The sequence below is a fragment of the Ochlerotatus camptorhynchus genome, unplaced genomic scaffold (genome assembly GCF_037179485.1).
Source record: "Ochlerotatus camptorhynchus isolate MF236.1 unplaced genomic scaffold, CSIRO-AGI_Acam_v1.1 ptg000811l, whole genome shotgun sequence".
NCBI lineage: Eukaryota > Metazoa > Arthropoda > Insecta > Diptera > Culicidae > Ochlerotatus > Ochlerotatus camptorhynchus.
The window spans coordinates 54,136-198,314 of NW_027041275.1; the positions used below are offsets into that span (position 1 = coordinate 54,136).

Here is a 144,179-nt window from a genome sequence, read left to right on the forward strand (position 1 = left end):
CAGAGCGAAATATTTTTCCACGCTCGACCTAATGTCAGGATTTCATCAAATCCCATTACAGGAACATTGCAAAAAGTTCACAGCTTTTACAGCAGGAAATGGACATTTTGAATTCAATAGACTTCCGTTCGGGCTGAACATTAGCCCCAATAGCTTCCAGCGAATGATGACGCTGGCATTGAGCGGCCTACCGCCCGAATGCGTTTTCCTGTACGTAGACGACGTGATCGTTATCGGATGTTCACTCAAACATCATCTAACAAACCTATCAAAAGTTTTCGAGCGTATGAGAAATTGTAATTTGAAATTAAACCCGGCGAAATGTTGCTTTTTCAAAACCGAAGTAACATTTCTCGGTCATCACGTTTCCCAAGTAGGAGTACAACCTGATAAAGGAAAATACTCAATCATAAACAACTATCCAACTCCAAAAAATGCGGATGAAACTCGTAGATTTGTTGCATTCTGCAACTACTACAGACGCTTCATACCAAATTTTGCGGAAATATCACACCCATTAAATCAACTAACGAAAAAAGATGTAAAATTCAACTGGAACGAGAAATGTCAAGAATCATTTCTTAATCTAAAACGACAACTGTTGTCACCTAAAATTCTTAAATTTCCAAATTTCAAAAAGGATTTTATTATCACAACAGACGCCTCAAAAGTGGCTTGCGGGGCAGTATTAGCTCAAGAGTATGACGATATAGAGATGCCTGTGGCATTCGCCAGTAGGACGTTTACAAAAAGCGAATCTAATAAATCAACTATAGAGCGCGAACTGGCCGCAATCCACTGGGCAATTAAGTATTTTCGACCGTATGTATATGGAAGAAAATTTATTATAAAAACCGATCATCGACCACTTGTTTATTTATTCACTATGAAGGATCCATCATCCAAACTAACGCAGATGCGATTAGATCTGGAGGAATACGACTTCATAGTGCAATACATAAAAGGTAAAAGCAACGTTATTTCAGATAGAGTGAATCTTGATATACATGAACTTAAAAATATGTATGTTATAACTAGGTCAATGACCAAATGTAAAACAACTTCTTCAACCGTTCAACTGATTCCAACGGAACCTGATCAATTCCGAGTGTATGATGCCATTAACGGGTTAGAAACTTTTGATTTACCAAAATTAAGCTTCTTATATAATCAAAAAACTAAAAGAATAGATTTAATTTTATTTAATAGAAATTATACCAAAAGTCTAGCTCTAGCGCTAGATCTTGAATTAAATAATCCAACAAATATATCATTCATGCTACAAGAAGCATTTGAAAAAATTGACAAAGGGATCCCTAATATTAAAATGAATACGAAAAATACAATTACATTAAAATAAAAAAAGGCCAAACAATTTGCAATCGCAACAAGCGATATAATTTTTCAGTACGTTGATGTCAACTTATTTAAGGAATTAGGTAACAAAATTCTCAGGAATGTTACCGTATTGATATATGAAAGACCTAAAATAGTAGAAAACGTAAAAGATATTGAAAATATTCTATATCAATATCATAACACTCCGGTAGGAGGACACATCGGAATAAATCGTCTCTATAAAAAGTTAAGACCAATTTATTATTGGGTTAATATGAAAAAAATAATTACAGATTACGTAAAAAATTGTAACCTTTGTAAAACAAATAAACATTTTACAAAGTAATACCCTTCAGCTGTAATCACTACCACACCGATACGACCATTTGAAGTAGTAGGGGGATGGTGTGACGTGTGCATTCCACATGTCATCGAATCCCATCCAGCACATCGTGAGAAATCAATTATTCCCATGCCATCGAACTGCTTATGCAACGAATGCAATGTGTGCATAAAGTGGTTCGATGACTTCAAACAGTTTTTAATAATTCTAACATGACACCAAAAATGCCATGGTCAATTTCACTTATTCAACGGCGCACTGATCGCATCGTTGTCAAGCGCACTTGGCGCGAACTGCCTTCTCCACATTCTCTCCCTTTTTATCATTCTCTCTCCCGCGAACATCGATCGTTGATTGGCGATCGTTTACATAACGATTTTACATAATTGTCTCCAAGCGTCTCCAGTAGGAAAACTGTAAACTTGAAAAAGGATTAATAAAAACCAACTACCATTGTCTTTTGAACTCTAAAACAAAGCACATCAATTAATTTGATGAGATATCACGTTCGTGGAAACGAGGGACGTTTCATCTGGGAGTGACTTTAGTATTCTTACAGCGCACTTTCGGGGAGGCGCATTTTCGTTTTGAGGATCCGTTCGTTTTCAAAGATGCGTGTACCACCGTAGAGTCACCCTCATCGGATGAGTCAGAGTCCGATTCTTCAGCTGACAAAATCGAAAATTGATTTTCATCTTGGACGGCTGATGCAGCCTTCACCTGACTGTTTGGAGCATCCAGAGATTGAACGCTGCACTTTATCGGAGTGCTGCTTGTACATCGGGCACTCTTGCAAGGAGTGTGGATTCTCGCCACAGTAAGCGCATTTTATAAATTCTTTGTGGCAAGAATCCTCTTTGTTGTTTTCACCACATTTGCCACAACGAGTTTTGTTGCCGCAATGGCTGGCTGAGTATCCCAGCCTTCTGCAGTTGGTACAATTATATACCCTCTGTACAAACAACCGCACCGGAAAAAAAGCACCATCAACTTTGACAAAGTTTGGGAGAACTGAACCAGCGAAAGTCACCCGAAACGAGTCTGAAGGCTGATAAACTTTCTTGCCATCTTGCAAAGATACTGAATGCAGTTACCTGACATCCAGTATCTGTACCTGCGCTCCGATTTTCGAGTTTTTGAAGCAACCCGATGATCGTTTTAAGTTCTCGACACTCAGACTCGCATTGGTGTACCAGCTTGCTTCTGATGATGTTGCTGCGCGACAGCAAAAATCGAGGAGGAAATGAGGAGCGCACACTGAATTTCAAAGAGACTTTGAATTATTCCTGCAAAAGGTGCCATCAATCAAAGCAAATCAAATTCCTCTGCATACAACAAGTTGTAAGAGTTGCACTCGGTCAAACCGTTCAGGTGTGTCAGCTTCATAGCTTACAAAAACCGTTTGCATCAATTGTGAAGGAGAAAACTTACGACGAAGAACCGTCAAGTCAGATTACTTATGGTATTTCTGTACGGAAAACTCATAAAAATGTCGAGTAAAATGTAACACTTGCGTTGTTATATTGAATATAGATGTAAGGAATGCTGTGAATGATGACAATAAGAAATTTGTATTGTATTGAAGCAAAACCATAAAATAAGAGATAATTATTTTTTTTTTTTTTTATCTAGTTCGTTTATTTGGGAGGCTCAATCGCGTTAGCTTTACGGAGCCGATAATTCATTGTTCACTGTGTGTAACAAAATTCACTTAATTCTATGTCTAGTAGGAGTTGGGCCGATTACTCGCGGCTTACTCGAGGTTAGAAGGGTACATTTTCGAAGGATAGGATCAGGGGAGGAGCTTGGGGTAGGGTTTCGTTGTCTCATCAGAGCGTTGTCGCCAGTATGAACGGTAGTGCTGTTCTAGCTTCGTCCGGAGTTCGACCGGCTATGGTGGGTGACCAGTGGGCGACGATGAGACTCATCGAGACGGGGGGACAAGACAAACAAAAACTAATAAAGAGAGACAAAAGACAAAAGGAATTAAATTCTTATACTAGACATTTGAAGAAAAACATAAACGGACTGCATATAGCAGAGATCACGGGTTGCCAACACGTCTCTGATAGGAACATAGGGTTGCCTTCCTTGGGCCTCGAGGGTATTCAAAAGTCGCTCTCTGGCGGCGTCATTATCCGTACATTGCCAAACTGCGTGTTCGATGTCATCGTAACCGTTTCCACACCGACAGATGTTGCTGTCCACGAGGTTTATTCTATTGAGATGAGCATCTAGCGAGCAGTGGTTGGACATAAGTCTACTCATCACGCGAATGAAGTCACGACTTAAGCCCAAGCCTTTAAACCACGCTCTCGAAGAAACATTAGGAATAATTGAATGTAACCACCGTCCAAGATTTCCAGTGTCCCAATCGGTTTGCCAACTCGAAAAGGTACTCTGACGCACTAAATGGTAAAATTCATCGTGTGAAATTTGCCTGTCATACAATTCGCCTTCCTGCGCGCCCACCTTTGCGAGAGAGTCCGCCTTCTCATTGCCTGGGATTGAGCAATGTGAGGGGACCCATACAAAGGTAATCATATATGATCTTTCGACCAGCACACACATCTGCTCCCTTACCTTTGAAAGGAAATAAGATGAGTGCCTACCTTGTTTCATCGACCGAATAGCCTCAATCGAACTGAGACTATCCGAGAAGATGAAGTAATGGTCTGTGGGCATATTGGAAATCATCCCCAATGCGAAGTTGATTGCTGCCAGCTCAGCAACAAAAACGGAACAAGGTTCCTGAAGTTTGCGGAAGGCGCTAGAGTTTTCATTGAAGACACCGAAGCCAGTGGATCCATTGAGACGGGACCCGTCTGTAAAATATCTTTTCATGCAATTGACTTGTTGGTACTTTTCAGTAAAAATACGTGGGATAATAATAGGTCGAAGTTGATCGGGAATCCCATGAGTTGCTTGTTTCATGGTCAGATCATATTCAATTGAGGAACTGCGATTGGTGAAGTGAACACGGTCTGGAGTATAACAAGGAAGACACATATCTGATGATATGTAGTGGTGGTAGATTCTCATAAATCGAGATTGTGTGTTCAGCCCAAGAATTTCTTCAAAATTAGCAATTATAAGTGTGTTCGTCACTCCGCATTTGATTAGTATTCTGAGAGAGAGCTCCCAGAAACGGTTCTGGAGGGGTGTTACTCCTGCCAGAACCTCGAGACTCATGTTATGCGTTGAGTGCATACAGCCTAGAGCAATACGCAGACAACGATATTGAATTCGTTCCAATTTTATTAGGTGACTTTTTCTTGCCGAGAGAAAGCAGAAAGAGCCGTACTCTAGAACAGAGAGAATAGTTGTTTTATAAAGCGTTATGAGGTCTCCCGGATGAGCACCCCACCATGTGCCGCAAATTGAACGGAGAAAGTTGATCCTCTGCTGACATTTTTGCTTCAAATACGTAATATGGGCATTCCAAGTGCACTTTGAATCAAACCAGACCCCAAGGTACTTGAAAGACAATGATTGAGTAATGTTTCTGCCCAAAAGATTAAGATGCATTTGGGCTGGGTACCGCTTTCGAGTAAACACTACCAGTTCAGTTTTCTGCGGCGAGAATTCGATCCCTAGATTCATAGCCCAAGAAGACAAGTTATCTAAGGAATTTTGCAATGGTCCTTGCAAGTCCACGGCATGTGGACCTCTTACGGAAACCACACCGTCATCTGCAAGTTGTCTTAGCGTGCATTGTTCTGCCAAACAGTTGTCGATATCTTTGACGTAAAAGTTATAAAGAAGAGGGCTGAGACATGAGCCTTGGGGCAGGCCCATGTAGCTAATTCTGGAAGTTGTCAGTTGTCCAAGGGAAAAGTTCATTTGCTTTTCTGACAACAAATTGTACAAGAAATTATTTAAAATTCCAGAAAGTCCACATCTGTGCAGATTGTCTGACAGAATTTCAATGGAAACTGAATCAAAAGCCCCCTTAATGTCCAAGAATACTGAAGCCAATTGCTCCTTGTGTGCAAAGGCCAGTTGAATATCTGTGGAAAGCAGCGCTAGACAATCGTTTGTTCCTTTGCTCTTGCGGAACCCAAATTGTGTATTTGATAGCAAGTTATTTGATTCGACCCAGTGATCGAGTCTCCGAAGGATCATTTTCTCCAACAATTTCCTAATGCACGAAAGCATAGCAATCGGACGGTATGAGTTATGGTCAGACGCTGATTTGCCAGGTTTTTTAATGGCTATTACTTTGACCTGTCTCCATTCAGGCGGTACAATGTTGTTTTCTAGCAAGGAATTGAATAAATCTAGCAAGCGTCTTTTAGCGATATCTGGGAGATTTTTCAGAAGATTGAATTTAATCATATCGCTTCCCGGTGAGGAGTTGTTCGATGAAAGAAGAGCCATAGAGAAATCCAGCATTGAGAATGGTCTTTCCAGAGAGCCGCCGCTAGGAGACGCTTCTCGAAGAATATTTTGTGCTGGAACTGAGTCCGGACAGACCTTTTTAGCGAAATCGAATATCCATCGGTTGGAGTATTCTTCACTCTCATTGAAAGATGAGCGGTTACGCATGTTGCGAGCCACCCTCCACAAGGTGTTCATTGAGGTTTCTCGTGAGAGTCCCTCGACGAAATTGCGCCAATAACCGCGTTTTTTTGCTTTGATTAATTGTTTCAGCTTTGTCTCAAGCTTTGAATATTCCTCGAAGTAAGTGGAGGTTTTGTGTCTACGAAAAGCTTTGAAAGCATCAGATTTTTCTACATACAATTTTGTGCATTCTTCGTCCCAACCAGGTGTGGCTGGTCTCCTTTTAAAGGGTGCACTTGGAACTTTTCTTTTTTGTGCTTCCAGTGAGCTTTTGTAAATCAAATCGGCTAGGAATCGATATTCTTCCAATGGTGGAAGCGCATCTATTGATTCGACACCGATTGTCACCGCCGTTGCATATTTCTGCCAGTCGATGTTCCTTGTAAGATCAAATGGAACCCGAGATGGTTCTGCAGAGTGAGGGCCACACTTTATTGAAATGATGATTGGCAAATGATCGCTACCATGGGGATCATTGATAACCTTCCACTGACAATCCAATGATAGCGATCTTGAACACAAAGATAGGTCGAGTCGGCTTTCTCGAGCCGGAGGTTTTGCTATACGTGTCGCTTCACCAGTGTTCAAAATAGTCAAATTGAAATCGTCACATAAATCGTAAAAAATAGCCGCTCTATTGTCGTCATATAGATCGCCCCACCCAGTACCATGGGAGTTCATATCACCCAGAATTAATACTGGGGATGGAAGAATCGAAACTAGATTCCAGAGTTGACTACGGCTAATGGAGGTTCTTGGTGGAACGTATACTGAAGCTATGCAAAGATCTTTGTTCTTCACATTTATTTGGCAAGCAACGATTTCGACGCCGGATAGAGCAGGAAGGGAAATTTTGTAGAAAGGGTAGCACTTTTTGATCCCTAAAAGTACTCCTCCATAAGAATCGTCTCTATCCAGGCGTATAATGTTAAAATCGTGGAAGTTGAGTTCTTTATCGGAAGAAAGCCATGTTTCACAGAGAGCAAATATATCACAATCAGAATTGTGAAGTAAAAATTTGAACGAGTCTAGTTTAGGCACTAGACTACGGCAGTTCCACTGTAGCACAGTGATCATATCTTCAACCTCGTTCGACGAATTATCCATCGAAAGATATGATTGATGCAAGGAGGGGCCATGAAACAGTCAATTGCTTAAGATATGATTCTAACGTTGGAAGCAAGGCAGAAACTAAGCTTCTTAGAGGGTCTTGTATGTTGAACATGTTTAATATGAATTCCACAATGTCCGAAAAAGCTAGCAAACCTCGTTCGGACTTGGATTTCTTTTGAGAAGTTTGAGGAGCAGCTTTTTTATTTTTTTTATCTTTGTTGGGCAATGGCGGAAAATTCTTGCTGCATCCAGGGATTGGATCAACAGGAGCCTTCGGTTTTGTTTTTTCATCCCCATTACCCTGGGAATTTGGCAATCGTCTGGAGGTGACTTTAGTTTTCTTACGGCGCACTTTCGGGGAGGGGCATTTTCTTTTTGAGGAACCGTCTATTTTTGAAGGTGCGTGTACCACCGTAGAATCACCTTCATCGGATGAGTCAGAGTCCGATTCTTCAACTGACAAAACCGAAAATTGGTTTGCATCTTGGACGGCTGATGCAGCCTTCAACATTTGAGCATATGTCTGCTTGGAGCGTCCAGAGATTGAACGCTGCACTTTATCGGAGTGCTGTTTGTACATCGGGCACTCCTGCAAGGGGTGAGGATTCTCGCCACAGTAAGCGCATTTTACTGATTCTTTGTGGCAAGAATCCTCTTTGTGGTTTTCACCACATTTGCCACAACGAGTTTTGTTGCCGCAATGGCTGGCCGAGTGTCCCAGCCTTTTGCAGTTGGTACAATTATATACCCTCTGTACAAACAACCGCACCGGAAAAAAAGCACCATCAATTTTAACAAAGTTTGGGAGAACTGAACCTGCGAAAGTCACCCGGAACGAGTCTGAATGTTTATAAACTTTTTTACCGTCTAGCAAAGATGCTGAATGCAGTTGCCTTACATCCAGTATCTTCACTAGCGCGGTAGCGAATGTCGAGTTTTTAAAAGTTCCCGAGGCATGTTTCAAGTCCTCGACAGTCAGACTCGCGTCGGAGACCACGCCTTCTATCTCCACATCTCGAGAAGGGATGTAGATGTTGTACTCAACACTAAACAACTCGTGATCAGCAATTTTATTTGCCACATCATAAGTCGGTGCTTCTACACGCAGTTTGTTGAATCTTTCTTTGTGTACCAAGATTCCCGGATACTTACGCAGCAAATCTCTCGTTATGTCGAGAGTTTTCAAAGGTTTATTTTTGGGCCGAAAAAAGACAACCCATGGTCCTTTCGAAGACGGTTCATAGTATCTGGTTCGCGTAACGTAGGCATCGGAAGATGCCATAAGTGTTGCGCAAAAGCGGTGCGCAACCACTTAAGAAGGAAAAAAAATAAAACCTTCACTAATTAATTAATTTTAATTACTAGTAATTAAATTTTTTGCCCGACGTACGAACAAATCAAAAAGAAAAAAAAAATCGAAACAAAAAAAAAAACTTATATCTACTTGCAAAAAGTTGTCTCACTATGACCCATACTCCCCTACCAGGGGTGAGAGACAGAGTCACGCGCCACGAGGCAAAATTAAACTACAATAGGGAGGCAATGGACTTGCAAAATGTATTGTCTAATACTTATGCCGGTTGTAAACAACCTATCTGCCGTTGCAGCTAGATGGTCCGTTTGCTGCTGCTGGTGGTGATGATTGGTGTTGGTGGGTCGGCACGATGATGATAAAATGACTTGACGACCGGATGGATTACCGGGGTGGATTAAAGCTGGATGGCAACTCCAAGGGGCTCGGCCCATGGAATTCCACTTCCTCTGTTGCACACTGGTCACTTGGGGCACCCAATGGGGGGGTGAAAAAACCGCTCGGGCGGAAAAAACACCGAAAAAAATTAGATGCCGCGCGACTGAGACCGGGACGTTGTTAACCGACTGAGTGTTCAACTAGGAATGAGATAATTATTTTTACTGTTTATTTTCGTTCGTTTGTTGTTCAAATGTATTTATTAAGTATTATCCGAAGCAACACTAGAATCTCTTTGACAGATTGATGATATCTGAAGTGATATTTATGGCCCTTCGGTGAAAAATCGACCACTTTTCAGGTTAATCCAGGTTAATTCTGCTATTTTATGGTTACCGGGTAAGTGAATCTATTTGTTGGGAAGATATTTCAGCCTTATTCACGATACCATGCATTTTGGAGCTCTTATGTGTTACCCTATAACGAATATGTATTATTTTCGTGGAATAATTTAATACAGCGTAATGAATAAAAAAATAGCAACAGCTCATCAAAATCATAGCTCGAGGCAAACGTTCAAAAACTGACGACTTTTACGAAGAATCTGGATATTCGGGTGTTCTATGGCTACCAGGTGTTTTAAATAACATGGAAATGAGATTTCTCCATTTTATACAAGGCGCTGTGCGATTTGTAAAAAAAATAGAAAAAAAATCATGAATCTCTAGGACTACTTTTAGTAGCTGACCATTTTCCTGGTGAATCCGGATATCCAGAAGGGCGTTTAATGGCCATTGGGGGACCAAACTAATATGGCACTAAGACGAGCGGGCTACACATCTAAATCTCAATTCTAGATGCTCAAGAATTCTCACACTATCGAATCAATCTTCGAAAAATCTTCAATAATTTTTCGCATCTTCTTGCATCACGCATCATCTTTTTGCAGGAAATCTTCAGAATCGTAATCAATCTTCTTTCTATCTACGCAGCGTTTGCGCAGCTAACCACAGCAAAATACAATTTTTCCTGCATTGTAGATAGAGTCACCCCCCTCGCACTGAGATATATCTCCTCAACTAAGGGTTCTACATTTTCAAAAAAAAAAAAAATACGGGTCTCTTTTTAAGTCTATTTTCCCGGTGATTCCGGTTATTCAGAGGACCGTATTTTGGCCCCTCGGTAGCAGAATCGATATGTTGATGTCATATTTCCTCTTTGCTAATGATTATATGTAAGTTAGAAAAAATCGCGGATCTCTAGGTCTACTCTCAGGATTTGACTATTTTCCCGGAGATTCCGGGTATCCAGAGGACCGTATTCTTGCCACCTGGTAGCAGAATCGATATGCTGATGTCATATTTCCTGTATGCTAATGATTATATGCAAGTTTTGGATCGCGGATCTCTAGGTCTATTTCCACAGAGCCACCTTTCACTGGTTTTATAGTTCCGATTGGCCACCCACAACTTCAATCGGTTCCTTATCTGTTTCATTCGAAAGTAGATAGTCATACCTTACAAGAAGTGGCTCAATATTAAGATGTGGTCACAAAATTTGCTGAGAACCAGTCATATCACCATGAATCGACACGCATTTTGCTCGAGACTTTTCCGGGTATTCCGTTGCGGCTGGCCAACCACAGGTCCAATTGAATGTCTATCTGTTCCAAACGAATCATCACTGAATCATAACGATTGATCATTGCATTGATAAGAACTAGCCATGTCAACATGCATCGACACGCATTTTGCAGGGGTTATGTCAATTAAACAAAGCAAAATAAGTTTCTTCAATTTTTGACATTTTTATTAATGTTTGCCTATTTTTTTTCAGCTCTGCTAATGCCAAAAAATGGGAAATTGAGTTGGCAACCTTGAAGAGCAACAATCTTCGCCTAACAAGCGCACTACAGGTATGAATATATTATATTATTTTTTATAATTTTTCGTATATATATTCGCAGCTCCACTTAAACTCATTCCTTACTCTCTCCTCTGCCTGGATCCTCCCGGGACCACTGTGAAGCGACTATTTCGAGGGATGCTCATGCACTTGTCATACTCTCAGCGGTAGCTGACATTGCTAGATCGCTGCTCTTTTCTCCATTCATGCTGTAGTTTCGACATAATCTACGTGACTGCCCTACTGACGGCATTCCAAGTGACCTCCCCTCGACACATTTCAAAGATGACATTCTCAACGTTAAAGACTAGCATCTCCCTTCGCACTGCCTCAAACCTTGGACAGTCGAAGACCACATGCTCCGGCGTTTCATCGACGTTGCCACATTCTGGAAAGAGGGGTGACGCTGCGTGTCTGAACCGATGCAGGTATTGGACTGCAACTGCATTAGGTGGAAGTTGACTTTTCCGTGTTTTCTGTTCACCCAGGTCGAAAGATTCGGTATTAGTCTATGTGTCCATCTACCGTTCTCCGCCGTGATCCACACCTGTTACCACTTAGCCAACGGCTCCACTCTCAATACTTTCCGTACCCTTACGGCTTCTCTCCGCCTGTAGCACTCGGTGTCCTAACGGTGATGCCGTTAGGGATCATTCCGGCGAAAACACATACTGCTTCCGACGAGATGGTTCTGTACGTACTCATGACTCGCATGTTCATGAGCCGGAATTTTCTGTTCAGTTTCCTTTGGTTCTGCTTCGTTTCCAGCGCTGAAACCCAGGCTGGACCTCCGTACCTTAGTATCGACGACGACACACTGACCAGAAAACGCCTCTTGCTACTGCTGGGACCAGCGTTGTTTGACATGATTCTAGGTATCGCGTTGATGGCCTTCGAGGCCTTCTCACAGGCATATTCGGCGTGCCTGTTGAAGTTTAGCCGGTCATTGATCATCACTCCCAGATATTTTAACACACGCTTCAAAGCTATGGTGTGCTCCCCGACGGTGATTTCTGTCCACTGTACCGCTTTACAGTTACTGACCAATAGCACTTCCGTTTTGTGGTGGACTATCTGCAGCTTCGCTCCTTGCATCCAGCTACCAATCGTATGTATCGCCTCGGCGTGGAGGCGAACCAGCCCCAGGCTGAAAGCCTCCCTAATAAAGATAAATCAATCAATGTATCGCCTCGGTTGACAACACTTCCACCTCTTCGAGCGTCTCACCTGTTACCGCCAAGACGACGACATCCGCAAAGCCAACGTTCTTCACTCCAGAACAGCTTCAGCGTTAGCACGCCATTGTACATCCCGTTCCAGAACGTTGGTCTAAGGATGGAGCCCTGTGGAACTCCCGCTGTGATCTTAATCGATCTCTGTCCCATGTCTGTCTCGTAGACCAGAACCTGGTTCTAGAAATAACTCATTCTATGCAGCGCTTCGCTGTTGAACGCATTCTTGACGTCTATCGTTATCATGGCACAATATCGATCTTCTCTCCACTTCTGTTCGGACGCCTTCTCGGCTCTCTCGACCACTGTCGGAATTGCATCCACCGTCGATCTCCCTTTCCGGAATCCGAACTGCCTCTCCGTCAATCCATGCTCACTCTCCGTGCATTTCGTCAGCTTGTTTAGGATGATCCTCTCCAAGAGTTTTTGAAGTGTATCCAGCAGGCATATAGGCCTGTACGATGCTGGATCCCCCGGCGGTTTTCCTAGTTTCGGCAGCAATACTAGCTTCTGTATCCTCCACCTGTCAGAGAAGTGACCCTCGTCCTGGCATTTCTGTAGCGCCATCCTGAACATGTCCGAGGATGACTGGATCGCCGCTTTCAACGCTACGTTGGGGATTCCATCTTAATCGGGAGCTTTCTTCTTCTTCTTTCTTCTTCCTCGCATTTCAAGCTTATTGCGTATGGCATATTAGCTTATTGCGTGCTCTCAACTTAGTGTTCTAGATGCACTTCCACAGTTATTAATTGAGAGCTTTCGATGCCTGTACCATTTTTGCATTAGTATAATTGTGTGGCAAGTCCAATCATACTTCTATGCCCAGGGAAGTCGAGAAATTTTCCTACCCGAAAAATTCCTAGACTGGACCGGGAATCGAACCCAGCCACCTCCAGCATGGTCTTGCTTTGTAGCTGTGCCTTTACCGACTGAGCTAAGGGAGGTCCCTAACCGGGAGCTTTGTTCACCTTCAATTCTTCCCCCACTGCTACGAGTTCTTTATTGGTGACTTCGACGTTATCTCCCTCTCCTTCTTCGTACGGTGTAGATGGCCAGGTCATTGGGTCGTGCTTCGGGAAAAGTCCTTCCACGATTACTTTCAACTTCTCTGGGCACAATTCAGCGGGCATCGTTGGACCTCTGATCTTTGCCATCACGACTTGGTATGCGTCGCCCCAGAGGTTGGCATCAGCGTCTTGACACAGCTCATTAAAACAGTTTTACTTGCTCTGATTTATCTCTCGTTTAAGTGCGGCCAGGGCCTCGAAACACTCCTCTCCGTTCCTCTCTGTCTGCTTCCGCTCTTGCTCTCTGAACACGTCTTCTGGCTCTGAGATAACTAGCGTGGAGAGTGCTAAGTACCTCGTTCCACCAGTAAACTGGACGCCGTCTGTTATTTGGCTCCAGTTTCCTCGGCATGGTCGTGTCACATGCTCTCACTAAAGTTTCTGTCAGCTCGTCCGCGTTTAGATCTGCGGGCCTCCTGTCCACACGAAGCGCCTCAACGAAAATATCCTTGTCGAAAGCCTTCGTCTTCCACTTCCTGTTACAAGTTCTCGTCCTCCGTACTGCCACAGTATTCCGTTGATCGATGCCATATCGTATCGCCTGATGGTCACTATGGGTATATCCTTCGCACACTCTCCAATCCATGTTTGCCACCAGCGACGTCCTGCAGAAAGTTACGTCGATAATGGATTCCCAGCCATGTCTGCGAAAAGTACTGCTGGTGCCTTTATTGGCCTGCATATCTTCCAGTTTATGCCGGCCAATACCGGTCGTCGTCCGATCAGCTCTTTGGTAAGTCCATCCAGCATGTCATTGAACTTCTCCATCGTCCATCTGGGGGGTGCGTAACAAATACACATGAAGATTCCGTTGATTTTGGCGATCACGAAACCTTCGTATGAGCTCGCAACCACTTTGAATGGGGTATCTGCCCATCACTTGTATAGCAGCCATCCCAGTTCTATCCGCCACCCAGTTACCGTTATCGAGAGGGACTCGATACGGTTCCGCAATGATTGCAACGTCGCACTTTGTTTCTGTTGTCGGCTGCCACAACAATTTCAGCAATGTCGCAATGATTAAGGTTTATTTGGGTTACCTCCATTACATTGTGTGTGTGTGTGTGTGTGTGTTTTTTTTTTTTTTTTTTTTGAGAGGGGACGAAACTGGGCGCACAGTCACGGTGACACGGTGTGTGGGATTCTTATCGCACTAAAACCTTCTTGGACGCCTTGCCCTTTTCCCCCGGAGCCACTTGTCGTATTACTTCGGAGGGGGCCGTGCATTACGCACCTCACTTTACCTCAGCTAATTGGCGCTTCCAGTTCCTGATCGTCTCTCCAATTTGTGAGCCATTTAGCTCCGAGCGTCGCGTTCTACTTGGTTAACCCCGGTGGTGGATTCAGCCTACTCTGACGGAGAGTTCTCCTGGCTTCGGCTTTTAGTTCGCACTTGTGTGAGCACATTACTACTTTCTAGTTGGTCTTCTCGCCATTTTCGCTGCAGCGCTGACATGATCTGCGTTACTGCTCTGCTGACGGCGTTAAAGGTGCCCTCTTCACGACACATTTCTTCGACGACATTCTCCGTGCTAAGGGCGAGCATATCCTCTCGCACAGCATCAAATCTAGGACATTCGAAGACCACGTGCTCTGGTGATTCTTCCACATTCCCACACTCCGGACAGAAGGGTGACGTTGTGTGTCCGAACCGATGCAAGTACTTCTTGAAGCAGCCATAACCAGACAGGAACTGCGTCAAGTGGAAGTTGTTTATTGTTTATTGTTTAAGCTTATTGTTTATTGTTGTTTTACATCAACAGGCTGGATGAAGCCCCAATGATTTTAACCTTATCAACTATGGTAAAAAAACACATTCAAGCATGGTCATAACATAAAAAACATTAAAAAACATATATCTTATAGTCAGTTACTCCTGCCGGCGAAAAACAGAAGAAAACTCGACGAAGCGCATCACGGGAGAGATGAAAGTCGAAAACAGATACAACTCTGTTGAATGTTCTTTGCAGTTCGCAAATCGCACCGCACGCTCCATAATTTTTTGCGACGTAGAGGCAGTCTTAGCATAAGGTTATTACGAAGCGGTCGGGGTTTAACATTCAGGTCAATTTGCCTCAGGATAGCCTCACAATCTGTCCTTCCTTGCAGGATATCGGCCACGGTTAGGGCTCTGTTTGTGTCTTTTCTAGTCCGGAGAAGTTCTAGGTCGATAAGTTGACAACGGCTTTCGTAACTGGGTAATCGAAACGGATCATTCCTAGGCAATCTACGCAACGCAAAACGAAAAAAGTGACATTGAACAGATTCAATTCTTTCGGCACCGTTGTTGTAGTTTGGGTTCCTAACAGCTGAACAATACTCAAGCATTGATCGAACAAGCGAACAATAGAGAGATTTTAGACAGTAGATATCAGTGAAGTTTTTAGTTATCCTAAAAATGAACCCTAAAGTTCTTGACGCCTTATCAACAACATAAAGGGTGTCCGCGATGAAATTGCCACACTATGAAATTGCTCTAACTTTTTAACCGTTGGGTAGAATTTAATGAAAATTTGGGTGGATTTAGTTCATAGTGCATTATTTACATCCTGCAAGTTTTAAAGTCCTGTGACCAAAACTCGCGGAAATGGAGTCGAAAGAACAGCTCATGCGTGATAAAATCTTGCGCATTCATCACGAGAACAAGGATCTCTCGCATCGTTCCATCGCTAAAACGTTGGGAATCGCGAATTCCACGGTGTCGCGAGTGATTAAGCGGTTCGAGGAACGGTTGACCACCGATCGGAAGCCCAGAAGTGAAGGAAAAAGTATTCCATACAACACCAAAAATCACAACCGCGTAGTTGGGGCCTTCACCGAAATCCGAACGCCTCCGTTAGGGATGTGGCTAAGAAGCTGCACCTAAGCCGAAGTTTTGTCCAGAAGGCCAAAACTAAGGCTGGGCTTCGAACGTTCAAGGTACAAAAGGCCCCTAATCGCGACGAGAAGCAGAACAAGTCCGCCAAAACCCATGCCAGGAAGTTGTACCTCAACATGCTGACGAAAGTTGAATGCTGCATCATGGACGACGAAACATATGTGAAGGCCGACTTCAAACAGATCCCCGGCAACCTGTTTTTCACGGCCAAGGATAAGTTCAGCGTTCCGGAGCATGTCCGCACTCAGAAGATGTCCAAATTTGCGAAGAAATTCCTGGTTTGGCAAGCCATCTGCACGTGCGGGAAGCGGAGTGCACCTTTCGTGACCCAGGACACGATGAACGGACAGGTGTACATAAAAGAGTGCCTCCAGAAGCGGCTGCTTCCTCTCCTGAAGGCCCACAACGTCCCAACAATCTTCTGGCCGGATTTGGCCTCATGCCACTACTCCAAGGACGTGCTGAAGTGGTATGCGGACAATAAGGTCAATTTCGTGCCGAAAATGTTCAACCCTCCCAACACTCCGGACCTCCGCCCCATCGAGAAGTACTGGGCGATTATGAAGCAGCACCTTCTTAAACGACCTAAGGTAGTAAAGACAGTCGAGGAACTGAAGAAAGTATGGATTTACATGCAAAAAACGGTTGATTCACAGGTTGTGCAGAATCTTATGGCCGGGGTTAAGGCCAAGGTGCGGGCATTTGCGTATGGACTGTAAATAAAATACGAGTAAAATGATAAAATGAAGTTTAATAGTTATTTCTCAATCCCTGAAAATTTGATGGCAATCGGATGAAAACTCGAATTTTGCGAATCAATTTTGTGTGTGGCAATTTCATCGTGGACACCCTTTATGCAATGTGTTGCTTGAATGAAAGCTGCGAATCCAAGATCACACCCAAGTCTTTCACCTGATTCACGCGTTCGATTGTCGAGCCAAGCAGGTCATAGCTAAATATTATCGGTTGTTGTTTTCGTGAGAACGTAATAGCGGAGCATTTGGCTGGGTTCACTACCATTCTGTGTAACCTGCACCAACTAGCGAATACATTCAGCTTCGATGACCAGATGCACGTCGTTGAAATACAGTATAAAAATTAACGGTCCCATGTGGCTTCCCTGAGGTATACCTGATGTGGCGAAGAAGCTAGCTGATCTGCAATCTCCTATGGCAACTTTTAGTTGCCGACCGGTAAGATATGATCGAAACCAACTCAGAAGATTACCGCATACACCGAGCCTGCCGAGTTTAGCAATCGCAATAGCATGGTTCAACTTGTCGAATGCTGCGGATAGGTCTGAATAAATAACGTCCGTTTGAACCCGATCCGACATGCTTTCGGTTATATACGATGTGAGACACAGCAGATTGGTGGTTATAGAGCGGCCGACAGTAAACCCATGTTGATCAGCACTCAAATACTGCTTGCAATGGGACAGAAACGGTTCCATAATCACTAGCTCGAATAGCTTCGAAACGGCACTTAACGATGTAATTCCTCGATAATTATCCACAGCTCTTTTCCTTCCTTTTTTTGTGGACAGGGAACATGTGCGCAAATTTCCAGCAAGATGGAAATATGCCACCTGAGAGAGACATTCGGAACAGACGAAGAAGCGGAATTAACAAGCTAGCAATATGTCTCTTCAAAAATACAGATGGAACTCCATCAGGTCCAGGATTGAATGATGACTTGAGCAGAGTCGCGGCCTTAGAAATCATTTCTGCATTAACATCAATTGCACCCAGTGTTTGATCGTTTACTGGAACGTTCCTGGCAGCCAGGTTAATATGGTCGTCAGTTAGTATCTCATTAGTGAATACACTGGCAAACTTTTCGGAAAAAAAAGGTGGCATATATCCTGAACAGTGGCAGCAACTTCTCCGTTGAATTCCATAGACGATGGGAGGCCGCATTCCCTGCGTTGCTCGTTCACATATTTCCAAAAGGATTTCGGGTGTTGCTTAAGTTTGCGCTGGATGCCTCGTTGGAAACTTGAAAAGCATTCACGACTGACTCGCTGGTACATGTGCGATACTTCGTAAATCTTCTCAATGCTGCTCTCTTGATTGACTTCAACGTAGCTCTCTCGTCTGCCAGGGAGGGTGAGACACTTTGTGGTGAGTTTTTTTCGGGACGTGTCTGTCAATGACATATACCAAGACATGTGAAAAGGTTTGCGTTGCAGCCTCAACGTCATCTGGATCAAGGATGTTCTCCCATACCATGCTAGACAATACATCTATGATGCTACGGTGGTCAGCTTTACGGAAGTCATAAAAAACCGTAGCAGGATAGTCGTCGAAATCACGCACAAGTTTGTCCTTAACAGTGACAATTAGAGGAGGGTGATGTGGGGGGTGAACTAGCTTAGTTAGTGCACAAGGAGCCGAGGAAATTAATGGAGCCCTATCCTGTGTGCTCACGAAGCAGAGGTCTAAACTACGATCATTTTGGTTGACTACATGGTTAATTTGAGAAAGCGTCGCTGCGCTGTACTTGTCGAGAAGGCTTATAGCTCCTACGTGAAATGTAGAGCTATCAGGATCTGGGTACAGGAATCCGCTATGAGATGGACTCCACGAAACGCCTGGCAGATGCAGTCACCAAAAATGAATATCTCATCAACTGGAGTGGCACTTTCGACAACCGTGAAAACTGACCGACAGTGAGTATCGATGAGTTCATTGTCGCGGACTCGATCAGGTGGAATGTACAGAGCGCATAGAAATAATGTGCGATCACCCAGATTGATGGCTGTCCAAACCTGCTCCACATAGTTCCATGAATCGTTCTCGATGGCCTTTGCCTCCAACCCGCTACGGACAGCTACAAGGACACCTCCACCAGTAGATTTACGGCTGTTGTTAGGACTCCGATCGCAACGAAAGACCTCGTAGTCAGGACCGAAGACTTGACTGGAAAGCGTTCGATAATCGAGCCACGTTTCGCACAGGACAATTATATCGTAGCAACGATCCGATACAGCTAGGCGGTACTCTTCAACATCAGAATTCATTCCACCGGCGTTTTGGTAGAAGATCACGACGTCCTGCTTGCGGCAAGGAATGGAACGACTGCTCTCCCTGGACATCACAGATACATCAGGCAATAACTGACCATCATCAAGTCTCATTGGATACTCGCCATAGTGAGTGGGTTGGAAGACCCCCTCTCCATATCCGACAGCAGATCCGGAACGACTATGATGAACGAAGGCTGCTGATGGCAGGGCAGAGACGGAGGGATTGGGGGCTTCCATGGAGCTTTCTACGGCGCGTTCCGGGTTTCCAGTATTGGGAGTTACAGAGGCATCACCACAATGACTAACATAGTCAGAATTGCTGAAAATTTGATCGGCATCAGGCAGTGAATAGTCAATATATTGATTGTACTTGCTTGTAGAGGCAAGGTGGAAGACTCGGTCTATTGGAAGAGCGGTCTATTGTGTGTCACGGAGATGAATTAGGATTGTTCGAACAGTAAAGCGGATGTTGTGAATGAGCAGTATCTGTCCGCTCACGGACACTTGGAACAATGTAGCGATCCTTGGCTGGAAGGATCCCAGCAGATTGGCCAACTTCTCCGTCAGGAAAAATGCCACGACAGGAACGATAGCGACAGCGAATGCGACAGCGATAGCGAAAGCGAAAATCCAACTCTTTTTGAGCCTTGACAAAGGCTATTTGATTCGGCTTGTGAGAGAGAGAGAGAACAATCTAAAGTTACGACAATTTTTATTCTTTGTTGTTTTCAATACAGTTGTTTTAATACTAATGCTCTCCACGCGAGAGGCGACTGGTTAAATACTCTATTCTTCTTCTTTTTCTTTATTCAATGCGTGCTGCCATGTTTTCCCCTCTGTGTCGGGAACCAATCAGCACGTCACTTGTTCGATGATCATTCGTTCGATGCTGTTGGTGTTTCCTTGCTCAAGCCAAGCCAGAGGCATCGCCAGGAATATATCAAAGCTTGTTTATAGTAGGGTTTGGGGTTAAAATGACACAAATGGTGTTAGTTTGCGGAAGACCGATTTCCCGCGGTCAGCTCGGGGTTAGTAGGATGTCATATGGATTAGGAAAGCGGTTAGGATGATTAACAAAATAATAACAAAACTACTAACAGAACAATAAATCATTACGTTCGCTCTGAGTGCGAACATTCTCCCCCCGGGAGAAGAAGGGTTTGGATGACAATAGGTTCAACGGGCAGGGGGGCTAGCTTCGAGATGGGACGACGAAGTACTCCATTACTGGTTTGGACATCTGCGACCCTAACAACGGAATCAGCTCCTGGAAACACATCAACAATGCGACCCAGTTTCCACGATTGGGGTGGAAGATATTCATCTTTTACCAAAACAATCATTCCAGGCTCAATGTTCTTGGATCTTTTCGTCCACTTTAATCTAGTTTGGAGAGTGTTCAAGTATTCACGAGACCATCTTCTCCAGAAATCATCACGCAGGCGTTGAACGAGTTGCCAACGGGATAAACGGTTAATGTTCGTATCTTCCAGTATTGGTTATGGAATAGCGATAAGTTCACGACCAATAAGGAAGTGACCGGGTGTAATAGCTTCCAGTTCATTTGGATCTGAAGAAAATGGGAATAGGGGCCGCGAATTAAGAATTGCCTCGATCTGTGTTAGTACTGTGTAATATTCCTCGAATGTCAAGGAAGCATCACGGAGAACCTTTTTAAGATGGGTCTTGGTACTTTTTACCCCGGCTTCCCATAACCCTCCAAAGTTGGGGGCTCGAGGAGTCCATTTTATTTCACGAACCTGGCAAAACTCGTTTAACTTTCCGTGCAACTGATCACTCTTGAACAGTAAAAACAAATCGCGCAGATCCGATTTTGCCCAACAAAATTAGATCCGTTGTCTGAGAAAACTTCATCAACGAGACCGCGTCGGGAAACAAACCGATGGAGTGCTGGTATAAACGCTGAAGCAGACAAATCCGAAACCAATTCAAGATGGATAGCCTTTGTAGTCATACACACAAATAGACAAATGTAAGCCTTCACAAGGGTAGACTTTCTACCTCCTTGGCGAATGAAGACAGGGTCAGCAAAATCAACTCCCGATTTGGAGAACGGTGGAGCAGGGACGACTCGAACCTCTGGCAAATCACCCATGACCGGTTGCAACAATCTGGGACTGTTGCGGAAACAAGTTACACAAGTTCGGATTACTTTCTTAACAACAGATCGAGCATTCAAAAGCCAGAATCTTTGACGGGTTAGAGCGATAAGACCGGAAGGACCAATGTGCAACATTTCTTTATGCATAGCTCTAAGCATTGATTCGACGATTGGATTTTTATCTGGAAGTATGATTTGGTGTTTCGCTTCGTAAGACAGGTGGGCATGGCGCAATCTTCCTCCAACTCTCAAGATATCGTCTTTCAGAATGACATTCAAACTGCCAAGACGACGCAAGGGTTCACCTGACTCTAGACGAGTTATTTCATTAGAAAACTCGGTTTTTTGAACGTATTTTACAATAACATTCATTGATTCACGCATCTCTTGTACTGTGAGATACTTCTATGTTATACGCTGAGATTTAGGGGACCTCGCATTCGCAACGAACCTATGAACATATCCAATTACTCGTTGTAATTTTCGGAAAGAACTGAAGGCAGTCATTACAGGAAGGATATCTGGAATAACCACAGCGGCAGAAGTAGTAGCAGGTTTCAAATCCGGGAGTTTATCATCGGGCATTGTTTCGGGCTCATCAATCTGATAACCATTACTTCGCAAAAAATGTGGTCCGTACCACCAGAGATCATTCGAAGCAAGTAATTGAGGAGGTTGTCCACGACTTACAACATCAGCAGGGTTTTCATCATATTGGATGTAATTCCACTTAGCATCGGTGGAATGTTCAACAATTTCTGCAACTCGATTGCGAACGAACGGGTTTAATTGAGCTAGAGGTTTTTTCAACCACGCAAGAACGATCTGACTGTCCGACCAAAAATTAATTGACTGGAATTTCATTTTAACAGCCGGAACAACTTTAACAAACAGTCGAGTAAGCAATAATGCAGCACACAGTTCAGATCGAGGAATTGTTAATCCTTTGATGGGGGTAATTTTGGATTTACTACAGACGAGCGAAATCTTTATTCCATCGTGGGTAACAGCACGGATGTATAAGCAAGCTCCATAAGCATAACTGGACGCATCTGCAAAACCATGAACCTCGTAGTAAATTGCATCGGAAGCATAAAAATATCTTGGTATTTTGATTTGGTGCATGTAATTCAAATTGTCACGAAACGTGGCCCAAGTTTGGAGCAATTTACCATCCAAAACGTCATCCCAGTTGAGTTTGCTAATCCAAATTTGCTGCATCAACACCTTTGCAATTACGACAACAGGCGAAACAAGACCAAGTGGATGAAATATTTTCGCGATCTGAGAGAGAACGTTACGTTTGGTTGGTGGTGAATTGGCAAGATTAGGAAGTTCGAAATGGAAACGGTAGACGTCTTCTGATGGATCCCAAAGGAGTCCAAGGGTTTTGATAGCTTGGTTGATATCTGCATCTTCGAACATTAAAAACTTCTCTCTGTCTTTTTCTGGGACCGATTCCAAAATAGCCGGGTGATTCGAACACCACTTATGTATGGGAAATCCGCCACGACTAAGTAGTTCTGTAAGCTCGACGCGACATTGAAAAGCCTTTTCTATGGTTTCAGCCCCTGACAAGACATCGTCAACATAAAAATCTTCTACAACAATTCTTGAAGCGATAGGAAAATAATCACCTTCATCGACAGCGAGTTGCTGAAGAGCCCTTGTGGCTAAGAACGGTGCCGAGGAAGTACCGTACGTCACAGTCGTAAGTTCCAAAACCTGCAATGGATCGTTGGGATTTTCCCTCCAGAATATACGAAACAATGGCGTATGTATCCTGTCAACTCCTATCTGTCGATACATTTTGCTGACATCAGCAGAAAAGGCATATGGATGCTTACGGAAACGCAGATTAATCGAAAAGATATCGTCCTGAATCACCGGTCCGATCATCAAAGAATCATTCAGAGAGGGTCCATTACCCTTCGATGAAGCATCAAACACCACTCTTAACTTCGTCGACGAGCTCGTAGGTTTCAACACCGCATGGTGAGGAAGATAATGTTTGAGAAGATTTGGAGGATCTTGAGACTCATCGACCTGAACACAATGATTAAGATTTTTATACTCATTAATAAAATCCACATACTGCCTTTTCAGCTCAGGATTTTTCTGGAACCGTTGTTCCAACATGTAAAATCGACGAAGAGCAATCGTGCGGTTATTTTCCATCTGATGGACAGAATATTTCAGGGGCAGTTGAACAATATATCGACCATCCTGGTTTCGGCGGGTGGTGGAGCAGAAAATTGCTTCGCACCGCTGTTCCTCACTAGTAAGAGGATTACAAAAATCTACAGATTCAACTGACCAAAATTTCTCCATGGATTCAGCAAGACTTTGCAGGCCAACAGTGTAACAATGTTGTTCGACTCGTGAAGAACCAACATCTTCGATGGAACCAGCAACAACCCATCCCAAACGGGTTTCTTGAAGGATTGGGAGATCATCACCAATCTTGTACTGCCCCGGCATCAACAGTTTAAAAAACAGTTGAATTCCTATAAGCAAGTCGATTTCTCCCGGTGTATGGAAATCTAGATCTGCCAGTGGGATACCAGGAGGGAGTTTCCAATGACTGATAGGTGTGGATGGCATTAAACCTGCAACCTTGTCTGTAATTAGACACTGCAGTTGTCCACGAAAATCCGAATAACTCGAACGAATTTCAAGGTTAACCATCTCGGAGATGGAAGATCGTTGACCATTTGCTCCGACAACCTCAACGTTAGTAGAGAAGCGGGGCAAATTCAACGACTCAATCAGACTATTTGAGACTAGATGTGCTTGTGAACCGCAATCCAAAAATGCTCGGCAAGGAATTAGCCTTCCATTTACATCCATCACCTGAATCTTAGCTGTCATCAGTAAACTGTTACACAAACGCGGGGATTGTTTCAACGAACAAGACACTGCATTGGTGGATTGCGATTCTTCAGAGACAGACTGGGAATTCAATTTTGGAACGGCTCCCTTCGAGGCGAACGACGACTCAGACTGGGAAGCGGACGATGAAGTGGGTTTCAAAGTGGACTGAGGCACATGTTTATCAGGGTGAAGAAGAGTATGATGTCTACCCTGACATTTGCCACAAGTATGTGGAGAAGGGCATGCACTACCTAGATAGCCTACCCTTAGGCAATTGAAACAAGCTTTGATATCTCTTACCTTGGCTTGGCGCTGAGCGATGTCCAACGAACGGAAAGTCTCACACCGGAAGCTCGGATGAGCACCGGTTCCACATAGGTCACAGGTTTGCTCCCTTTTCGTTAAAGCGAAGGTCTTGGCTGACGTATTCTTCGACGTGTTCACAGGATTCTTGGCTGGCGGCGACGACTTTGAGTTGATAACTGGCTTGACCAATGATGATTCCCACCGTTCCAAAACAGCGCAGCGCTTCTGCAGAAAATCTACAGTTTTCTTGTACTTCGGCAATTCCTTATGTGGGATGGAAGATTCCCACTGCAGCCTCGTGTCCTTATCCAAAGCACCAGCTATTAGGTTGACAACGATCCGTTCTGAAACTCCCAGCATCTCTTCTTTCATCAGGCTAAGTCCATCGACGTGTCGGGTGACGTCGTCAATAAGTTCCCTCAGGTCCTTGGCGTTTTCACGGTTTAATGTGTTCAAGTTCAGAAGGCTATTGACATGAATGTCAACAATCACTCGTTTATTCTCGAAGCGTTCTTCGAGCACTTTCCACGCATGAACGTAATTATTTTCACTCAGCGTTCGGGAATCAATGATCCCAGCAGCTGCACCGACCAATGCTCTGTCGAGATGATATAGCTTTATCGCATCCGAGTCGGCAGACGTCCGCATGACATCAAGAAACATGGCCTTGAAGCGTGGCCAGTTCTCAGGTTTACCGTCGAAGGTTGGAATAGGTGCCTTCAACGGTTACTGCTGCACAATAATGCGAGGGGTTTGGTCTGAACGTTGAATCGAAAGTGGAATTTGAGATGCATCTTCGGTGACGGTCAAAGACTGCATAAGAGTTTCCAGCAACACGCAGGCGTCGGTGTGCTGGATTTCGAATGCTTCATATATTCGATCTTGTTCCTCCATGCCTTCGTCAGAGCACAGCACCATGATTTGATGGTGAAAATCACGATACTCGTTGAAGTAGAGGTCCAACTTTCGGGAGTATACCGCCAGCATCGCCATGTTGGGTATGACGGCACCAGCTCCTGATGCTACCTCCACAGCTTTGCGTATCCGGGTGACTTGCGCCTTTGCTTGGCCACGCAAAGAAACCAATGTTTTCATATCTGCTATGTCGGCTTTAGGTTTCTTCCTAGCTGGTGAAGGGTCGACAGGCATTGTTACACTCGCGCACGATATACTTCGAGAGAAAAAATCGGACTTCACTCACAAGTTAATTGATTATTCTAGGTACACTCGCGCGTGACTTACGTACGGTAGAAAATAATCGGACTTTAACTTAACATTCACAATTCACCTCAGCAAACCACAGAAAATCCAGTCGATTTTCGTAACGGTATCAGCAGGCTCAGGAACAGCTGTGCGACCCCTCGCACAGCAGGGAACAGGAATGAACGTGTTCGGTTACGTGCAGAAACCAGAAGCGACGCACCGGATTTTAGTTTTTCAATTTAGAATACTCGGCGACGTGACTTCACTCGCATTACGTTTCACTCGCGAATACTTCGGAAAAAAAACTTCTCTTCTCCAACAAGCCTCGAAAATTCTAAATTCAACTCGGTCGGCTATCTTGTCGCTATCAACTGGAACGGCAGTGCGACTCTCGCAAAGCAAATACTGGAGCAAACGTGTTTGGACACGTTCGAATAGACGCGCAAACGGTGCGGGAGTAGATGTTCGCAATCGGTTGATCTACGACACATCTGTTGTTGCGGCTGCAACACTGGAGGCTGGATCTCTCAGATCCGGTTCAAGAACCATAAAATGTCCGCTCACGGACACTTGGAACAATGTGGTGATCCTTGGCTGGAAGGATCCCAGCAGATTGGCCAACTTCTCCGTCAGGAAAAATGCCACGACAGGAACGATAGCGACAGCGAATGCGACAGCGATAGCGAAAGCGAAAATCCAACTCTTTTTGAGCCTTGACAAAGGCTATTTGATTCGGCTTGTGAGAGAGAGAGAACAATCTAAAGTTACGACAATTTTTATTCTTTGTTGTTTTCAATACAGTTGTTTTAATACTAATGCTCTCCGCGCGAGAGGCGACTGGTTAAATACTCTATTCTTCTTCTTTTTCTTTATTCAATGCGTGCTGCCATGTTTTCCCCTCTGTGTCGGGAACCAATCAGCACGTCGCTTGTTCGATGATCATTCGTTCGATGCTGTTGGTGTTTCCTTGCTCAAGCCAAGCCAGAGGCATCGCCAGGAATATATCAAAGCTTGTTTATAGTAGGGTTTGGGGTTAAAATGACACAAATGGTGTTAGTTTGCGGAAGACCGATTTCCCGCGGTCGGCTCGGGGTTAGTAGGATGTCATATGGATTAGGAAAGCGGTTAGGATGATTAACAAAATAATAACAAAACTACTAACAGAACAATAAATCATTACGTTCGCTCTGAGTGCGAACAGTATCAGAAGTGCTTATCAACTGGAAACAACCGGCTTGAAGCGTTGCACTGGAACACGGAAACTGATCAGGCAAATGACTGTAACTAATGTATGCATACTTGCCTGAAGACGATGATTGGGAGACCCCACCACCGAACTCGACCGCAGGGCCAGAACGACTCTGATGGCAGGAAATAGAACGACTTTGATGGCGGAAAACAGCTTGCGCGACTGGATCGAGTGGTTCGAGGTCTCCCATAATGCGACAGGCATTGCGTCCTGGTCTACAGCGCTCCAATTCACAACGCAAAATCCAATTCTGAATCAGCAGGTTGGCTTCTCCATGCTTCCTGTTCACCCAGGTCGAAAGAGTCGGCATTAGCCTGTGTGTCCATCTACCGTTCTCTGCTACATCCCACTCCTGCTGCCACTTAGCCATCGACTCCGTTCTCACAATTTTTCGTACTCCTCTGGTTTCTCTCGTCATATAGCACTCGTAGTTCTCCGCCAAGTTGATGCCGATTGGGATCATACCGGCGATAACGCATACTGCCTCCATCGAAATGGTTCTGTACGCACTCACGACTCGCATGGCTATGAGCCGGAACGTACTGCTCAATTTCCTTCGGTTCTGCTTCGTTTTCAGCGCTTCAATCCAGGCTGGACCTCCGTACCTTAGTATCGATGAGGACACACTAGCCAGAAGACGCCTCTTGCTGCTGCTTGGACCAGAATTGTTCGACATGATACTGGCTATTGCGTTGATGACCTTCGTCGCCCTCTCGCAAGCATATTCGATGTGGCTATTAAAGTTTAGCCGGTCGTCGATCATCACTTCCAGATACTTTAGCACGCGCTTCGAAACAATGGTGTGCTCTTCAACGGTGATTGCTGCCCGTTGCACTGCTTTGCAGTTACTGACCAACATCAATTCTGTTTTGTGATGGGCTATCTGCAGCTTCGCTCCTTGCATCCAGTTACCAATCGTATCTATCACCTCGGCCGCCAGCATTTCCACTTCTTCCAGCGTCTCACCGGTTACCGCCAAGACGACATCGTCCTCAAAGCCAACGATCTCAACTTCTTTGGGCAGCTTGAGCGTCAGCACGCCATTGTACATTCCGTTCCACAGCATGGGACCTAGAATTGAGCCTTGTGGAACTCCCGCCATGATTATAAGCGATTTCTGCCCCGTTTCTGTCACGTAGACCAGGACCCGGTTCGGGAAGTAACTACTTAGAATCCTGCAGAGGTAGGGTGGAACCCTCATTCTATGGAGCACGTTGGGAATTCCATCCGGGCCGGGAGCTTTATTCGCTTCCAACCCTTTCGCTGCTGCTATGAGTTCCTTGTTGGAGACTTGTTCAACGTTGTGTTCATCTACCTCGCCATATGGTGTTGGTGGCCAGTTCTTTGGGTCATGCTGTGGGAAAAGTCCCTCCACGATGACTTTCAGCTTATTGGGACACATTTCAACCGGCATCGATGGACCTCTGATCTTCGCCATCGCGATTTGGTATGCGTTGCCCCAGGGGTTGGCATCGGCATCGTGGCACAGCTCCTTGAAACTTTTTGACTTGCTCAGCTTTATCTTTCATTTCAGTGCAGCCTTGGCCTCTCGGAACACCACCCTGCGCTCCTCTCTGTTTGCTTCTGTTCTTGCTCTCTAAGCACGCCTTCTGGCTAGAAGACAAGTAGCACGGAGGGTGCTAATTTACTCGTTCTACCAGTAAGTTGGACGCCGCCTGTTCGTTGGCTCCAGTTTTCTCGGCATAGTTGTGTCACATGCCCTTGCTAATGATTCAGTCAACTCGTTCTCGGTTAGGCCTGGGACGCTACTGTCTACGCTTAGAGCTTCGATGAAGAGATCCTTATTGAATGCCTTCGTCTTCCACTTCCGCTCGCTTACTATCGTCCTCTGCATTTCCACCGGTGTGCGTTCGCCGATACTGTACCAGATCGCCTGATGGTCACTATGGGTGTACTCCTCGCACATTCTCCAGTTCATATTTGCAATTAGCGACGTACTGCAGAAAGTGACGTCGATAATGGATTCTCTACCATCTAAGTTGGCCAGACTGACGTTCAACTTTGCCTGCTTCCAGCAAGCTTTACCCTCTTGCGTTGGTACATCTGCTCCCCCAATCTACTTCCCAAGCATTGAAATCTCCTGCGATGACGACTGGTCTCCGTCCAATGAGCTCTCCGGTGAGTCCATCTAGCATCTGGTGGAACTGCTCAACTGTCCATCTCGGGGGTGCGTAGCAACTACATACATAGATTCGATTGATTTTGGCGATCACGAAACCTTCGTATGAGCTCGCAACCACTACTTGAATGGGGTATCTGCCGATAACTTGTATAGCAGCCATCCCAGCTCTATCCGCCACCCAGTTACCGTTATCGGGAGGGACTCGATACGGTTCCGCAATGGTTGCAACGTCGCACTTTGTTTCTGTTGTCGACTGCCACAACAGTTGCTAAGCAATGTCGCAATGATTGAGGTTTACTTGGGTTACCTTCATTATTGCTGGCCCATCATCGCCTTCTTGAACTCTGGACACCTGAAACTTCCCGTCACATGGCCGTTTCCGTCCTCCTTTTTGCAGAGCATGCACCTCGGTTGCTTTGTACAGTCTTTTGCAACGTGCCCCTTCTCTCCGCATTTCATGCACAGATCAGATCTGTCTGGGCCTTTGCAGTTCCTCGCCTGGTGACCGAAGCCCATGCATTTGTAGCATCACTCCATTTTCTTAGATACCCGAGGAATAGCTTTCAACGGGCACACTGACCACCCAACCTTGATTCGGCCTGTCTTCAGTAGCTCGTTTGCTGCGTCCGAAGGAAGTCGTATCGACGCCGACTGCGTGCCACCATACGCCTTCCTCAACCGAATTGCCTTCGGTACGTCTCCCAGGTTGCATTGCACCTTCAGCGCACTCATCAACTCGTCTTCCGTTGTGATCTCGTCCAGATCCCTGCACTCGACCACTGACTCCTGGTATAAGGCTCTTACGTTCGCCGTCTCGCCAAGAGATTTTTCGACGAGCTGCTTAAATGTTGCGCTCTTAACCGTAGGATCCCTTTTCAGCTCAAATAGCATCTCGCCTTTCTGGGTTCGCCTGTTTTTCACCACGTTCTCGCCTAGTTGTTTCAACTCCGGATCCTCTCTCACTTTCCGGAGGAGTGCTGCGTAGGACATTTTGTCCTTCGCCTCGATAACCAGAGCGTCACCCTTGCTTCTCTCCCTACGAGGCCTAGACTTCTCCTTATTCTTCCTGTCTTCCTTCTTTCTCGCTTCCTCTTCCTTCTTCCTCACTTAATCTTCCATCTGTTTTTTCTTCCTCTCCTTCTGGTTCTCGACTTTACGCCACCCACCATTTTCTCCCATCTCCTTGATGCCTTCCTCGTCCTTGCGTTTTTTGGGCTTCTCCTCATCTCCTGGCGTGTCCCTATCTCTCTTTTCAGGACGTGGATTTGTGGGTCCCTTCGGCGTCTCATGTGCTTCAGCCAGTCTTATGCTCTCCTTGGCTTCCCGGAAAGCCTTTTCGGCATTTTCGGCTCTTTTCTCCACTCATGGAATTCCCGATCTGCCACTGTTATGCCGGATTTGATTCCAGTCACAAGTTGCTTGATCTCTTTGTGTACGTTGTTTTTATCCTTTACGAACACATAGAGATCATCGATCTTCCTCCTGACCTCTGTCATTTTGGTTCTCCCAAGCTGCAGTTCTTGCTGTTTGCCACTGCGGGATTTCGGTGTGAATATTTGGCATGGCACCGCACCTAGCTGCTCTCCTTGGGATCCATGCTGTCCCACTTGGGGTATGCTACTACTGGAACTCGCTGTGGTCACCTGGTTCGACGCTGGTGATCTCTGCAACTTTCCGCTTCTTGCGAACACGTTCACTCCTCCGTTTTCACTATCTGGCGTCTTGCCGTCGTCCTTCATATATTTTTTGGTTTTTTTCATTTTCATCTTTTTTGTTTTTTTCTCCGATTTTCTCCATTCTGATGGCCGCTATCTCCACTCGTTGTATGTAGTCTCCTATCGTGATCCCATGGTTATCTATGCAAGCAGGGAGGCCATGCTAGGGTTGACACGGTCCTTCATGGGGGCCGTGTTCAGAGCCAGATTGGCGTAAGTCAGGAATGTTACATCTGAGCCTACTACTCACCAATCACCAATTGGTGACGAGTTTTGAACGTATCCGGAGGCCTGCCAAGGTTTTACCGGGACGGGGGCAGCCGCACTATTAGCCCACTCGCCATTTCAAGAAGGTGTCACCCTTCTTTACTTAGGGAGCAGAATAGCACGACTGTCAGCCCTGTAGCGTGATATCCAATCCATTGTGCCGTGTCGTGTCCATAGTTCCATGCCGTATCCAGTATGCCGTAATAAGGATCTTATTGGCATCGATCCTAATGTGCCGGTTGGCACTACTGCGGGTTAACGAAGCATTTCCTCTATCGCCGTGTTATGGTTACCGCGCCAGTGTTCGCGTCGCACGACCCCTCACTTTGCTATTGTCAGAAGGACAACATTGCCCAGGCTACACCACGGGGAGGTGTGAGGTAGGAACTTGTGAGAACCAGAGCTAGGTTGTCAACTCACCATTTGTAACCCTGTGTGTGTGTGTGTTTTTTTTTATAGTAAGGAAAGCTTGAAAGGCCCGGCCTGTCACTATGTTGCGTGTTTGTTCTCCTTCTGGCACAGTGTGGGACTTTTAACCACTAAAACCTTAGTCGCCTCTAGCCACTATCCCCCCGGAATTCCCCTAGAGTATTTCGTCGGGGAAGGAGGGCCTGTGCTTAAGCCCTTCTCTTTAGCTCTGCTAGCCGACGTTGCTAACTCGCTGATCACCTCTCCATTTTCGCTGCAGCTCCGACAAAATTTGCGTCACTGCCCTGCTGACGACGCTTCACGTCCTCTCAACCCGGCACTTTTCACTGACGAAATTTCTCGCGCTAAGGGCCGGCATCTCCACTCGCACTGCCTCAAATCTTGGGCAGTCGAAAACCACGTGCTCCGGCGTTTCGTCCACGTTTCCACATTCCGGACAGAGGGGTGACGTTGTGTGTCCAAAGCGATGCAGGTACTTCCTGAAGCAGCCACGATCAGACAGGAACTGCGTCAAGTGGAAGTTGACTTCTCCATGCTTCCTGTTCACCCAAGTCGAAAGAATCGGTATTAGCCTGTGTGTCCATCTACCGTTCTCCACTGCGTCCCACTCCTGTTGCCACTTAACCATCGACTCCGTTCTCACCATTTTTCGTACTCCTCTGGTATCTCTTCGCATATAGCATTCGGTGTCCTCCGCCAAGGTGATGACGATGGGTATCATACCGGCGATAACGCATACTGCTTGCGTCGAAATTGTTCTGTACGCACTCACAACTCGCATGGCCATGAGGTGGAACGTACTGTTCAATTTTCTTTGGTTCTTCTTCGTTTTCAGCTATCTGCAGCTTCGCTCCTTGCATCCAGTTGGAAACCGTGTCGATCGCCTCGGTTGCCAGCGTTTCCACCTCTTCCAACGTCTCGCCTACTACCGCCAACACGACGTCGTCCGCAAATCCTACGATCTCGACTCCTTTGGGCAGCTTCAAGCACGCCGTTGTACATCGCGTTCCAGAGCGTTGGGCCAAGGATGGAGCCTTGTGGCACACCCGCCGTGATCCGGATTGATTTCTCTCCCATGTCCGTCTCGTAGACTAGAACTCTGGAAGTAACTCCTTATAATGCTACACAGGTAATCAGGAACCCTCATTCCATGCAGTGCTTCAGCGATGGCCTCCCAGCTGGCGCTGTTGAATGCGTTCTTCACGTCGATCGTTATCACGGCGCAATATCGATCTCCTCTCCGCTTCTGTTTAGACACTTTCTCGGCACTCTCGACCACGCACTGTCCGAATTGTATCCACCGTTGATCTCTCTTTTCGGAATCCGAACTGCCTCACCGACAATCCATGCTCACTCTCCGTGCATTTCGTTAGCCTGTTGAGGATGATCTTCTCCAATAGCTTTCCGACTGTATCCAGCAAGCATATAGGTCTATACGATGCTGGATCCCCCGGCGGTTTTCCGGGTTTCGGCAGCAGCACTAGCTTCTGTACCTTCCATCGGTCCGGGAAATGACCTTCATCCAGACACTTCTGCAGCACTATCCTGAACATGTCCGGGAACGCCTGGATTGCCGCCTTCAAAACACGTTGGGGATTCCATCCGGACCGGGAGCTTTCTTCGTCTTTAGCCCTTTCGCCACTGCTACGAGTTCCTCGTTAGAGACTTGTCTACCTTCGGTGTAGTCTGCCTCTGCCTCGTCGTACGGTGTAGGTGGCCAGGTCATTTGGTCGTGCTTCGGGAAAAGTCCCTCCACGATGACTTTCAGCTTGTCTGGGCACATTTCAACGGGCATCGTTGGACCTCTAATCTTCGCCATCGCGACTCAGTATGCGTCACCCCAGGGGTTGGTATCAGCGTCTCGGCACAGCTCCTTGAAGCAGTTTGACTTGCTCAGCTTTATCTCCCGTTTTAGAGCGGCCTTGGCTGCTTGAAACACCACCCTTCGCTCTGCTCTGTCTGCATCAGTTCTTGCCCGCTGAACGTGCCTTCTGGTTCGGAGACAACTAGCGCAGAGCGTGCTAAGTGCCTCGTTCCACCAGTAAACTGGGCGCCGTCTGTTCCTTGGCTCCGATTTCCTCGGCATGGTTGTGTCGCATGCCCTCGCTTAAGTTTGGCGATCACAAAACCTTCGTAAGACCTCATCACCACTTCTTGTATGCGATACCTACCCATAACTTGTATTGCCACCATCCCTGCTCTATCGGCCACCCAGTTATCGTTATCGGGAGGGACTCGATACGGCTCCGCAATCATTGCAACGTCGTACTTTGTTTCCGTTGTCGACTGCCACAAAAGTTGCTGTGCTGTGTCACAATGATTGAGATTTATTTGGGTTATCTCCATTACTATTGGCCCGCTATCGCCTTTTTGTAAGCTGGGCACCTGAACCTTCCCGTCATATGACCGTTTCCGTCCTCCTTTCTGCAGAGCATGCACTTCGGTTGCTTCATACAGTCTTTAGCAACGTGCCCCATCTCTCCTCATTTCCTGCACAGCTCCGATCTATCAGGGCCTTTGAAGTTTCTCGCCTGGTGATCAAAGTTCATGCACTTAAAGCATCTCTCCATTTGCTTTATAAGCTTTTTTCGGTGAACATTTCAAGATGGTATCTTATACCGTTTTCGAGATATGCCCGAAAAACTGATGACCGGTCTAGCGCTCTTCTTTTTAAAAAACCAAATTGTTCTTTTCCGTCCGTACGCGTAGCAGCATAAATATCTATATTAGCACCTACCCATCTATATTATAATAAAATCAAGGGGTTGGCCGAGTTGAAACGTCTAAGTTAAACGATCTGGTCGACATTATGAAACAGATCGTTCGGGTGATCTTCGCCACTATCTACACATAATAACGTCGTTAAAAACCGTTTTTAGGTATAGATAGATATGTGTTGAATAGAGAGAGTTACTAAAGCTCGTTGAAGTATCAGTCAGTAACTGGGGGTTTATAGTAATTCATCATCAAATTCAACAAATAGTGTGTTAAAAATCGGATGCAATTGAATATCAGCTTGTTTTTATACTTCCTTATACTTACCTCATGGATAAGGTAGCGTACTACAACCACAAACGAAGTGACAGACGGAGCGGCTCGAAAACTTTGGTGACGCACCTGGTATTGAAATTTTTCAGTGTACCACATGGCAACACCACTACTACTGGATTTGACCACATGGCAACACTACTAATGGATTGTACCACATGGCAACACTAAATGTACTAGAATGTTTTGGTTCTATCTCTTTCACTCTACTCTAAACTGAAATGCATAAAAAATGACAAAATGATACACTCTTTGCACACTATCAAAGATCATATTGCACACAAAATCAACTATGTTCAAATCAAAACAAAAATACTAGCCCATCTGGTGGCTGATGGCACAAGCTTCTAAGAAAATTCTATTACAGCGAACCACATTATTTTAATTGATTTCTTCGCCAGTTAGTCGTCTGTCACTTCGTTTGTGCTACAACGTTCAAGCATCTTGCTGTAATTCTTTCGAAATAGATGGCCACAAAAGCGTGAGGAAATCTTTGCGGTGTGTTACTCTGAATAATATGTTTGAGTTATATTCGAAAGGCATGCAATGGGTAACGGATAAAATGAAACTGTGTACATCAGCTAAAACTGTAGATACAAGTCAGTACTTTCGCCAATGTTCTCGCCAACTGCAACAAGAGACGCTGAAGATTTAGTAACAATCTCTGGAACTAAGAAATATCACGAATTTATCCTAAATGACGAGCGAAGCATATATGCCAGTGAATATTCCGATCAGCCAGATTCCTTAAGCAATAAGGCATGCTTTCCTCTTAATAATATCAAAAAACGAAGACGTACAAGCGACAACATTCGCCGAAGTTCTCGTGTCAAGAAAACGGTTGATTATAATGAAAAATAAGATACGTAGTAGCTAGTTCAACCCCTCTGAGAGAAATAGAAACAAAAATTAATTGAAAAGGGTTTTATTTGTTCTGCAATACATAAATCCCGCAAAGATTATTTGACTTTTAAAAACTGTTCATAGATGCTTGTTACTTCATCCAGGTCATATTATAAATTCGTTGACAGCGGCGTCATTATCTTGCGCATTCTTATTTTCATGTCTGGTAACAATCACCAACAGAGAACTACGACTGATACGGATGATTTCCAGTTTTAGTAAATCAAGGTTCTTGATTGTAATACAATATAGATGTGTAGGTAGGTATTAAAGCTGCAACGCGTACGGATGGTGTGCGAGGAGAAAGAACAATTTAATTTTTTTAGAAGTGCGCTAGACTGGTCATCAGTTTTTCGGGCATATTTCAAAAACAGTATTCAAGTTTTCACCGAAAAAAAGCTTATAAATTTAAACATGAAAATATTGTCCGATAAAAATCCATGATACAGACGATAATTTCCTCAGCTTTTCTTTTAAACTTTCTTTAATGGTGAAAACCTTCATGCAAAATTTGTTTCCAATTGTATTTTTATGGATAGTTCACAAAATTTAAACTAATTTTTGTTAGTTGTCTTTCACTGTGCAATGCTTGGTTCAAAAGTTAGGATTTTTTGAAAATGGTGGTGGCCGAGAAAATCGGAAAACTTTAACTAAGGAAAAATTGGCAACCCTGATTTTTTTTAAATTTCCTTTTGTTAATATATCTATGAACTCAACCTATGGGCGAAGTTTCAAAGAAATTTCTAATACTATGATGATATGGTTCAAATGTTATGATTTTTTGAAGATGGTGTCCGAGAAAATCGGAAAACTTTGACTAAGGAAAAATTGGCAACGCTGATTTTTTTTTTAATTTCATTTTGCTAATATATCTATGAACTCTACCTATGGGCGAAGTTTCAAAGAAATCGAAGACCCTTGGCCCAATTTTTCCAACAGTAAAAAAAATCCCCACTACTCATAACATTTTGTACAACGTTTGAACCAACTTTTTTTTGTGTGGAAATCCATTTTTTCTTCATATCTTATAATGAGAGAGGGAAGGATTAGTAATTTCCATTTAATTTCACTACCTTAAGGTAGTGGAATTAAATGAAAATTACTAATCCTTCTCTCTCTCTCTCTCATTTTTTTTTTATCTAGTTCGTTTATTTGGAAGGCTCAATCGCGTTAGCTTTACGGAGCCGATAATTCATTGTTCACTGTGTGTAACAAAATTCACTTAATTCTATGTCTAGTAGGAGTTGGGCCGATTACTCGCGGCTTACTCGAGGTTAGAAGGGTACATTTTCGAAGGATAGGATCAGAGGAGGAGCTTGGGGTAGGGTTTCGTTGTCTCATCAGAGCGTTGTCGCCAGTATGAACGGTAGTGCTGTTCTAGCTTCGTCCGAAGTTCGACCGGCTATGGTGGGTGACCAGTGGGCGACGATGAGACTCATCGAGACGGGGGGACAAGACAAACAAAAACTAATAAAGAGAGAGAAAAGACAAAAGGAATTAAATTCTTATACTAGACATTTGAAGAAAAACATAAACGGACTGCATATAGCAGAGATCACGGGTTGCCATCACGTCTCTGATAGGAATATAGGGTTGTCTTCCTTGGGCCTCGAGGGTATTCAAAAGTCGCTCTCTGGCGGCGTCATTATCCGTACATTGCCAAACTGCGTGTTCGATGTCATCGTAACCGTTTCCACACCGACAGATGTTGCTGTCCACGAGGTTTATTCTATTGAGATGAGCATCTAGCGAGTAGTGGTTGGACATAAGTCTACTCATCACGTGAATGAAGTCACGACTTAAGCCCAAGCCTTTAAACCACGCTCTCGAAGAAACATTAGGAATAATTGAATGTAACCACCGTCCAAGATTTCCAGTGTCCCAATCGGTTTGCCAACTCGAAAAGGTACTCTGACGCACTAAATGGTAAAATTCATCGTGTGAAATTTGCCTGTCATACAATTCGCCTTCCTGCGCGCCCACCTTTGCGAGAGAGTCCGCCTTCTCATTGCCTGGGATTGAGCAATGTGAGGGGACCCATACAAAGGTAATCATATATGATCTTTCGACCAGCACACACATCTGCTCCCTTACCTTTGAAAGGAAATAAGATCAGTGCCTACCTTGTTTCATCGACCGAATAGCCTCAATCGAACTGAGACTATCCGTGAAGATGAAGTAATGGTCTGCGGGCATGTTGGAAATCATCCCCAATGCGAAGTTGATTGCTGCCAGCTCAGCAACAAAAACGGAACAAGGTTCCTGGAGTTTGCGGAAGGCGCTAGAGTTTTCATTGAAGACACCGAAGTCAGTGGATCCATTGAGACGGGACCCGTCTGTAAAATATCTTTTCATGCAATTGACTTGTTGGTACTTTTCAGTAAAAATACGCGGAATAATAATAGGTCGAAGTTGATCGGGAATCCCATGAGTTGCTTGTTTCATGGTCAGATCATATTCAATTGAGGAACTGCGATTGGTGAAGTGAACACGGTCTGGAGTATAACAAGGAAGACACATATCTGATGATATGTAGTGGTGGTAGATTCTCATAAATCGAGATTGTGTGTTCAGCCCAAGAATTTCTTCAAAATTAGCAATTATAAGTGTGTTTGTCACTCCGCATTTGATTAGTATTCTGAGAGAGAGCTCCCAGAAGCGGTTCTGGAGGGGTGTTACTCCTGCCAGAACCTCGAGACTCATGTTATGCGTTGAGTGCATACAGCCTAGAGCAATACGCAGACAACGATATTGAATTCGTTCCAATTTTATTAGGTGACTTTTTCTAGCCGAGAGAAAGCAGAAAGAGCCGTACTCTAAGAACAGAGAGAATAGTTGTTTTATAAAGCGTTATGAGGTCTCCCGGATGAGCACCCCACCATGTGCCGCAAATTGAACGGAGAAAGTTGATCCTCTGCTGACATTTTTGCTTCAAATACGTAATATGGGCATTCCAAGTGCACTTTGAATCAAACTAGACCCCAAGGTACTTGAAAGACAATGATTGGGTAATGTTTCTGCCCAAAAGATTAAGCTGCATTTGGGCTGGGTACCGCTTTCGAGTAAACACTACCAGTTCAGTTTTCTGCGGCGAGAATTCGATCCCTAGATTCATAGCCCAAGAAGACAAGTTATCTAAGGAATTTTGCAATGGTCCTTGCAAGTCCACGGCATGTGGACCTCTTACGGAAACCACACCGTCATCTGCAAGTTGTCTTAGCGTGCATTGTTCTGCCAAACAGTTGTCGATATCTTTGACATAAAAGTTATAAAGAAGAGGGCTGAGACATGAGCCTTGGGGCAGGCCCATGTAACTAATTCTGGAAGTTGTCAGTTTTCCAAGAGAAAAGTTCATTTGCTTTTCTGACAACAAATTGTACAAGAAATTATTTAAAATTCCAGAAAGTCCACATCTGTGCAGATTTTCTGACAGAATTTCAATGGAAACTGAATCAAAAGCCCCCTTAATGTCCAAGAATACTGAAGCCAATTGCTCCTTGTGCGCAAAGGCCAGTTGAATATCTGTGGAAAGCAGCGCTAGACAATCGTTTGTTCCTTTGCTCTTGCGGAACCCAAACTGTGTATTTGATAGCAAGTTATTTGATTCGACCCAGTGATCGAGTCTCCGAAGGATCATTTTCTCCAACAATTTCCCAATGCACGAAAGCATAGCAATCGGACGGTATGAGTTATGGTCAGGCGCTGATTTGCCAGGTTTTTTAATGGCTATTACTTTGACCTGTCTCCATTCAGGCGGTACAATGTTGTTTTCTAGCAAGGAATTGAATAAATCTAGCAAGCGTCTTTTAGCGATATCTGGGAGATTTTTCAGAAGATTGAATTTAATCATATCGCTTCCCGGTGAGGAGTCGTTCGATGAAAGAAGAGCCATAGAGAAATCCAGCATTGAGAATGGTCTATCCAGAGAGCCGCCGCTAGGAGACGCTTCTCGAAGAATATTTTGTGCTGGAACTGAGTCCGGACAGACCTTTTTAGCGAAATCGAATATCCATCGGTTGGAGTATTCTTCACTCTCATTGAAAGATGAGCGGTTACGCATGTTACGAGCCACCCTCCACAAGGTGTTCAGTGAGGTTTCTCGTGAGAGTTCCTCGACGAAATTGCGCCAATAACCACGTTTTTTTGCTTTGATTAATTGTTTCAGCTTTGTCTCAAGCTTTGAATATTCCTCGAAGTAAGTGGAGGTTTTGTGTCTACGAAAAGCTTTGAAAGCATCAGATTTTTCTACATACAATTTTGTGCATTCTTCGTCCCAACCAGGTGTGGCTGGTCTCCTTTTAAAGGGTGCACTTGGAACTTTCCTTTTTTGTGCTTCCAGTGAGCTTTTGTAAATCAAATCGGCTAGGAATCGATATTCTTCCAATGGTGGAAGCGCATCTATTGATTCGACACCGATTGTCACCGCCGTTGCATATTTCTGCCAGTCGATGTTCCTTGTAAGATCAAATGGAACCCGAGATGGTTCTGCAGAGTGAGGGCCACACTTAATTGAAATGATGATTGGCAAATGATCGCTACCATGGGGATCATTGATAACCTTCCACTGACAATCCAATGATAGCGATCCTGAACACAAAGATAGGTCGAGTCGGCTTTCTCGAGCCGGAGGTTTTGCTATACGTGTCGCTTCACCAGTGTTCAAAATAGTCAAATTGAAATCGTCACATAAATCGTAAAAAATAGCCGCTCTATTGTCGTCATATAGATCGCCCCACCCAGTGCCATGGGAGTTCATATCACCCAGAATTAATACTGGGGATGGAAGAATCGAAACTAGATTCCAGAGTTGACTACGGCTAATGGAGGTTCTTGGTGGAACGTATACTGAAGCTATGCAAAGATCTTTGTTCTTCACATTTATTTGGCAAGCAACGATTTCGACGCCGGATAGAGCAGGAAGGGAAATTTTGTAGAAAGGGTAGCACTTTTTGATCCCTAAAAGTACTCCTCCATAAGAATCGTCTCTATCCAGGCGTATAATGTTAAAATCGTGGAAGTTGAGTTCTTTATCGGAAGAAAGCCATGTTTCACAGAGAGCAAATGTATCACAATCAGAATTGTGAAGTAAAAATTTGAACGAGTCTAGTTTAGGCACTAGACTACAGCAGTTCCACTGTAGCACAGTGATCATATCTTCAACCTCGTTCGACGAATTATCCATCGAAAGATATGATTGATGCAAGGAGGGGCCATGAAACAGTCAATTGCTTGAGATATGATTCTAACGTTGGAAGCAAGGCAGAAACTAAGCTTCTTACACACTTAGAAAAAATTACCGACTTCGGTAATTCATTTACCGAATTCTCAACAGCTGAACGGTCGGTAATGTTTTCGGTAATCGAGAACATTACCGAAAAATCTGTAAACTGAATCAGCAAAATTAGCTGTCAAATTTACCGAACGATCGGTAACGTTTACCGAAAAAATAAGCATGATTTGTAATCGACTTTACCGGAGAACTGTAATTTTGAAGTCGATATGGAAAATGAAATTTACCGAAAGATCTGTAGTTTTTTAAAAGGTTACCGACTCAACTGTAATTCGCCTAAATATTGTTTCAAGGTATTTTCTTGGTTTTATCAATTGAATTAAATAATTTTTCCTTATCCTTTATTTTATTTTATTCTTACGGATATGCTTTTCGTAAATCTAAAAACCCAAAACTTACTCGTAGCGCTGGCGGTCACTGCAATCCATGCAAATATTTGGCTCCAGTTGTGGTCAATGTATTAAAGTTGAAAATTGCTGCCGGTATAAAATTTCTCTTCTTATATGGTCATTGATATGTCGGTGCAGTCCGGTAACATAGCCTGGTACTTGCGACCGACAGAAAAAATCGGCCATCTGTAACAATGGGTGTTTATTTAGATAACGAAATACCATACTTACGGAAAATATCTACGATTTGCTCATCTTTATGCGTTGCAGCTGGTCCATAAAAGCCTCCATCATTTCACTTTTTGTTTTTCATAACATTTTCCACTCACACACTTTTTTTTAAAGGTCGAAAACACATTACGGCGGATTTGACGTTTCTCGCTGTGAAAGCTACCGAACTCGGTAATGGAACGCTTTGTTTACCGAAACTTCAGTAAAATATTTCACCGAAGTCAGTGATTAAGCTGATTTACAGATCTGCCGGTATTTTTTTTTACCGTTTTCGTTGAATTGAAATGAAATCACCGAAATTCGGTGAGAAAATACCGAAACATCTGTAATTTTTAGGATTACCGATCTAAGACGGTAATTTTATTTACCGAACTCAGGGTCTCTGTTTAAGTGTGTAGAGGGTCTTGTATGTTGAACATGTTTAATATGAATTCCACAATGTCCGAAAAAGCTAGCAAACCTCGTTCGGACTTGGATTTCTTTTGAGAAGTTTGAGGAGCAGCTTTTTTATTTTTTTTATCTTTGTTGGGCAATGGCGGAGAATTCTTGCTGCATCCAGGGATTGGATCAACAGGAGCCTTCGGTTTTGTTTTTTCATCCCCATTACCCTGGGAATTTGGCAATCGTCTGGAGGTGACTTTAGTTTTCTTACGGCGCACTTTCGGGGAGGGGCATTTTCTTTTTAAGGAACCGTCCATTTCTGAAGGTGCGTGTACCACCGTAGAATCACCTTCATCGGATGAGTCAGAGTCCGATTCTTCAACTGACAAAACCGAAAATTGGTTTGCATCTTGGACGGCTGATGCAGCCTTCAACATTTGAGCATATGTCTGCTTGGAGCGTCCAGAGATTGAACGCTGCACTTTATCGGAGTGCTGTTTGTACATCGGGCACTCCTGCAAGGGGTGAGGATTCTCGCCACAGTAAGCGCATTTTACTGATTCTTTGTGGCAAGAATCCTCTTTGTGGTTTTCACCATATTTGCCACAACGAGTTTTGTTGCCGCAATGCTGGCCGAGTGTCCCAGCCTTTTGCAGTTGGTACAATTATATACCCTCTGTACAAACAGTCGCACCGGAAAAAAAGCACCATCAATTTTAACAAAGTTCGGGAGAACTGAACCAGCGAAAGTCACCCGGAACGAGTCTGAATGTTTATAAACTTTTTTACCGTCTAGCAAAGATGCTGAATGCAGTTGCCTTACATCCAGTATCTTCACTAGCGCGGTAGCGAATGTCGAGTTTTTAAAAGTTCCCGAGGCATGTTTCAAGTCCTCGACAGTCAGACTCGCGTCGGAGACCACGCCTTCTATCTCCACATCTCGAGAAGGGATATAGATGTTATACTCAACACTAAAAAGCTCGTGTTCAGCAATTTTATTTGCCACATCATAAGTCGGTGCTTCTACACGCAGTTTGTTGAATCTTTCTTTGTGTACCAAGATTCCCGGATACTTACGCAGCAAATCTCTCGTTATGTCGAGAGTTTTCAAAGGTTTATTTTTGGGCCAAAAAAAGACAACCCATGGTCCTTTCGAAGACGGTTCATAGTATCTGGTTCGCGTAACGTAGGCATCGGAAGATGCCATAAGTGTTGCGCAAAAGCGGTGCGCAAACACTTAAGAAGGAAAAAAAAATTAAAACCTTCACTAATTAATTAATTTTAATTACTGGTAATTAAATTTTTTGCCCGACGTACGAACAAATCAAAAAGAAAAAAAAATCGAACCAAAAAAAAACAAAAAAAAAACTTATATCTACTTGCAAAAAGTTGTCTCAGTATGACCCATACTCCCCTACCAGGGGTGAGAGACAGAGTCACGCGCCACGAGGCAAAATTAAACTACAATAGGGAGGCAATGGACTTGCAAAATGTATTGTCTAATACTTATGCCGGTTGTAAACAACCTATCAGCCGTTGCAGCTAGATGGTCCGTTTGCTGCTGCTGGTGGTGATGGTTGGTGTTGGTGGGTGAAAAAAAAAATGAAAAAATGGCTTGACGACCGGATGGATTACCGGGGTGAACTAAAGCTGGATGGCAACTCCAAGGGGCTCGGCCCATGGAATTCCACTTCCTCTGTTGCACACTGGTCACTTGGGGCACCCAATGGGGGGGTGAAAAAACCGCTCGGGCGGAAAAAACACCGAAAAAAACTAGATGCCGCGCGACTGAGACCGGGACGTTGTTAACCGACTGAGTGTTCAACTAGGAATGATCTCTCTCATTAAACAGGTATTCCACTAAGACGCCCACATTCATCAGGTTTCATATCTTCCTCTGATTTCACTTCCTTAGGATGTTTCCGAAGTGCCTGGTTCATGATGACCCAGTACTTCTCAATTGGCCACAGTTCCGGTGCATTCAAAGGATTGGGATGTTTCGGCACGAAATACCTCCTTACCCAAGTAACAATTAGGGTTTTATGAGGGTTCTGAAGACCATGATTTAGACTTGTAGAATGCTTTAAAACCAGAATAAAACTTGCAATGTTACTTGTACCACCCCAAAACATCTTTCGAGTTATGCCACAAGGCTAAATCCGGTCAGAAAAGCGTAGGACCATTTTGTGACCTCAGAAATCGAAGTAGACGCTTTTGGAGGCATTCCTTAAGGTATACCTGCCCATTGATCGTCCCAGTTGTCAATAATGGAGTGCTCAAATAATTTATTTTTTGACAAACTGTGTCATCTTCTGCTTTCTGACGTCCTCAAGGACATCGAAGCAGTGAATAACAGGAGCCCCAGAAGCTGCCGGAAGTCTTGTCATCAATAACGGTACAATGCGGTTCTGTCAACATCTGGATGTAGAGCTTCCGTGCAAGTGATTTCCCTACGGTATTATGTCCTTCATCGCGATTTGGTGCCATTTGGACTTTGTATGTGTGTAATCCTTCACATTTTTTTCGCATCTTGCACGAAAGTTTTGCTTAAATGCAGTTTCTTAGCCACATATCGAACTATTTGGATTCCTTTTGAACGCTTGAACAACCCGCTTGTGATCCTTTACACTATACGGAGATCCATTTTGGCGACTTTTTTCCTTTGACTATATGTTTTAGTATTACTTCTACGTGAAGTCAACGATTTACATAGTTGAAGATGCTAATTTCAAATAACAGACTGTAGTGGTAATTTTTATACGATAGATGGAGTAGATGAAAGCATAGAGTTGATAGTTCCGTTAGAGTACACTGCCGTACTGGTCGAAAGGTACAGTAGCAGCACCTACTCCACCCGTGTCCCCTCGAGATCGTCAAGTCGACGATGACAGGAGCACATATCGTGGTAGGGGTAAACAATAGTTGCAATTTCCAAACCTACGACTGGATGCCTTCCTTCAAATAACAACTGAAGTGCGGTAAAAAATCGGTAGAACTGTTTCAAACACACAGTTGGTACTTGACCGGGTCGGTTTTCATCTCTTTTTGCCAGTGGTGGCGGGGGGGGGGAGGACACCCCTCACCATCCCTCTCCAAAGGGGGAGTTGGTAAAGAGAGATGAAAAAACCGATTTGTACCTTCCATAAAAGTTGTCCTAGCTCGCTGTTCTAACATCTATATGCAATCTTCACACTGCCGTACTCTAACGGAACTATCAACTCTATGCTTTCATCTACTCCATCTATCGTATAAAAATTACCACTACAGTCTGTTATTTGAAATTAGCATCTTCGACTTTTTTCCTTCCGATCGATGGTCAAACGTTCGTTGTACCGATGTAAAACACGGCTTACCGTAAATTGTACCATTCCCAGCTTCTTGCTGATGGCACGATGAGAGAGATCCGGATTTTCGAGGCACGTGCGCAAAATTGTTTGCGCCGTTGCTGTTCTTCGGACTCCATCTTCGCAACGATTGTACAGCTGCTATTGAAACTTACACAATGTATGGGTGTCAATGGGTAAAAAGTCCCAGCCATTTGAAAATGATGCAATTTGATTCCGTACACCCTTTAGTTTAAAGTGAAGATTCAAGAGTAAACACAAATCCATTTGATAAAATCATCAAAACATGCTTCAGTTGAGCAACATTCTACTCGAATTCCAAAACTACCTCGTCAGCAAAATCAAAATCATTCAACTGAGCAAACACAAGCTCACAAGTCCTCATATAATTTATTAATTTAAAAAAAATCAAAACTCATTCTACAAATATTTTTTTGAGAAGTCAACTTCCTAAGAAGGGCATGACATAAATAATTTAAGAACCTTTTTTATATTACAATATTTTTTATGGATTTGGAAAGAAAATTATGCTTATTTTCTATACAGTATGGAGTCTGATCCATTATATTGGTAGTTTTATATGCTAGTATGAAATAATCAAATATAAATTCATTTTTTCAATATCAAAGTTTGCTATTTTATATATGTTTAATTCATCATAGGTAAAAATTAAATGAATTTATATTAACATAAATAAGTTGCAGTTGAAAGTCACTTGTCTGTCACAGCTTGGCTATCGGCTTGGATATAGATTTGGAAAATTCCTCTTCAATACTTCAGATTCTTATAGTAATCTGCTTGGAAGTCAATTTGGATAAAATTTTTACTACTGCCATGGCACCTAAGCGCAAAAGAAAAGGGCAACCTCTTTATCCCCCTTTTGATCAAATTAATTTGAGCAAAAGAAATTCCCATTTATTTTCAGCACACAGATCGATAAAAGAAGCTTTTATCTAGCATCTAATACGACAAACACAACAAGAAACCGATTGGTGCTCAAGTTATTAACGAAAGAGAAAGTCGAGAAGAGAATCGATCAATGTTACTTAGGACCAATTTTCAGCTTGATATATCATAACAATTAAGGCTGTAGTAGCTGGAGCACCTAGGTTTAAATGAAATGTAATTTATTTTGAATTTGAAATTAAGTTTAAAAAAAGGAACTAATTTTCTAATTTTAAAATTGAAGCTTAATTTTAGGATTTATTCAATCACCGCCCAATTAAAAAAAATGCAAAATGAATTGTTAATTTTGGAGCTGAATTTCTAAACCATTTATATTAATATTAATGGATTACTGAAAGGAGCAGCAAACATAATTTCGTAGTCCTACGTCAACAATGCGTTCACACTTTTTAGTTTGAGTCCCGCTAATCTGCACGCCATGCAAACTAAAAATTGCGGAACGCAGAATCAAAACAAAACAGCAATTAAGGCTACCAGATGCTCGATATTCTGAAGGACATAGGGTTACTGGAAGATTAAATTAAAAATTGTGGAACGTAGAATCAAAATAAAACAACAAAGAGGGCTACGAAACCAAATGACGTAACATTTATTCACTGTAGGTAGTCTGCAGCAAAACTTCCCCACCCCGATCCTATCGAACCTCGGGTAAGCCACGAGTATTCTTCCCAAATCCTACTAGAATTAAGTGGATGTTGTTACAAACAGTGAATAATTATCGGTTCCGTAAAACTAACACGATTGACCCTTTCAAATAAAAGAATCAGATAAACACAGAATCTGTTGCAAAATTTAAGCATATTTTCGATCATTCTACTGATTTTCTCTAAAGTTAAAAACGGTTTTACCTCGTGTTACAGTATTTTATTTTTTCTAGGAATCTACTGCAAATGTAGATGAATGGAAACGTCAGCTGCATTCATACAAAGAAGAAAACCAACGATTAAAAATTCGTTACCAAGATCTAGAAGCGTCCAAAGATGGTGGTGCTGCTGGTAGTAGTGGTACAAGTTTAGCAGTTGGTAATGCGGACCTAACAAATGAACTCCGTAACGAAATCATTCTTCTAAAAAATAGAATCGAAAATTTGGAAAAAGAGCTAATGAACCAGGAGATCGAACTGAAGGCTGCTAACAAAAGCTTAAAGGATAAACAAAATGATCCGACGGTAAGATGATATTGCTAAATCCGAGAAATTGAAAATAATTTATAGGAAAGTTTGAACATACTGAGAGGTAAGCACATATCATCGGTAAGAGACATGTGTGTGAGAAAATTTGCGAAAAAATCTAATTGCACCCACCGGTGCCCTTAGATTTTTTCGCAAATTTTCTCACACACATGTCTCTTACCGATGATATGTGCTTACCTCTCAGTATGTTCAAACTTTCCTATAAACAATTAAATTGACTGCAAAGTCGCTAAACCGTAAATCAAAAATTGAAAATAATCTATTTTTGTGCAATGTTTGGTTTTTATATTTACGTATATTATATATTTTTTTGTACATACATTTCAATCACAAATCTCTTTGTGATCTCTTTGATTTGCTTGATGTATCCACACAATGCATCCGGGTTTGACAAGTTAAGGCAAAATGTCAGCTAAATATATTTTCTAAGTTTCATATGGACTAAATCCAGATGGAGGCGGTTAAAATGTTCACAAGATTTTCGTTTTTTACCACCCCTCCTCGCTTTGTCACGCTTTTACCCATACCTATTACACGTACTGTAACAAATTATATTATCATAAATGTGCTATTATCAGAACATTGGTGTTTATCGGTATGAAAACAGAAAATCGGTATTATTTTTGCCCTCAATTATTTATGGGTATGGACCACAAAAATTGGTCGAAATACCGATAAACAGGTTTTTTTAAACTTGCATGTCAGTAGAACAATTGACATCTTAAAACCAAAACTACAACTAAATCTTATCTAAGCATAAAGGGAATTAATCGTTACAATGGAGGATTGCAACGATTTTTGCGTGAAATTATTAATTATTTTGTTGGACATTTGTTCTAAAGTCTCAACATTCCAAATACTATGTACCTCGGTAGTATTGTACCAGGGAGGTAACTTAAAAATCATTTTCAGAACTTTTTTCTGAATCCTTTGAAGTGCTTTTTTCCTGGTAGTGCAATAACTAGACCATATGGCACAGCGTAAAGCATGACCAGTCTAAAAACTTGTTTAAATATTAGAAGTTTATTCGTGACGCAAAGTTTGGATTTCCTGTTTATAAGAGGATACAAACGTTTTATAAATTTATAACAATTAGCTTGAATGCCCTTAATGTGATCTTTAAAAGTTAATTTTTTAACTAGTACTAATTCAGGATATTCCACTTGGTAATTGGAACTCCGTTCATAGTGAATACTACTAGGTTTCAAAAACGAACCTCTAGGCTTATGTGGGAATATTTTAAGTTGAGTTTTGGAAGCGTTGGGAGAAATCTTCCATTTTTGTAAATAAGTAGACAACATTTCTTAAATTATCTGCAGTTTGCTGCAAATAACACGAAGACTTCTTCCTTTCGCAGAAATGCCTGTGTCATCGGCGAACAAGGATTTGTGGCTCTGAGGCAAATCAGTGAGGTCTGAAGTGAAAATGTTATACAATATAGGCCCAAGAATACTATCCTGAGGAACTCCTGGTCATCTGCAAAAATCGAGTTCGTATTGATGTGAAGCATCATTCTATTAAAAATTATCTTTTCAAAAAGTTTACTTATTGAAGAAAGTAAACATATTGCTAGAAGCTTCAGCAACATAAAAAACGAACAGCAGATTGTGCGAGCCGCACTGATTTCGTTCGTATTGCTTCTGAGTAGTTCCACACAGATTCGCAAATCGTTTCGGATCGATGTTTTCAGAATTACTTGTTATTTTAAACAGTTGTTTATTACTGTTCCACATGTCATTCTACATATTTGGTTCCCTAGTGTTGTAAACGATTAACACTTGAAAAAGGGATTATGCAAAAATGATACGCATCAATAGAAAAACATATATCTGGCGAACAATTTGTTTGATCGAGATGGTGTCTCGGGCGTATTGGTGTATTGTGCTTATCAAGAAAAATATACACTCTACAAAATTATTTTATTATTTACAAAAAAAAAAATCAAAATTATACATAAAAAAAAATTATATTGCATTTGCATTTTTTATTTTTATTTTATGTATATTGTAGTTTAGATAAAGTGCTACTCACTGGCAATGTGTATTTGCTGGGCAATTCATAAACAAAAAAGTTATGAATCATTGAAAAAAGTACTATTTTCTAAAATACTACCTACAGTTATCGAATATCTCTGAAATGGTGTTATTATTAAAACACATTAAATTTACAACAAAAAGGTCTTAGTGCTTAAATTGCCCAAAGTTGCTATTTTCGAGATACTCGTAGGTTAAAATTTACTTATCGTATAATGTGAGCAACTTTCACCCTTTTGAGATGTTATTCGTGAGTGTCCAGTCTTGAAAATATTGTTAACAAAAAACTCAATTAATTTCCTTAAACTTTGCAGTTCACAGTTTTGCAATAATAACACTTTTTAAAAGATATTCGATAACTGTAGGTAGCATTTTGGAAAACTAGTACTTTTTTCAATAATTCATAACTTTTTTGTTTATAAATTGCCCAGCAAATACATATTGTCAGTGGTGCTACTCACTACAATAGCTTTAGCTTTTGTTTTGTAATAGCTTTTATTAATTAGCTTAACTACAATATAAATATAAAATAATTAAAAAAATGCAATTTGAGTAATTTTAATTTTTTATTTATAATTTAGATTTTATTTTGTAAGTAATAAAACATTTTTTACAATGCATATGTTTTTCTTGAAAGGCACAATACTTGTCCGCAACTTCGCCGGAGACACCATCTCGATCAAACAAATCGTTCGCGAGATATATGTTTTTCTATTGATGTGTATCATTTTTGCATAATCCCTTTTCAAGTGTTAATCGTGTACAAAACTAGGGAACCAAATATGTAAAATGGCATGTTGGACAATAACAAACAGCTGTGCAAAGTTTCAACATAATCGTAGAAGGTCGATCGAAAAATTTAAAAAAAAAACGTCATTTGAAATGGAACTGCTGTTCTATTTTTCTTAGATGAACGCAGAATTGATAAAAACATACAGCTGAGCGTTACATGCATGATTCTGAGTATACTGAGAGTAGTGAACCCAGGCCTGCTGGGGGTTGAGAGGTAATCACGCTTACCACTACACCACTGGCGCCGCTTTCTCCCCAATACTTGTTCCTGTGAACATTCCTTAGATTCGGGGCCTTCTGGAAGTATTATTGATATTATTCCCTTGCTGGAGTACATGATAATTATATACTATGATGTGAATGTGAGGAATCTCCAAAGTACAATTTTCCGACTTTCCTCGCATCGTTTTTCCATTTTCATTTCATGCATACCATTTTCCCGTTATACCGGTACATGGCGAACAAGGCATGGGAAAGAAAAAAAACTGTACTAGGGTAACTAATGATGGTTGGACCTATTTAGGCCGGTTTCACACGACGTCAACATTCATGTCGTATTTTTTTTATGAATTCAACATATAATTATGAAGAATGCGTGATTAGGGGAAAGATCTACCTTTCTTGTTTTCATTAATAACATAAAAAGTTAAATATTATGAACAAATGATTTTATAAAACATTTTTATTTAGCAAAGAATTATGATGTTGGTGGACCTATACTGATCTTGGTTGGACCTAAAAATGATGATGGTTGGACCTATTTTTGCAAATGCTAGTTTAGCCCATATTTGTTCAAAAACTTTGTTAAGAGCTTATTGGTATCATGAAAAAAAACCCTTTTTATACAGTTTTTATAAATTTGCTATTTAAAAAAATCAAGAAATTTGAGTTTAACTTCATTTATAAAAAAGTTCACTTTCCACGCATTAGCTATTCATCATGGCTCATCTTCTCGGAAATCATTGACCCGATTTGGAAATTTTTTAACGTCGAACTATAGATATTGTGATCCCATTGAAAGCTATCGAATAGTTTTGGAATCGGTCAACTGGTTCCGGATATATGGCCGGAACAAGTTCCAGGGTAAATGGAACATGGACCTAATTTTGACATGGAAGGAATAAAACCTATCATGCGACACTTCACATTACTTCCAAATTCGATAACAAGATCAATAACAAAATTGAGTGCCTCGGACCACATTGGCCACTTCTGGGCATGTTCTGGGTGCCCCCGGGGAATTTAGGGGCTTAAAATGACAGAATATCAGAACTTAATTCCGGTTTTAAAGTTTTTTTTCTCCCAGGAATTTTTTTTTTTTTTGAAATAAGCTAGCAATTTTTAGTTTGTTAACATTTTATTTCAAGTTAATTCACACACAGAAGGTGTATGAGAAGTGCTTAATGTAAATTCATATTAACAGATTCTTTCGGCACTTTCATGGTAGTTCGGAAATCGGTGGTTACGCTTTCAGCCAACCGCACGATGGAATTTCTCCTTTAAATTTACGCCTTACTAGTGACGTAAGGTATTTAGCAGCTTTCAAGATCTTTTTGGTCATCTTGAGACTGCCAGAAGCAGCGCACATATAAACCCAATCCCCTAGCTGGTTCTCCAAATCAACACTCAACACTATTTCCCTTCCATGTTTCTTGCCGTGGATTTCCTTAATTTTTGCGTGAAGTGTCGTTTTCGGAATATTGTACCTTTTCTGTGCCTGATACGCGGTAAGTGATTTATTTCTTACTAAAAGAACAGCCTCTTGAAGATTTTCGACCGCATAACTCTTTTCTTTAGCCTTTTTTTCAATCGAAGAAACTGATCACTCGGCCAAAATGAAATTTAATTTCAAATCAGCTGCGCATGAAGGATGTAGACAAACCGGCGCACCTAGCGGCCGTCTTCGGAAACACATAGGTCCAACCATCATCATGCGTAGGTCCAATCATGATCATATTTATCTATTCGAATTTCGTCAAATATTCAAACATTTTAGTGAAACCAGATAAATGGCGTACTAACGTGTTGTTTACACCTTAAAGCAGTATTTTACTGCATGAAAATAAAAATAAATGTAAAAAATATTACTTTTTTGTATGTTTGAAAGTAAGGCATGATGACGAGCTAATGCGTGGAAAGTGAACTGTTTTGAAAACACATTGAAACTCACTTGTTTTGAAGTTTTTTCAATAAAACACCCATGCAAATTGAAGAAAAAGAGTTTTATTAGATTGACTAAACTATCAATTGAAAAAATAGGTCCAACCATCATCAGTTTTTGGATAGGTCCTACCAGAATCAATTACCCTAAACACGAATGCGCGCGAGGAGCTTTCGGCTCACATGATTTTTGCGGACGGCTGACTGAAGCATGCGAATAGTGGTGTCGTATGTTTAGCAAAAAATAATTCAAGTTGTTGATAATGAAAAAGGTCAAAAAGGTCCTCCATTTTACCCTGACTGACAAAGTGTTCTCTGCAGGTCGATGAAACTAGCTAGGTTACTAGTGTTTTCTTTGTTTGGAGTAAACATATAAATATTGTTTGGGAAGCAATATAAGCAATAAGCAAAATATTCTCCAACTTTGCTATTGACTATATAATCTACACAGCAGGTATTATTGATTTCCGTATCTAAGAATCACATTCAAAACTTCATATGGTATAATTGCCAATACCTCAAAAAGCTCCGCGATGCGGATAGAGTCCCTATTGACGGTGTGATTTTTTGTAAGGTGTAGATCTCACCGAGCTGATTCAATTAATAATTACGATATTACAGCCGATAATGACAAGACTTTGCTATGATGTATTCATAAAGTTAGTTGCAACATAGGGGATTGCTTTATTCCAAATGACAGTAACATTTATTGATAAAGTGAAAACATTTATCAACTGTTGTAAAAATGTAATGCCCAGCCGGACCCAGCCGCCTCCAGAATGGAACTATGCTAAAATGGACTGAGCTAAGGAAGGCTCCGTAGTCTTATCTCCATGAATATGCTGAACTCTACAATTCAGCAAATCCACGTGTATGTAAATTGCCTTCATAGTTTAAAAAAGTAGTGTAAAATACCGTTACTATGATGCACATAAATGGAGTGTCATATATCATACAGGTTTACATTGTAGATCGTGTAAATTTATGAGACATGCAATGAAATATTCCATTTGCTATACACTGAAGTCTTTTTTTACATGGTTGTTTTTTACGCGGTTTTTTTTTTACACGGTTTTTTTACACGGTTTTCCACGATTTACACGGTACATTTTTAACGATTTCTCGACAACGATACAACCTATCGACTTGCTTCCAATCACATTATCCGTTTCAAGCTGTAGGTAATCGAATGGCATACTTAATACAGTAAATACAGAAATTTTTAAAATATGTCTATATGGACCATATCATGCTTTAATTACAAATGGCATCAAAATCCGATTTTTTTAAAACATTTAAGCATGCGAAAAATCAAAATCTCGTAGGTTTTTTTTTACACGGTACGTATCCCCCGTGTAAAAAAAGACCTGAGTGGCAACTTTCCATATTTGTAAATAACATTTCTTGCAAGTTGGTAGTTTACGTGAAATGGAAGTTTACATGCATGAATGTTTGCATGCATGGATGTTTTCATCAACAGTAAAATTCAGAATGTTTTTCTGTGTTTATTTGAATTCATATATCATTTGAATATCACGTGTCATTTCACAACACTCGACAATATATTTTCGGATCTCAGAAATGGCCTTGAAACTATTTTTCAAGGTCCAGTATCAGGAAAGCCCGGTTCTCCATGAAAATCATCTTCTTATTGTTCGCATTTCAAGCTTATTGCGTGCTCTCAACTTAGATTTCTATATGCACTTCCACAGTTGAGAGCTTTCGAAGCCGGAACCATTTTTGCATTGTATAATTGAGTAGGAAGTACAATGATACTTTATGCTCAGGGTACTCGATATATTTGCCAACTTAAAAAAAAAAAACTTAACCGGACCGAGAATCGAACCCAGTAACGTCCAGGCATGGTCTTGCTTTGTAGCTGCGCCTTTACCGACTGAGTTAAGCGAGGCCTACATGAAAATGCTGCACCCAAATTTAGGATGATTTCCTGTTATTGCAAATAGCAGTGTTTGAGCTCAAATATCATTGCAATTGGTCTCTTGGTGTTTCAAGAAACTCAAAAAATATATCTGATTCCCAGGAACTATTCATCAAGGTAGAGTATCAGGGAATGCCGGCATTCCATGAAAATGCAAAACCCACATTTAGGTTGATTTTATCTTACGGAACACACCAGTGTTTGAACTCATATAATTAGCATTGATGTTAGTCGCTTGACATTTAAAAAAAACTCTGAAAAATATTTCCGGATCTCCGGAATAGTCATAGTCCTTCAAACTACAGTATCGGGGAAGTGCTTTAGATTAACTTCCTCTCACTGAAATCAGTGGTATTTATTTCAAGTGGCATTCAACTTGGCCCCTTGGCATTTCAATAACCTTGAAAAAAATCCAGCACTCAGGAATGGTCACAGGAAATATAACTTCAAGTTGCACTATCGGGGAAGGGGGGAAGTTCATAAAAATAATGATCACTACTAAGTTGATTACCCTGTGTAAAAATAGCTGGTATTTAACCTTATGTATCATTGCAATTGGTGACATTTCAAAAATCTTGGATATTTGCGGACTGGTCATAGGAACTTTTCTTCAAGGTTCAGTATATTCTCCATAAAAATATTGATCACCACATTTAGGTAAATTTCCTCTTACTAAAATCGCTAGTAATTGAAGTCAAATATCAATGAAGTTGGTCCCTTAGCCTTTCAAGAAACTTGTAAAAATATTTCCGGATCTCAGGAATGACCATAGGCACTATTTCATGGTTCAGTATCGGAGAAGGTCGGTTTTCCATGAAAATGTTGAACCCACATTTAGGATAATTTCCTCTGTGGTGGGGGAACTCAAATACCATTTAATGGTCCCTTGATGATGATGATGATGGTCCCACCTCTTACTCCTACAAAGGTTTGAGCTGAACGGCGCCGGTGGTGTAGTGGTAAGCATGATTACCTATCACCCCAGCAGGCCTGGGTTCAATCCCAGTCGGCGCCGCCAGGATGATCTGAGGCATAACATCTCTGATCACGCCTTCCTTCGGATGGGAAGTAAAGCCGTTGGTCCCCGGTTCATGAGTTGATGGGTCGATAGGTAGGGTCCAGGTGTGGGAGCTGCCTTCCTGGCACGTCGGTAGCATTGGTGCTCAGCACGGAAAACAAGATCGACGGAAAAAACAAACCAAAGGAAAAAAAAAAAAAAAAAAAAAGATTTGAGCAGGACGATTTTTTTTTTCCTTTGGTTTGTTTTTTCCGTCGATCTTGTTTTCCGTGCTGAGCACCAATGCTATGAGAGGTAATCACGCTTACCACTACACCACCGGCGCCGTTGAGCTGGACGATTTATCTTTAAGATAATTAAATATGACATTTTAACCAGGTTGGCAAACAAAATCGAACTGGTTTCAGTTACAGATATAAATTCCCTCTAGAGTTTACAGTTGCTTCACAGCGATATAAATGTGGAAAAGCTCAGGCGTCCACCTCTTAGTTCGCCTTTTTGTCCACCTATAATATTCATAAGTATTACAAGCAAATCAAGAATGAATGAACAATCAACAAAGCATCATATTACACTAGCAACCCCGCAATCTGATGCTATCATAATTTTCAGCAATGTCAGGAATGCTCACGAACCCCTAACATTTGCCAGAAAACTTACTACTAACTCAAGGTATCTTTCAAATAAGCTTCAAAACTGCATTATTTTTATCAGATGTTAAATTCAGTCCTCTATATCCGTAATACGCGCGTGAGGCTCAAACCTTTGTAGACTACTTTTTTTTTTAAATTAATCTACTATTAAATCAAATATTAAAAAGCCATCATCACCCTCGTGGCGAACAGAAATAGTTTTTGCAGTGCTACAATAATTATTAAAAAGTCGTTATGACAGCTATCCATATAAAATAATCCGTTAGAGATAACTTCGTCAAAATACATAATTTGTCAATTCATAAAAAAAATCACTGGATAACTGTTCAAAAGACAGTTTCAACGTGTGAAATGCAGTGTCTTTTAAATTCTGTAAGTGTTGCTGAACGTTTGATATGTCTAGGCATCGAATTGAAAACATTTATCCCTTTATAATATAATGAATTTTGTGAAGCACAAGTCAAGAAATGTGGTGTTCTTATTTCAACGGCGTTTCTAGTATTATATCTATGAAAGTCACTTCCTCTTTCAATTCGATCACACAAATATCGAGGCAGCAAACCGTTAACTACTTTAAAAATGAACACCATAGTCAAATATACAATTCTTTGCTTCACCGATAACCATTGTAAGGCGTCTAACATCGAAGTTGAGGAAGTGAATCTATTACATCTCAAAATCAAACGCATTATTTTATTCTGCAAGCGCTGTAATCTCGATATTTGTGTTGCATTGGCCAGAAATAAAATGGAAGGGCAAAAGTCAAGATGAGGAGAGATGATTGATTTGTATAGCTGTATTTTACTGGCAATAGTTAAATCGTTTTTCATCGACATAGAATTCCATAATTCTTGGCAATTTTCTTGATGACATTGTCAATGTGAGAGTTGAACTTAAGTGTGTCATCAATAATCACGCCAAGATATTTAATCTCCCGAACGCGATCAATAGTCTCATCATTAATTACAACAGAGACGTTCTCATTTACTCGATTCCGCGAAATTACCATAAATTTAGTTTTACTTGTATTCAATTTTAACTGCTTATACTTCAACCATCTACTTAGAGAACGCAAATCTTCATTCAAGTGTAAAACGGCATCATCTAAATCCTTAGCTGCAATGAATAAAACAGTATCATCTGCAAAAAGATTAATGTCGCAAAATCGTAAAACACGTCGCAAGTCATTAATATACATCATAAATAACAGGGGCCCTAATACACTTACCTGGGGCACTCCAAGGTTATTCCCCACGGGACTGGAAACAGAATCATTAAAAACAGTCTGTTGAGTTCTGTCAGACAAATAGCTTTCAAACCATTTATATGCAGTACTCGTAATTCCAAAGCGCTTGATTGATCTTAACAATAAGGGCCTAGAAATTGTTTCAAAAGCGCGTTTAAGATCCAAAAAACAGCAACAATCGTATCTTTACACTCCAAGTTATTTTTCCACTTCGCTTATACCAAATTCAACGCGGTTTCACAAGAATGACCTTCCCGATATCCCGATTGTTCTGGTATCATCAAACTATTACTATTTAATACTCCAACAGCTGGCCTTTAACAACAAGTTCTAAAATTTTCTCTAATGTGATGTTGATGGGACGAAACTCTTCGGCTTTAATCGTTCCAGTTACTTTTTGAATAGAGACCACTAAGGATTCCTTCCAAATTTGTGGCACATGGCCAGTTTGTAATGATTCATTAATAAGGTCCAGCAAGATGTGGCCAATGACATGAAAGCAATCTTGAATAACTCTAGCATTAACATTATCTACTCCAGCCAATTTTCCTAATGAAAAACAAATAACTCTAAGTTCATCTAATGTAATTGGGTGAAAAACTTCAAATCTACAACTACTTTTTAAACTGGCTGTTTTATTTCGTCAGGTTCATCGACAAATTCAATGGATTGATTAATCAATGAAACACTGTCTCCAAAATAATCATTAAACTTAGCTGAAAGTACTTGTTCTGACTGTTCTAATGTGCCATTAAAAGTTATGGACCGCGGTTTGCAATTACTAGGTTTTAATAAAGATTTCAAAATTTTCCAAAACTCTTTGCTGTTGTTTTGATGCTGATCAATCTTCCTTTGAACATATTCACAACGAGTTTTCTTTATAGATTGTGAATACTTATTACGCGCGATTGTGTACCTATTCCAATGATTGTCATTATTTGATCTACAAAACTTTTTGTACCATTTGCCCCTTTTCCGTTTAAGACGCAAAAGATCCAAATTGTACCAGCTGTTCGAGTTCTTCAAAGAAACAAACTTTTGCTCAACTAGTTGATTGGTACACGTTTTCAAAGCGTTATTAAGAACAGCTGTAGATTCATCTAAGTTACCGGCTGCGAATAGAAAATCCACGCTCCTCTCAACAAGCTTCGAAACAGCTTGCTTCGAATATTTCCTCCAGCACTTCAATTTTACAAAATTATCGTTATCGTTAACATGATCGGTTATTTTCAAATCAGTATCCGTTACTGAACAAATGGAATCAAAATTGGAGTGAACTTGGTCAATTAAAGTTCTACTGTGCCTGGAAATACGCGTATACTCATTTACCGTTAGCTTTAAATTAAAAAAACTCAGCTAAACACTTCAAATGATTCGAATGATGGTTATCACGCCAATTAATATTAAAATCACCAGCCAATATATTTAATTTACTAGAATCAAGGAATGTCTCAAGCCAGTTCTCTAAAACTTCAACAAAACGCTAGTCACTAGAACTGGGAGAATGATACAAAACACCATAATTACCCATCTTCATGCCACGTACAACTGTAATGGCCAAGAACCAGTTGCCATCAATAACTTCGTTGGTACGAAGGTTGAATTGAACTGATTCTTTGACATAAATAGCAATACCGCCAGTGTGTCTGGAATGTGATAAACAAGCAGCAACAATATATCCCGGAATACTATACTGATCAAAAGCTTCAGTTTCTACAATATGAGTTTCAGATAAGAAATCTAAAAGAGGACGTTTTTCCTCAACAATCTGACGTCATGCTGCGTAGTTTGTTGACATCCCCGCAATATACAAATATAAAAAAATCAATTGATTCACATTCCTGGAACTTGGCTGCTATTTATTGAAATGCAAGCTGCTTTTCTTCTGATCAAAAAGTCTTTTATAGAGCAAACATTCCGAGCTAAATGCGGCATGGTTGACGTCCAAGTTAATTTTTCGTTCTTTATTCGTTTTCAAACAATTAATACATTTCAATACAGCTGACGTACACTCCGACGTTTTGTGTTGTTGGCTGCATCTATCACTATCTATCAGATAGAGCATCTATCACAATTTTTGCAATCCATGCTCTTGTGCCCAAATTCTCCACACTTGAAGCATCTCAACACATTAATCGCGGGAACTATCGAGCACCGATCAAACCCTACATTTACTTTTTTCGCATATAACAAACATTTATACGTATCGACATCGACTTCAGTAACAACACTAAACTTGTTATAAGTGAAGCGAGGATTTTCAAACATGTTCACTACTTAACATCATTTATAGCGATGTCTTCATTTTGACTTTTTAAGTAGTCAATGAAGACATCGGAGGAAAACTGATCGCTCATGCCCACTATTTTTAATCTTGGCGCCGAAGTGGGAACAACAGCACTATATTTTTCACCCAGATTGCTTTCAATACCAGTTTTTACATCATTTAGATTAGCTCCTGTTGCACACTCAACAATAATAGAGCCATCTTTACCATTCCTAAAATTACTGATTTTGTGTGTTTTTGGATCCAACTGAGTTTTCAAAAACTTACGAGTATCTTCGCAAGCTTGTTTGGACTCTTTTGGTTTGATCACAATGACCGGACGAGTCTTACGATTACTCTGTTTGTTACTGTTACTGTTAATGTTACTGTTACTGTTAATGTTACTGTTACTGTTAATGTTACTGTTACTGTTAATGTTACTGTTACTGTTACTGTTAATGTTACTGTTACTGTTAATGTTACTGTTACTGTTACTAATATTTTTACATTTACTTGCACGACTAGATCTTTTTACAACATCCGCAAAACTCGCATTTTCTTGAAAAACATCATCAGTCGAATCGTTGTCACCATTTTGAAATTTACGTTTTTTGCGTCTGGGATTTCGGTCCGGTTCAGAATGAACCGTCCTTCGTTACAGCTAAATTTTTTCCCGTACTAATTTCAAAACAAAAACTAGTCATCGTATTCCATTTCTCACTACACTGAAGTCTTTTTTTACGCGGGTTTTTTTTACACGGTTTTTGTACGACGATTTTCGAAATAACGCGGTTTTTTTTTTACACGGTTTTTTGAAATAACGCGGTTTTTTTTACACGGTTTTTTGAAATAACGCGGTTAAAGAGCCAAAACATTCTAATGGCGGTAAGCTCCAACTCGGATTAACTTTTAATACCGTCCCTGTTTGTATGATCTGAAAAATGTTTGCTCAGAATTATGTTGATTAACTCTGATGTCGACATCAAACCAGCCGGACATTCTTGATCGGGATTTAATCCGAGGATAATACCGGTTGGAGCTTACCACCATAAGTGTTTTCTGAGGAATGGACTTAGCCAAAAAAAACAAACTTGGAAGTGTACTTCGAGTGGATTCACCGGACAACATGGGTACATACATATTTTCAGAACGGGAACGACGTGTAGAGGCCGGAAATCGCTGATTCATGCCATTTTGGAATTCAAGATGGCGGCTTCCGGTTTTGTGAAAAACTGTCAAATAGCCAACAATATGGATATTTTCGGAACCGAGACGACATCCAGAGGCCGGAAATCGATGATTCATACCATTTTGGAATCCAAGATGGCGCCTTCCGGTTTTGTGAAAAACTGTCAAATAGCCAACGATATGGATATTTTCGGAACGGCAACGACGCGTAGAGGCCGGAAATCGATGATTCATGCCATTTTGGAATTCAAGATGGTGGCTTCCGGTTTTGTGAAAAACTGTCAAATAGCCAACGATATGGATATTTTCGGAACGGGAACGACGCGTAGAGGCCGGAAATCGATGATTCATGCCATTTTGGAATTCAAGATGGCGGCTTCCAGTTTTGTGAAAAACTGTCAAATAGCCAACGATATGGATATTTTCGGAACGGGAACGACGTGTAGAGGCCGGAAATCGATGATTCATGCCATTTTGGAATTCAAGATGGCGGCTTCCGGTTTTGTGAAAAACTGTCAAATAGCCAACAATATGGATATTTTCGGAACCGAGACGACATCCAGAGGCCGGAAATCGATGATTCATGCCATTTTGGAATCCAAGATGGCGCCTTCCGGTTTTGTGAAAAACTGTCAAATAGCCAACGATATGGATATTTTCGGAACGGGAACGACGCGTAGAGGCCGGCAATCGATGATTCATGCCATTTTGGAATCCAATCTGGCGCCTTCCGGTTTTGTGAAAAACTGTCAAATAGCCAACGATATGGATATTTTCGGAACCGAGACGACATCCAGAGGCCGGAAATCGATGATTCATGCCATTTTGGAATCCAAGATGGCGCCTTCCGGTTTTGTGACAAACTGTCAAATAGCCAACGATATGGATATTTTCGGAACGGGAACGACGCGTAGAGGCCGGAAATCGATGATTCACGCCATTTTGGAATTCAAGATGGCGGCTTCCGGTTTTGTGAAAAACTGTCAAATAGCGAACAATATGGATATTTTTGGAACCGAGATAACATCCAGAGGCTGGAAATCGAAGATTCATGCCATTTTGGAATTCAAGATGGCGGCTTTCGGTTTTGTGAAAAACTGTCAAATAGCCAACAATATGGATATTTTCGGAACGGGAATGACGCGTAGAGGTCGGAAATCGACGATTCATGCCATTTTGGAATTCAAGATGGTGGCTTCCGGTATTGTGAAAAACTGTCAAATAGCCAACAATATGGATATTTTCGGAACCGAGACGACATCCAGAGGCCGGAAATCGATGATTCATGCCATTTTGGAATCCAAGATGGCGCCTTCCGGGTCCGGTTTTGTGAAAAACTGTCAAATAGCCAACGATATGAATATTTTCGGAACGGGAACGACGCATAGAGGCCGGAAATCGAAGATCCATGCCATTTTGGAATTCAAGATGGCGGCTTCCGGTATTGTGAAAAACTGTCAAATAGCCAACGATATGGATATTTTCGGAACGGGAACGACGTGTAGAGGCCGGAAATCGATGATTCATGCCATTTTGGAATTCAAGATGGTGGCTTCCGGTTTTGTGAAAAACTTTCAAATAGTCAACAATATGGATATTTTTGGAACCGAGATAACATCCAGAGGCTGGAAATCGAAGATTCATGCCATTTTGGAATCCAAGATGGCGGCTTCCGGTTTTGTGAAAAACTGTCAAATAGCCAACAATATGGATATTTTTGGAACCGAGATAACATGCAGAGGACGGAATCGATGATTCACGCCATTTTGGAATCCAAGATGGCGCCTTCCGGTTTTGTGAAAAACTGTCAAATAGCCAACAATATGGATATTTTCGGAACCGAGACGACATCCAGAGGCCGGAAATCGATGATTCATGCCATTTTGGAATCCAAGATGGCGCCTTCCGGTTTTGTGAAAAACTGTCAAATAGCCAACGATATGGATATTTTCGGAACGGAAACGACGCGTAGAGGCCGGAAATCGATGATTTATGCCATTTTGGAATTCAAGATGGCGGCTTTCGGTTTTGTGAAAAACTGTCAAATAGCCAACAATATGGATATTTTCGGAACGGGAACGACGCGTAGAGGCCGGAAATCAACGATTCATGCCATTTTGGAATTCAAGATGGTGGCTTCCGGTATTGTGAAAAACTGTCAAATAGCCAACAATATGGATATTTTCGGAACCGAGACGACATCCAGAGGCCGGAAATCGAAGATTCATGCCATTTTGGAATCCAAGATGGCGCCTTCCGGGTCCGGTTTTGTGAAAAACTGTCAAATAGCCAACGATATGAATATTTTCGGAATGCGTAGAGGCCGGAAATCGAAGATTCATGCTATTTTGGAATTCAAGATGGCGGCTTCCGGTATTGTGAAAAACTGTCAAATAGCCAACGATATGGATATTTTCGGAACGGGAACGACGTGTAGAGGCCGGAAATCGATGATTCATGCCATTTTTGAATTCAAGATGGCGGCTTCCGGTTTTGTGAAAAACTGTCAAATAGCCAACAATATGGATATTTTTGGAACCGAGATAACATCCAGAGGCTGGAAATCGATGATTCATGCCATTTTGGAATCCAAGTGGCAGTGTCCATGATGTCTTATTGGCTAAACATCGATTTCAGTGACAAGGATTCTTCGTTCACTGTGTTTCATGACTTTGACTATTCGGTCAGCGACAACTTCAACCCCAGTTCCTGTTATGTTAAGTACTATCCACACACTTAGTTTTTTCTACCGAGCTCGGCTGAGCAAATCTCGGCAGGCCATTACAACTTGTACCTGTATAACCTCTAGTGCTACATGCAGTCCACAACCAAGTCACTGGAATCACATGTTGTTCAACATTGAATTTATGAAGTTCTTGTAAATGTAAGAAGATTAATTACAGATTATCGAAAAAAAAAAGTTTATTAAAATTTGTTGCATAACATATTTTTGAAACATTCACAAACCGGTAGCCACCATTTTGGATTCCAAAATTGCGTGAATCATCGATTTCTGGCTTCTACATGTCGTTCCCGTTCCGAAAATATCCATATCGTTGGCAATTTGAAAGTTTTTCACAAAACCGGAAGCCGCCATCTTGGATTCCAAAATTGCGTGAATCATCGATTTCTGGCTTCTACATGTCGTTCCCGTTCCGAAAATATCCATATTGTTGGCTATTTGACAGTTTTTCACAAAATCGGAAGCCGCCATCTTGGATTCCAAAATGGCGTGAATCGTCGATTTCCGGCCTCTGCATGTCGTCTCGGTTCCGAAAATATCCATATCGTTGGCTATTTGACAGTTTTTCACAATACCGGAATCCGCCATCTTGGATTCCAAAATGGCGTGAATCATCGATTTCCAGCCTCTGCATGTCGTCTCGGTTCCGAAAATATCCATATTGTTGGCTATTTGACAGTTTTTCACAATACCGGAAGCCACCATCTTGAATTCCAAAATGGCATGAATCATCGATTTCCGGCCTCTACGCGTCGTTCCCGTTGCGAAAATATCCATATTGTTGGCTATTTGACAGTTTTTCACAAAATCGGAAGCCGCCATCTTGGATTCCAAAATGGCGTGAATCATCGATTTCCGGCCTCTGCATGTCGTCTCGGTTCCGAAAATATCCATATCGTTGGCTATTTGACAGTTTTTCACAATACCGGAAGGCGCCATCTTGGATTCCAAAATGGCGTGAATCATCGATTTCCGGCCTCTGCATGTCGTCTCGGTTCCGAAAATATCCATATCGTTGGCTATTTGACAGTTTTTCACAAAACCGGAAGCCGGCATCTTGAATTCCAAAATGGCATGAATCATCGATTTCCAGCCTCTACACGTCGTTCCCGTTCCGAAAATATCCATATCGTTGGCTATTTGACAGTTTTTCACAAAACCGAAAGCCACCATCTTGGATTCCAAAATGGCATGAATCATTGATTTCCGGCCTCTGGATGTCGTCTCGGTTCCGAAAATATCCATATTGTTGGCTATTTGACAGTTTTTCACAAAACCGGAAGCCACCATCTTGAATTCCAAAATGGCATGAATCATCGATTTCCGGCCTCTATGCGTCGTTCCCGTTCCGAAAATATCCATATTGTTGGCTATTTGACAGTTTTTCACAATACCGGAAGCCGCCATCATGAATTCCAAAATGGCATGAATCATCGATTTCCGGCCTCTACGCGTCGTTCCCGTTCCGAAAATATCCATATTTTTGGCTATTTGACAGTTTTTCACAAAACCGGAAGCCACCATCTTGAATTCCAAAATGGCATGAATCATCGATTTCTGGCCTCTACGCGTCGTTCCCGTTCCGAAAATATCCATATCGTTGGCTATTTGACAGTTTTTCACAAAACCGGAAGCCGCCATCTTGAATTCCAAAATGGCATGAATCATCGATTCCGGCCTCTACGCGTCGTTCCCGTTCCGAAAATAATCATATCGTTGGCTATTTGACAGTTTTTCACAAAACCGGAAGCCACCATCTTGGATTCCAAAATGGCATGAATCATCGATTTCCGGCCTCTGGATGTCGTCTCGGTTCCGAAAATATCCACTGCTCAGTTTTTTGTTATGATGAATTTTGAAATAACACGGGTTATCCACGGTTTTGTGAAACACATGGTTTTTTTTTTAAACATCGCGGTTTTTTTTACACTGTTTTTTGAAACAACGCGGTTTTTTTTACACGGTTTTTTGAAACAACACGGTTTTTTTTACACGGTTTTTTGAAACAACGCGCTTTTTTTACACGGTTTTTTGAAACAACGCGGTTATTTTACACGGTTTTTTTTTAATGCGGTACGTATCCCCCGTGTAAAAAAAGACTTGAGTGTAATTAATTTTTCAAAGCAACTTAAAAAATCGTTCAAATTTTGTTGCATTTTTTCCATGCCAATTCTCAACGCGTTGTCTATCTGAGCAGCAACGTTGTTTCGTATACCAGTGATAGAGTCAGCAACAGAAGACAATTGCTTCATTGCTTCCCCCATCATTTTGGTATCCGAAACCGATACATTCTGCTCGTCACAACTCTGATCTGACAGACAATTACTACACTTGAATAGAACATTTGCATTATCTGTGATAAGCTTTGCCTGAGTCCGCGTGAGTGTAGTGCACTTGCAATGAAATACACGAGCACACTTACCCACACAGATAACCGGCAAATCACTTACCAAAATCCCCAAATTACATATTGCACACTCAGCCATATATATCACCTATACACATAAACTTTACATGCAACACTACAGAGACACAAGTAAAAACGAACGAAAGCAGAAATTTACAATGCCGTAGCTTACTAAAAGGGTACCGTAAAACGGGGTGACATTGATAGTTTTTTAAAGTATATTCTAAATATTTTTCACAGCAACAACTGTTTTTCAAATTTTATGTTTTTAAAACAAGTACTGGGGATCCAAGAGTTAATTCGTTAGTAATATGTTGAATGAAAATTAAAGCATTTGCACTATTTTTTTTTAGTTTTGTGACCGAACTTCAGTATTTTGATTTGGGGTTACTTTGATAATACTCGATGAATGTAGAAAAAAAATGAGTGAAATTCAAACAATTTAGTTCTTTAAATATGAAACTTTGAATGAGTGTATAATCAGAAAACTTTATAAGCAATAAGAATACAACATTGAATTTGTGATGACTGTATCGGAACTACATTTCATAAGCGATGGTTTGAGTGATTTTTCAAAAAAGCGAAAAACACGAAAATGTTTTTTTAATATTTTTGTAAAAAATGTAACACATACTATATAAAAAACTATAAACCATACAACGGAAATACCCTAAGCTACAATATGGAACCATTGTTTTTTGTTTAGAAAAAGCACAGCAAGTATATTTATTCTTTATATTATACTATCAAAGTTACCCGCCTTATCAAAGATACCCCGTTTTACGGTACCAAATAGCTTGCCGGGCGAAGAAAAAAACCAAAAATTGAACGAGAACCAGCGGCAGCAGCAACCGTTCTCCTACTTATCCAATAAATTATCACTACGGGGCACGCGTAGGATCAATTCTACCGCGGTACAAGCACAATTTCACACTTAATTAATTGAATATTTATCACAGCACTGCGAAATAAACTATAACGTTCGCCATTACCAATACAATTGATAACTCGGAAAAATATTTCAGGATCTCATGAATGACCTTAGGACCTATTATTCAAGGTACACTGTCAGGGAAGGCTGGTTCTCTGTTAAAAATGCTGAACTCACATGGAGGTTAATTTCCTCTCACTGAAATCACAGTTGAACATAAATATCAATAAAGAAGGTCACTTGGCATTTTGAAAAACTCGTAAAAATATTACCGATCTAAGGAATGTTCACAGGAACCACATTTCAAGTATCGGGGAGGTAGCTTCTCCGCGAAAATGCTGAACACCACATGTAGTTACTGAAATCACGGGTTTTATTTTCGTACATATCACTGGAGTTGGTTACTTTGCGTTCTCGGAAACCATAAGAATAATCCTTCAAGGCGCAGTATCGGGGAAGGCCGGTTCAACATAAGAATGCTGACCATCATATTTCCAAGTCTACGTACTCCCGACTGACATGTGTACATAGAGAGGAGCACATCATGCTGTAGACTGGAACTGATCGATGTGTCGGTCCCGTTTATGAAAATCGAAAATATGAACAACTGTTGCTCATATTCGGGTTTAGTACACGTCATTGCTCTGTTCCTGTTCGTGCACTACCAAGAATAAGTTCGGGAACACATAAATGAAAAATTAAATTCTACATCACCTAGCCTATCTAACCTTAATGTGGAAATGAAGGATAAAATGATATGATGAATAAATGTTGATGACAATCTTTGCAACTTTCTAGAATAATGTTGTAAAGTACCTTTTCGCTGGTGTTAGATATGAGAGATACATGATAGTGAAACATCTAGGGAACCCCACATTTATGAACAGTAGTATACGCTAAACACTTAGATTTTTTTACAGTACACTGTAATTTTTTACCGAATATGGAACAGCTGAACATTCGGTAATCTATTCGGTAATTTTTTATTTACAATCCGTTCAGTAAATTTTTTTCCTTTGTGAGCTGTCAAAATTTGCTGAACTGGACTGTAAATTTTGCTGAATGATCGGTAAAGTTTGCAATAGCGTTCAGTATAATATTTACCGAAATTACTGTACTTTATTTTCCTTCACGAATGATAAAAAAAAAAATGATTTTAATTGATTAATTCATTATTTCTTTCTTTAAATGAACGAAAAGATTAATTTGGCTCATACACATTTATTTTTGTTTTTGTATTTTCATCTTGAGTCCGCTCAAAAATAATATTCTCTCTCAGTACACCACACACAAACTCGCTTGTTTCCTGTTGAGGAGGACGCTTAATGTCGAGCCTAATGTCCATGGCACCTGAAAGCCCAGTAATGAAAAAAAAATATATTTTCAGCGAATGGATTGTAGTAAAAAAATAAAGTACATAGGGTAAATGTCGGCTTCGGCACCCATTGACTGTTTTCGGCAACCAAAATTTAAACGATAATTTCACTATGTTTTCCCATCGACACACTTCCCTGAATGTATCCAAACGATTCTTTAGTCTTTCAGCTTCAATCTGATTATATTTGTACGACCGAGCAATCCTATTATGCCAGATTTTTCTTCAAATGAAGCATACGCACTACAAAATGGGGCTGATTTCGAGTTGCCGATAATAGAACAGCTGGTTAACACGCAGTTGTAATGGGAAGGTTGCCGAAGAAAAAGAGACTGCCGACAATAGTCACACTCACCTGAGAAGTTTGGAGCATTGTAAAAACGCTTTCAAACCGTTTTGAAAAATTCTGTCGATTGGAATGGATAGAGAAGCAAGCAGCAGATGAATGTTAACAAACAGACACGTGATATATGTGCGTGACGCTGAAAAAATGCTAATAGAAGTGCGGACGCTGCTTAGATTGACGAGAATACGTAAATTCCCCTACTTACGTTTAACAACGGAGCACAGAAGAAAACTCATCTTAGAAATGGCAGCACAAGTTGGGTTTGATATTATGAAGTTTACAAATGTTCAGTAATGTTTACAAAAATCTCGTACAGCAGTTACTGTTTGTATTTGTAAAATATTGGGTTCACAGTTCATTCGTCACAATTTTTACAGTATTGCGGTTACAGTTTTAATCAGTAATTTTTAATTACAGTTTATGGTAAATTTCAGTAAATCACGGAAATTCAGTAATTTTGATTGCGGAAAATTGGGAAAACAATATTTTTTACAAAGCTTTCGATTAAAATTGTATTTTACAGAACCAATCCAGCAATAAAAGTACCGAACTAGATTTATGAAATTTGGTGTGTAAGCTGACGACGTTCTTCGCGAAGCAAATAAATATTTCTTTCTTCTGAAAGTAGGGATGATCACTTCTAATGAGAATGATATGTATCGTAGTCGCAAGTAATTGTGGCTTTTTTATATCTGCCGGAAATTGACTGTTACACTATCTATATAAAGCTACCGCGGTTTGTCAAACAAACCAAAAACTATTACTATTACTATTACGTCTATTACAGATAATACGTCAGTATAATTCGATAATCGCTAAACAACAATAATGTGATTATCGGGAGGTAATGATAACCGATAGCTGCTAACCAGTTTCATTCCAACCTGATTTCAGGAGTCTTTTAGTGTAAAATTTTTAAATTATAATCATGAATGTCTCAACATACAGGTTGCTCTGATTTTTTATACCGGTTAAAAAAATAGCGGAAGCGATAATCCCTATCGAAAATGTTTCTAGTGGATAAACTAAACTATGCAAAACTCTGAACGAAGCATTACATTTTTACAACAGTTGATAAATGTTTTCACTTTATCAATAAATGTTACTGTCATTTGGAATAAAGCAATTCCCTACGTTGGAACTAACTTTCTGAATACATCATAGCAAAGTCTTGTCATTATCGGCTGTAATATCGTAATTATTAATTGAATCAGCTCGGTGATTCAGCTAACAAAAAATCACACCATCAATAGGGACTCTATCCGCATCGCGGAGCTTTTTGAGGTATTGGCAATTATACCATATGAAGTTTTGAATGTGATTCTTAGAAACGGAAATCAATAATACCTGCTGTGTAGATTATATAGTCAATATCAAAGTGGGAGGATATTTTGCTTATTGCTTATATTGCTTCCCAAACAATATTTATATGTTTACTCCAAACAAAGAAAACACTAGTAACCTAGCTAGTTTCATCGACCTGCAGAGAACACTTTGTCATTCAGGGTGAAATGGAGGATGTAGGGAAAGGCATTTTATTTCTTGATGACCTTTTTCATTATCAACAACTTGAATTATTTTTTGCTAAACATACGACACCACTATTCGCATGCTTCAGTCAGCCGACCGCAAAAATCATGTGAGCCGAAAGCTCCTCACGCGCATTCGTGTTTTTTTTTTTATCTAGTTCGTTTATTTGTAAGGCTCAATCGCGTTAGCTTTATGGAGCCGATAATTCATTGTTCTTTGTACTTAATTCTATGTCTAGTAGGAGTTGGGCCGGATACTCGCGGCTTACTCGAGGTTAGAGGGGTACATTGTCGAAGGATAGGAAAAGGGGAGGAGCTTGGGAGTAGGGTATCGTTGCCTCATCAGAGCGTTGTCGCCAGTGTGAACGGTAGTGTGGTTCTAGATTCGTCTGGAGTTCGACCGGCTATGGTGACCAGTGGGCGACGATGAGGCTCATCGAGACGGGGGACAAGACAAACAAAAACTAATAAAGAGATACAAAAGACAAACGAACTAAATTCTTATACTAGACATTTGCAGAAACATATAAATCGACTGCATATAGCAGAGATCGCGGGTACCCAACACGTCTCTGATAGGGATACAGGGTTGTCTTCCTTGGGCCTCGAGGGTATTCAAAAGTCGCTCTCTGGCGGCGTCATTATCCGTACATTGCCAAACTGCGTGATCGATGTCGTCGTAACCGTTTCCACACCGACATATGTTGCTGTCCACGAGGTTTATTCTATTGAGATGCGCATCTAGCGAGTAGTGGTTGGACATAAGTCTACTCATCACGCGAATAAAGTCACGACTTAAGCCCAAGCCTTTAAACCACGCTCTCGAAGAAACTTTAGGAATAATTGAATGTAACCACCGTCCAAGATTTCCATTGTCCCAATCGGTTTGCCAACTCGAAAGGGTACTCTGACGCACTAAATGGTAAAATTCATCGTGTGAAATTTGCCTGTCATAAAATTCGCCTTCCTGCGCGTCCACCTTTGCGAGAGAATCCGCCTTCTCATTGCCTGGGATTGAGCAATGTGAGGGGACCCATACAAAGGTAATCATATATGATCTTTCGACCAGTACACTCATCTGCTCCCTTACCTTTGAAAGGAAATAAGATGAGTGCCTACTTGGTTTCATCGACCGAATAGCCTCAATCGAACTGAGACTATCCGAGAAGATGAAGTAATGGTCTGCAGGCATGTTGGAAATCATCCCCAATGCGAAGTTGATTGCTACCAGCTCAGCAACATAAACAGTACAAGGTTCCTGAAGTTTGCGGAAGGCGCTAGAGTTTTCATTGAAGACACTGAAGCCAGTGGATCCATTGAGACGTGACCCATCTGTAAAATATCTTTTCATGCAATTGACTTGTTGGTACTTTTCAGTAAAAATACGCGGGATAATAATAGTTCGAAGTTGATCTGGAATCCCATGAGTTGCTTGTTTCATGGTCAGATCATATTCAATTGAGGAACTGCGATTGGTGAAGTGAGCACGGTCTGGAGTGTAACAAGGAAGACACATATCTGACGATATGTAGTGGTGGTAGATTCTCATAAATCGAGATTGTGTGTTCAGCCCAAGAATTTCTTCAAAATTTTCAATTATAAGTGTGTTCATCACTCCGCACTTGATTAGTATTCTGAGAGAGCTATTACTTTGACCTGTCTCCATTCAGGCGGTATAATGTTGTTTTCTAGTAAGGAATTGAATAAGTCTAGCAAGCGTCTTTTAGCGATATCTGGGAGATTTTTCAGAAGATTGAATTTAATCATATCGCTTCCCGGTGAGGAGTTGTTCGATGAAAGAAGAGCCATAGAGAATTCCAGCATTGTGAATGGTCTATCCAGTGAGCTGCCGCTAGGAGACGCTTCTCGAAGAATGTGTTGTGCTGGAGCTGAGTCCGGACAGACCTTTTTAGCGAAATCGAATATCCATCGGTTGGAGTATTCTTCACTCTCATTAGAAGATGAGCGGTTACGCATGTTCCGAGCCACCCTCCACAAGGTGTTCATTGAGGTTTCTCGTGAGAGTCCCTCGACGAAATTGCGCCAATAACCGCGTTTCTTTTCTTTGACTAATTGTTTCAGCTTTGTCTCAAGCTTTGAATATTCCTCGAAGTATGTGGAGGTTTTGTGTCTACGAAAAGCTTTGAAAGCATCAGATTTTTCTACATACAATTTTGTGCATTCTTCGTCCCATCCAGGTGTGGCTGGTCTCCTTTTGAAGGGCGCACTTGGAACTTTTCTTTTTTGTGCTTCCAGTGAGCTTTTGTATATCAAATCGGCGAGGAATCGATATTCTTCCAATGGTGGAAGCGCATCTATTGATTCGGCACCGATTGTCACCGCCGTTGCATATTTATGCCAGTCGATGTTCCTTGTAAGATCAAATGGAACTCGAGATGGTTCTACAGAGTGAGGGGCACACTTAATTGAAATGATGATTGGCAAATGATCGCTACCATGGGGATCATTGATAACCTTCCACTGACAATCCAATGATAGCGATCTAGAACACAAAGATAGGTCGAGTCGGCTTTCTCGAGCCGGAGGTTTTGCTATACGTGTCGCTTCACCAGTGTTTAAAATAGTCAAGTTGAAATCGTCGCATAAATCGTAAAAAATAGCCGCTCTATTGTCGTCATATAGATCGCCCCACCCAGTACCATGGGAGTTCATATCACCCAGAATTAATACTGGAGATGGAAGAATCGAAACTAGATTCCAGAGTTGACTACGGCTAATGGAGGTTCTTGGTGGAACATAAACTGAAGCTATGCAAAGATTTTTGTTCTTCACATTTATTTGGCAAGCGACGATTTCGACGCCTGATAGAGTAGGAAGGGACATTTTGTAGAAAGGGTAGCACTTTTTGATCCCTAAAAGTACTCCTCCATAAGAATCTCCTCTATCCAGGCGAATAATGTTAAAATCGTGAAAGTTGAGTTCTTTATCGGAAGAAAGCCATGTTTCACAGAGAGCAAATATATCACAATTTGAACGAGTCTAGTTTAGGCACTAGCCTACGGCAGTTCCACTGTAGCACAGTGATCATATCTTCAACCTCGTTCGACGAATTATCCATCGAAAGATATGATTGATGCAAGGAGGGGCCATGAAACAGTCAATTGCTTAAGATATGATTCTAGTGTTGGAAGCAAGGCAGAAACTAAGGTTCTAAGAGGGTCTTGTATGTTGAACATATTTAATATGAATTCCACAGTGTCCGAAAAAGCTAGCAAACCTCGTTCGGACTTGGATTTCTTTTGAGAAGTTTGAGGAGCAGCTTTTTTGTTTTTCTTATCTTTGTTGGGTAATGGCGGAAAATCCTTACTGCAGCCAGGAAGTGGAGCAGTGGGAGCCTTCGATTTAATTTTTTCATCCCCATTACCCTGGGAATTTTGCAATCCTCTGGGAGTGACTTTAGTTTTCTTACGGCGCACTTTCGGGGAGAAGCATTTTCGTTTTGAGGATCCGTTTGTTTTCAAAGGTGCGTGTACCACCGTAGAGTCACCCTCATCGGATGAGTCAAAGTCCGATTCTTCAGCTGACAAAATCGAAAATTGGTTTTCATCTTGGACGGCTGATGCAGCCTTCACCATTTGTGCATATGACTGCTTGGAGCGTACAGAGATTGAACGCTGCACTTTATCGGAGTGCTGTTTGTACATCGGGCACTCCTGCAAGGGGTGAGGATTCTCGCCACAATATGCGCATTTTACTGATTCTTTGTGGCAAGAACTGATTCTTTGTGGTTTTCACCACATTTGCCACAACGAGTTTTGTTGCCGCAATGGCTGGCCGAGTGTCCCAGCCTTTTGCAGTTGGTACAATTATATACCCTCTGTATAAACAACCGCACCGGAAAAAAAGCACCATCAACTTTAACAAAGTTTGGGAGAACTGAACCAGCGAAAGTCACCCGAAACGAGTCTGAATGCTGATAAACTTTCTTGCCATCTTTTTTTTTTCCTGTGTTCGGGACATAAAACCACTGCGACCAGTAATTTGATCTATTGTAGTATATCCCGTGTCCTTAGTTTAGTGCATGTCGTATTACTCCATCACTATTGAGAAATGATGAAGTATTCGGTTTTGATACAGTTGTCATTCTTGCCTTTATCGCAAGGAATCGATTCTAATTGAAAGGTCCCGCTATTTATACCCTTCGGAGTGTTGAAACACCCTCCAAAGGCGCGCCCCTTTGTCAGTCAAAATTGGATTCCTTAGCAAAAAAAACAAGACATGACACCGATAATGACCATGCATCAGAACCCTAGTCTTAACCACTTCAAACTAGGAAACAACGAATAGAAGATTAGGAATCACATAGGTGAAGACTAACTAACTCATTTTTTCCTTGTTTCAAGATCATCCTCGGTCCACGCAACCCGAGGACTTATCACTATCAACAAGGCATAAAAAGTAACAAGGACTAAGATGTGTTCCTTTGATTACTGTAAAATCCTGTTCCCCTAGTTTGAAGTAGTCAAGACTAGGAATCGGTGGTAGATCTTACATCCCGTAACGTACCACGAAAAGGTGATCTACCCACGTTACGGGGCTTCTTGCCATCTTGCAAAGATACTGAATGCAGTTGCCTGACATCCAGTATCTCCGATTTTCGAGTTTTTGAAGCAACCCGATGCTCGTTTTAAGTCCTCGACACTCAGACTCGCGTCGGAGACCACACCTTCTATCTCCACATCTCGAGAAGGGATGTAGATGTTGTACTCGACACTAAACAGCTCGTGTTCAGCAATTTTATTTGCCACATCATAAGTCGGTGCTTCTACACGCAGTTTATTGAATCTCTCTTTATGTACCAAGATTCCCGGATACTTACGCAGCAAATCTCTCGAAATGTCGAGAGTTTTCAAAGGTTTATTTTTGGGCCGAAAAAAGACAACCCATGGTCCTTTCGAAGACGGCTGGTAGTACCTGGTTCGCGCAACGTAGACATCCGAAGACGCCATAAGTGTTGCGCAAAAGCGGTGCACAACCGCTTAAAAAAGAAAAAAAAATATATAAAAAAAAAACCTTCCCCAATTAATCTACTTAATTAAAATTAAAAAACAATAAAAAAATTATCAAAAAAAAAACAAAAAAAAACAAAACAAAAAAACTTTTTATTAGTTGCAAGAAGTTGCACCACTATGGCCCTCACAACCCTATCAGGGGAGAGGGCAAAGCCACGCGCAAAATTGAATAACAAAAGCGCGGCAACGGGCTAGAGAAGACTATTGTATAGAATACTTAACACCGGCCGGTGCCGGCTGTGTGAGCTGGTGCAGCCACTCCGTTTGCTCCTTTGTTTTGTTGCTTGCTGCTTTGGAGTGGTGATGAGATGATGACGGTGATATGAAGTCCACCTATAGCGTCGCTAAAGGTGGCTACTTCCTCTGCTGACTGCGGTTGCCTTGGGCACTGAACTTCGTCCACGGTAGGAAAAAACGCGCGACAAAAAAAAACCACTATAGTGGGAAAAAAAAGAAACTCCACCGGCTACGAAACCAATACCCGCAACGGAGACACGAACAAACTACGTCCGGCTACTTCAAGCTATCGGCGAGGAATGCATTCGTGTTTAGTACAGTTTTTTTTTTCTTTCCCATGCCTTGTTCGCCATGTACCGGTATAACGGGAAAATGGTATGCATGAAATGAAAATGGAAAAACGATGCGAGGAGAGTCGGAAAATAACCAAGAATTAATCGTTTGAGGCATACTGAAGCATTAAGAAGGTGATATGTGTCACTATAGGAAATCATCATCGTTGCAAATATAAAGAAATTAAACATAACCCTTTGCTTCAGTACCGTCAACCTCCATGTCCATGGGGAGGGAATACGGGGAATCTTTTCCTTCTTGGCATTAAGCCGGGAAAGTTTACTAGAATTTTTCTTGGGTGATGGATCATTCTCATCATCCGTGAGCAAATCAAATTGATTACTCAAATTAATTTCATCAGAAGGGGGATCAAGAGTTTGACCCTTTCTTTTACGTTTAGGCGCCATGGTGGCAGTAAATTTTTATCCAAATCGACTTCCAAGCAGATTACTATAAGAATCTGAAGGATCGAAGAGGAATTTTCCAAATCGATATCCAAGAAGGATTACCTCGGGTAGGGTCCAAACAAGGATCGAAGAGGAATAAGAGTTGAACAAAGTAGAAAATTTTTACAGGTTAAGCACTGAAAAGTGCTGTTCAAATTTGTTGTAGCTTTAGGTAGTAGTAACACTTCCTTCAGCAAAAAGCAAATAGATCCGCACGGCAAGAGAGCACGATGCGGACTGATTTGACAAAACTCTGATAATCAGGACTGCAGTACTATTGTTTTCTTCATTAATTTTGTTTGCAATAAGTGAATGTCATGATTAGCTGAGATTTGTCAAATAACGTAAATATATACAATGTTTGCATAGATGAATAACCACCGAACTTAACTAGGAATCGGACCCAGCCGCCTCCAGAATGGACCTATGCTAAAATTGACTGAGGTAAGAAAGGCTCCGTAGTCTTATCTCCATGAATATGCTAAAATCTACAATTCGGTAAATCCATGTGTATGTAAATTGCCTTCACAGTTTAAAAAAGTAGTGTAAAATACCGTTACTATGATGCACATAAATGGAGTGTCATATATCATATATCATATATGTAGATCGTGTAAATTTATGAGACATGCAATGAAATATTCCATTTGTTATACGCAACTGTCCATATTTGTAAATAACATTTCTTGCAAGTGGCTAGTTTACGTGAAATGGAAGTTTACATGCATGAATGTTTGCATGTATGGATGTTTACATCACCAGTAAAATTCAGAATGTTTTTCTGTGTTTATTTGAATTCATATATCATTGAAGATTATCACGTATCATTTCACAACACTCGACAATATATTTTCGGATCTCAGAAATGGCTCAGAGCTTTCGAAGCCGGAACCATTTTTGCATTGTATAATTGAGTAGGAAGTACAATGATACTTTATGCTCAGGGTACTCGATATATTTGCCAACTTAAAAAAAAAAACTTAACCGGACCGAGAATCGAACCCAGTAACGTCCAGGCATGGTCTTGCTTTGTAGCTGCGCCTTTATCGACTGAGTTAAGCGAGGCCTACATGAAAATGCTGCACCCAAATTTAGGATGATTTCCTGTTATTGCAAATAGCAGTGTTTGAGCTCAAATATCATTGCAATTGGTGTTTCAAGAAACTCAAAAAATATATCTGAATCCCAGGAACTATTCGTCAATGTATTCGTCAGTATCAGGGAATGCCGGCATTCCATGAAAATGCAGAACCCACATTTAGGTTGATTTTATCTTACGGAACACATCAGTGTATGAACTCATATACTTAGCATTGATGTTAGTCGCTTGACATTTAAAAAAAAATTCTGAAAAATATTTCCGGATCTCCGGAATAGTCATAGGAACTATCCTTCAAAGTACAGTATCGGGGAAGACCTATTCACCATGAAAATGCAGAACCCACATTTAGATTAACTTCCTCTCACTGAAATCAGTGGTATTTGATTTCAAGTGGCATTGAACTTGGTCCCATCGGGGAAGGGAGGAACTTCATAAAAATATTGATCTCTACTTATTTGATTCCCCGGTGTAGAAATAGCTCGTATTTAACCTTATATATCATTGCAATTCGTGACATTTCAAAAATCTTGGAAAAATATTTGCGGATCCCAGGACTGGTCATAGGAACTTTTCTTCAAGATTCAGTTTAGGGGAAGGCCTATTTTCCATACAAATATAGATCACCACATATAGGTAAATTTCCTCTTACGAAAATCACCGGTATTTGAAGTCAAATATCAATGAAGGTGGTCCCTTAGCATTTCAAGAAACTTGTAAATATATTTCTGGATCATAGGAATGGCCATAGGAACTATTTCATGGTTCAGTATCGGAAAAGGTCGGTTTTCCATGAAAAAGTTGAACCCACATTTAGGATAATTTCCTCTTATTAAAAACAGCGGTGTGGGAACTCAAATATCATTGAATGGTCCCTTGATAACTCGGAAAAATATTTCAGGATCTCATGAACGACATTAGGACCTATTAAACAAGGTTCACTATCAGAGAAGGCTGGTTCTCTTTTAAAAATTCTGAACCCACATGGAGGTTAATTTTCTCTCACTGAAATCACCGGCAGTTGAACATAAATATCAATGAACTCGTAAAAAAATTTCCGAATCTAAGGAATGTTCACAGGAACAATTTTTCAAATATCGGGGAGGTAGCTTCTCCGTGAAAATGCTGAACACCACATGTAGGTACTGAAATCAGGGATTTTTTTTTCTTACATATCGCTGGAGTTGGTTACTTTGCGTTCTCGGAAACCCGGAAACTATTTTCGGATCTCAGAAATGGCCATAAGAAACATCCTTCAAGGCGCAGTATCGGGGGAGGCCGGTTCAACATAAGAATACTGACCATCATATTTCCAAGTCTACGTACTCCCGACTGACATGTGTAGAGAGGAGCACATCATGCTGTAGACTGAAACTGATCGATGTGTCGGTCCGGTTTATGAAAATCGAAAATACGAACAACTGTTGCTCATATTCGGTTTTAGTACACGTCATTGCACTGTTTCTGTTCGTACACTACCAAGGATAAGTTCGGGAACACATAAATGAAAAATTAAGTTCTACATCACCTAGCCTATCTGACCTTGATTTGGATATGAAGGATAAAATGATATGATGCATAAATGTTGATGATAATCTTTGCAACATTCTCGAATAATGTTGTAAAGTACCTTTACGCTGATGTTAGATATGAGAGATATATGATAGTGAAACATCTAGGGAACCCCACATTTATGAAAAGTAGTGTACGCTAAGCTGACGACGTTCTTCGTGAAGTAAATAAATATTTCTTTCTTCTGAAAGTAGGGATGATCACTTCTAATGAGAATGATATGTATCGTAGTCGCAAGTAATTGTGGCTTTTCATATCTACCGGAAATTGACTGTTACACTCAGGCATGGAAATTCATTTACATTCATTTCGTGCATTCATTTACATTCATTTGCCCCTAACTTTTTTTATCAACAGAATTCCGCAAAATGATGTATAGAGTTTTTGTAGGTTTTGTTAGTAGCTACAACTTTTTTCCCTAACTCAAATCCGTATATCTTATGCATGACGAACCAGAGCGAACAGAAGCCACTACTGTTTTTCAGTGAATGTATTTTACATTCACTGAAAAACAGGAACATGATCTGCCCGCGCTAATTCGTGATGCATAAGAGATACAGATTTGAGTTATGGAGCTAATAACAAAACCTACTAAAGCTCTATACATCATTTTGTGGAATGCTGTTGATGAAAAAAGTTAGAGGCAAATGAATGTAAATGAATGCATGAAATGAATGTAAATGATTTTCCATGCCTGGTTACACTATCTATGTAAAGTTGTCGAGGTTTGTCAAACTAACCAAAAACTATTACTATTGCTTCTATTACAGATAATACGTCAGTATAATTCGATAATTGCTAAACAACCTTATTTCAGGAGTCTTTTAGTGTATAAATTATAAATTATAATCATTAATGTCTCAAAATAAAGGTTGCTCTGATTTTTTATATCGGTTAAAAAATTAGCGGAAGCGATAATCGCTATCGAAAATGTTCCTAGTGGATTAAATGAAATGTGCCCAACTCTGGACGAAGCATTAACTTTTTTCAACAGTTGAGAAATGTTTTCACTTTATCAATAAACGTTACTGTCATTTGCAATAAAGCAATTGCCTATGTTGTAACTAACTGATGCATTTTTTTTTTCTGCTGATATAAGTTATGCAAAGTTTCAGAATACATCATAGCAAAGTCTTGTCATTATCGGCTGTAATATCGTAATTATTAATTGAATCAGCTCGGTGATTCTTACAACAAATCACACCGTCAATAGGGACTCTGTCCGCATCGCGGAGCTTTTTGAGGTATTGGCAATTATACCATATGACGTTTTGAATGTGATTCTTAGATACGGAAATCAATAATACCTGCTGTGTAGATTATATAGTCAATATCAAGGTGGGAGGATATTTTGCTTATTGCTTATATTGCTTCCCAAACAATATTTATATGTTTACTCCAAACAAAGAAAACACAAATAACCTAGCTAGTTTCATCGACCTGCAGAGAACACTTTGTCATTCAGGGTGAAATGGAGGATGTAGGGAAAGGCATTTTATTTCTTGATGACCGTTTTCATTATCAACAACTTGAATTATTTTTTGCTAAACATACGACACCACTATTCGCATGCTTTAGTCAGCCGTCCGTAAAAATCATGTGAGCCGAAAGCTCCTCGCGAGAAATTCGTGTTTAGTACATTTTTTTTTTCTTTCCCATGCCTTGTTCGCCATGTACCGGTACAACGGGAAAATGGTATGCATGAAATGAAAATGGAAAAACGATGCGAGGAAAGTCGGAAAATTGTACTTTGAAGTACACCAAAAGATTCCTGACATTCTCACGAATCTTTTAGTATATAATTATCTGGAATAAAGATCACGAGCTATCAGAGGGGAAAGATAGAACATGGTGTTTACACATTTGCAATCAAGTGGCCGGAATTGGGTGGTCTTCATGTCGGAAAAACAACCCAGTTTTTTTGTGGGTTGAATTTTCCCAAAAATTTTCCAACTATCATGTTGCTAGAAAGTTATGCTAGAGCGTAGTGTGCTTCGATTTTTCGATTAGCTTATTTTTCTAGCTCATTTTTGCGGGTTTTCCCAGATGTTCTAAAAAATCCCAGCAAGGGAATAATATCAATAATACTTCCAGACGGGGGCCTTAAGCAAAACTATTTGGGAGTGGATAGTTCTCCAATCAAACTGCAGAACAGAAAAATCATGAGAACTACCATTGCCGGTCACGCCCGTCTTCTCCGTTACGGTGAAAGAAGGATTTCTTTGATGTAACATCTACTTAATACGAGGCCAGCGGCTCACCGACGCCCCCATAGATGCAACGGAGTTAGGAGATGGGTCAGGATTCGCTTAAGCAGACGATGCGACCATCATCGTATTCGGGATACTGTTGTCATACAACACGCGCGATCGGCTTTACCTATTAATCGTTTTTTTTTTGCATAAAAACAACGTTCCAAAATAGCATAAACGCTGTTAACTGTAAAGTTCTAGTCAAAGTTATTCTGAGGATAGTGAAGGACACGTTGAAGTTTTCGTTATAGCACTCAAAAGTGAACAAAACTTAGTGGCGATATCACACGACAGTGCTGTGGACAAAACAATACCTACCCTTTGCATTAGATACAGTGGGTGAATGAATAGAAGAACATTTCCCGAGTTATAAGGTGTACCGAACAGTGAGCGAACTTGAACAGTGGACTTTTGTAGTGGTTTCTGCGAAATGACTCTGGCGTCGGTCGAATGACCGACTCTTCTTCTGGTCCACATAGGGACCCCGGGAAAGGTCCCCCAGGTGACAACAGGCTTCCTGAATGGTTGAAAAGTGCGAATGATATCGGGAAGATGGTGTTAGTACTTCGCAGACCCTGTAATAGTGATGGTGTAGCATCGAATTCGACCCGCAATCCTGATTTACCTCTTCCGGACACATTTGTCGTTGGAACTTCGATTGAGCTGGCTATTGGAGAAAAAGAAGCAAAAACAATAGCAGCTTCCCGCGAAGGCCGAGGAACACGTTACATTCTTCGTACTAGCTCTAGAATCATCTTCGAAAAGCTGGTCAAACTTACAATACTTATCGACGGAACTCAAGTCGAAGTCGTTCCACATCCAACATTAAATACTGTGCAAGGAACCGTCTATGATCCGGACTCTATCCATCTCGAGGAAAAACGCATTGAAAAATACTTAAGCACGCAAGGGGTACACACAGTAAGAAGAATAAAAAAGCGCGTAAATGGTAATCTCCAAAACACACCGCTGCTGGTATTATCATTCCAAGGAACTACTCTTCCAAAGTATGTTTACTTCGGGGTTCTCCGTATTCCGGTGAACACATACTATCCATCCCCACTTATTTGTTTCAACTGCGGCGTTTACGGTCACTCTCGAAAGTCTTGCCAAGCTGTTGCAATCTGTCTACAATGTTCCCAACCCCACAGCCTGACCGAAGGAGGGAAATGCAGCAACTCTCCCCATTGCATCCATTGCAAAACAGGTCACGCTATTACATCTCGCGAATGCCCAAAGCACAAATCGGAGGAAACAATAATACGCATTAAAGTGTACCAAAGCATCTCGTTTACGGAAGCAAGAAAAATTTATGCTGAGGAAACAAAAAAGAGAACCTTTGCTAGCCGCTAGCCGCTAAGGATCAATTAATTGCCACTCTGCAAAAACAGGTAGCTTCGCTGGCGAAAGAACTTTCAGACCTGAAAAAAGCACTGAAATCTAGAGCTTCTAGCCAATCTCCAGCTCCAAAACAACTGACATCATCTCCTCAGGCACATCTATCATCGCAGAACTCATCTAATTCTACCTCTTCTTCTTCTACTGCTATTAAACCACCGCATAATAGCAGCGCACGATTATCCAGCAAAGATAAATCCTTCACATCACCACCAAGCAAGAAAGCGAACAATGACAATTCACGATACGACCTCCGAGCTCGAAGCAGAAGCGATAAACGACGGATGGAAATATCACCCACCGACGACAACAATGGGGGTAAGCGTCTCTCAACTCAAACTGGAGGCAGCTCTGCTGCTATCGATGTTGATGAATGAGGGATAAATCTGTAGACAAATCCTTTTTGACTCTCTCAACTACCGACCCCACAACGATTTTGACTACGATAACGGAAACTCGAGAAATCTCACCCAATGCCCAATACGATAACATCCGCGCCCACATGGACAATGATTTAGGATTTCGATTAAACAAATCGCCAAACGCAACATTTGTTGGAGAAGCACGGTTTGGAGGTGGGGAATGTGTAGTACCCCCTCCACTTCCAGAAGAGGAAGCGAGTCTGGTAAGGGAAGTGATCCGGGACGTCTTTCTTCAACCCGTCGATCACCAAACTTTCAGCTTCGCCGCAGCAAACCGAAATTTATCAAACTTCGTATCAACCAGTATCGATGCATCAACCAGCACGAAAAAGAAATCTACCACTATTGATTCGCCAAGTGCGAGGCCATCCACTTCGACCCTGACCAGGGATGTTCCGGATTCATCCGATGAGCCTCTGGCGGCAGTTGACGTGGATTGCCCCTATCCTCGGGCAAGTATTTTTTTTCCCCGATATAAAGTCCAATCCATCCTGCTTCGCTGTCATACCTTTCAGAAAACCAAATAAACTCGAATAGACATGGAACATCTCTTCATTCGATCAACGAGAACTTCTAATGCGTTTAATAAACGCGGCTTGGAGGGGGCGAATGTGCTGTACCCTCTCCAGTTCCAGAAGAAGAAGCAATGAGGGGCGTGATATGGTACGTCTCTTTTCAACCCGTCAACTACCAAACTTCCAATTCTACCGAAACCAAACAAAAACTGGCTATATCTATATTAGGAAACTCAGATGCATCGAGCATCCGTCCATCGACCAGCACGGAGCAGATTATTACTGATTCGCCAAGCGCGAGGCCTTCCACGTCGACCCTGACCAGGGATGTTCCGGATTTATCCGATGAGCCTCTGGCGGCAGTCGACGTGGATTGTCCCTATCCTCGGGCAAGTACCATTTCATGTTCAGTCGCTAGTTCAGTCAATCCTGCTCCATTATCACACCTTTCAGGAGACCGAGCAAGAGATAACCAACGGGAGCACAACCAACGAAGATCAAACAACGAAAACACTACTTTTGCAGTGGAACATCCGTGCTCTGATGATCCTCAAAAAGAAGCCGCCCGAAAAGCTTTCCAAAAAGCACGATCTATTGCTAGAAGAACCATAATACAAGCTAAAGAAGAATCCTGGGAGACTTTCTGCGAGTCTTTTAATCCTAATACACCTTCGGAAAACTATTCAAAGAGGGCTCACAATCGATGGAAAATACGTTATAAACCCATCTGAAATTTCCGAACACTTCGCCGATTTTTTCCAGGCATCATCGACCTTGAAAGACAGTCAACTTCCAAACACCTCAACGGACGGGCCGGAAGCCTGGATGACCTTGACAGTAGAAGAAAATTCTGTTTTGAATCGTGACTTCTCTATTCATGAGCTTTTCCGTGCTATTGACATAGCTAGAGGGCACTCAACCGGAAATGATGATGTTGGCTACCCGATGATTCGTCGTCTCCCATTTGCTGCTAAACTAACAATGCTCAAAAGTTACAACGCTGTTTGGTTTTAAGGAAGATTTCCTGAATGTTGAAAAGAAGGAATGGTTGTGCCTATTCCGAAACCCGCAAATCACCAAACAGCAGAAGGATACCGCCTTATAACCCTCCTAAGCTGTATCGGAAAAATCTACGAGCGTATGATAAACCACGGGCTCATGAACTTTCTCGAGGAGCACAACATTCTGAACCCAAACCAGCATGCATTTCGGGCTGGTAAAGGCACTTCTTCCTACTTCTGTGATATTAAAGAAATCATCGAGGACATCAAAACTACCGGTTCTCACGCCGAGTTTCCTATACTCGACATCCAAAAAGCATACGACCAAACCTGGAGGCCAAATATCCTTAAACAAATTAGTGAGCTCAACATTGGACACCGAATGCGAAACTGCATCACTAACTTCATCGATAATCGTCGCTTTCGCGTTAGTTACGGAGGATCTTCATCAACTGAACGAATCCAGGAAAATGGAGTTCCCCAAGGATCTGTCCTCGCTGTAACACTGGTCCTGCTGGCCATTAATCCAATGTTTGACGCTGTTCCCAACAACGTCCGCGTCCTCGTCTACGCCGACGATATCGTTTTAGTGGCTACGTTAAAGCATCTCCCCAGTGTCCGAAATGCTCTTAAATGCTCTTAAAAATAAATAATAAATAATAAATAATTCATACTCGACCGTCGATAAGTTCGGACGTACTTTTATTTGGCTCCGCGTTTTTAATTGGTGCGATTTTTTTTTTACCTTCTGTGATTCAGTTATTTTTACTTGCATACATCATGGTTTGCGAAATTTGTGCTTGCGACACTTCTGTCGACTCGGTCATGTGGACGTGTGCAGGTTGCCCAAGAATGTTGCACGCTACCTGCATTGGGGTAACTGTACAACGGAACTCACTTAGCAGGAAGGACAGGAAGGTATCGGACTTTACATCTTACATACTACCATGCTGCGAGTCCTGTCAAGAGCTTTTACAGGCAAAACTCGATTTTAAAAGCATTGCTGAACAGCAAAAATCGATCGAAAAGCAACTGAATGGCAATGCGGAGGTGATGCACCGGCTCACGTTTCAACAAGAAAAACCGAACCTCGTTCATGAAGCGATCGATGGCATAGAAATGTTGCTGACTAGTATGAAAAATGAGTTGGCCGCAATTAATAAAAGTAACAGTTTAGCTGGCAGTGTCGTTGTCATAAAAAACCACATTAACTCGCTACTTGATACTGCAACGATGTCAACAAAGGAGAATGTTAATGTGACGGTCAAATCAGTGACGTCAGAGCTATCAACTGACCTACGTAACTTAAATGATGAGGTTAGCCATCTCACCCAGCTCTCTTTAGATACCGCGGCAAGTTGCACAATGCAAACAAATTCAATGTTGGAGCTTGAAATACTCGATGAGGTGAAGGCGCTGTCTGCCAACATAGCACACCATACTGCTGGTGGTGGTGGTGTCATAGTAGCAGTTAGTGTTGACTACGAATCTGAACAAATATCATCTTGTAAGTGTAAGGAGTTTGATCACGTTTGGGTCAAATGTTTCATTGGAGATCAAGTTAATATTTTTGCGACAGTATATTTTCCTCCAGAATATGCAAAGCAAGATCCATACGAAAAAAAATTTAAACTAGCTGAAAATATTATTTCGAAATGTGAGGCACATTTGCTTCCACATATACGGAGATTTTAACCAACGCTCAGTGAATTTTATTGTTGAATCTTTGTTGATACCGATTATAGGAGAAAATGAAACACTTCGTACTCTGTTCGACAAAAGTGCAGAAATTGGACTCAACCAAATAAATCACATAAAAAATCAAAATAACTGCTACTTAGATTTGTTATTCACTAATATGACTGATGATTTCTGGGTATCAGAGTCACCCACCCCTCTTTGGAAAAACGAAGTGTTCCACACTGCTATTGAATCAAATAAATTCAGCACTTCTCGACGAAACCAACATGCATATTCCTGACATTGCGAAGCTTCATCGTGTTGCTAATCGACCGTGGCACAACGGAGGAATCAAAGCGGATTGGTCGATTAAGCAAGCATTTAAAAAAGGACAAAACATCAAAAACGCACAGATTATCGTTCGCGATCATCTCAATACCAAATACAGTAAACACGTGAAGTTGTATACTGATGGTTCTAAAAATAACGGTAAGGTAGGCTTGGGAGTAATTGGGCCGAATATAATATTGGAAGACAGTCTCCCACCTCAGTGTAGCGTATTCTCCGCTGAGGCAGTTGCCTTAGCCTCTGCTGCTAACATCGCAACACACAACCCTACCATCATACTCTCTGACTCCGCAAGCTGCATTTCAGCCCTAGATAGAGGGAAATCAAAACACCCATTCATTCAAACGATCGAAAAAGAGGCAGCTTGCAAAGATATCACCTTTTGCTGGATCCCTGGACATTCCGGAATTACTGGAAATGAAGATGCTGATCGTGCTGCAGATCGGGGAAAGCTTGCCCGTCGAATTGAAAATGTTATTCCTGCATCCGATATCCTCAACTGGGCTAGAAAACTGTTACAAGAGAAATTTCAAGCCGCTTGGGACTTCCATCGTTCAACATTTCTCAAACGATGCAAGGCATCGACTGAAAAGTGGATGGATTGAAAAGATCGTCGCGAGCAACGCGTATTAACTAGACTAAGATTAGGTCATACTATACTAACTAAAGAGCACTTATTCAACAAAAACGTTTCAAAGTACTGCGACGTATGTAAAACCGAATTAACAATCGAGCATATCTTATTGCAGTGTGTAAGATACGATCTTATTCGCGAAGAAATAGGAATCAATAATGATCTAAGCATTACATTAGGAAACGATTGGAACGAAGAATTGAAGACTATAAAATTTCTGAAAAAATGTAAGCTATATGATAAGATATAATCGAATTTTCTCCGAAGAGGCGAATGAACCCGTTGGTTTAAAACCTCTATAATAAACAAAAAAAAAGGCGATGCGACCATAATTATTGTATTGTTCTCGAGGAGCTTGAGAGTAAACCCACGATCTTCTAGTCAGTAAGCAAAAGCGATAGCTATCAAACTAGCCGATCTCCTAAATTTAAATTCTAATCCTGTTTAAAATAAAATTAAACCAACAAAAAAGAACCGTCTCACCAGAATGATCCTATTTACTCCAGCCATGTGTAATAAAACACTAATGCACTTTGGGGAGCCACTTGTCCAGTTCTGGGGACTACTCCAAGACGGTCGATAGTCGTGGAGATTAAATCACACTCGCCGACACAAAACTATTCAAAACTAAAATTAAAAATATCGCGAGTGAGTTTTCCTGCCTCAAATTTCTGTTCCAGGGGCACAAGCGAAGAAAAAAAATAAACAATGCAGATAACGACATCCTATCTGATGCTTGCAAACATGATGAATCACGTTTTCTTTCTCGATTCTAATACTTCTCAGAAAGCGAGAAGACCACCAATCACACACGTATAACCGTCCGGAAGGCGGAATTCCAGCGCTAATCAGGCAAAAGCAGCCGAAAACTATGAAAGCGAACGCACGCACAAAACAGAGATTAAACTCAAAACACAACCGTATCCAAAGGGGTACGAAACTGAACTCCAGTTCCTCCTTTTTTACATATTCTGCACAAAAATAGGGTTTTTGATCTAATTTCCGTCCTACTAAGCACAACCCACGCTTTACTTCTCTTTATTGAACGGGTTTTAACAATAAATGAAATTTTCCTACCAAAGATGACTTCTAAATTCATTCCTCTTTCCAGAAGTACCGTAGAATTCGATAAAGAGCCACACATTGTTGAGATATTGTTAAAAATCTAACCTATTCCGTCCAAACGCATCGAAACGCCATTGGATTTTCTTCGTCCTACGGATGAAGGTAGAAAAAGCGAGTTTGCTAGGAGCGCTTCTTTTGTTTTGAGAACAATGAGTGTAAATATGCACACAATACGCTCTAATAGGCTTCGTGTTGTAGCTTGTGAACTAACGCATCGGTACAAACGTATTACTGATTTGTGCACCTTGAAATCATTGATTATACTGATGTTTTCTGCTCGATAGAAGTACCACTCTACCCTACATCTGTCCCTCCTTTTTTACAAATTCTGCTCAGGATTTCCTTCCGTTTTATAAATGAAGCGAAGCAGAATGTATATTTTGTGCAGAATATGTAATCTAAATGCATATGTAGAAGTACCAGGCATGTTTTGCAGTGTCAGGTACTCTATTTCTGATTTCGTTAGGTGGTCGTTAACTTTTTTTTTACCTCAATATATTATTTCCACTTTTCTCCACTTCTCTACCAGCGGAACAGCACCATCTCTGAGGAAAATGACCTGACGATATGATTCATTGATTGCTGCTCTACCTTTTCCACTATTCTAACGTAATCCATTTGGGTCATAACGGATAATGGGATTAGGTCGTTAAGTTGCATCGTTGAAAACGTACCCTGTAAAAGCGACTATTGGAGAAACCCACGTTTAAACCGACAACTATGAGTGTTAAGATGTGCTTTTTTGTGCATATTATTTATTCAATTTTATTTTACATTTCATCCGCAGGTTAAACAGCTCACAACACTGTGTAGTCAATTTTCAATACATATGGTGGAGCTGAGTGGACTCCAAAAAGAAATGGAAAAGGTTATTCAGACTCACCACAAAACCACTTGAGAATTATATGAGAAAAATAACCATATTAAGAAATCAACAGATGTGAAAAATGTTCAAGAAGAATACACAAGAGATATGAACAAATCCCTGAAAAATAATTACATCGCTAACAACAATGATGAGGTTGAGGACTACTACAAATACATACTCACTGACTGTAGCACACTTTCCAATGCATACCTTCAACCAGTTGAAACCAGTACAACCGATACACAAAAGCGATCTGTAGCCAATGCACTGACAACAGTAATTCCTAATCTAGCAAAAGCTAGTATCGTTTTGATAACCACCAAACTGAACCAGTCTGATGAAAATAAACTCATTCATTACAATGTTAGCAGCAGTGGAAACATGATCATCAATACCCTAAATGAAACTAATTTGAAAACATTCAACTCTGAGCAGGTAGTTATAAAAGAGATTACTGCTCATACTTCGCTGAAACCATGTACCACTAGATCTAGTGAACAACAACCGAAAACAGCTACCATTTTGGTTTCAAAATCAAAAACGAAAACTGGACTTCCACTTCTGCTCAAAAAATCTAAATAGCGAATTTAAAAATTTTAGTATTTTTAAACTGATACACTGACGGCAGCCAAAACGCGCAGGCAAAGATAGCAGCGAGGTAGCCCAACCAAAAATAAAAAGGAAGTTTTTTTAGGTTTTAGGTGGAAACTTACTGCAATAAAAGTTAGTGCTCCAATAATGTAACCTTTACGGGCAAAACTGCTCTTAAGAATTAGTATGAAAATACACGTAGATGTACCTACTGCTGAATGCTACTGTTACATACATTTGTATTACAGTTTTCCTGGATGTATTGTGCTTTTTTTAACGAGAACAATAAAAAACAATGTATTACAGTAAACATTATTTGTAAATTCAATATTTATGTGTGAAATACTTTTTCCTTGGTTTGTTTTCCGTCAATCCTATTTTCCGTGCTACCGATGCCAGGGAGACAGTTCCCACATCTGGACCCTACCTATCGACCCATCAACTCATGAACCGGGGACTAACGACTTTACTTCCCTTCCGAATGAAGGCGTGATCAGAGATGTTATGCCTCAGAACATCCCGGCGGCGCCAACTGGGTTTGAACCCAGGCCTGCTGGTGTGAGATGTAAGCACGCTTACCACTACACCACCGGCGCCGCTGTGTGAAATCCTTCAACAAACTTTATTTTTCTTTTCTATTTAAATTAATTTCAAGTAATACTTTTTTTAGATCAGATACTGTAAAACTGATAGACATCAACTTATACATACTGATTATACTGATCAATAGGTTATAAAAAATTAGACTCTACACACTTAGAAATGATTACCGACAATTTGTACCGAACTTTCAACAGCTGAACTGTTCGGAAAAAATCAGGCATTTTAATTCATCAATTGTAAAGCTTCAAAACAAGGAAAACTTCTCCGCAATGGCAAGACTCGATTATTTAAACAAGGCTGGCAGTGTGTTGAAATTAAAATTATGTGAAACACTTTTTCAAAGTGTTTTTATGTTACTTCATACGCGAAGTTAACGATTTTCAGAGTTGGTTGGAAATGCTAACATGAAGCTTTAGTGTGATGATTTATTAGCTAGAGAATGATTTTTAGAAGAGGGTAGGTGGATTGTTCCGTTAGAGTACGGCAGGATGAAAATTGAATAGAAGTTGAAAATGAGCGAAGGGCCATTAATGCGACAGTTTTCAAAGATAGACGTACATTTTTGCCTAACCCGTACGATGTACGCGGGGCTTGAAGTATGTCTCCAAGTCCACAGGCAAAAATGTGCGTCTATCTTTGAAAACTGTCGCATTAATGGCCCTTCGCTCATTTTCAACTTCTATTCAATTTTCATACTGCCGTACTCTAACGGAACTATCCACCTACCCTCTTCTAAAAATCATTATCTAGCTAATAAATCATCACACTAAAGCTTCATGTTAGCACCCCTATGTGAAACAGTTCTAGAAATGAGTGTCACAGTTTTACCGAACTATCAGCTGTTGGAAGTTTGGTAAAAACTTACCGAAGTCGGTAATAATTTCTAAGTGTGTATGACGTTACCCCGAATGTAACTACCTCTAATGCCGTTACCCAAAACGCCGTTACTCCGAACGCCATTACTCAAAATGCCTTAACCCCAAAATTAATAGCTATTAGTGGGGAAAGTACAGCACGTAATCTAAAAAAGGGATAATGTTAGAGAAGGAAAATTTCTTCTTTCGTTTCGGTATACAGTTATATACATACCTCAATATAACGTATCCTCAATATTGCCCCGTAACGTGGGTAGATCACCTTTTCGTGGTACGTTATGGGATGATTCCTAGTCCTGACTACTTAAACAAGGGGAACATGATTTTTCAGCAATTCAAGGAACACATCTTAGGCTGTGAACCATTTGCCGAGTTAAATTTAACTCGTGATTAAAAGTGACATTTCGAAAGTTATTCTTGATGTTCGAAAATCCCTGTGCTGTCAATCGACAGGTTTTCGAGAAGAACTCAGCCACGGTTATCAACATTTAACTTCTTGTCGGTTAGAAATAACCACGCAGGGTTAATCGATAACTTTCCATCTGTTAAATTTTAACCAAAAGTTAAAATAATCCACCAAATGGTTCAGAGCCTTAGTCTCCATTTAAGTGATGAATAATCTTCTATTCGTTGTTCCCTAGTTTGAAGTGGTTAAGACTAGGGTTCTGATGCATGGTCATTATCGGTGTCATTGCTTAATGTTTTTGCTATAGAATCTATGGTACCTAGTGTATAGAGTTGACAACTACTTGGTTTTGGATTGGATACACCCCTGTTTACCATTCTAGTGTTGCGAAAAACCACCAAAAATTTTCGCCGCGAATGCGAAGAGGCAGTTGGCAACAGAAATTTTTTCTTTAGACCCGCGTAAGTCTTTTTGAATTCTTAGATTGCATCAATATGATCATTTACTCTAAGTGCGCAGAAACTCACCAGGCACACTTGTAGGAAAGATTGAAACTTCTCAAAATTTATAATGTGCCGAAACTCACCGGTCACACTTGGTACCTATAGAAGTAGTATTTTTCGGGTCCAGATTCAACAAAGGTTTGTCGGAATCTGCACATGTATTAATCGAAATTTTGGATTTATACAGCCACCCAAGTATTATGGGCCTGTTAGTCACTATTATGGGTCAATCAGTTCTGGGTGTTAAGCAGATGGAAGTGCCCCATAATTGTGGGTGGCCCATACTACTGGGTGTAGTATATGTGACATGGTAGTAATTAAAGAAAAATCAATTAACCTTCATTTGGTGTGAAGTCAGCTAATTGAATTTGGCAGCACTGAGCGTCGACGTACACGAATAGCTTATTGACAGATACGCACCGAGATTGGATTGAACTTGAGCTTCGGAAAGCTCCGAATACACGAATATGATCCGTGCCTATGTAGTGGCAATCGAAGATCGGCTTCGAAACGACGAATGCATAAGATGCGAAGTGAGGGAGATGAAATAAAGAATTAGAATAAGCCTTTGGGTTGGAAGAGTGCGACACGATGTGTGAACTAGTCAATCGAGCCCGTTCAGACTTGCTCGCCATTCTGTTAACGATTTTTAAAGCGGACAGTCGCTGGTGTGGATCGCGGAAAAGTTTGACTGGCGTCGCCTTTGACAGTGAACAATGGAAGAGGCTTGAAACCTCGACCAGTTCACGACACTGGGGTATGTAGACTGTATTGTATACTAATTCTAAACCTTAAGGGCTCAATTATGAGCTCATTACATATTCGCGTCCTGTTTTGACGCTTCGAGTTAAAGCGCTTACTTCTATCATTTTTAGTTTAGATTCCCTCAGAGAATTTTATAACTTTTACTATCCCACAGTCGTACGCCCGGCTCAGACACCTGTTGTTCTAAGGCGCAGGTTTTCCTTGGATCCTATCCATACGCGCCTTTCTTGATTCTATTTGCCTCAGAATATTATTACTTTCACTCTCCCACGCGTGCGTCTCTATTTTCATGATAGACCTTTCAGACTGCGTTCTTCCTAAACGAATACCATTGTTCCATATCTATCCTGATTGACAGCCCGAGGATGCAACTTTGTTATTGCCAGATCAGCTGTAATTACACAGAGAACTAATAGGCGTTGCTTGGGACTAACATTGTGTAAATACCGGTGATCTTAAATTAGGCAATACCAGCGCCGGCCACGTCCGAATGCTGGTCAAGAAAGGAATGGGTAGGAATATGTCGACGTAATACTCGCTACAATGAAAGCAGAGAACACCTCTGCACTTCCACGAGAAATCACTGGGAAGTTGGATTGCAGTAGGATTCCATAGCGCGAAGTAGCTTTGGTTTGAACCCACGGTCTTCTGCTCAGTAAGCGAAATCGGTTGCCACTAGAACACCGAGGTCCTTATATCACAAAACAATTACGATCAAGTTTCCGTTCAATTTGCTGTTACTATGTTTCGATCCCCGCGACGACATCACCGAGGACGACAACAACTGCTCTCGAGAAGGATTTGATATGCATCTCCAATCAACACGTCTTTTCTAAAACTCAAAGATTAGTTATTTTACGAATTGAATTTCAAAACGCTCAGTAATGTATGAGGCTTGGGTTCTAACTCACGATCTTCTGCTCAGTAAGCAAAAACGGCTGCTCTAAAGCCACCGTGTACCTTACATCACAACAAGCTACGACCGACGATCGTTCATTATCACACAATCTACGAACGACTTTAAAAAAAAACTATTAAAATAAAGCGACGTTCCCGAAAGCAGCCAACAATATCTTCCAAACTGGATCACGCATTCACCATTTGGAGCTGTTTATTAATTACGTAGACAGTTTTTTAGAATTCTTGACACCCCCTCTCCCTGCGCAGACAATTGTCTATACACAATATTTTTTTAGGCCGTGGATAATTGCCAATTTCAGAAAAACCGTGTAAAAAACCGCGTTATTTCAAAAAACCGTGTAAAAAAACCGTGTGATAAACCCATGTTATTCAAAATTCATCATAACAAAAAACTGAGCAGCGTGCATGGAATTTTGTTCGGTACTTGTAAGTCATGATCACCTAGAACATATTCGTTCATGATAAAGTTCTTCTGGAGGTAAAGACCTTCCGAATGCTCTGTTCATGTGCATACCGTGGTGCATCCTAATTTCAATCAGTGCCAAACTCTATTCACACAAATCTTAACATTGAATATCAAACCGATTTGACGCGTAACATCAGTAATTTAGTTTTACATATGGATCAGTTCCAGGCGAAAACCGAAAAAAAATTGAATTTTTAAATCGACCGTCTCCGATTTGCATGAAACTTTGCGTAATTGTTTGTTATGGGCAATGATTCTCATTGGCACAATGGCATTATGCTAAAATTTGGCCATTTATGATCTTGTAAAATTTTCAAAATAGCGTCCTTGAAATTTTTCAAATAGTTGTAGCAAGGGAACGGTATTTCTGATCGAAATGACGTCTGAGACAAAGAAATGAATAAAATTATTGTTTTTCTAAAAAACAACGTGTTTTTTAGTTATATTATGTAAAAATTATAAAAAAAAAACTTAAAAAAACCCGAATATCTCAAAATGTCCGTGCCCACTTTTTGAAAAAAAAAGCAAATAAAAAATAATCTTATCAAAAATGCAAAGTTTTGGAATGCTTGTTGACCCACGTGAACAAAGTTAGACGTTAATTGGAATTCAAGAGAAAAATTTAATTATGTCGAAAGTAACATTCGCTCCGATCCGACAAAAATAAAGTTTTGTTTTGATGATGAAAAGTTATTCCTATTTTTAATTAAATACATTTAATTTCATAGTGAAAGCAATGTTTAACATATTAAGCAGGGTTTTAATCATACAAAGCAGATCGCTAGCTTCATGCTAAAAAATACTGATTTTCGAGTCAAAAGTAATTATACGTCGTTTGGTGGTTCCCTAATGTTACTTAACTCGAAATGTTTTTACCAGTATATTCGGGAGAATTATGAATCACGTCTCCTTACGTGCAGCCTAGCATCATTTTAGGACCAGCGAAACAACGAAAGTACACTTTTGATGGGTTTCTCTGCGCTGTTACAACGGCATCTCCATAGAAATCGGGTGACTTATCGAATCGAATGACATCGAAAAATATTTTGATCGGAAGGTGATTACATCAAAAAGCAATTTGACAGGTAAATAAATTAAAAAATGTGATGTTATCCTATATTCGGACAGCATATAGTGTGTATATAGTGTATATAGTGTAATAGCAGGAGCATCGATTGACACTGATAGCAACTTTGTTTACCTTTGTTACTTTCGACGTAATGAAAATTTGCTCTTGAATTAGAGTACATCACGGTACACGTAACTTGCTGATTATAGTGATCCTCAAAATTCCACCAAATAGCGAAAAATTAAACGATTTCAGATTTCACCCCTCAGAATTACATGAAACTTCGAATATAATTGAGGGGGTAGAAGGGAAGAGTGTAAGTGACTTTGATCGATTCTCTTCATCGATTTTCTCTTTTGATAGCAACAGCTTTATAAACAGATTTTGCGCTATTTCTGCCACATAGTTTGATGAAGAAGCTTCTCATCTAGCATCCAGAATAACACACGAATCAAGGAATGTGTTTATAGCTGAATTATTAACGAAAAAGAACCCCAATACAATTCTTATGGTTATTTTGCTTAACGACGTGTTTCGGGTATAATTTGTGGAATAGTTCAATCATTTTGGTTATTATTCGTTTATGGTATTTTTTATTAGGGAAAGTCGATGAAGAGAATCGATCAAAGTCACTTACACCTCTTTCCTTCTAACCCCCTCAATTGTAATTGTTCGGTAGGGACTATGAACCAGGTGCTGGAATTCAGCCATTTCTACTCTTGCATGGTATAATCTATTGCAGATGATTCAGAGCGGTCACATCAGTTTGTACGGAGATCACTCTAAGGCTGTGAACCATTTGCCGAGTTAAATTTAACTCATGGTTAAAAGTGACAATTCATCCATTATTAATCCAAATAGTCGGCTCAACATAATCAAGGCGCCCGATAGTTTGACGGCAGTAAAAAGGCATTTCAACAGCGATTTACGGAGTAACCTATTTCATGAAGCGTTCAGCAGGCGTCCCAGCCCTGTGTTTGGGTCTGGTGAAGGGGTCTTCCAATTCGCTACTTCAGGCAAGTACGCTCTCAGTAACAGCAATTATATAAACAGCAATTATATACCTGATACGTCCTTCGTTTCTAGCCAGCCACTTCATGCTCGCCTCTCTCCATATGAAGCAATTGTTCCGGCACCAGGATGCACACCTGCTAGCTTCATGGAAGCCTCTAATCCTCCTCTCTTCCAAACCGTCATCGCATTCAAGTACACACATGTGTGGAATACTTCTCCTCCAGTAATGCCCATCGCTTCTAGTCTCCACACTTCAAACGGGTTTCACTCGGATATTGGCGCTATCGAAGCTGCTGAATCATCTCTCACAGTAACTGCTGCACCTGACATCATCTCTTCAAGCATGCCGCCGAGTCCCGTTGCGCCCTCCGCAGCAAACCGTACCACCGATCGCATGTTTTCTGTGTATTATCAGAATGTCAGAGGTTTGCGCACAAAAATTGCTCTGCTCCGTCTACTTTTGTCCAGCTGTGACTATGAAGTACTTGTCTTTACGGAAACATGGCTCCGTGCTGATATTGACAGCAGTGAAATTTCATCATATTTCGTTTTCTTCCGCTGTGATCGCAATGATGTAACCAGTCCTTATTTCCGGGCGGGGTAGTACTGATTGCAGCCAAAAACTACATGGAGTGTGAATCTATTTCGATAGCTAACTGTGACAATCTTGAGCAAATTGCAGTACTGCCTATCTATCTCTCACTTTACTCGAGTGCCGAGCTATATATTGCTCATGCAAGGGCCGATCGTTTATCGGAGACTGACATAATCCTATCGATCGGTGATTTTAATCTTCCTAATCTGCGATGGCATCAAGACGAGGACATTAATGGCTTTACACTGTTTTTTACGCGGTTTTTTTTACACGGTTTTCCACGATTTACACGGTACGTTTCTAACGATTTCTCGACAACGATACAACCTATCGACTTGATTCCAATCACATTATCCGTTTCAAGCTATTTGTAATCGAATGGCATACTTAAAAAAATCACAATTTTTGGCGTAAATACAGAAATTTTTAAAATATGTCTATATGGACCATATCATGCTTTAATTACAAATGGCATCAAAATCCGATTTTGTAAAACCATTTAAGCATGCGAAAAATCAAAATCTCGTAGGTTTTTTTTTACACGGTTTTTTTTACACGGACCGTATCCCCCGTGTAAAAAAGACCTGAGTGTATTCCTTCAAATGCCTGGACTGATACATACTGAGAGAAACTTTACAGAAGCTATGTTTTCCAATGGCTTGAGGCAGATTAATAACATTGTCAACACGAACGAAAGACTCCTTGACCTGGCGTTCACCAATCTCCCGGAGTATCTTAACCTGATTGCCGCACCTGCATCTGTTAACTGTTGATAATCATCACACACTAATCATCTTACTACTTGACGAGAGTGTTGTACCATCCGTACTTGACGATCAGGACAAATGTTTCAAATATGACTATTTGGCATGCGACATCAATAAACCGTGGTAGACTGCAGTGTTACGTACGCTTTGCTTCGTAAGTTGCGCAACAGGTTTTTCCAAACATAAAATGAGTCCGATAAAGCTAGACTCGTTGAGCTTGAGTTGGAGTACAAAGCTACCCTTTCTACAACACATCAAAACTATTTGTGTAGGATACAGACAACCGTCAAGGAAAATCCTTCGCGCTTTTGGGATTTCATTAAGAAACGCAAAGCTGACTACGACATCCCTGGATCGGTTAACTTCGAAGGAACCACTTCTCGCTCATGCTCGGAGACAGCAAATCTCTTTGCTAATTTCTTTGAGAGCGTATTTAGTAAAGCATCACCCGTTCAACGTCAAGCAGGCTTTGAGCAGATTCCGTCTCATAACATAAATTTACACCAGTTTTCTCCAGACGAAGATCAGAATCCCTCGAAAATCTCGATTCAACGAAAGGACCCGGAACGGACAGCCTGCCTCCTGTGTTGTTGAAAAACTGTGCCGTTTTTCAACAACACAGCGTCAAGGAAATAAAAAATGTGTCACCAATTATCGTGGTATATCCATACTTTGCACTTTCAGTAAGATGTTGGAGAAACTGATTCACACAGCTCTCTGCAGAGTTACTGCCCCCATCATCTCCAACAGCAAGCCCGGTTTTATGTATCACCGCTCAACGACATCAAACCTAATGTGTTACGTGTCACCGATATCACGCAGTGATGGGCAAAACACCGGTACAGCACCGGTACGGTTTTCTAAAGCATAACCAATGTGCTGATCTGTTGTACCGAGTGTATGGTGCTGCTGTCGGTTCGGTTTGGTAGTTGCAAGTAACACCGCACCGTGTTCACCAGTTCGCTGCACACGGTGCGGTTCTGATTTTCCAGTACCGGTGTTCTGTGTTCACAAGGATGATGTTTTGAATTCGAGAACCGATCCGGTACTGTTGTGTGTTTATGTGCGTGGTGCGCATTATTCAGAATTGCCAGTGATGGCAGATAACTAAACAGAAATTGTATTTGATGAATAATAAAGGGTGATACGGTCAAAATTTGGTCAATATCAACTTGACGTATTTCTTTCAATTTTGCATTTAAAAAACCTGAACACCCCTCATGTTGAAGGTGTGTGTGTGTAGAATGTTGCTCCTATTTTGATTTTGGAATTCACTCTTCAGTTGTCAAAATGCCGTCCAAGCAAGAAGAGCAGCGTATCAAAATTTTGCTTGCGCATCGCGAAAATCCGAGCTACTCGCACGCAAAGTTGGCAAAATCGCTAAAAGTTGCCAAATCAACCGTTCCAAATGTAATTAAAGTGTTTGGGGAACGTTTGTCGACAGCCAGGAAGTCTGGATCGGGGGGAAATCGAAAACCGGAAGCCGCTGAGACGACAAAGATAGTTGCCGGTAGTTTCAAGCGAAACCCTAACCTCTCTCTCCGAGATGCCGCAAATAAGCTGGGTGTATCGTCTACAACCGTGCATCGAGCCAAAAAACGAGCCGGACTATCGACTTACAAGAAGGTAGTGACTCCAAATCGCGATGATAAACAAAATACGACGGCCAAAGCGCGATCCCGGAGGCTGTACACGACGATGCTGACGAAGTTTGACTGCGTGGTAATGGACGACGAAACCTACGTCAAAGCCGACTACAAGCAGCTTCCGGGACAGGAGTTTTATACGGCAAAAGGAAGGGGAAAGGTAGCAGATGTTTTCAAGCACATGAAAGTTCGCAAAGAAATATCTGGTTTGGCAAGCCATCTGTACCTGTGGATTGAAAAGCAGCATTTTCATAGCTTCCGGGACTGTCAACCAAGAAATTTACGTGAAAGAGTGTTTGAATAAACGTCTGCTGCCTTTCCTGAAGAAACACGGTTGTTCCGTACTGTTTTGGCCGGATTTGGCATCTTGCCATTACGGTAAAAAGGCCATGGAGTGGTACGCCGCCAACAACGTGCAGGTGGTTCCCAAGGACAAGAACCCTCCCAACACGCCAGAGCTCCGCCCAATTGAGAAATACTGGGCTATTGTCAAGCGGAACCTAAAGAAGACCAAAAAACTGCTAAGGGCGAGCAGCAGTTTAAGGCAAACTGGCTTTCTGCGGCGAAGAAGGTGGACAAGGTGGCTGTACAAAATCTGATGGCAGGGGTCAAGCGTAAGGCCCGGCAATTTGGATTTGGAAAAGCGGAAGCCTAACTGAATATTTTTCCTGAATTTTATACTAATTGAACTTGAAAAAGAAATTTAATTTGATTTTTTAAATAAACGATTTCACCGATTTACACGCGTTTTCCCTTGACCAAATTTTGACCGTATCACCCTTTATTATGCAGTGTCAAGTCGAAATAGCGGTTTTTGAGTACAGAAAAACTGTGAATTCAAATGATGTATTACACAATGTGGGTATTTCCAGAATCGGTGTGACGTGGAGATCGGAAATCGTCAACCAACGCCACCTTGAAATCCAAGATAGCGGCTTCCGGTTATAGAAAAAAATTTAAACACCTTTAAACACCTGTCAAATACCTTTCAAAATGGGTATTTCCGGAATCAGGGTGACGTCTTGAGACCGGAAATCAATGTCTGCCGCCATTTTGAAATCCAAGATGGCGGCTTCCGGTTATATTAAAACTGGGAAATAATGCCAAATATCATTCAATATGGGTATTTTTGGAATCAGAATGACTTATATATACCAGAAATCAAAGTCTGACGCCATTTTGAAATCCAAGATGCCGGCTTCCAGTTGTAGGAAAACTGTGCAATAATGCCAAATATCCTTCAATATGGGTATTTTTGAAATCAGGATGACGTATAAATACCGGAAATCAATGTCTGACGCCATTTTGAAATCCAAGATGGCGGCTTCCGGTTGTAGGAAAACTGGGATATAAAGCCAAATATCCTCCAATATGTCTATTTTTGGAATCAGGATGACGTCTTGAGACCGGAAATCAATGTCTGACGCCATTTTGAAATCCAAGATGGCGGCTTCTGGTTAGATTAAAACTGGGAAATAATGCCAAATATCCTTCACTATGCGTATTTTTGAAATCAGGATGACGTATATATACCGGGTAGTATTTCCCAGTTTTTCTACAACCAGAAGCCACCATCTTGGATTTCAAGATGGCATCAGACATTGATTTCCAGTCTCTATACGTCATCCCGATTCCAAAAATACCTATATTGAAGGATATTTGACATTATTTCCCAGTTTTTATCTAACCGGAAGCCGCCATGTTGGATTTCAAGATGGCGTCAGACATTGATTTTCGGTCTTTATACGTCATCTTGATAGCAAAAATACTCATATTGAAGGATATTTGACATTATTTCCCAGTTGTTATACAACCGGAAGCCGCCATATTGGATTTCAAGATGGCGCCAGACATTTATTTTCGGTCTTTATACGTCATCTCGATACCAAAACTACCCATATTGAAGGATATTTGACATTATTTCCCAGTTTTTCTACAACCGGAAGCTGCCATATTGGATTTCAAAGTGGCGTCAGACATTGATTTCCGGTCTTTATACGTCATACTGATTCCAAAAATACCCATATTGAAGGATATTTGACATTATTTTCCATAGTTGAAGATGCTAATTTCAAATAACAGACTGTAGTGGTAATTTTTATACGATAGATGGAGTAGATGAAAGCATAGAGTTGATAGTTCCGTTAGAGTACGGCAGTGTGAAGATTGTATATAGATATTAGAATAGCGAACTAGGACAACTTTTAAGGAAGGTACAAATCGGTTTTTTCATCTCTCTTTACCAAACTCCCCCTTTGGAGAGGGATGGTGAGGGGTGTCCCCCCCCCCCGCCACCACTGGCAAAAAGAGATGAAAACCGACCCGTTCAAGTACCAACTGTGTGTTTGAAACAGTTCTACCGATTTTTACCGCACTTCAATTGTTATTTGAAGGAAGGCATCCAGTCGTAGGTTTGGAAATTGCAACTATTGTTTACCCCTACCACGATATGTGCTCCTATCATCGTCGACTTGACGATCTCGAGGGGACACGGGTGGGGTAGGTGGGGGTAAACAATAGTTGCAATTTCCAAACCTACGACTGGATGCCTTCCTTCAAATAACAATTGAAGTGCGGTAAAAATCGGTAGAACTGTTTCAAACACACAGTTGGTACTTGAACGGGTCGGTTTTCATCTCTTTTTGCCAGTGGTGGCGGGGGGGGGGGGGACACCCCTCACCATCCCTCTCCAAAGGGGGAGTTTGGTAAAGAGAGATGAAAAAACCGATTTGTACCTTCCTTAAAAGTTGTCCTAGTTCGCTATTCTAATATCTATATACAATCTTCACACTGCCGTACTCTAACGGAACTATCAACTCTATGCTTTCATCTACTCCATCTATCGTATAAAAATTACCACTACAGTCTGTTATTTGAAATTAGCATCTTCAACTATGTAAATCGTTGACTTCACGTAGAAGTAATACTAAAAAAACATATAGTCAAAGTACATAACTCTGGATGGGAGCATACCATCAATTACTGTCAATGGTCGAAAGGTACAGTAGCAACACCTACCCCACCCGTGTCCCCTCGAGATCGTCAAGTCGACGATGATAGGAGCACATATCGTGGTAGGGGTAAACAATAGTTGCAATTTCCAAACCTACGACTGGATGCCTTCCTTCAAATAACAATTGAAGTGCGGTAAAAATCGGTAGAACTGTTTCAAACACACAGTTGGTACTTGAACGGGTCGGTTTTCATCTCTTTTTGCCAGTGGTGGCGGGGGGGGGGACACCCCTCACCATCCCTCTCCAAAGGGGGAGTTTGGTAAAGAGAGATGAAAAAACCGATTTGTACCTTCCTTAAAAGTTGTCCTAGTTCGCTATTCTAATATCTATATACAATCTTCACACTGCCGTACTCTAACGGAACTATCAACTCTATGCTTTCATCTACTCCATCTATCGTATAAAAATTACCACTACAGTCTGTTATTTGAAATTAGCATCTTCAACTATGTAAATCGTTGACTTCACGTAGAAGTAATACTAAAAAAACATATAGTCAAAAATTATTTTCCAGTTTTTCTATAACCGGAAGCCGCCATCTTGGATTTCAAAATGCCATCAGACATTGATTTCGGGTATGTATACGTCATCCTGATTCCAAAAATACCCATAGTGAAGGATATTTGGCATTATTTCCCAGTTTTTCTACAACCGGAAGCCGCCATATTGGATTTCAAAATGGCGTCTGACATTGATTTCCACTCTCTAGACATCCCCCCGATTCCAAAAATACCCATATTGAAAGATATTTAACATTATTTCCCAGTTTTTTTTTAAAACCGGAAGCCGCCATCTTGGATTTCAAGATGGTGTCTGACATTGATATCCGGTCTATAAACCTCATCCTGATTCCAAAAATACCCATATTGAAGGGTATTTGCTACTATTTCTCAGTTTTCCTATAACCGGAAGTTGCCATATTGGATTTCAAGATGGTGTCTGACATTGATATCCGGTCTAAATTGGTCATCCCCATTCCGAAAATACCCATATTGAAGCGTATTTGCTAGTATTTTCCAGTTTTCCTACAACCGGAAGCCGCCATCTTGGATTTCAAGATGGTGTCTGGCAATGATTTCCGGTCTTTATACGTCATCCCGATACCAAAAATACCCATATTGAAGGGTATTTGACAGTATTTCCCAGTTTTTCTACAACCAGAAGCCACCATCTTGGATTTCAAAATGGCGACAGAAATTGATTTCCAGTCTCTAGACATCACCCCGATTCCGAAAATACCCATATTGAAGGGTATTTGACATTATTTCCCAGTTTTTCTATACCCAGAAGCCGCCATATTGGATTTCAAGATGGTGTCTGACATTGATATCCGGTCTATATACGTCATCCCGATTCCGAAAATACCCATATTGAAGGGTATTTGCTAGTATTTCCCAGTTTTCCTACAACCGTAAGCCGCCATCTTGGATTTCAAAATGGCGTCAGACATTGATTTCCGGTATTTATACGTCACCCCGATTCCAGAAATACCCGTATCGAAGGGTATTTGACAGGATTTCTCAGTTTATCTGCAACAGGATGCCGCCTTCTGGATTTCAAGAAGGTATCGGTTATCGATTTCCAGACTATAGGCGTCACGCGGACTCCTAAAATACCCATATCGAAGGGTATTTGTCAGACTTCAAAATGATTTCTAGTTCCTTCGCTACCAATATTGTCTATCAAAATATTTGGTAATTGAATTAATAACTGTCGCTTGGTACAAATATTTTACTCACCTTTTTGGGAGCACTGCTTTTAATTCTTGCCAATGTTCCGAACCAAGAACGGTATACCCGGTTTTGGTAGCATATAATTGAACCCTGCACACGGTTTATATCTCGTGTACCAAAACCAAAATTCTAGCACACCGGTTTTCGGTTTTCAAGCTGCGGTTCTGAACATCAACTCGAAAGCCGGCACCCGGTTTTGATTTAGAACACACTGGTAAACTAAAACTCAACCGAACCAGTTTACACGCTTACATAAACACAGGAGTATTTTTTGAACACGAACCAGCACACGGTGCGCACCGGTTGGTTCAGTTGCCCATCACTGATATCACGTGATATAGCATCAAAACAGCAAGTGGATTCGGTTTACGTCGATTTTGCGAAAGCTTTCGATACAGATCCGCACAACATCATCATTAGCAAAATGAATCATATTGGATTTCCCACCTGAATCACGGAATGGCTCAACTCGTACCCGTCTGACCGTAATGCTTTCGTGGTGGTAAGTTCCGTTCGCTCCAGGACCTTTGACACTCCATCTGGCGTACCACAAGGCAGTGTTCTCGGTGCTCTTATTTTTATCATCTATGTGAATGACTTGTGTGAGCTGCTTTCATCGTCCAAACTGTCTTATGCTGATGACCTAAAACATTTTCGTGTAATTGTTTCTCCTGCTGACTGTGTTGCATTAAAAGAAGATATAAATCGTTTGCTAGTCTGGTGCGGTGACAACGGCATGCGAGTCATCAGCAAAAATGCAAAGTGATATCTTTCACCCGCAGCAATAGCGTTACTCTTCATCCATACTGCATGGGACCGGATTCCCTAGAACGTGTAAACTCAATCTGCGATCTAGGCGTTACGATCGAGCATCGTAACTGTCAAAGCATACACTGTGCTAGGTTTCATTCGGCGTCATGCTTCTGGTTTCACCAACGTTTATTGCCTCAAGACACTATTCTGCACGCTGGTTCGTAGTATCTTAGAATATGCTTCCCCAGTGTGGTGTCTATTTTACACTACGCATACTCTTACGATTGAACGGATTCAAAAAAGTTTCATAATGTTTGCTTTACGTCAGCTCCCATGGAATGATCCAGTCATCCCCAATGCGAAGTTGATTGCTGCCAGCTCAGCAACAAAAACGGAACAAGGTTCCTGAAGTTTGCGGAAGGCGCTAGAGTTTTCATTGAAGACACCGAAGCCAGTGGATCCATTGAGACGGGACCCGTCTGTAAAATATCTTTTCATGCAATTGACTTGTTGGTACTTTTCAGTAAAAATACGCGGAATAATAATAGGTCGAAGTTGATCGGGAATCCCATGAGTTGCTTGTTTCATGGTCAGATCATATTCAATTGAGGAACTGCGATTGGTGAAGTGAACACGGTCTGGAGTATAACAAGGAAGACACATATCTGATGATATGTAGTAGTGGTAGATTCTCATAAATCGAGATTGTGTGTTCAGCCCAAGAATTTCTTCAAAATTAGCAATTATAAGTGTGTTTGTCACTAAGCATTTGATTAGTATTCTGAAAGAGAGCTCCCAAAAACGGTTCTGGAGGGTTGTTACTCCTGCCAGAACCTCGAGACTCATGTTATGCGTTGAGTGCATACAGCCTAGAGCAATACGCAGACAACGATATTGAATTCGTTCCAATTTTATTAGGTGACTTTTTCTTGCCGAGAGAAAGCAGAAAGAGCCGTACTCTAGAACAGAGAGAATAGTTGTTTTATAAAGCGTTATGAGGTCTCTCGTATACGGAACAGGGTTTTTGCAGTTGATATGACGCGCTATGAAATTCGTTGAATACTCCAAATCCAGTGGAAGCGTTTATAGTTGACCCATCTGTGAAAAAACTCTTATTGTTACTTACATGGTGGTACTTGTTTGCAAAAATTAAAGGAAAAACCATCGACCGATGGTGATCTGGTATTCCAAGGAATTCTTGCAACATGGTCAGATCAAAATTTACAGAGGAACTATAAAAGTCTTGGAGGCAATCACGAGAGGAATTGAATGAAGAAGGGCCAATCTCCAGCGTCATGTACTCGTAAAAGAGATTCATGAATCTTGTTTGAGGATTTCTGTCGAGCAGCTTCTCAAAGTTTTCTATTACCATCGGGTTCATTACTTCACAACGGATAAGAAACCGGAAGGACAGTTCCGCGAAACGATCTGTCAGTGGGAGAACACCCGCGAGTACTTCGAGGCTCATCGTATACGTCGAGTGCATACAGCCAAGCGCGATTCGGAGGCAACGTGTAACGTTGGATTTCTATGGTTCGTGATATTTTTGGAGTAAGGGCATGTTGCCGGTTCGAGTAATGAGTTTTGACTGATTTTTATTTGCACCACTTAAGTCTAAGAAACTTAACTCTACATTTCGTACTTAATCGGTAGGAGGTAACCTTTACTAGTCTCCAAACATAATCAACCAATCACGTGACTTCGTCGTAGGTGATGGTGACCAGTTACGCGATTCCATTCGCCCGAGTACATAGACGAAGGTTGCCGAAAAGATATGGGGAAAGAATTTGGGTCTGTTGTTTTCCGGGTCGCTGTCGTTGTCGCTGTGCTTATTATTCTGTGCGCGCATTCTGGGTCATAGCGCAAAAGGAAAACATGTGGTTGCAATAATTTGACTGTTTATATATCTGTAGAACAACAAGTGCGGATGGCACTTTGTTTGGTTTACAAGTGGCTCGACTTTGTAGGTCTCGAAAATGTCTTCGTCATGAAATTTGAGATTGTAGGTCGGATTCAATTTGGATGATTTATAGTATGCTACAAACGGTATTGAACCCGTTGCAGCTTCAAGATATGTGTTTTCGCCGCGGATTGAAAGCAGAAGCTACCGTACTCTAGAACCGACAAGATGGTTGTTCGATATAACCTGATCAGATCTTCCGGGTGTGCTCTCCACCGAGTTCCGGTAATTGTACGAAGAAAATTGATTCTTTGTTGGCATTTTTGTTTCACATACGCAATATGTTCCCCACGTGCTTTTGGAATCGAACCAGACACCTAAATACTTGAAAGATATACTTTGAGTGATTGTTCTACTCTTTAGTTGAAGCTGTAACTGTGCAGGATGATGCTTCCTAGAAAAAACAACCAACTCAGTTTTCTCCGGAGATAATTCGATACCCAGCTTCATAGCCCAAGTAGACAAATTATCTAAGGTATCTTGCAATGGTCCTTGCAGGTCCGGTGCACTTGGCCCTATAACGGACACAACCCCGTCATCTGCAAGCTGCCTTAGCGAGCAATTTTCATCAAGACAACCATCAATGTCTTTTACATAAAAATTATAAAGAGGGGGCTTAAACATGAACCCTGGGGGAGACCCATGGAACTAATTCGTGAAGTTGTCGAGTTTCCATGAGAAAGGATCATATATTTCTCAGACAACAAATTGCTCAAATAGTTGTTCATAATTGGTGAAATCCCACTATCGTGGAGTTTATCCGAAAGGACATCGATACTAACAGAATCAAAAGCCCCCTTAATGTCCAAGAAAACTGAACCCATTTGCTGTTTTTGCGCATAGGCCAGTTGAATTTCAGTTGAAAGCAACGCAAGACAGTCGCTCGTTCCTTTGCCTCTCCGAAATCCAAATTGCGTATCTGAAAGTAAACCATTCAACTCGACCCATTTGTCTAGACGAAAAAGAATCATTTTCTCCAACAATTTCCGTATACAGGACAGCATCGCGATGGGATGGTACGAGTTATAATCCGACGCGGGTTTACCGGGTTTTCGAATGGCGATAACTCTTACTTGCCTCCAGTCATCCGGAACAATGTTGTGCTCCAGAAATTGATTGAATAAGTTCAACAAGCGTCTCTTCGTGACGTCTGGGAGATTTTTGAGCAAGTTGAACTTGATTCTATCCATTCGGAGTGATATTGCCGGGTCAGGAACTTGAACCTCAACACCACATTTTTATCAACCGATTACCGGGACGCTCACTTGCCACTAGCATTTTGGAAGCCCCTGATCCCCTCATCACAGTCGAGCCTCTCCTGCCATCGACCTGCAGTCGTCCCGGTCCTGTGTTTGAGTCCAGAAACGGGGTCTTCCAAAATCCAACCGCAGGCAAGTATGATCGCTTTATGAATAATTCCGTCCCTGAAACGATTATCACTTCTAGTCGAACTTCAACAATGAACTCCTTCGTGATTGACCCATGTTGGACACCAGGACGCACGCCTGCCATATGTGTTATGGAAGCCCCTAATTCATCCATCACAGTCGAGTCATTCCTGCCAGCGACCTCCAGCCGTCCCTGTCCTGTGTTTGGATTTGATGAAGGGGTCTTCCAAAACCCTATCTCAGGCAAGTACGACATTATTTCGAACAATCCACTTCCTGAAATGTATTATGCCTACAGCCGATCATTTCCGATAAAAGCACAACCTGCTTTATTCAACTCGACACTCGGACGCACACTTGCAACTAGCCTTGTGGAAGCCCCTGATCCTATCATCGCAGTCAAGCCTATGCTGCCAGCGTTCAACAGTCGTCCCAGCCCTGCGTTTGAGCTAGGAGAGGGGGTCTTCCAAACTCCAACTGTAGGCAAGTATAATCAGCAAGCAACAACTGCTCTGTCTGAAAAAAATTCTTGGTTTCCAGAGTGCCATTGTATATGTCTGCTCCTCGACAATTGTGGTCTGAAGATAACATTAACAGTATACCAGCCCCACCATACCAGAAGCCGAGACGCTCCACAGAAAATTCACCGGAAGAAGCATTCAGATCCTCTGATCTAGTCCTGCCGAAGATTGACGACTTACACCATTATGATGAATCAACTTCTGTTTGTTTACTGGGACGCACTGCCGTTGGCATCATGGAAGCCCCCGAGCCCCCCACCACAGTCGAGCCATTCCCGCCAGCGACCTACAGCCGTCCCGGCCCTGTGTGTGAGCCTGGTGAAGGGGTCTTCCAACCACTCGTTTACGGCAAGTATGAACTCGTCCATGTGAATTCAACTGTTGATCCGCCACTTCGTTTCAGTTCATCTTCGCTTATGGCCACCACTTCGAGCCTTTCTACGTCAGGTGATCTTTCGCTGCCTGATAGTTCACCGTTCTCTCGTGCGGATACTGGACAAGTTATCATTGACACGGCTCGCACCGAACCCTTTAGCGGTTTACGTGTCTACTATCAGAACACCAGGGGGCTCATGACTAAATTGGACGATGTTTATCTGGCTGCGCTTGACGTGGAATATGACGTTTATGTATTCACGGAAACTTGGCTCGATGGGAGGATCAATTCAGTGCAACTGTTTGGTGACTCTTTTACTGTCTACAGATTAGACCGTAATTCATCCAACAGCATTCGTACTCGCGGTGGTGGTGTGCTCATCGCTGTTTCCAACGAACTCGCCTCCTGCGTAATCTCCAACGAACTATTTACTACAATTGAAGCGGTTTGGGTTAAGGTCAACCTCACTTCGCGGGACATCCTCATTGGAGCGGTGTATATTCCCCCTGAACGTCGACATGACTGCACCACAATGCAGCTTCATCTGGATGCTACAGAATTTGCATCGTCCATGGCTGATATAACGGATGTGCTTCTTTTTTTTTTTTAATAATTCGTTTATTTTTCCAGGCTCATTTGCTGTAGCTTTGCGGAGCCGATATTCATTGTTTAGATAACAAAATAACAAGATAACTTAAAACTAACGTTAGTAAAGCGGGGGCCTATTACTCGCGGCTATCTCGAGGTTAGGGGTAACAAATTGTAACAAATGGATGGCAGGGTAGGGATTGTGAACACAAGGTTTGGAGAGCAATGTGCTCTTGATCTCGAACTAGGCGACACTCTGATAAAAAAGACAAACATGGGGGTACACCGATGGGTAGCTAACAACTTGGGAGAACACAAGATGACACTAACTTCTAAATCCTCAAGTCTATCCGTTTTAAAAACACATAAATTAAATTCAAATAGTCAAGGTCTCGGCTCGCCAAGACATCTCTAACGGGTATCGCGGGTTGTTTTCCTCGGGCCCTGAGGGATGTGGATAACTCAGATCTGGCAACACGGTGTAAGGTACACGACCAAACAACATGCTCGATATCGTGATAACCACTGCCACACGCACATAAATTGCTGCCTGAGAGCCCAATTCGATAGAAGTGCGAGTCTAACGAGCAGTGATTGGACATAAGCCTTGATATAACGCGTATAAAGTCGCGGCTCATGTCCAACCCTTTGAACCATGGTTTGTTCGACACCTGTGGGAGAATAGAATGTAACCATCTTCCCAATTCACCATCATTCCATTTTTGTTGCCAACTGATGAGGACTTGCTGGCGAGCAATGGAGAAAAATTCGTTGAAGGCGATTTGTCGCTCAAAAATATCGCCTTCCATAGCGCCCACCTTAGCCAATGAGTCCGCTTTCTCATTACCCGGAATTGAGCAATGAGATGGGACCCAAGCTAAGGTGATAGTATAGGAGCAGTTAGATAAAGCACTCAGTTTAGATCGTATTTCAGGCAGGAAATACGAGGAGTGCTTCATCGGCCTCATTGAACGAATAGCCTCCAATGAGCTAAGACTATCCGTAAAAATGAAATAATGGTCAGAAGGTAGTGAGGCAATTCGCTCTACTGCGTAAAATATAGCTGCGAGTTCCGCAACGTATACGGAGCATGGTTTCTGCAGTTTATAGGAGGCGCTATGAAATTGATTAAATACACCAAATCCAGTGGAAGCATTTATGGTTGACCCATCTGTGAAAAATCTTTTATCGTTACTTACATGGTGGTACTTGATTGCAAAAATTGAGGGAACAACCATCGACCGATGGTGATCTGGTATTCCATGGATTTCTTGCATCATGGTCAGATCAAAATTTACAGAGGAACTATAGAAAGCTTGGAAGCAATCACGATTGGAGATTAATGAAGAAGGACCAACCTCCAGCGTCATGTACTCATAGTACAAACTCATGAATCTTGTTTGAGGATTTTGGTCGAGCAGCTTCTCAAAGTGTTCTATTACCAAAGGATTCAATACTTCACAACGGATGAGGAACCGGAAAGACAGCTCAGCGAAACGATCTGTCAGTGGGAGAACACCCGCGAGTACTTCGAGGCTCATCGTATGCGTCGAGTGCATACAGCCAAGCGCGATTCGGAGGCAACGGTATTGAACTCGTTGCAGCTTCAAGATATGTGTTTTCGCCGCGGATTGAAAGCAGAAGCTACCGTACTCTAGAACCGACAAGATGGTTGTTCGATACAACCTGATAAGATCTTCCGGGTGTGCTCCCCACCAAGTTCCGGTAATTGTACGAAGAAAATTGATTCTTTGTTGGCATTTTTGTTTTAGATACGCAATATGTTTTCCCCATGTGCATTTGGAATCGAACCAGACACCTAAATACTTGAAAGATATACTTTGAGTGATTGTTCTACCCTTTAGTTGAAGCTGTAACTGTGCAGGATGATGCTTCCTAGAAAAAACAACCAACTCAGTTTTCTCCGGAGAGAATTCGATACCCAGCTTCATAGCCCAAGTAGACAAATTGTCTAAGGTATCTTGCAATGGTCCTTGCAGGTCCGGTGCACTTGGCCCTATAACGGACACAACGCCGTCATCTGCAAGCTGCCTTAGCGAGCAATTTTCATCAAGACAACCATCAATGTCTTTAACGTAAAAATTATAAAGAAGGGGGCTTAAACATGAGCCCTGGGGGAGACCCATGTAACTAATTCGTGAAGTTGTCGAGTTTCCATGAGAAAAGCTCATATATTTCTCAGACAACAAGTTGCTCAAATAGTTGTTCATAATTGGTGAAAGCCCACTATCGTGGAGTTTATCCGAAAGGACATCGATACAAACAGAATCAAAAGCCCCCTTAATATCCAAGAAAACTGAACCCATTTGCTGTTTTTGCGCATAGGCCAGTTGAATTTCAGTTGAAAGCAACGCAAGACAGTCGCTCGTTCCTTTGCCTCTCCGAAATCCAAATTGCGTATCTGAAAGTAAACCATTCGACTCGACCCATTTGTCTAGACGAAAAAGAATCATTTTCTCCAACAATTTCCGTATACAGGACAGCATCGCGATGGGACGGTACGAGTTATAATCCGACGCGGGTTTATCGGGTTTTCGAATGGCGATAACTCTTACTTGCCTCCAATCATCCGGAACAATGTTGTGCTCCAGAAATTGATTGAATAAGTTCAACAAGCGTCTCTTCGCGACGTCTGGGAGATTTTTGAGCAAGTTGAACTTGATTCTATCCATTCCTGGAGCTGAGTTGTTACATGAGAGGAGAGCAAGTGAGAATTCCACCATCGAAAACGGAGAATCTATTTCGTTACTACCCGACGGACTATCACGAACGTTGGTTTGAACCGACACCGAATCCGGGCAAACTTTCTGCGCGAAGCTGAATATCCAACTGTCTGAGTACTCCTTGTCTTCGTTGACCGGTGATGACGCGTTGCGCATTCTCCTGCCGACATTCCAGAGTGTTCTCATGGAAGTCTCTCTCGACAAACCATCGACGAACCGACGCCAGTAACCGCGTTTTTTGGCTTTAATCAAGCTCTTAAAAGTTTTCTCGAGGTCGGTGTACCGCTCGAAATCCTCGACCTTACCGTGTTTGCGGAAGCGTTTAAACGCGGCGGACTTCTCGCTGTTCGCGTCGGTGCAATCCTTATCCCACCACGGAGTGAGAAGTCGTTTGCGAACGAAAACACCCGGAACGCGTTTCGTCTGTGCTTGAAGAGCGCAGTCAACGATAAGTCGCGATAAAAAGGAGTACTCATCCAGCGGAGGGAGTATCTCAACCGAATCAGTACCACCGAGAACCGCGGACGCAAATTTTTGCCAGTCGATGTTTTTCGTGAGGTCGTACGCGATGTCAACCGAGCGAGTGGAAGATGAACCATTGGTAATAGAAATTTTGATTGGCAAGTGGTCACTACCGTAGGGATCTTGAATTACTTTCCACGAGCAATCCAACGATAGTGAACTCGAACTGAGGGAGAGGTCTAATCTACTTTCTCTTGCTGGAGGTTTGGCCACTCGTGTTACTTCCCCAGTGTTTAGAATTGTCATATTGAAGTTATCGCAAAGGTCGTATATCAGGGTTGAGCGGTTGTCATCGTACAGTTCCCCCCAGCCTGTACCGTGGGAGTTAAAATCTCCTAATATCAACCGAGGCTCAGATAAAGCTGAGCAGATATCTGAGAGACCTTGGCGAGAAATCGCAGTTCTTGGAGGAAGATATACTGAGGCAATACTGAGGCTTTTACCTCGAATATTTACCTGACATGCGACAACTTCAATGCCTGTCACGGAAGGCAGATCGATTCTATGAAAGGAATGGAGCTTATTAATCCCGAGAAGCACCCCTCCATACGAATCTGCTCGATCAAGGCGAATAATGTTAAAATCGTGGAAAGGGAGATCGGTGTCTGAAGAAAGCCATGTTTCACAAAGAGCAAATGCATCACAAAGTGAGTTGTGAACTAAAAATTTGAATGTGTCAAGTTTCGGTATAAGACTTCTACAGTTCCACTGAAGAACAGAGATCATATCCCCGACCTCATTCGGAAAATTATCCATCAAAGGATATGATCGATGCAAGGAAGGACCACCTAGAAGCTAGTTGCTTCAAAAGAGTTTTCACGAATGGAAGCACTAAATTAATAATGTTCCGAGTTGAGTCAGAGACGTTGAATATATCAAAGATGCTCTCCACAATTCCAGAAAACGTGAACATGGATTCATGTTCTTGCTTATTCAGCTGTTTTTCTGGCTGAAAAACTGGGATATCTGGGGTTTTAGATGATCCCGGAAGTGGCGGAAAGTCCTTGTTAAAATTACAAGATTTAAATCCCGGTGGTGGGGGTTTCGGTACATTTCCGCTACCTCTTAAATTTGTCAAGGTAGGTTGGTAGTCCATACGAGAGGTCTTACGCGGATTTTGAGTGACGTTTTTTTTTAATCGCTTTCTCGTGTTGCCTTTAAACACAAAGGGACTACCTTCACCAACCTCTGAGTCAGAGCCCTGATCATCATCTGGCAAAATGGAGTACGTGTTTTTGGTTTTTGGGGTGGTTTGGGAAGATGAAGCGGTGTTTTTTAAGAGTTCTGCAAGTGACCTTTTGGAGCGAGCTTGCAAAGACCGCTTAAGTTTTTCTCCCTGCTGTTTGTACTTCGGGCAATCAACCAAAGCATGCAGAGTATCCTTGCAGTAAACACATTTTGGGGTAGCCCGGCAAGGACCATCTGCATGCAGCTCGCCGCATTGATCGCAGCTCGGTTTGTTGGAGCAGAAGTCAGCGGTGTGACCAAGTTGCTTGCATTTTGAGCAGTTCATTACCCGCGGTACAAACAAGCGTACAGGCAGTCGAACCTTCCCAATTACGACGTAGTCAGGTAGCGCCGATCCTGAAAAGGTCACACGGAACGAGTCTGACAGAGAGTACGTTTTTTTTCGTGCCAATGAGAGACACTGATTGCATTTGGATGCAATCCAGAATCTTCACTTTCGGAAGGGCACGGTTTTTAAAAATACCGAAGGATTCGGCATGAAGGAAATCTTCGCAAGTTAGACTCGCTTCGGTGACCACTCCTTCAATTTCTACGTCGCAACTGGGGATGTAGACGATATTCCATCGTAAAAAGCTCATAGGCAACAATCCGGTTTGCCTGTTTCAGGTCATCAACGGTAACGCGCAGTTTGTTTGGCGTCACCTTAAATATATCGGTTACGGCCGAAAAATGTTTTGTCAGATCCTTCGAAATCCGAGAAATATTCAAAGGTTTTTGTTTGGGCCGGAAAAAAACAACCCACGGACCTTTTGAGCCGCTTGGGTAAGCTTTATGGCGGGGGGTCGCAGAAATTTTTAAGGGAACGGTTGGAGTAGGGGGAACAGGTGGACGAGGGGGCGATGGTGGAGAAGGGGGGGCAGGGGGGGGGGGGGGCAGGGGGTGCAGGAGGCTGTTTTTTAGGCATCACCTTTGGGTAAGCTCCAGTGCTCGTTTTGGGGTCCGAAGTAGAGTCCCCTGAGGTATCCATTTTCTCTTCAGTGAGAAGCAGATTTTCGAATGATGGAGATTCAACAGACTCATCATCGGAGATATCTGCTAGCGAAATACCCCCGCCATCATTTGTTTCATCCATTGCGGGGTCTTAAGTACCTCCGCAACAGATTTCGACATAAACAAGAAAAAAAAATATGCGTAAGGAAAACAAAAAAAAAAAATAAAATAGTAATAAAAATATATATATATATATATATATATATATATATATATATATATATATATATATATATAAGAAAAAAAACTTATCTAGAAATATACGGTAAAATTAATACTTAATCCAACAAAGCAAAAAAAAATGTGCCAGGAAAGTTAATCAACACTATAGGGCGATTAATCAGACTGCAAAAAAAACAGTAAGTGAAAAAAAAAGAAAAAAAAATGAAAACTTTTTCAGGAAAACCAAAAAGGTGTCAGAAAAGTTAATCAACACTATAGGGAGATCAGCAAAAATTAATAGAAAAAAAAAACCAAAGTGAAAAAGAAAAAAAGGAAAACTTTTTCAGGAAAAAACAAAAAGGTGTCAGAAAAGTTAATCAACGCTGTATGGAGATTAATCAGGTTGCGGAGAACGGGAGATAACCGTTTGTTACTTAACTCTCCACACAAGCGCACGGAGTGTGGCTGATGACGATGATCTACTGATGTGAGGATGGTGATGATCGTTCTATTGTTGCCCTCGAGTGTTTTCAACAAAGCACCGGCTGGCTCGCCGGCTGGTGAACTCGATGACCTTGATGTTGCAGTGGCGTGATGCGATGAAATTTGTTGGCTAAAGATGAACAGCTCATCTGCCGGACTCGGCCGGAAATGACTGCTTCCTTTCTCGAACGGTTGTGCGGCAAATGCAATTCCGCGATGCTCACTACACTTGTGTATACTATAACACCACTCAGTGTGAAAGCGGATTGAAAAAAAAACCTCAATAGGGAAAAAAAACTAGTACTGATAACGGAGTGCAGGCAACACTAGACCGAAACAGTCGAACGTTCGATGCGGAATGGATGTGCTTCTTCTGCTTGGTGATTTTAATCAGCCTTGGCTTAGCTGGTCACCCTCAGGCCAGGGTTATGCGTTTCCAGATCCGATTGCATCTTCAACTACTCCTGCCAGCCGCTTGCTTGTTGACGGCACGGCTTTTCATGGACTGAGCCAGATAAACCTTGTTCCCAATTTCCAGTCTCGTTTTCTTGACTTGGTTTTTGTTAGCGAAAGTGCACTTCTGGACTGTGTCGTCGTTGAAGCGCCTGATGTCATCGTTCTTCTTGACAATTGCCACCCTGCTTTGGATATATCTATCGCGAACGGATCTCAAATTCGTTTTGATGAAACCATGACTGCCACTCGGCTCAATTTCCGGAAGACCGATTTCCGTTTGCTGAGACGTTCCTTGTCCCGGATCAACTGGAACGTGTTGAATGACCTTGATATCGATACAGCAGCCGCTGTAATAAATAAATAAATAAATTCCTGGAGCTGAGTTGTTACATGAAAGGAAAGCAAGTGAGAATTCCACCATCGAAAACGGGGAATCTATTTCGTTATTACCCGACGGACGATCACGAACGTTGGTTTGGACCGGTACCGAATCCGGGCAAACTTTCTGCGCGAAGCTGAAAATCCATCTGTCCGAGTACTCCTTGTCTTCATTAATCGGTGATGACGCGTTTCGCATTCTCCTGCCGACATTCCAGAGTGTTCTCATGGAAGTTTCTCGCGACAAACCATCGACGAACCGACGCCAGTAACCGCGTTTTTTTGCTTTAATTAAGTCCTTAAAGGTTTTCTCGAGGTCGGTTACCGCTCGAAATCCCCGACCTTATCGTGTTTGCGGAAGCGTTTAAACGCGGCGGACTTCTCGCTGTTCGCGTCGGTGCAATCCTTATCCCACCACGGGGTGGGAGGTCGCTTGTGGACGGAAACACCCGGAACACGTTTAGTCTGTGCTCGCAGCGCACAATCGATGATGACACGCGCGAGAAAGGAGTACTCGTCCAGCGGAGGAAGTACGTCAACCGATTGACTGGCATCAAGAACCGCAGTCGACAATTTTCGCCAGTCAATGTTTTTCGTAAGATCGTACGCGATGTCGACCGAGCGAGTAGAAGATGAACCATTGGTAATAGAAATTTTGATTGGCAAATGGTCACTACCGTAGGGATCTTGAATTACTTTCCACGAGCAATCCAACGATAGTGAACTCGAACAAAGTGAGAGGTCTAATCTGCTTATTTTTGGAGGAGGTTTGGCTACTCGTGTTGCTTCCCCGGTTTCAGAATTGTCATTTTGAAGAAGTCGCACATGTCGTATATCAAGGTTGAGCGGTTGTCGTCATACAGTTCCCCCCAGCCTGTACCGTGAGAGTTAAATGTTTCCCAAGATCAACCGTGGCTCCGGCATAGCCGTGCAGAGATCCGAGAAACTTTGACGAGAGATCGCGGTTCTCAGTGGAAGATATACTGAGGCATTTACCTCGAATATTAACCTGACATGCGACTACTTCAATGCCTGTCACCGAAGGCAGATCGATTCTGTAGAAGGAATGGAGCTTGTTGATCCCCAGAAGCACCCCTCCATACGAATCTGCGCGATCAAGGCGAATAATTTTTAAATCATGGAAAGCAAGATCGTTGTCTGAAGAGAGCCATGTTTCACAAAAGGCAAATGCATCAGAAAGTGAGTTGTGAACTAAAAATTTAAATGTGTCAAGTTTTGGCATAAGACTTCTACAGTTCCACTGAAGAACAGAGATCATATCCCCGACCTCATTCGGAGAATTATCCATCAAAGGATATGATCGATGCAAGGAAGGACCACCTAGAAGCTATTTGCTTCAAAAGATTTTTCACCATTGGCAGCACTAAATTAATAATGCTCCTCGTTGAGTCAGAGATATTGAATATACTGAAGAAGCTATCCACAATACCAAAAAACGTGAATATGGAGGCATGTTCTTGCTGATTATTCAGCTGCTTTTCTGGCCGAAAAACTGGGACATCTGGGGTTTTAGATGATCCTGGAAGTGACGGAAAGTTCTTGTCATAATTACAAGGTTTAAAACTCGGTGGAATGGGTTTCGGTGCATTTCCGTTACCTCTTGATTTTTCCAAGGTGGAAGGGTGGTCCGTACGAGTGGCCTTACGAGGCTTTTCGGTGGTGTGTTTTTTGCTCGTTTTCTCGTATTGCCTTTAAAGACAAACGGACTACCCTCATCGACCTCTGAGTCAGAGTCTAGATCATCAATTGGCAAAATGGAGAACGTGTTACTGCTTTTTGGTGTGGTCTGAGAAGATGAAGCGGTATTCTTCAAGAGTTCTGCTAGTGTTCTCTTGGAGCGAGCTTGCAGTTTTTCTTCCTGCTGTTTGTACCTCGGGCAGTCAGTCAGGGTATGCAGGCCTTCCTTGCAGTACACGCATTTTGGAGGAGCACCGCAAGGGCCCTCTTTATGTTGCTCGCCACACTGATCGCAGCGAGGTTTGTTCGAGCAGTAGTCCGATGTATGACCAAGTTGTTTACATTTCGAGCAGTTCATTACCCGAGGTACAAACAGACGTACAGGCAGCCGAACCTTGCCAATAGTGACGTAGTGAGGTAACGCTGAACCCGAAAAGGTCACACGAAACGAGTTTGACAAGGAATAAGTTTTTTTTTTTTGAGCCTACTACGGATACTGACTGCATTTGAAGGCAGTCCAATATATTCACCTTCGACAGAGCACGGTTTTTAAAGATTCCGAAGGAATCGGGACCCAAGAAATCATCACTAGTCAAACTCGCTTCGGTGACCACTCCTTCAATTTCTACCTCACTACTGGGTATGTAGACTCGGTATTCCAATGAAAAAAGCTCGCTCGCAACAATTTGGTTAGTCTGCTTCCGGTCATCAACGGTAACGCGCAGTTTTATTGGTGTTACCTTGAAAATATCGGTAACGGCCGAAAAATGTGTTGTTAGATCCTTAGAGATCCTCGGAATGTTCAAAGGTTTTTGTTTGGGCCGGAAAAAAACAACCCATGGGCCTTTCGAGGCTTCTGGGTAAGCCTTTAGGCGGGGGAGCGCAGAGGTTTTCGGGGGCAATGGTGTGGGGGGTGCAGGTGGACGAGGAGGAGATGGTGGGGGAGAGGGTTGTGGGCGATACCTTTTCTTGGGATATGCTCCAGTATTTTTGCTGGAGAGCGAGTCAACTGGAACGTCAAGGGTTTCCATTTCCACAACTTCCTCGAGACTTTCGTGTGAGGTGGAATTAAGAGTTTCGTCGTCTGAGATGGAAAGCGACCATCCCCCGCCTTTATCATTTTCATCCATTGCCGTTAAATATCGCCGCAATGGTGTTTTTAATAAATATTTTACAAATAATTACAGCAATTTCAAATAGTATCAAAAAAAAATAAAAAAATTAATGCAAAAAAAATAAATAAATAAAAAAATACAAAAAATTTATACAGTTTTACTTTATTAAAGAGTAACACGAAAGAAAGAAAAAAAAACAAGAAAAAGAAAAAAAAATATATATACTAAAAAAAAATTGGATCACCTTAAGGCCATCGTTCGGACATTTTGAGCCGTTTGTCTGTGATTTGGGTGGTTTTCCAGGAAACGTCCCGAAAATCCTGTGAAGGAAAGCGAATATCGGGAAACAAATTCCGTCCGATTGTAGCCAAGGATTTTGTTTTCCTAGTGGGGTAAAATTTGGGTGGAAAAGTGCATTCAACTTCAAGTGGTGTGCTTTTTCCAGGAAAGTGGAATTTCCACCCAAAGAGAATATGCACGTGAGTGTATATGTGCGCGCAAGGAAATGCAATCTTGCGCCTATGTTTTCCCGGGAATTTCCCAAGAAAGTATACCATATTTTTATACCAGGACATTCTGCAGACTATGCACAACATGATGGTATACATAAACATATGATTTTCGAAAATTTGTAGCATGGTTTTTCAATTTCCAAACCATGCGCCAAACATTCTCGCTGTAAATTCGTCACGAACATAGTAAAGAAGCAATCAGCAATTACGCATTTGTTTTACCACGTTGCCACATTTTCTTGTTCGTAGGTCCACGAGTCCTTTTTCGCTAGTTCGCTCATCATATCAAATTGATCAGGAATTCTTCCGAATGTCAAAAATTATATCGAAGACGTACGACGGATCCGAAATTGAAATTGAGATCTCCATATATTCTTTCATCATATCAAACTGAACAGGAGTTCTTCAAAATCTTATCTTATCTATCGAAGACCGACGACTTATCGGGAATTGAAATCGAATCCTGCATATTCCCTCATCACATCAAATTGATCATTAATTCTTCCGAATAATCAGAAATTATATATAAAACGTATGACTAATCGGAAATTGAAAATTAGTTCTCCTTCGCCATTTCTTTATTCAACATAAACTTTGGGCTGGGGTTGTGCTTACTCATGCTCTTCTCGTGGACGTTTATGAGGCAACCGATGACGTCTCCGACCTGGTATCGTTTACCGAAATCTTCGACCGTGTGCAGATGTAGCTTACGTGCTACATATATATTCCACCAACACATCAAATTGATCATAAATCCTTCTGTAGACATTCGGGCAGTTAGAATATTTTTCAAAATACAAGGATGGTCAAAAATTCTTCCAAACTATCAGAAGTTATATGGAAACCCTTCGATTGATTGCAAATTGAAATCAAATTCTCCATTAATTCCTTGATCATATCATATTGGAATTATCAGGAATTATTCCGAATAATAAGAAATTATATCGGAAAATGAAATCGAGTTCTCCATATGTTCCCTCATCACATCAAATTGATCAGGATTTCTTCCAAATTATCAGAATCAATATCGAACACGTATGACTAATTGGAAATTGAAATTGAGTTCTCCATATATTCCATCAACATATCAAATTAATCAGAAATCCTTCTGAAGAACTTCGGGCAGTTCGAATGTATTTCAAAATACAAGGATGATCAGGAATTATATCGAAATTTCACCGAATTATCAGAAGTTATATGAAAACCCTATGACTGATTGGAAATTGAAATCGATTTCACCATAATGTGTACCCTATGTACCATATCAAAGTGTTCAGAAATTCTTCCGGATTATCAGAAATTATATTGAAGGTCTTCGACTAATAGAACAATTGCAACCAAGTTTCCATATATATCTCAATCAAATCAGGTTGATCAGGAATTCTTTCGAATTATCAGAAATTATAAAAAAAAAAACTTCCTGATCAGAAATCCAAATCGAGTTGTCCTTATGCCCTTACCATATCAAATTGATCAGGAATTCTTTCGTGTGACCAAAAATTGTATCGAATACCTACGAATGGTGGGAAATTGAAATCGAGTTTTATCAGGACATCTTCCGAATTATCAGAAATTATATCGAAGACCTACGACTGATCGGAAATTGAAATCGAATGATCCATATACACCCTAGCAAAGTGATAATGAATTCTTCCGAATTATCAGAAATCATATTCTGGGCCTTCGACTTATAGAAGAATTGTCATCGATTTTTCCATATAGGTATATCTTTATCATATCAGGTTGATTGGCTATACTTCCGAATTATCAGAAATTATATCGAACACATACGGCTAATTGGAAATTAAAATTGAGTTCCCCAAATTTCCCTCATCATATCAGATTTATAAGGAATTCTTCCGAATCAGCAGAAATTATAAAGAAGACCAATTACTGATCGGAAATTGAATTCGAGGTCTTTGAATATTTCCTCATCATATCAAAGTGATCAGGAATTCTTCCGGATTATCAGAAATTATATTGAAGGTCTTCGACTAATAGAACAATTGCAACCAAGTTTCCATATATATCTCAGTCAAATCAGGTTGATCAGGAATTCTTTCGAATTATCAGAAATAATTAAAAAAAAAAACTATTTCTGACCAGATATTGAAATCGAGTTCTCCTTATTCAATGACCATATCAAATTGACAAGGAATTCTTCCGAATTATCATACATTATATCGAAGGCTTACGACTGATCGGAAATCCAAATCGAGTTTTCCATATATTCCTTCATCATATCAAAGTGATCAGGAATTCTTCCGAATTATCATATATTATACCGAAGCCTTCGATTAAAAGAAGAATTGAAATCGAGCTCTCCATATATATCCTTTTTCCATCAAATTGAATAGAAATTGTCAGTTGGTCAGTAAGAATGTATTTACAAAATGTAATAATGATCAGGAATCATATAGAAGACTTTCAAATAATCAAAAATTTGTTTTAAACCCGTTGAATACTGTCCAACAATGTCAGTTTGATAAATAATTCATTCGAATTATCATAAATGATACGAAGACCTACGATCGGAGATTGAAATCGAGTTCTCCATATATTCCCTGGTCATATCAGAGTGATCGGGAGTCCTTCTGATTATCTTTGGTCTGTAAGAATGTATTTTCAAAATTTAGCATTGATCAGGAGCCATGTAAACGATCTTCAAATAATCTTGAAATAAAACCATTTGAATATTCTTACATCATATGAGATTGGTTAGGAATTCTTCCGAATTATAAGAAATTATTTCGAGGACTTCCAACTTATAGAAAAATTTATATTGTGTTCTCCATATATTCGCTTCTCATATCATATAACTTCCGAAGATCTTCGGTCAGTTAGAATGTATTTTCAAAATATAAAAATGGTTAGTCGAAGTCTTTCAAATGATCTTAAATTGAAATTCAATCTTTTGAATATTATCGTCCCATATGAGGTTGATCAGTAATTCCTCCAATTTATCAGAATTTATATCGAAGACTTACGACTTACAGGAAATTGAAATCGATTCTCCATATATTCGCTCATCATATCAAAGTGATCAGTAATTACTATGATGATCGTCGGTCAGATAGAATGTAGCAAAACTTCGAATATTCAAAGGATTTTATTTCAATTTCTGACCGTTTACAGATCTTCGACATGATTCCTGTTCAACGCTATGTTATGAAAATACGTTCTTATTGACTGAAGATCTTCAAAAGAATTGCTGATATATTTGTTATAAAAGGGGCGCTGGTGGTGTAGTGGTAAACGTGATTCCCAAAAGGCCTGGGTTCAATCCAAGTCGGCACCACCGGGGTTTTCTGAGGAATAAAATTTCTTATCACGTCTTCCTTCGGAAGGGAAGTTAAACCGTTGGTCCCCAGTCCATGAGTTGATGAGCCGATATGTAGGGTCCAGGTGTGGAAACTATCTCCCTGGTGCCGGTAGCATTGGTACTCAGTACGCAAAAGAAAATCGACGGAAACAAACCAAGGATTTTTTTTTATATGATAAAGAAATATATGGAGAACTCGATTTCAATTTTTTATTAGTCCAAGGTCTTCGATATAATTTTTGATAGCTCGAAAGTATTCCTAATCAACCTCATATGATGAGAGAATATTCAATGGAATTATTTTTAATGTTTAATCATGTGATTCTTATATTTTGAAATGCATTCTTACTGACCGAAGATCTTCATAAGAATTTTTAATAATTTCGATTTGATAAGGAAATAATATATCAATTTATCAATTTATTTATTTAGTTAGTCGTTAATCAAATGCGTAGATTACATTATAATATCATTACTTATGATCTATGATTTCGCAGTGCTTGGAATTATTTTTCAATTTTAGCGGTGACATATTTAGGACTATCATTTCACAGTTTTCATTATATATAGATAACTTCTGACTTATCGGTCCATATTTCGCTTAGCTAGTGCGGTGGCGATCTACCGCGAACAAATGTCTATTACGAAATTTTCGAAACTGTGCATAAAAATTAAGTCTTGATAATAAATAACCTGAGTCAATGCGTTGCGAAGCTATATTGTTTACGGAAGAGACCAAGAGACGATGCTCTTTCAATACCTGAATGTTGATTAACAAGCAACATGCTGCATAAGATTTTTAGAAGAAATGCTGTCCATCCCAATTAACTCATATAATAAAAACTACTTTTGGATTGACTCTATTCGTTCAATTGTGTAAGGTGTAAAGTGGAAACCAAAACGCTTTATAAAATAAAATTGATTTATAAAATAAATATGAATTGCCTGCTCTAAGAATTATTGTGTTATAATGATCCACAATTGCTTATTTAGAATCTAGAAAAAAACGTAAATCTTTTATTTTATATATTATTTATTTTATCAAACAAACTTTTACAACACCACGTCTAAAAAACATGTACTTCATCAGCATGAATAAGCAGTTTGAGCTTTTTCAAAATAAGAGAGATATCTTTAACGTACAAAATGAAAAGAAGAGGTTCGAAGTGCGAGCCCTGAGGAACTCTTGACAGGACTTGAAATGAATTAGATTTTTTTTCTCGCGGAATCTTACAATTTTCTGACGGTCCGTTCCCAAGTATCACTTGCAACATCGTTCTTGACAAATAAAACAAATCCCAGTTGTGAATAAGTTCTATATTAATTGCTTGCAAAACGTCTTGTTTTATACCCATTGTATTGTTTTTGTGAAGTATTCAACTTTTCTGACATGCTGTTTATCTTGAAGTTATTATTCGGTATTGAATGTCTCAATTATCGGTTTACAACATATTTATAAAAAAAAAAACTTGGTGAAATCTTGCTAGCCTTATAAACAACATCTTTTCGTATGTCAGTTTTAGAAACGTGAGCAAATATGAATACATCTTAAATATAACTTATTTAAAATATGAAAGTAATAAGTTATATTTCAGTGGTACACATGACTAGCAAATTTTCATCAAATACCATCAGTTATAAATGTGTTATAAACAGGTAATTAAGAGTTGCAATACCGAATTATAACTTCATTATATGATACAAGTAATGTTCTTGTTTTTCGAATACATTTCATTCATGTTTTATCATCCCAAGTATGGTGTGTAGAAGAGAAACGTAAGATAACTAAAAATAAGTTGACATTCTATTTTTTCCCAAAAAAAAAAGATGTTTGCAAAAATTGGGAATTTTATCAAGAATATGGTGTACAATTCTATTAACAGTATCAAGCTTTTTCTAAAGAGCCCATGAGTTTTTTGAAAGTAGAATGTAAAGATTCTCCAAAAAATTGCATCTGCATTGGGAGTATGAGATCTCATTTTATGCCTTTTTTCACACAATTAAATACCCCAGAATAATAACTTTTGTTAATTGATGATGGAAACGTAAAAAAAAATCCATTCGTTGGAAGGATGAAATTTATTTACAACATGCCTAAATTAGTAGCTTGCGTTATAATTATAATTAAGTTGCGCTAGCCAATTATATTTACAATAACATATGTGTTTTATATAGACATCACCTCTTGCGCTTTTATCGTGTGACTAGACTAAGTAAAAAATCTTGAAAGCGATTCTGCTGATTTTTACTTGATTTATTTGGTTTAGTCCTAAGAAAACAATTTTTTTTAATAAACTGCAATGTCTCATTTACACCAATGACTGCGAGCAGAATGCTCTCATTTTCTGAATCAGAAATGAATGAAATCAGCATGCAATGATTGAAAATGCCATAGATATGAATTTTAATTTCAGGAGGAAATTAAGATACTATTTATTCGGCTATTTGGAAGAATATTTCAATAGAAATATTAAAATCATAATCTGTGGCGAATATAAAAGTTTCACCTGCTATATTTGTTTTCACCCACACACGCTCAAATTCTTTAGATTAAGATTGGATAATGACTTCCTAATTATTATTTTTATGAAATTGCGATGCACTATTCATGTGATTGAAATTTTTACAATAAACCAGAATTACAATAAAAAGTGTTTCGGAGAAAAAATTCTGATCAGCCGTAAGGCTTCTATATAATTTCTGATGATTCGAAAGAATTTTATATGATGCGAGAATTTGGAATAATTCCTGATCATTCTTATATGGTGGGATACTATTCAAACGATGTAGATTCAATTTTTGGTCATTTGAAGGTCTCAACATTATTCCTGAGATCCTTATATTTTGAAATACATTCCAACTGAAAAGATCTTCAGATGAATTTATGATCAATTAAACATGATAAGAAAATATACGGAGAACTCGATACCAATTTCTGATCAGCCGTAAAGCTTCCAACTAACTTCTGATAATTCGGAAGAATTTTGAAATATTTCCTGACTATCGTTGTATTTTGAAATACATTCTAACTGCCCGAAGATCTTCAGAAGGATTTCTGATCAATTTGATATGTTGATGGAATATATGGAGAACTCAATTTGAATTTCCCGTAAGTCGTAGGTCTCGATGTAATTTCTTATAATTCGGGAGAATTCCTGATCAATTGATGTGATGATGGAATATATGGAGAACTCGATTTCAATTTCCAATCAGTGGCAATTTCTGATAATTCGTAAACAATTCTGATCAATATGATATGATGAGGGAATTAATGGAGAATGCGATTTCAATTTCCAATCAGTCTTAGGGATTCCATATAACCTCTAATAATTTGGAAGAATTTCAAAATAATTCCTGACCATCCTTGTATTTTTAAAATCAGTCTAACTTCCCGAATGGCTTCAGAAGGATTTCTGATCAATTTGATATATTGATGGAATATATGGAGAACTCAATTTCAATTTCCGATTAGTCATACGTGTTAGGTATAATTTCTGATAATTCGCAAGAATTCCTGATCAATTTGATGTGATGAATGTACGGAGAATTGATTTCAATTTCCGATCAGTCGTAGATTTTCGATTTAATTTCTGATAATTCGGAAGAATTCCTGATAACTTTGACATGATGAGGAAATATTCAAAGACCTCCAATTCAATTTCCGATCAGTAATTGGTCTTTTTTATAATTTCTGCTGATTCGGAAGAATTCCTTATAAATCTGATATGATGAGGGAATATTTGGGGAACTCAATTTTAATTTCCAATTAGCCGTATGTGTTCGATATAATTTCTGATAATTCGGAAGTATAGCCGATCAACCTGATATGATAAAGATATACCTATATGGAAAAATCGATGACAATTCTTCTATAAGTCGAAGGCCCTGAATATGATTTCTGATAATTCGGAAGAATTCATTATCACTTTGCTAGGGTGTATATTAGACCTGTTCATTTTAAACGAAATGTTCGGAATTTAACGGGTCAACCGTGATTACTGTTCGTCATGTTAATTTGAACTTTTGTGCAAATTTTCAGCAAAATCGGTGTTGGTTTTCAAGGTAATTTACGGCTTATAATATTTGTATCTCGAGACTGAAACAACGAAAGCTGCTGTAACAACTTTCATAGCAAAGCTTAATGTGTTATCTACCAACTTTGTGGTCAAAGGTTGACTATTCGAACTGATTTTATTGAATTTTCACTTAGTTTCATGCTCGAAGATATCTTAAAATGTGAAGAATTTTAAAGTATTTGTTCTACGAATTTTCCACCCATATGATATAAAAATGTGTAGTGTACGGCATAATGTTCCTCATATTGTTCTAGAAGTTTCGTTCAAACATAGTTTTCGTGTATATTTCATAGATTGAGAGATAAAAATCAGAAAAGAGGCCGTTTAGCTAAAATTCACAAGACAACAGAACCAATAAAAGTCAATTAGATTGACAGAACATAGTTGCATTGCTTTTCAATGACGACCGATGACTGTTTCATTGATATATGATTTTTTCATAAATATGAATCCTCAGTAGACGTGGAAATTAAAATTGAGTTCTCCATATATTCCATCAACATATCAAATTAATCAGAAATCCTTCTGAAGATCTTCGGGCAGTTCGAATGTATTTCAAAATACAAGGATGATCAGGAATTATTTCGAAATTCTACCGAATTATCAGAAGTTATATGGAAACCCTATGACTGATTGGAAATTGAAATCGATTTCACCATAATGTGTACCCTATGTACTCATTCAAAGTGTTCAGAAATTCTTCCGGATTATCAGAAATTATATTGAAGGTCTTCGACTAATAGAACAATTGCAACCGAGTTTCCATATATATCTCAATCAAATCAGGTTGATCAGGAATTCTTTCGAATTATCAGAAATTATTTAAAAAAAATAAAACTATTTCTGACCAGATATTGAAATCGAGTTCTCCTTATTCCATGACCATATCAAATTGACCAGGAATTCTTCCGAATTATCATACGTTATATCAAAGGCCTACGACTGATCGGAAATCCAAATCGAGTTTTCCATATATTCCTTCATCATATCAAAGTGATCAGGAATTCTTCCGAATTATCATATATTATACCGAAGGCCTTCGATTAAAAGAAGAATTGAAATCGAGCTCTCCATATATATCCTTTTTCCATCAAATTGAACAGAAATTGTCAGTTGGTCAGTAAGAATGTATTTACAAAATGTAATAATGATCAGGAATCATATAGAACACTTTCAATTCATCAAAAATTTGATTAAAACCCGTTGAATAGTATCCAACAATGTCAGTTTGATAAATAATTCATTCGAATTATCATAAATGATACGAAGACCTACGATCGTAGATTGAAACCGAGTTCTCCATATATTCCCTGGTCATATCAGAGTGATCGGGAGTCCTTCTGATTATCTTTGGTCTGTAAGAATGTATTTTCAAAATTTAGCATTGATCAGGAGCCATGTAGACGATCTTCAAATGATCTTGAAATAAAACCATTTGAATATTCTTACATCATATGAGATTGGTTAGGAATTCTTCCGAATTATAAGAAATTTTTTCGAGGACTTCCAACTTATAGAAAAATTTATATTGTGTTCTCCATATATTAGCTTCTCATATCAAGTCATCTTCCGAAGATCTTCGGTCAGTTATATATAAAGATGGTTAGTCGAAGCCTTTCAAATGATCTAAAATTGAAATTAAATCTTTTGAATATTATCGCCCCATATGAGGTTGATCAGTAATTCTTCCAATTTATCAGAATTTATATCGAAGACTTACGACTTACAGGAAATTGAAATCGATTCTCCATATATTCGCTCATCATATCAAAGTGATCAGGAATTATTATGATGATCATCGGTCAGATAGAATGTAGCAAAACTTCGAATATTCAAAGATTTTATTTCAATTTCTAACCGTTTACAGATCTTCGATTTGATTCCGGATCAACACTATATTATGAAAATACGTTCTTATTGACTGAAGATCTTCAGAAGAATTGCTGAGATATTTGTTATATAAGGGGCGCTGGTGGTGTAGTGGTAAGCGTGATTCCCAAAAGGCCTGGGTTCAATCCAAGTCGGCACCACCAGTAATGTTCTTGTTTTTCGAATACATTTCATTTATGTTTTATCGTCACAAGTACGGTGTGTACAAGAGAAAAGTAAGATAACTAAAAATAAGACATTCCTAGTTGAACACTCAGTCGGTTAACAACGTCCCGGTCTCAGTCGCGCGGCATCTAGATTTTTTCGGTGTTTTTTCCGCCCGAGCGGTTTTTTATGTCAAAGATATCGACAACTGTTTGGCAGAACAATGCACGCTAAGACAACTTGCAGATGACGGTGTGGTTTCCGAAAGAGGTCCACATGCCGTGGACTTGCAAGGACCATTGCAAAATTCCTTAGATAACTTGTCTTCTTGGGCTATGAATCTAGGGATCGAATTCTCGCCGCAGAAAACTGAACTGGTAGTGTTTACTCGAAAGCGGTACCCAGCCCAAATGCAGCTTAATCTTTTGGGCAGAAACATTACCCAATCATTGTCTTTCAAGTACCTTGGGGTCTGGTTTGATTCAAAGTGCACTTGGAATGCCCATATTACGTATTTGAAGCAAAAATGTCAGCAGAGGATTGTCGTGACTGGACCGAGGTTTCCAGCCTCGGTCACGGCTACACGAATCTCGGCTGATCTACTTCCTTCCACTGCTGCTTGGTATTTCTGCTGCTGCTGCTGTTCCTGCTGCTGCTGCTGCTGTTTCTGATGCTGCTACTGTATATCCGTTGCTTTCAACAATCGTCACAAGAATGCTTCAACGAGCTCAACTAGCCTGTATTTATACCCTACTTAATTTCCCCTTCTTTACCCAGTGCTACTAGCTGTGTCGGGATTTCCCCTCATGAAGTAATGGGATTTTGTTCTCACGCTCTCTTTTCTACTATCACCTCTACCATGTTCCATGCTAACTGGATTCTGCTTATATAGAATGTTTAATTACTTGATCTAATTGTCAAATTGATTTGCCTTCAAATAAAGTTTTCATTTATCATTATTATTCCACATCATTTCTATCTACCACAAGGATCAACTTTCTCCGTTCAATTTGCGGCACACGGTGGGGCAATCAACTTCGCATTGGGGATGATTTCCAACATGCCCGCAGACCATTACTTCATCTTCACAGATAGTCTCAGTTCGATTGAGGCTATTCGGTCGATGAAACAAGGTAGGCACTCATCTTATTTCCTTTCAAAGGTAAGGGAGCAGATGTGTGTGCTGGTCGAAAGATCATATATGATTACCTTTGTATGGGTCCCCTCACATTGCTCAATCCCAGGCAATGAGAAGGCGGACTCTCTCGCAAAGGTGGGCGCGCAGGAAGGCGAATTGTATGACAGGCAAATTTCACACGATGAATTTTACCATTTAGTGCGTCAGAGTACCTTTTCGAGTTGGCAAACCGATTGGGACACTGTAAATCTTGGACGGTGGCTCCATTCAATTATTCCTAATGTTTCTTCGAGAGCGTGGTTTAAAGGCTTGGGCTTAAGTCGTGACTTCATTCGCGTGATGAGTAGACTTATGTCCAACCACTACTCGCTAGATGCTCATCTCAATAGAATAAACCTCGTGGACAGCAACATCTGTCGGTGTCGAAACGGTTACGATGACATCGAATACGTAGTTTGGCAATGTACGGATAATGACGCCGCCAGAGAGCGACTTTTGAATACCCTCGAGGCCCAAGGAAGACAACCCTATGTTCCTATCAGAGACGTGTTGGCAACCCGTGATCTCTGCTATATGCAGTCCGTTTATGTTTTTCTTCAAATGTCTAGTATAAGAATTTAATTCCTTTTGTCTCTCTTTATTAGTTTTTGTTTGTCTTGCCCCCCGTCTCGATGAGTCTCATCGTCGCCCACTGGTCACCCACCATAGCCGGTCGAACTCCGGACGAAGCTAGAACAGCACTACCGTTCATACTGGCGACAACGCTCTGATGAGACAACGAAACCCTACCTCAAGCTCCTCCCCTGTTCCTATCCTTCGAAAATGTACCCTTTCAACCTCGAGTAAGCCGCAAGTAATCGGCCCAACTCCTACTAGACATATAATTAAGTGAATTTTGTTACACACAGTGAACAATGAATTATCGGCTCCGTAAAGCTAACGTGATTGAGCCTTCCAAATAAACGAACTAGATAAAAAAAAACTAAAAATAAATTGACATTCTATTTTTTCCAAAAAAAAAAGTTGTTTGCAAGAATTGGGAATTTTATCAAGAATATGGTGTACAATTCTATTAACAGTATCAAGCTTTTTCTTAATAGCCCATGAGTTTTTTGAAAGTAGAATGCAAAGATTCACCAAAAAATTGCATCTGCATGGGAAGTATGAGATCTCATTTTATGCCCTTTTTTCGCAATAATAAATCCATTCGTTGGAAGGATGAAATTCATTTACAACCAAATTAGTAGGTTGCGTTATAATTATAATTAAGTTGCGCTAGCCAATTATATATACCATGACATATGTGTTTTATATAGACATCACCTCTTGCGCTTTTATCGCGTGACTAGACCAAGTAAAAAATCTTGAAAGCGATTCTGCTGATTTTTACTTGATTTATTTGGTTTAGTCCTAAGAAAACATTTTTTTTAAAATAAACTGCAATGTCTCCTCTACACTAATGACTGCGAGCAGAATGCTCTTATTTTCTTAATCAGAAATGAATGAAATCAGCATTGCGTTGATTGAAAATGCCATAGATATGAATTTTAATTTCAGGAGGAAATTGACATACTATTTATTCGGCTATTTGGAAGAATATTTCAATAGAAATATTACAATCATAATCTGTGGCGAATATAAAAGTTTCACCTGCTATATTTGTTTTCACCCACACACGCTCAAATTCTTTAGATTAAGATTGGATAATGACTTCCTAATTATTTTTTTTTTATGAAATTGCGATGCACTATTCATGTGATTGAAATTCTTACAATAAACCAGAATTACAATAAAAAGTGTTTCGGAGAAAAATTTTCTGTTCAGCCGTAAGGCTACTGTATAATTTCTGATGACTCGAAAGAATTTTATATGATGGGAGAATTTGGAATAATTCCTGATCATTCTTATATGGTGGGATACTATTCAAACGATGTAGATTCAATTTTTGGTCATTTGAAGGTCTCGACATTATTCCTGAGATCCTTATATTTTGTAATACATTCTAACTGAAGAGATCTTCAGATGAATTTATGATCAATTTGACATGATAAGAAAATATACGGAGAACTCGATATCAATTACTGATCAGCCGTAAAGCTTCCAACTAACTTCTGATAATTCGGAAGAATTTCGAAATATTTCCTGACTATCGTTGTATTTTGAAATACATTCTAACTGCCCGAAAATCTTCAGAAGGATTTCTGATCAATTTGATATGTTGATGGAATATATGGAAAACTCAATTTCAATTTCCCGTCAGTCGTAGGTCTTCGATTTAATTTCTGATCAATTGATGTGATGATGGAATATATGGAGAACTCGATTTCAATTTCCGATCAGTGGCAATTTCTGATAATTCGTAAACAATTCTGATCAATATGATATGATGAGGGAATTAATGGAGAATTCGATTTCAATTTCCAATCAGTCATAGGGATTCCATATAACCTCTGATAATTTGGAAGAATTTCAAAATAATTCCTGACCATCCTTGTATTTTTAAAATCAGTCTAACTGCCCGAATGTCTTTAGAAGAATTCCTTATAAATCTGATATGATGAGGGAATATTTGGGGAACTCAATTTTAATTTCCAATTAGCCGTATGTGTTCGATATAATTTCTGATAATTCGGGAGAATTCCTGATCAATTTGATGTGATGAATATACGGAGAATTGATTTCAATTTCCGATCATTCGTAGATTTTCGATTTAATTTCTGATAATTCGGAAGAATTCCTGACCACTTTGATATGATGAGGAAATATACAAAGACCTCGATTTCAATTTCCGATCAGTAATTGGTCTTTTTTATAATTTCTGCTGATTTGGAAGAATTCCTTACAAATCTGATATGATGAGGGAATATTTGGGAAACTGAATTTTAATTTCCAATTAGCCGTATGTGTTCGATATAATTTCTGATATGGACCTATATGGAAAAATCGATGACAATTCTTCTATAAGTCGAAGGCCTTAAATATGATTTCTGATAATTCGGAAGAATTCATGATTGCTAGGGTGTATATGGATCATTCGATTTCAATTTCCGATCAGTCGTAGGTCTTCGATAAAATTTCTGATAATTCGGAAGATGTCCTGATCAAACTCGATTTCAATTTCCCACCATTCGTAGGTATTCGATACAATTTTTGGTCACACGAAAGAATTACTGATCAATTTGATATGGTAAGGGCATAAGGACAACTCGATTTCAATTTCTGATCAGGAAGTTTTTTTTTTATAATTTCTGATAATTCGAAAGAATTCCTGATCAACCTGATATGATAAAGATATACATGGACAACTCGGTTGCAATTGTTCTATCAATCGAAGACCTTCAATATGAGTGCTGATAATTCAGAAGAATTCCTGATCACTTTGATAGGGTACATATGGAGAAATCGATTTCAAATTCCGATCTGTCGTAGGATTTCCATATGACTTCTTATCATTCGGAAGAATTCCGAAATAATTCCTGATCATCCTCGTTCTAACTGCCAGAAGATCTTCAGAAGGATTTCTGATGAATTTGATATGTTGATGAAATATAAATATATATGGAGAACTTAATTTCAATTTTCGATTAGTCGTACGTGTTCGATATAATTTCTGATTATTCGGAAGTGCAACAAGTTGATATCTGTGATTTCAGTTCGAGACAATTTTGAGATTTTGGTTTCCAGTAGTTTTTGGGAAAACTGACTCATTCCGGTACAGAACCTAGTAAATTAGTTTGCAAGTTTTATTGAATGGATAACCGATCCCTTCAAATACATAATCCTATGTTTCCTATTACCATTCTTGAGTTTCGCAAATATGTTGCCGTATTTCTGAACACTGCAACGATAAAAAATAAAATTATTGTACTTTCATCTTAAAACTATTGTATAATTGGGGTTTTCATTCCCAAGTTTCAATATTATTTTCCCATGTTTCATGAACTACAAAGATATAAAAATTGAAAGATCGGTGATTTCTGCCCAAAATATGTTTTGAAATTGTATTTGTATTTTCATAATTGTGGAAATCCTCCGGCATCCAGCAGAAATCGTCCAGCACGACGAGGTCTCTCCACTATTACACTTACCTGCTTGACTGCTTGAATACCACTGAAGCCGACTCACAGCGATGCCGAGAGTCGATGTCAAATCATTGCCGTTCACGCGGTTTGGTTGGTAGTATTCCTAGGGGTGTGCAAAACCCTTTCACACTGTGGGTAGGGTTGTGCGCATGTACTCACATCTCACTTCCTCTCCGAAAAAAAAAATGATTTCATCTTACGGGTGAAACGGCATAACTTAATTGTACTTAAGTTCAAATTCTAACTTGCGGTAAGCCAAAAAACTAAAATCGTTAACAGTATTGGAAATTATGTTCAGATTTCCTATTTATGGACACATCATTGCTTATCAATTCTGTTAGGCCTTTTTTAATTATTTAACCCCGGTTCGGATCTTCAATTTATTTTAAAACTGTTTTTGTATTCATTTAATTTGTATTCAGTTAAGCAAATGATTCCATTTAGTTTAGTTACAAAATATCTTCGACTTCTTGAACAGGATGATTTTAACGCACTGTTCGGAATTTGAATCAATACGGTAAATCGCGCGATGATCGAGACGTTTCCGTCGGATAAGATTATTTTGCGGCCGAGTGTCTAGGAAGCTATGGAAACCGAAATGGCTCTTGATTTTGTTTTATGCCCTTATAGTATAAACCACCATCGCACTTCGTGAGTTGCCCCAATAGAACCCTTGCTTTTGGTTCGAATCAGTACAAATTCGTTCTATTATATAAAAAAAAAGAAGTATACATATTCATTTTCTTCCGAACTAAATAAACCACCATCACACTTTGTGAGTGGCCCCAACAGTATCCTTGCCGTTGGTCTAAATCGGGTCAAACCGGTTCTAATAATTATTTTATATTCAATCAAGTAAACCACCATCACACTTTGTGAGTGGCCCCAACAGCATCCTTGCTGTTGGTTTAAATCGGTTCAAACCGCTTATAATTAATTATTTTGGTCATTGATAAAATAAAATAAACCATCATCACACTTTGTGAGGGGCCCCAACAGTATCCTTATTGTTGGTTTAAATCGGTATACACACATCTAATAATGATCTACATCTCTAGACAGCCGGCTGTTTAGAGCATAAATCGAAAACACTTATAAATAACTACACAAAACAAAAGATCGCATCACTTATCAAGGTGAATCCTGATCCAACGAACCTAACCCACTAACAAAACCTCCTTCCTGTGACTTTTGTGGGATGCAGAGGTAAACACGGTCCCAAAACAACAAAAGTCACACACTAACATTCCTTCCCTCTCCCACCTGATTGCAAGGACGTGGCCGGTGACGTTATTGATCTTTAAAGGTAGGAGTCACTGGAACAAGTACACTGAGAATGGCAGGTTACTCCCAAGCCCCATTCAGTTGATTCTTTGTACAATTTCACTGGTTCAGATCAATCACGGAGTGCAACTATCGATACGTGCAGTCAGACTAAGCTAAGCTAAGCTAAGCTAAGCTAAAATATCTTCGACTTCTTGAACATAGTTGTGCAAATATTCAGGAATCCTTTTTTCTCTAACAGGGCGTGATTTAGGCTGTGCAGCGGGTTGTTCCATACTTAACTCGGTGTCGTTGTCTTCTGTAGCCTCGCGCCAATCAAAAACATTTTTGGTTTGCGAAACGTGGCGCTTCAAAAGTTGTCCTTCATCGTCCGTAAGTACTAGGCTGCCATTATTTTGTTCCAGTACCGTAAATCGCTTCGGATCGAACCTGGTATCCCCTTTTACGCGGGTGTGCCGTTCAACAATTACTGTGTCTCCCGGTTTTATTTGGCACTTCCTTGCACCTCTGCGACTGTCCTCGCGTTATTTAGCTTTTAGCTTGGCTTCTCGATCTCGTTCGTTGATAATTTCTTGGTCGTGTTCAACTTTCCCAGAGCTCAATAGAGGTAAGTCCCGCCTGACCTTCCGACCCATCATCACTTCTTCTGAAGGAACACCAGTGATTGAATGAGCTGCAGCATTATGAGCTTGAATTGCAGCTCGTAGCTCCTCCATATAACTGGTACCTGAAGAAAACGCCGCAGCCATTGCTTTATTGACTGTCTTCATGTAGTTCTCCACTAACGCATTTTGCTGAGGGAACAGAGGTGTTGAGAACACGAATTTGACTCCCCTTTCTTCACAGTACTTTTTATACTCCTCTCCGTTGAACGGTGGACCATTATCTGTTTTGATATTCTTTGGAAACCCTTCTCTATCGAAGAGCTCCTCCATCACTTTACGAGTAAATTCAAAACTTGTAGACTTCACTATGCGGGCTATCAAAAATCTGGAGCGATAATCTACAACGAGAAGGACGTATATGCCACCAAACCTTGAGTATGGTCCATTGAAGTCCATTGCAATGGTTTCCCATACTTCTTTTGGCGCGAACACGCGTTCCATTGGAGTTGGTTTCTCGGGCCGTCCGGTAGCTGCACATGTTGCGCAGGATTTGCCCCAGTTTTCGGCATCCTTAGAGATTCCTGGCCACCAAACGCGCTCTCTAAGTATGCTCTTTAATTTAGCTGTCATCGGATGACCCTGATGTGCAATTTGTAAGGTCTTATGCCGCAGATCCTCTGGAATTACTGCACAATAATATAGTGTTGATAAAGCAATCATGTTGAAGATCTGTAAACGGTCAGAAATTGAAATAAAATCCTTTGAATATTCGAAGTTTTGCTACATTCTATCTGACCGACGATCATCATAATGATTCCTGATCACTTTGATATGATGAGCGAATATATGGAGAATCGATTTCAATTTCCTGTAAGTCGTAAGTCTTCGATATAAATTCTGATAAATTGGAAGAATTACTGATCAACCTCATATGGGGCGATAATATTCAAAAGATTTAATTTCAATTTTAGATCATTTGAAAGGCTTCGACTAACCATCTTTATATTTTGAAAATACATTCTAACTGACCGAAGATCTTCGGAAGATGACTTGATATGAGAAGCTAATATATGGAGAACACAATATAAATTTTTCTATAAGTTGGAAGTCCTCGAAAAAATTTCTTATAATTCGGAAGAATTCCTAACCAATCTCATATGATGTAAGAATATTCAAATGGTTTTATTTCAAGATCATTTGAAGATCGTCTACATGGCTCCTGATCAATGCTAAATTTTGTAAATACATTCTTACAGACCAAAGATAATCAGAAGGACTCCCGATCACTCTGATATGACCAGGGAATATATGGAGAACTCGGTTTCAATCTGCGATCGTAGGTCTTCGTATCATTTATGATAATTTGAATGAATTATTTATCAAATTTATTCAAATTTTTGATGAATTGAAAGTGTTCTATATGATTCCTGATCATTATTACATTTTGTAAATACATTCTTACTGACCAACTGACAATTTCTGTTCAATTTGATGGAAAAAGGATATATATGGAGAGCTCGATTTCAATTCTTCTTTTAATCGAAGGCCTTCGGTATAATATATGATAATTCGGAAGAATTCCTGATCACTTTGATATGATGAAGGAATATATGGAAAACTCGATTTGGATTTCCGATCAGTCGTAGGCCTTTGATATAACGTATGATAATTCGGAAGAATTCCTGGTCAATTTGATATGGTCATGGAATAAGGAGAACTCGATTTCAATATCTGGTCAGAAATAGTTTTATTTTTTTTTAAATAATTTCTGATAATTCGAAAGAATTCCTGATCAACCTGATTTGATTGAGATATATGTGGAAACTCGGTTGCAATTGTTCTATTAGTCGAAGACCTTCAATATAATTTCTGATAATCCGGAAGAATTTCTGAACACTTTGAATGAGTACATAGGGTACACATTATGGTGAAATCGATTTCAATTTCCAATCAGTCATAGGGTTTCCATATAACTTCTGATAATTCGGTAGAATTTCGAAATAATTCCTGATCATCCTTGTATTTTGAAATACATTCGAACTGCCCGAAGATCTTCAGAAGGATTTCTGATTAATTTGATATGTTGATGGAATATACGGAGAACTCAATTTCAATTTCCAATTAGTCATACGTGTTCGATATTGATTCTGATAATTTGGAAGAAATCCTGATCAATTTGATGTGATGAGGGAACATATGGAGAACTCGATTTCAATTTCCGATATAATTTCTTATTATTCCGAATAATTCCTGATAATTCCAATATGATATGATCAAGGAATTAATGGAAAATTTGATTTCAATTTCCAATCAATCGAAGGGTTTCCATATAACTTCTGATAGTTTGGAAGAATTTCTGACCATCCTTGTATTTTAAAATATATTCTAACTGCCCGAATGTCTACAGAAGGATTTCTGATCAATTTGATGTGTTGATGGAATATGTGGAGAACTCATTTTCAATTTCCGATTAGTCATACGTTTTATATATAATTTCTGATTATTCGGAAGAATTAATGATCAATTTGATGTGATGAGGGAATATGCAGGATTCGATTTCAATTCCCGATAAGTCGTAGGTCTTCGATAGATATGATAAGATTTTGAAGAACTCCTGTTCAGTTTGATATGATGAAAGAATATATGGAGATCTCAATTTCAATTTCCGATCCGTCGTAGGTCTTCGATATAATTTTTGACATTCGGAAGAATTCCTGATCAATTTGATATGATGAGCGAACTAGCGAAAAAGGACTCGTGGACCTACGAACATGTGATCCAGTAGCAAAGGAACAAGAAAATGTGGCAACGTGGTAAATCAAATCAGTGCCAACACTTCAAAGGGGCGTAATTGCATTTGTAAACAATGGCTTTAGTCGTCGATTTCTCGCAAATGAAAACCCACCCCTCCAAGTTACAAATGCTAGCTGATACAGGAAACATTCATCTGCGTGCTGGTGTCTTTCATTTTCATGAGTGAGCTTTCATTCGCGAGAAATCGACGACTAAAGCCATTGTTTACAAATGTAATTACGCCTCTTTGAAATGTTGGCACTGAAATGCGTAATTGCTGATTGCTTCTTTACTATGTCCGTGACGAATTTACAGCGAGAATGTTTGGCGCATGGTTTGGAAATTGAAAAACCATGCTACAAATTTTCGAGAATCATATGTTTATGTATACCATCATGTTGTGCATAGTCTGCAGAATGTCTTGTTAAAAATATATGGTATACTTTCTTGGGAAATTCCCGGGAAAACATAGGCGCAAGATTGCATTTCCTTGCGCGCACATATACACTGATGGGAGAAATAGCCAGTAGTATCAAACACCCCACGTGCATATTCTCTTTGGGTGGAAATGCCACTTTCCCGGAAAAAGCACACCACTTGAAGTTGAATGCACTTTTCCAATCAAATTTTACACCACTAGGAAAACAAAATCCTTGGCTACAATCGGACGGAATTTGTTTCCCGATATTCGCTTTCCTTCACAGGATTTTCGGGACGTTTCCTGGAAAACCACCCAAATCACAGACAAACGCCTCAAAATGTCCGAACGATGGCCTTAACTATGCTCTACTTAAAATAGTACGAGAAAAAAAAATCAAGAAAAAAAAATTACAGATATATACTATTTACAAAATTATGGATCACCCTAATTATGAACCAACCTAATCTAATATTGGACCATGCGGGGAGATGCGATACTGGTGAAAACAAAACGACACGTTATACCTATTGCACTGAGGCGGCAGATGACTGGTGCGATGCTATTGTTCGCCCCAACGGCTGTTGGGTCGATAACCTTGTAGCTGGTATGCCTCGGTCGCCTCGGTAGGCAATTTAACGTTCTTTCGTTGTTGCTATCAATGGGATGATGTGATGATGCGATGATGATGAGTTAAAGATGGACCGTAATCAAAGCGCTCGGCGTATGACTAACGGCTTCCTCACTCGCGCACTAGTTGTCTTAACACTATGCCAACTAACTTTGGCGAGAAAAAAACCCTCGCGTGGGGAAAAACTCAAAAACTCAAATACTAGTGTCGTACAACGAGACCGATGCGACTTGACCGGCTCAGCGTGCGAGACGGAATGAACAATTGAAATCTTAAAACTAAAAACTAAAACTAAATCTTATCTAAGTAAAGAGAATTAATCGTTGCAATTGAGCGGCCTTCAGATTTGTTTGAACGAATTAAATTGGTAACTCTTAATACTTGATGAGTAGTTGAATGCCCATGGCGAAATCCAAACTGCTCATCTGCAAAAATTGAGTTCGTATTGATGTGAAGCATCATTCTATTTAAAATTATCTTTTCAAAAAGTTTACTTATTGATGAAAGCAAACTTATTGGACGCAAGCTAGAAGCTTTTTTCCAAATTTGTGATCAAAATTTTACCACCTTCTTTAAGCGCTGGAATAGGCTTTTGAGGTTTTTTCAAATTTTTTGTCAGTTTCCAAAAGGGTTTGGAACTCGGGTCTAATTTAGAAATATTATTTTCAAAGTTTTGTTCTTCAGGGCAGAGAATCGCTTTTTAATTTGTTTTTGCAAATCCCACCAGATAACTTTCATGGCAGGATCGCGTGTTCTTTGATATTGTCTCCTACGGACATTTTTAACACGGATCAAGAGCTGAAGATCGTCGTCTATTATAATTGAATCGAATTTAACCTCGCAGTTTGGTACTGAGGCAGTTCTTGCTTCAACTATAGTCAGAGATTCAAGAGCATAATTGGTTTGCAAAGGAATGTTTGGATCGAAGTTATATTCCATAAATGTTCGATATTGCTCCCAATCAGCTCTATAGTAATTGAAAGTAGAGCTGTTGGGATTACAAATTATTTCTTGGGATATTTCAAAAGTTACTGGAAGGTGATCAGAACCGAAGTCAGCATGAGTAACCAATTGGCTACAAAGTCGACATGAATCAGTTAAGACCAAATCAATAGTTGAGGGATTTCTTACAGAAGAAAAGCATGTTGGGCTGTTTGGATATTGAATAGTGTAATAACCTGCAGAACAATCATCAAACAGAATATTACCATTGGAATTGCTTTGAGCATTATTCCATGAGCGGTGTTTTGCATTAAAATCACCAATAATGAAGAATTTAGACCTATGACAAGTAAGTTTTCGAAGGCCACCCTTGAGAATATTCTTTTGCTGGCCTGCGCATTGGAATGGTAAATAGGCAGCTATAAACGTAAGTTGTCCAAATTTTGTTCCAACAGAAACTCCCAAAGTTTCAAAAACTTTGGTTTCAAATGAAGAAAGAATGTTGTGTTTGATACGTCTATGAAGAATGATGGCAACGCCACCACAGGCTCCATGAAGACGATCATTTCTATAAATGAAATAATATGCATCCGTTAAAAACCTTATGGTCAGGTTTAAGGAACGTTTCAGGTATAACGGCGATATGGACGTTATGAATTCTCAAAAAGTTAAATAGCTCGTCTTCATTATTTTTAAGAGATTGAGCATTCCAATTTAAAATATTTAATGCTTTAAAATCCATTACTGAATTTTAAAGTCATGACAATATTGTTTGCAAATTTTACTCCAGTTTGAATAGCATTGCTCTGTGTGATGGCAAACAGTGTAGTTCAATTTGTTGTGCAGTGAAAAAAATTATTTTTAATTACGTGTGAAATTGTGTTGTGTGCCGCGATTGATTAATTGCAACGCGTGCCCAGTTGTATTTCATAACAGGATAAGTAGGAGAACAGGTTACAAAAGTAGCCGTTCTCGTAAAATTTTGCTTATTCTTCGATCCCCCCGGCGCACTGAAAGGAAGCAATTGCTTTCCTATAGTAGCTGCGGCGGTGAAATCGATATTTAATTGTCTCTTCTGTACCCTGTGTATTGTTGCATGCAGCGTCTGTTGACTGTGTTTAGGTAGAAATGGAATGTCCAAAATGCGAGTCGGGGGTAATGGCAAGCGATCTGCCGTTAACCTGTAGTGGTAAGTGTTCTCGTGTGTTCCACATGAGATGCACTACACTTACTAGGAGTACGGCAAAGGTTGTCATGGAGAATGTTAATCTCCTATACAAGTGTGACGATTGTCTGTCTAGTTGTGACGAGCCGAGTGATTCGATCTCGCATGTTAGAAATATTGAGGAAGAAGTGAAGAAAATATCTTCTATTTCGGCCTCGATCACAAACATGCGAGATCAGATTGCTGCTCAAATTGATAACGCGTTGAAGACCGGTATGGAAGCTATCCGTTTAAATGTAAATGGTACCCTGAAGGAAGCCGTTGGCGGACTTGAAATATTATTAAATGAAAAATTCGAAAATATGACTAGTTCATTTTCGAGAATTATTGCGGACAAAAATTTAGTTGCAATGAATAATAGCAGTGAATCTGGGCCGATTCTCTCTGAAGCGGGTCAAATCCCCGATGGTAATAGTAATAGTCATGACGAAGAGAATTCTACTAATGATAAAGTTAAATGTAGTTTCGCGGATGCTTTGAAAAACGGACAAGGGGACGGTAAAAGTAAGAATATCAGTAAAAATAAAGTTGAAAATGATAAAAGTAAGTTTGAAAGTAAAAAACTGAACAACCGTAAGGCTCGCCCGGTCATTGTGATTAAACCAAAAGAGTCCAAACAAGACTGCGAGGAAACTCGCAAGTTTTTGAAAACAAACCTGGATCCAAAAACACACAAAATTAGTAACTTTAGAAACGGGAAAGATGGCTCCATTATTGTTGAGTGTGCAACAGGATACAATGTAAATGAGGTGAAAAAGGGCATTGAAAGCAATTTGGGTGAAAACTACAACGCTGTTGTTCCCACATCGGTGCCAATGTTAAAAGTGGTGGGCATGAGCGATCAGTATTCCTCCGATGTCTTCATTGACTTCTTAAAAAGTCAAAATGAAGACATCGCAATTAATGATGTAAAAGTAGTTAACATGTTTGAAAATCCACGCTTCACTTACAACAAGTTTAGTGTTGTGATTGAAGTCGATATCGAGACGTATAAATGTTTGTTATGTGCGAAAAAAGTAAATGTAGGGTTTGATCGGTGCTCGATTGTTCCCGCGATTAATGTTTTGCGATGCTTCAGATGTGGAGAATTCGGGCACAAAAGCATGGATTGCAAAAATTGCGAACGATGCTCTAGATGCAGCAAACAACATAGCACCTCTAAGTGTACGTCAACTGTATTGAAATGCGTTAATTGTTTAAAAACTAATAAGGAGCGTAAATTAAATCTGGACGTCAACCACGCAGCATTTAGTTCTAATTGTTTTGTGTATAAAAAAACTATATGATCAGAAAAAAAGCAGCTTACATTTCAATAAATAGCAACCAAGTTCCAGTAGTAATGTGAGTAAATTAGAGATTTTGTATTTGAATATTGCGGGGTTATCTACAAACTACGTAACATTACGTCATATTGTAGAAGATAATCGTCCACTTTTGGTTTTGTTAGCAGAAACACATATTGTAGAAATTGAATCTTTTGATCAGTATAGCATTCCGGGATATAAAGCTGCTGCTTGTTTGTCACATTCAAGGCACACTGGCGGTGTTGCTATTTATGTCAAAGAATCAGTTCAATTCAATCTTCGCCAAAACGAAGTTATTGATGGCAATTGGTTCTTAGGCATTACAGTTGAACGTGGCATGAAGATGGGTAATTATGGTGTTTTGTATCATTCTCCCAGTTCAAGTAATCAGCGTTTTATTGAAATTTTAGAGAACTGGTTCGAGACATTTTTAGATTCTAGTAAATTAAATATACTTGCGGGTGATTTTAACATTAATTGGCATGATACTAGCAATTCGAACCATCTGAAGCAATTAGCTGATTTCTTTAATTTAAAACAATTAGTAAGTGAATGTACGCGTATTTCCCGGCACAGTAGAACTTTGATTGACCATGTTTATTCTAATTTTGATTCTGTCAGTTCAGTTACTCAAGCTGATTTGAAAATAACCGATCATGAAACTT

At 40.5% G+C, this 144,179-nt stretch overlaps 1 protein-coding gene across 1 annotated transcript; it reads left to right on the top strand.

Moving 5' to 3' along the window:
- Window positions 1–886: 886 nt before the first annotated feature.
- On the top strand, window positions 887–89,351 carry LOC135715105 (homer protein homolog 1-like). The gene is made up of 4 exons (XM_065238523.1): window positions 887–965; window positions 10,835–10,962; window positions 46,895–47,185; window positions 88,718–89,351. Exons 1-4 carry the CDS (start codon window positions 887–889, stop codon window positions 88,826–88,828), a joined length of 609 nt encoding a protein of 202 aa, XP_065094595.1. The 3' UTR covers window positions 88,829–89,351.
- Window positions 89,352–144,179: the final 54,828 nt, after the last annotated feature.

Coding starts and splice junctions, on each gene's coding strand:
- LOC135715105 (XM_065238523.1), top strand. CDS start 887: ATGAAGGATCCATCATCCAAACTAACGCAGATGCGATTAGATCTGGAG. Junction 966..10,834: donor CATAGTGCAATACATAAAAG/GTAAAAGCAACG, acceptor AAGCAAAATAAG/TTTCTTCAATTTTTGACATT. Junction 47,186..88,717: donor ATAAACAAAATGATCCGACG/GTAAGATGATAT, acceptor TTTCATCCGCAG/GTTAAACAGCTCACAACACT.